At 32.1% G+C, this 121,896-nt stretch overlaps 5 protein-coding genes and 4 long non-coding RNA genes across 15 annotated transcripts; 4 read left to right on the forward strand and 5 right to left on the reverse strand.

Annotated features, from left to right (window-relative positions):
• Window positions 1-5,371: 5,371 nt before the first annotated feature.
• Window positions 5,372-13,740, reverse strand: LOC143048561 (uncharacterized). Its single transcript, XR_012969880.1, has 2 exons — window positions 13,612-13,740; window positions 5,372-8,076 (listed from the first exon to the last, which is right to left on the reverse strand). It is a non-coding gene; the product is annotated as an uncharacterized LOC143048561 (long non-coding RNA).
• Window positions 13,741-24,131: 10,391 nt separating this feature from the next.
• LOC143049382 (uncharacterized) lies at window positions 24,132-29,723 on the reverse strand. Of its 2 annotated transcripts, XR_012970208.1 has the most exons (4): window positions 29,652-29,723; window positions 27,955-28,038; window positions 27,815-27,898; window positions 24,132-24,842 (listed from the first exon to the last, which is right to left on the reverse strand). It is a non-coding gene; the product is annotated as an uncharacterized LOC143049382 (long non-coding RNA). The 2 variants fall into 2 exon arrangements; XR_012970209.1 differs by lacking the exon at window positions 27,815-27,898.
• A 27,859-nt stretch (window positions 29,724-57,582) lies between these two features.
• Window positions 57,583-59,283, reverse strand: LOC143049590 (uncharacterized). Its single transcript, XM_076223190.1, has 3 exons — window positions 59,064-59,283; window positions 58,637-58,807; window positions 57,583-58,209 (listed from the first exon to the last, which is right to left on the reverse strand). Exons 1-3 carry the CDS (start codon window positions 59,281-59,283, stop codon window positions 57,653-57,655), a joined length of 948 nt encoding a protein of 315 aa, XP_076079305.1. The 3' UTR covers window positions 57,583-57,652.
• Window positions 59,284-65,187: 5,904 nt separating this feature from the next.
• On the reverse strand, window positions 65,188-73,801 carry LOC143048564 (toll-like receptor 2 type-2). 2 transcript variants are annotated; one of them, XM_076222305.1, is made up of 2 exons: window positions 73,702-73,801; window positions 65,188-68,294 (listed from the first exon to the last, which is right to left on the reverse strand). In XM_076222305.1, exon 2 carries the CDS (start codon window positions 68,200-68,202, stop codon window positions 65,641-65,643), a length of 2,562 nt encoding a protein of 853 aa, XP_076078420.1. In that variant the 5' UTR covers window positions 68,203-68,294; window positions 73,702-73,801; the 3' UTR covers window positions 65,188-65,640. The 2 variants fall into 2 exon arrangements, with proteins under 2 accessions (XP_076078420.1, XP_076078422.1); XM_076222307.1 differs by lacking the exon at window positions 73,702-73,801 and adding an exon at window positions 68,382-68,510.
• A 677-nt stretch (window positions 73,802-74,478) lies between these two features.
• Window positions 74,479-80,319, forward strand: LOC143048567 (hemagglutinin/amebocyte aggregation factor-like). Of its 3 annotated transcripts, none has more exons than XM_076222310.1 (5): window positions 74,479-74,599; window positions 77,294-77,510; window positions 78,266-78,397; window positions 78,910-79,030; window positions 80,190-80,319. In XM_076222310.1, exons 1-5 carry the CDS (start codon window positions 74,522-74,524, stop codon window positions 80,233-80,235), a joined length of 594 nt encoding a protein of 197 aa, XP_076078425.1. In that variant the 5' UTR covers window positions 74,479-74,521; the 3' UTR covers window positions 80,236-80,319. The 3 variants fall into 3 exon arrangements, with proteins under 3 accessions (XP_076078425.1, XP_076078426.1, XP_076078427.1); XM_076222311.1 differs by having other exon boundaries at window positions 74,584-74,628; XM_076222312.1 differs by having other exon boundaries at window positions 74,591-74,628; window positions 77,297-77,510.
• A 2,198-nt stretch (window positions 80,320-82,517) lies between these two features.
• LOC143048566 (pyridoxal kinase-like) lies at window positions 82,518-104,394 on the reverse strand. 2 transcript variants are annotated; one of them, XM_076222308.1, is made up of 10 exons: window positions 104,223-104,394; window positions 100,690-100,744; window positions 89,912-90,016; window positions 88,374-88,457; window positions 87,819-87,880; window positions 87,298-87,383; window positions 85,324-85,472; window positions 85,040-85,158; window positions 84,368-84,434; window positions 82,518-83,675 (listed from the first exon to the last, which is right to left on the reverse strand). In XM_076222308.1, the coding sequence occupies exons 1-10, from the start codon at window positions 104,310-104,312 to the stop codon at window positions 83,563-83,565; spliced, it is 930 nt and encodes a 309-aa protein (XP_076078423.1). In that variant the 5' UTR covers window positions 104,313-104,394; the 3' UTR covers window positions 82,518-83,562. The 2 variants fall into 2 exon arrangements, with proteins under 2 accessions (XP_076078423.1, XP_076078424.1); XM_076222309.1 differs by having other exon boundaries at window positions 87,846-87,880; window positions 104,223-104,393.
• On the forward strand, window positions 90,386-91,153 carry LOC143048562 (uncharacterized). The gene is made up of 2 exons (XR_012969881.1): window positions 90,386-90,532; window positions 91,102-91,153. It is a non-coding gene; the product is annotated as an uncharacterized LOC143048562 (long non-coding RNA).
• Window positions 95,006-99,063, forward strand: LOC143048563 (uncharacterized). Its single transcript, XR_012969882.1, has 2 exons — window positions 95,006-98,442; window positions 99,012-99,063. It is a non-coding gene; the product is annotated as an uncharacterized LOC143048563 (long non-coding RNA).
• Window positions 104,395-104,630: 236 nt separating the features above from the next.
• Window positions 104,631-118,593, forward strand: LOC143048568 (dehydrogenase/reductase SDR family member 6-like). Of its 2 annotated transcripts, none has more exons than XM_076222314.1 (10): window positions 104,631-104,710; window positions 107,898-107,972; window positions 108,184-108,265; window positions 110,206-110,302; window positions 111,494-111,602; window positions 112,142-112,202; window positions 113,228-113,341; window positions 113,767-113,825; window positions 115,469-115,561; window positions 118,023-118,593. In XM_076222314.1, the coding sequence occupies exons 2-10, from the start codon at window positions 107,898-107,900 to the stop codon at window positions 118,074-118,076; spliced, it is 744 nt and encodes a 247-aa protein (XP_076078429.1). In that variant the 5' UTR covers window positions 104,631-104,710; the 3' UTR covers window positions 118,077-118,593. The 2 variants fall into 2 exon arrangements, with proteins under 2 accessions (XP_076078429.1, XP_076078428.1); XM_076222313.1 differs by lacking the exon at window positions 104,631-104,710 and adding an exon at window positions 104,990-105,028.
• Window positions 118,594-121,896: the final 3,303 nt, after the last annotated feature.

Below are 121,896 nucleotides of genomic sequence, written 5' to 3' on the forward strand. Positions count from 1 at the left end.
TCGATCAACCCAGTGAAATGATATTTTTCTTATAAGGACTGTAGAAACAAACCACTCTAGCATTTCCGTTAACAAAGGGGGACGAACGATACCAATGGGACAGTCAAACTCATAAATCTAAAACAAACTGACAACGCCATGGCTAAAAATGAAAAAGACAAACAAACAACAGCACACATGACACAACATAGAAAACTAAAGAATAAACAACACGAACTCCACCAAAAAGCTAGGAGTGATCTCAGGTGCTCCGGAAGGGTAAGCAGATCCTGCTCCACATGTGGCACCCGTCGTGTTGCTTATGTGATAACAAATCTGGTAAATAGTCCAATTCGGTAGGTCACATTCATTAAAGAGAAGGGGATTGTAGTAACGACGTATGGAACATATCCGATATCATTTTTGAAACGGTTATTCCATAACGGTCAACCAACTCGTAAGGGCGTCCGTAAAATTTACGAAGGGATGATTTCAACTTCACCATTTGGAACTCTTTGTTTAATAGCTTCCTTGTGAGCAGCAACCCTCTATCAAGAAAATCATGGTAGGAAATGCAAGCACGGGAATATCGTATCAATTATGAGATATATACCCCGTATGCAGGTGCTGCTAAGATGCTGCTACTTAGAAACGGACAGTTCACAGTTGGAAAGCTGAACTAAGTTAAATGATTTAACATTAATTGTCCATATATTTTGTAAAATTCAATATCATGTGACAGTCTCGTGAAAAAATTGGTTACAATTTACATACTTGGTAATAGAAAGGGATGTTTCGACTTTTCCTGTACCTATGTTTATATTTCTAAACTGAGTTTGTTTTAAAAAGGGTTCGAAAGTGTAAAAGAATTTGGGATGTCTTATCGGAATGATATAACGTTATCTAATAAGATTGAAATAATTCGCAGTCTCTGGTTACAAAGTTAAAACGATACGTACGTATACACTACCTGACGTTGTCTGTCCATCTATCGGAACAGTTTGGATTATCACCACTCAAAGGTGAATATATTAAATTTATATCCATAATGTTAAAATTATTACATTTTCATTATTTTGGTTTGATTTGGGCAAGTATCAATAAATTGCAAATGTAATAGTTTATTTACGTGTTAAAAAGCGACAGTTTCAAAAGGCTATTATGAACATAATGTATCATTCATTGAATGATTTTTACTGTACATGCCAGTGTAAAGACAGATGCCATATTCGTTATGTAACTAACAAAATATGTAACCTGTTGTATCGTCTCACAATGTACGAACAGTATAAAAATTGTTGATCTGTCCGAAAAGCCATGCCACAATATCATTGTAAGCCATACCCTTAACCCATGTAGCTTCAAACAGATCACATGATCACACAATGAAAGTAGATTTCAAAACTAATGAAAAATTACACATGACTTCAGTTTTCTATGTTGTGTTTTTGTACTATTGTTTGTCTGGTGGTCTTTTCAGTTTTTGCCATAGTGTTATCATTTTATTTTGTGAATGTCCTTTTGGTATCTTTTACCATCTTAGTATCTTATAGACAGTTTGAATGTCAAAATTTAGTTAAAGAAAAACGTTTGTTTCCGATGTGATTAATTACGAACAGATCTATTCGAAGGATATAGTACAAATCGTAGATGTAGAATACATAAATGTATATGGGATTTGTAATCTAACTACAGTTAAAAGGGATATATTCCAATACCGCATTGACTTATTGATAACGTACTTTTCTAAATTATGAATTACAATATCTGTCACCGATGAAGTCAGCTAGTCGTTGGTTTCGTAAATCCACACTAACAATAACCATATATATTTAACGGTACAGGTGGTAAAATACACTCCACGTCCACTTGTATTTGTAGTATTTGTATTTTTTGATCCATCTGATGAGTTAAGCCTCTTTCGACTGATTTTTATAGTTCGTTCTTATATTGTACTGTTATACTACTGTCCCAGGTAAGGGGGAGTGTTAAGATCCCGCTAATATGTTTATCCCCGCCACATTATGTATTATGTACCTGTCCAAAGTCAGGAACCTGTAATGTAGTAGTTGTCGTATGTTTATGTGTTACATATTTGTTTTTCATTCGTTTTTGTATACTGTGGATTTATTTATTTTCGTGGGTACCAATTTTCGTGGATACCGAAAACTTGCATGTTCGTCGATATTTAATTTCGTGGTTTCGCCAAAGTCTGCATATAATCCTATAGAAATTTTGTAATTCGTTGAACATTTAATTTCGTGGTTCACCTGTACCCACGAAAGCCACGAAAGTTGGTATCCAACGAATTATGAATTAGGCCGTTAGTTTTCTCGTTTATATTGATTTACATTGTCATTTTGGGGGCTTTTATAGGTGACTATGCGGTGGTATGGGCTCATTTTTGAAGACAGTATGCTGACGTATAGTTGTTAATTTCTGTGTCATTTGGTCGCTTCTTGTTTAAATAACAATCTTTTCTAACATACGTTTAACGTTTGAGGGACAAGAACAATTACAGTCGATACCTGTTGGACAGCACAAACACATAAAAAAACCAAAACAACCAAATTAGAACAGAATGTAGTCTTATCTAATAAATGTTAGGTAAGGACTATAACGAATACTGGGCACGTTTTGATGTCCTGCTTAAATATCAATATGTGGTTAGTGTAATATGGATCTGCATTTAATATTGTTACCTGTTACGTTTTGTGGGTAGAATAAAGTTATGTTTAACACATTATAATTTCAGATGAACACCAACGCTCTCTTCCGCACATTTGCCATCATATTTACATCATGTAACTGTTGGTTGAATAGTAATAATGGAACACTTGAGTATATTTGTCCAAACAATCAGTCTGTATCTGGGATACGTAGCCAGCATGATAATGGTACAGAGTTTTTGATATAATTTTTAGGGTATCTACCGGAATTCCGTCTAGATGTCAATAGAGTTGTACCATGATTAGGTATAGTTTTTTCTAATTGAATAATTCAATGCCATATCTACGTAATAATGATAATTTCTGAGTCAACTCAGGAAGACTGATATGTTATAGCAAATAAAAAGTTACGGTAGAAATATCACAATTTTCGAAAACTATACTTCAAAACATGCTTAGAATAAATCATTGCTGATAAATACTACATATCTGACAAATGTTTGATTTCATCGTTTTTAATGATGTAATAATGTATACACCTATACCACCAGTATTAGTGATGAAACTTTCGTTATAAACTTGATTAAGCAAGATCGTCAACATTGATTACATTGATTTAATTAAGTGATATAAACTTGAATAATTAGTAAGGAGCACTTTGATGTAATATCTTTCATTTTACTGTAGCTTGTTTTTGATAGTCCATAATTCCGAAAAAAAAAAGAGAATCTTTTTTTCGTGTTCTTTTATAACAATATTTGTGTATTAAGCACAGTTACATAAATCCCAAATGCTGAAGTGGAGCATATTAGAAGAGCTGCCTACTATACAAACGTTAGACAGCCATTTACACTAAACAAAGAAGCGTAAATTCGAATGATTACACTTTTTGCTACAACGATGAGACTGCGAGTAAAATCCAACCTCTTGGATTTTTTTCAGCGTTGAATTTTTGTGTTATCATGCAGTACGGACATGAAATATCAGCCGATTAAAAATACGGAATCGTACGAAACTTTGTGAATTATTTTTATCAGTATTAACCATATTTTGTTTAAATTTTTGTAGAGACCGAAAATACAGTTTTGAAATATGTAAACTGCAAGAAGTTTGACAAAAATCTGATTAACATAAGATATGTATTCGATTGAGTAAGACTCACAGGTCCACATACGAATAAAGGATCTACGTTTTTTCAACCTTCTTATTTCGAACAAATGTTCAACCCATAAAACGAATATCTGATTCGTCTTAAATATATACTTTATAAAGCCAGCAGACAGACTGATAAATGCATGTAACTTTATAAATAGTAGACAGTCACACAAACAATCTGATTTAAATCATATGCTTCAGTTTGCTACGTCAGATCTGATTGTCGTGTACACTGTACACTCTGCGGCAAACACATATAACAGATCGACCAAGATAAACAATAAGGTTTGATCTATGAGAACTATATTAAAACACAAGGTGATTAACGTAACTCCAGAAGTGAAATTATTCCATTCTTATCATTTTTCGAGTCAAATGTTGTCGAGTTGTCTATCTTTTGGTGATTCACATTCGATCGTAAAAATTGAACACATTAGGTTAAGAAATCTCAAGTCACTTCAAAGACACACAAATGTGAGAATGCCAACAAACTGAATGTTACTGAACTAAAGTTTGACAAGTGTTACCAAATTTGTATAGAGTGTAATCCCAAGTAGTTTCTAAAATGACAACTTAGTCTCGTCATTTAAGTAACTGTACAACCACCTAATTTTAGGGACAACTTCATTAAGAGAGATAATGATAAATGCATTATTGTATTCATCCATTAGACATTATCTTCCTCGTGTATTTCGTGATATCAAATGAATCTCTGACAAATAGAACGGAATAATGGTAATTTTGTGTTAATTTCAAACACAAAATTTCTATATAACTTGATGTAAAACGCCTTAATTGCACATGTTGCAGTTACTGATCTAAATATTGAAATTACGCCTTCAAAACAAAGTAAACAAGATTTTGCTCATTGAAGAAGGTCGTACAATGACATATATTAAACTTCTATCTCAACTCGTCTCTGGTTGATATTCGTCTCATTGACAATCAACCTTCTATTTATACATTGACCTTCATTTCATCATAAGTAGCAACATATTTTAATTTTAAACCCAAAAGGAAGAAGAGTATTGAACGGAAATGATATAAAGTACCGATACACAAATTTCCATAACTCCAAAAAAAGTCATGGTAAAAAGCAGACACCCAGTAAAAATTGAAAAAATGGCAAAGTCGTTATTTAAGGGCAGTTTGTCGTATAAGGAAATAACTGACAATTTCGAGTATGATGACTCATTGGTAGGTATTGTCGGTATTTACATTTATACTTGAAGATTATCTCTGTATACAGCAGTGTTCAAGGTAATAGATACAACTTGCATTTCAACCAACTGTTCTTATTTTGTTGGTTGACAAGCGGGGTCATCAAACACATCTTGCTTTTTAATTAAATACCCCAATGATAATGGTTTCTAAGTTTGCTTCGTGTGGAATCAAAATGTTTTGTTAAGGACGAAAATTTTCATTTTATTTTTGTGATAATTTTGACATCATTGGCATAATAAACTTTTCTGTGTTCCCTGCAACATAAAATATATAATTTAGAGTTATAAGAGTTATAAGAAATCCTTAATTTCGTTTCTTTTCTATGGCAGAGTACAAGTTTAGTGTTTACAAGACAAATCATTTTATTGTTGAGACTACAAGGCGAAATGTTGACGAGGAATAAAAGAGCTAATCAAAAAGCCTCCGTAAACAATGCCATACGTAATTTATCCCAACCAGTTTCATCATTAGTCCAATCTATTATGATCAAATGTTGTATTATGTTGTCTAATTCGTGTAAAATTGAAGACACATTTGCATCTTTTACAATAACAACAATTTTTTGCAAATAATTTGAACATTTTTCATATTTTACTCTTTCAATTTCATATTGACTCCAGGCTTTCTCGTTATATATGTCTGAAATAATGAAAATAGCATGTTTACTTCCCGCGACAGCATTTGCTATCGCATCTGCTTGCGAAATTCCAAGTGGGAAATCTCGATCTTCTAGGCAAACCGTCATATTCCATGAGTTTTCTATTCTCGGCAGGAGAACTTCACGAACCCATTGAATTCTGTCATCGGCATATGTCAAGTAGATGTCATATCTAAACTTTCTTTCCAACCTTTTTTCCACTGCCTTCCTAAAATTTTGGTATACCCAATATGTTATTTTCCATCGAAAGTTAAAGATAACTCCAATAATAATAGTCAATCCAAAAAAGGAAACGATGAGGCCAATTCCTAAACGTAACCAAGTTTTGCTATCACAGTTACCGAAATGGTCATGAAACCGGCTGTAAACCAACAATGTATTGGTTTCTGTTCCATTTGTCAAAGTACAATTGTATCGTTTTTTGTTCTGATCAAAACTAACTTTCGTTTTGAATAACCATTGAATGAAATCGGCTGTATCACAAGTACACTTAAAACTATTACCTTTTATAAGTAGAAGAAACTTTCTACTTTCACTTTTCGAATCAAGCCAGGTTCTGAATGTTTGTCCAATTGTCTGAATTCGATTATATCTGATATCCAATCTATTTAGGTGCGCTAAACTCATCACTGCCTTTGGAATTGTTGATAGTAAATTGTTTGCCATGTTCAGGTTCGATAGTCTTGTATTAAACGAAAAAGAATCATCATCCAGATATAACACATTGTTGTATGATATATCAAACTTTTCAACAGTCGGGAATAGTTTAAATACATTACCATTTCTTCTAATGGTTTCATCAATCATTGAATCCTTCATAACTGCAGTTTCGATATTTTGAAATATAGGCACTGATGATTTGTGGATAAAAAGCATTGAGCTGACACCAGTTAAGTCCAAGTATTTTATGTTGAATGGTGTGACGGAGTATATATTTGGAAAATATGAAACTTTCCAGTACGACAAATCCAGGTATCGCAAAGTAGCTGAGTTTTTTACAACGAAATTTAGTCCGTACTCTTTATATGATGTCATATAATGCGATAGTCGGAAAAAGGTTAGGTTTGCAGGCATCGAAACAGTTATGTTTATTTCTTCAGTCATTTCAGAATATCGAAGATTTGAATTTGAACTTTGGTATTGTTCAGCTACTTTCGTTTTAACTTTACACCCATTGCTATATATTTCGTTTCTATAGGAAACATTTCGAAGAGCCTCAATATTACAGTACGTCACATCGTTGAAATTAATGGCATTGTACGATAAGTCAAAGTACTTCAAGTTTGTTGCTTTCATTGCAACAACTATGAGTTCCATTTCATGATTTTCTATTCCCAGTGAAAACCGATTGCCTGAAAATACAACATATTCCAAACATTGTGGATATTTAAACGCAAGTAAAGAATTTTCCTCATATCCAACTATCTCACTTTCTCCTAGAACTAATGTTTGAACGCAAATTTCTTTTAAATATTTCACCATATCACGAGTAATGAAGACTGGCTTAGCTGCAAAACCAATTACTTGTATAAAGCTTATAGATGTCATTTCCTTGCCAGTAAACGGATACAAAAGTTTCAATGCATCTTGGAATCGGATACGAACCTTGAACATATTTAGTTCCTTCAGTACAGGTAAAGGTCTTAAAAAGTTAGGTTCTACAAAGGATATAAACGAATAACACCTATAAAAATAAATTGAGATAATATTTCGTGGCAAGTTTATCAAAGTGTTGTTAAGCATTTGTTTTAAATAGCATTTTTCAAATCTAACAGTTTGAAGGTTAAGCATCAACTCAAAACCACTCGAGTTGAAAACAGGGTTTTCAGCCAGGTCCATATATAGAGTTGTCAGGTTAGACATGTAACCGAAAAATGGATATTCTACTGTAGCTTTGGTTACCAATTTATCCATATTGTATCTAATGTCTAAATGGTTCAAATTATTCAAAGGTTTAAATACATGTTTGAAATCACGTGATGAAATATCAAGTTTGTTTTTCTCCATTGAAAGCCATCTTAGTTTGGAAAGACCATTGAATGATTCTCTTTCAATGTTCTCTAAATTGTTATAATCAATTTTTAATACCGACAAAAGCTCAAATCGTTGGAATGCATGGCTTCTAAGGAATGATATTTTATTATGACTTAGATCAAGCTCTGATATGTTCAGTGGCAAGTTTTTAGGTATGTCTTGTAGTCCATTCTTTGTGCAGTCTGCAATAGTGTTTCTTTCTTTCAATTGGCATGTCTTAGAAGATCCAGTATGGAAACACATCAAGAGGAAGTATAATCTCAGTTTAGCTAAATGCTTCATTGCGACAAATGATACCTATACTGTGTGAATTATCGTTGTAAGAAACTTAGACTTTTGACGTTGCTTATCCTAGATCTGTCAAAGAAAAAATAAAAGGAATTTCAGAAGTTGAATTTTAAGAATTTGAATTTGACTGCTGGTTTTATATCAAATATCTAATTGAAGCAATGTTAAAAGCTTAAAAGACAACACTTTTAGTTGTGGTTACAAAATATGTTATTATATAATATGATTAACATTTTATACAAATGCAAAGACGTATCGGTGACGTTAGAATGAAAAAAAAATAGAAGCATAAATGACTCCGACATGTCAAAAATAATTCTAATGCAAAGAACAAAAACACTTTTTGTGAAAGCTCATATCCCTTTTACCTGTAACCATGGTAACAGTAGTGTAATGAAGTTCAGTTTAAGAACTTATTTTATGAACACTAGAAAAGTATCATTTCGACTATTAGAATAATGGCTTATACTTTTAAAATAGAAAAATGTAGTATAAATGCTAAGGAGACAACTCCCCACCAGAGATCAAATTACATAGAAGTTTACTATTATGGGTCACCGCACGGCCTTCAACAATGAGTAAATAATAAACCGTAAAGTCAGCTATAAAAGGCTTCGAAATAAATAAGGGCAACACTAGTATACTGCTGTTTGAGATTCAAAAATCGATAGAGAAACGAAACAAATGCGGGCTCCAAACTAAAACTGAGGGAAACGTATCAAATATAAGAGAACTACGACACAACAGAAAGACCAAATTAAAGTGTAACACATAGAAACGAACTATAATATAACAATTTTCCTAACTTGGTACAGGGCATTTATGAAAAAAAATATGAGTTGAACCTGGTTTTATGGCATGCCAAACCTCCAGCTTTAATGGCAATGTTAATTATAACATTAAAATGACAACATTACATGACAGGACTACAATACAAATAAATAGGAGAATATATAGGACAGAGAAATAAACGAATAATAGCTAACAAAAGGAACCTTAAAACATTAATACACAAGACGCGCGCCACGCCTACACAAGAGCAACCATCGACACCCAGATGTAAAACAATTCAAATAAGAAAACTAACCGGCTGATTTATGTAAATAAAAACAATAATTGGAAAATAGATATGATACACAGCAACAAACGATAACCATTAAATAACAGGCGCCTTACTTAAAACATGCACATATCGAATGTGGCGTGGTTTATCTTAATAGATGAAGTTCAAAGGAACCCAAATCTTGGATTTTTTTCTATAAATTATGTTTGGGGGATAATAAAGTATTACCTTTATCTGTCCGTAATAAATGGGAAACAGATTTAAATATGCAGATTGAATATTGGATTGCCATTTATTCCATGCCCTTCATTATAACCAGAATTTGTTTTACATATCAATTGAAATGTAAATCAAAAGAAACTGAACTATGTACATTTTGTTCAGAAATAAGGGTAAATATTTTTCGTATTTTTTTTAAAGCAATGTTGCACAAAATTTCTGGCTATCCATTATAGGTCTCTATTGGTCCTCATACTCTTCAACTTCGTTCTTTATTTGGCCTTTTAAACTTTTTTTTTGGATTCGAGCGTCACTGATGAGTCTTTTGTAGATGAAAAGCGCGTAAATACAAAATTTAATCCTGGTATCTATCATTAGCTTATTTATAGATTGGATTTAAATGTGTGACATGCTCTTGCTGTTTAGTGCAAAACAAAGTCAATATAGGTGTTTTAAAAGATTTTGTCAAAAGTAAGACAGTTAATAATATGTTGTTGTTATTTAAACACTGTATATGAATGTAGATGTAAAAAACATATTACCCGCAAATTTAGGTGGGATATCATATTTAAAATATTGGATTAATATAGAAAAATACTCTGTAGAACAACTGTATAAAAAGCAAAAATGGATCAGACGTGGCATTTTTTAGAATAAGTATTTCAATTACCTAAAAAAAATCAATGATAATACTTATATCTTTATGACTCGGTCGATCTTACAAGTGTAACTTATTTTTTTGTAATTTGTGTCAAATACTGTAGTATGTTATTGCACATTTTCAATCATGAAAGAATATTTAAATACAAAACATTGTTAGTGGGAGCCTATAGTTATCAAAGGTACCAGGATTATCATTTAGTACGCCAGACGCGCGTTTCGTCTACTTAAGACTCATCAGTGACGCTCATATCAAAATATTTATAAAGCCAAATAAGTACAAAGTTGAAGAGCATTGAGGATCCAAAGTTCCAAAAAATTGTGCCAAATACGGCTAAGGTAATCCATGCCTGGGATAAGAACATCCTTAGTTTTTCGTAAAATTCAAGGTTTTGTAAACAAGAAATTTATAAAAATGACCACATTATTGATATTCATGTCAACACCGAAGTGTTGACTACTTGGCTGGTGATACCCTCGGGGACGAAACGTCCACCAGCAGTGGCATCGACCCAGTGGTGTAAAACATTATCAAAGGTACCAGGATTATAAATTATGCCCTTACCTGGGAAAGAGGTGTAACAGTTCCCTATATAAACAAACTATATGTGTGTTGCTTGAATCTGATTTTTGTCTATTAAATTTGTTGACTGTTGTTTATTTGTTATTGTCCTTTTTTATTTCTGTTTTGGTTGCTGATTGTCTATTACTTATGACTTCTTTTCAGTTTGTCATACATTTGATACTCTTTGCTTAAGGCATGTCAAGAGAAGCAAAATGACAATTATATGATTGTCGGAATGAATGTTGTATGTGTTCAACCATTGAAATGTATTTTTTTTTCAAAGGCAATACATGTATGCTTGGTACTGTAACTTAAGTGAAGCATAAGTCAGTTATATGGACTTTTCAAATTGATAGTTAGCAGTGCCAATCGATTGCTCTAATGTAGAGGAATGATAGCAAGAGGATAAGAAAGTCATGAGTGAAATAAAATAGACAACATAGTGGCTAAAACGAGAATACAAAAAAGACAAACTGTTCAAAAACTCAAGTAAGAAAACTGAACATTGACAAAAACAATAATAAAACAAAACGGCGAATCAGGTGCGGCGGAAAGATAGGCAGATTATCTACATTAAGTTTTAATTGTGGAAACATTTATATTTTTTTTGTAAACTGGATGTTGGATATTAACGTCTATTTAAGATATAATGTCATACTTTTGGTATGTTTTAAATCTGCTTGTAATCACAACTTTAGAATATCCGTCATAAAAAAATGTAGTTTTATTGCATTATACTCCGGTTAATTTATAACCAGTGGTTTGGTGTAGACATTGTAGATGAGATTTGTCATGTGAATAAGTATTATATGTTATTCAGGTCTCAGACAGGGTATATACTGTGACATTCCCGGCTTAGAGTTTATATCCCCTGAGCCCTTTCTGAGACCTGAATTACATATATATTACGGATTACCCCTTACTTAATGTTATTTTCCAGTGCAGGTATTTGTTGACAACACATATATATTGAAAAACCCAACCTGATATGTTCGGCATACATGTGGATTTTCTAATTTGCTGTGAACATAATTTTATCGTGTATGTAATAATTTATAATAACACTTTAAAATTAAATTTAAGGATTAAAAGTGTAAATTGCGTGATTTTGTATCAAAAATGTATTATTGACTGAAGCACGTCATTATTTTCCCTCTGTGAGCCTCTTACAGTCGGATAGCTTTTGACTACGTCACATAGTAACCGGTGTTATGATGACGTTTTTGAGGTTCCAATTGGGAATAAAACCGTCGTATATACCCCGGCAGTTTCCTGAATATATACTGACATCTCTGTGTTGTTATCCAATCACAAACCTTGACACATTTGTAATCCGTAATATATATGTATATTGACTAATAAATTTGAAAAGGTTTAAAATTTGAGAATTTATAGAAGTATTCACCACGCGAAATGAAATAAAACAGATCCTGATTCATAATATATTACTATTTTACGTTTACCTTTCGTATATATATCTATGAAAATATACATGTTTAGTTTAAAACTAATAATAATTTTGTAAAATTTTTAAATTACTCAATTCAATTTAAATGGCAAAGTCAATTAAACTTTGGTTGTCAAACATTCCATTTATAATCTTTATGGTAATAATTTAATTATCAGCATACTATAGCCGTGTCAAAAATATGATAATGAATTACAATATCTTGCAGAAGAAATAAGGAATGATTAATTAAAGGCACTGACAATGTCGTCAATTCTTAATCAATAGATATCGTTATCACTGTAGCTTTGATTGAAGTATAGCTTTACATTACTTAAAAAAAACCCACACACATGGCAGAATAAATTAAACCTTTAGTTTAGACAGAATTCAAATGCCCATTATTCAAAAAGGGGTAATTCTGAAGTTATTATAAATGTTTACATCAGTAGAAAACAATCGAAGATAAAATTGTGACCAAATAAACAAATGTACTTCCGACAATTCCGTGCCTTTCAAAACATGGTTTGGTAAAATCCGCCCATAAATACTCTAAAACATCTTTTTAAAAACTGTTATGATATAAAAATATATAGCCAAAAATTGTAGGCGGCAAATACGTATTGCATAATACTTTACAATATTATCTTGCAATTCAAAAAAGAACTTTTTATAATTGCACGAATTCGACAGCATCTAAAAAAATTATCAGTTAACTTTACATTTATGAATCTCATTGGTACATGTACGTTTGGATGCAAATTTGTATAAAAAGATTTTTTAAAATCAGCAAATATAGCATTATCAAAATGTTCACCAGGTCACCGCCCTTGTGAATGCCGTTTGCGTAGAAAAAACTACTGTATAAATCAACATGACAAAAATAACGCCAAAAAGACGACGTCAAAAGAATTCGGCACTGGCGACGTCAAATTGTTATTGCTTATTTGCAACGTCGAAACGTTGATTTTTTTAAATCTGGCATCAAGAGGGTTAATAACACAGTGAGAACTATCCACATCTGTGTTGTTTGAATATGATCTTCGTGTTGTTCTTTTTGTAAATATAAGAGGATAGTTATGTTAAAAACAATCCATATATACGTCGAGGAACGCCTTTACAATTTTTATATAGAATAAATTTATTTTAGAACGACAGGTCATTCTTTTGATGAATCATCCACGACGATTTTCCTTGATAAAAATGTAAACTATATATCAATATGGAACATGTGGAATGAGTGCAAAAAAAGAAAACTCTCCATCCAACTCACAATTTCTAAAAGTAAATCATTCTAGGTCATAGTACGGTCGTAAACACGGAGCCTTAGCTCAACTCGAACATGTCATGTTGGGCAACCGATAACACAGTATGTTGTTTTCTCATTATTGAAGTCCGTATGTTTATCTATTATTGGTCACATCTACTTCATGTGTACTTTTGTGGATTCTTGTCTTTTTAGCAATTGTATAACATCTCCCAATTTTATATTTATAGCTTTGTTCAATCAGGTATCTCAAAATTTTGAAAAAAAAGAAATCATACGTTTAGATTGATAGAGATGCAAAAGTACAGACAATAAAGAATACTTTAAATAAAAAACGGCTTTCTTCGTGTAATATCGTTTTACAGAATAAAAAATTAACTCACGTGGATCATGGCTTAAGGACTGAAGTCATTTGCCTTCAGTTCTACCTTATTTTCGAACAACTATAATTCTAACAGTTTTTTTAACACAGTTTTGAATCAACTATACAAGGAAGTAATGATCGCTTAATGATTTTATCTTTGTATCTGATGCAAAGCATTTTTATATTTAAGTTGTTTGACATATTTAATCTTTGGGGGCAATATTTGGACTGAAAAAATCGTGTCATTTTGATTATTCTCTAATTTAAGTTTGTTCAAGAGAAAAAGCTCATTTTCTTTGTAATGTTTAAATATGTCCGACCTCTTGACAAAGAAGTAGCTATGGGCTATATTTAAACTGCTATAGTATCATGTTATAACACACATATTTGGTTTCCGAATAAAATATTTCAGGTGAACTCCCGTTGTATAACAAGTTTAAATGGTAATTGTTCAGCTTTGATTGTGTTTTGTTACAATAAGATATCTTATACTTCCTGGATGAAATACTTTGTTTGTTTTTGTATAAATAGATACTGAAATGATATCATTTTTCGCCTTTCCTGTTTTTAATTTTGCCATTATTTAGAAATGAAAGACTTATCTTAACATCAACCATCTGGTGTTTATACTTATAGTTGGTGCAATTTTTTGGAAGACAGTATGAGACCATTTTTTTCAATTTAAGTTATTCTTTAACCATATAGATAGACTTAGTTTTTTTTTATTTCGAAGTACAAATAGTTGTTTAAATATTCTTTTATCTAATTTATTTAGATGGTATATTGTTTGCGAAAATCATTCCCTATTAATATATTGTTATATGGATAATATATTAACTTTACGTCCTTCTTAACCAAGATTTTTCAAGTATTAAGGAATTTTTGTACAATTACCATGATTACAGAATAATCAAGACATGAGAGTGTTTCAACGATTTAAATGTCATATATAAATTAGAGTTATTGATTCAGTTGAATGTCACTTTTAAATAAATGATAATATTTCTGAAGGTAAGACCTTGTTCACACTAGCATTTTTTTTTATCGATCTAATTTGAATCGATCTAAATAAAACCAGTTAGCGTTCACATTATTATTAATCATATCGATCTCTATCGGTCTAATATGAACCACTGCGTTCACACTACACTGTAAATATACCTGTACACCGAATGTTCAATATTTTAACGTCATATGTTAATGCTTAGAGACGTGTTCAAAGTTTTAACGTTTGTGTTAAAAATATTAACATGTGTGTTCAGACACAGTGTACAAAGGTGTTCAAATTCTGATCTAACAAAGAAGATAGTTGTTTGTCCGATTTTCTATCCTTCTAATTGGCAAATTTACAAAGAAATTGATTTAAAAATATGAATGTTTACGCAGGATGATGATCTTGTGAATTTTTTACTAATAATTTAGTAATTGTAAAATATAAAACTTTCAAGCTGGCATATATGTATAGTTTATGAACTTATTTTATTATTATTACTAGTTTTACTTAAAAGTGACATAATTATGCATATCAATGATGCCTGTTATGATAATATCGTAATAAAAATATGTCGATGTTTATCTTATTTCATGATTCGTTCAGTTTTTTATTTGGTCGGGTTGTTGTCTCTTTGACACATTCCCCATTTCCATTCTCAATTTTATTAACATTACATGTTCAATCAGTGTTCAAATCTCTCGAAATTTTGAACACCTCGCGTTAAAAAAAATATACCAGGGTACCAAATACCGGAAACAGATATCGGCTGGTGATTTAGGCGGTTAAACGAAGAATGGATACAAATAAGGAAGAGAACTGGAGAAGGGACTTATATCCCACATGAACACGAAAGAAGTGAGTAACAAGTTATGATAATCTCTAAAGGTAGTTCGATGGCTTCCTTGTTATTTTCTCATGTCAGATATATATTTGTCAAATATTCATAACTGCTATATCCAAATTTTCAATATTCAACATAAAAGACGAATTAAAGAACAGGCTTTCGATTAAACGTAAATAACTGTCAGCTTTGTTCTAATGATTTCCTAAACTGCGGAATAACCAGTCTGTGATTATCTGTCTGTTATACAGAATAAATGATGATTTTTTACATCCACGTATATTAGCTGAACACTTAAGTGTTAAGAACTCTAACATCAAGTGTTCAAAAATGAAACACAAAGGCATTAGAAAATGAACACCACACATGCAATTGATGAACACTAAGTGTTAAGAACTCTAACATCAAGCGTTCAAAAATGAAACACAAAGGCATTAAAAAATGAACACCACATATTCAATTGATGAACACTAAGTGTTAAGAACTCTAACATCAAAAATATATTCTATGGCGAAGACAACATGTTTACAGTTTGTTTTAAAAGTCTTTTAACAGAGAAATATGAGTTAAACAACGAACCTCTGAGATAGTTTTGCCACTAACGTAACGGTACCCAAATTGCACCGAGTACCCAAATTGCACCTATTTAGCAAAAATAGCAGCGGGCATCTTACAAGATTTCCTAGAGACTAAACAATTTGTATTTGTATGATTTGATACTATGAACGTCTTTCATCATCGGTAAACATAGTTAGATATACACAAAACGTTCACAGTATTTATCAACAGATGAAGTGTCTACTGAAAAAGCAAAATGTACCGAAACGTCGCCATGCGACGTCATCAAAACGTCATCTTTTTAAAATTACCAAATACAATATGTTTCAAGTATCCATTTCTTAAAAAATGAAGAGTAAGCATGGACAAATATCCAATTGTTCAAAATATTTGAAAAAATTAAACAAAAGCTCAGTTATTTGACTTCTGACGATGCGAATGTAAGCATGGATGCAATTTGGGTACTCCTCAATACATAATCATTGATGGTTTGGAGGTTAGTTCAGACCAATTTTTCTATGATTTCATATGGATTGAAAATCAAATTGGTGTACCTATATAGTAAAGAAGGATACGGCTACAAAATAAACACAAAATGGAAATTTTTGTCTTGATCATAAAAAAACGTAGTTAAAAAAACTGTCGAAATAGGTGCAATTTGGGTACCGTCACGTTATACATGCGCATACGTTATTTTCGATTCGATCCTACTAATTTACACCGATCTCTGCGTTCACATCTAAAGTAAGATCGGTTTACTTTAGATCGATTCAAACTAAACTACCTCTTTTGGTGTTTTAGTTTAGACCGATAGAAGATCGATTCAATGCGTTCACATTAGCCCTTAAACCGATCTAAAGTGAACCGGTCTAGACTAGTTTAAATCGATAAAAATGTCTTAGTGTGAACGGGGTCTAAATTAACTGTTATTAAAACGCTGCACATTCGATGAACATGTGTAAAACAAATTTTTGAGAAATATATACTGTTATCATTATCCAGATCATATTCCGTATAACATAACAAAAGTGTTGCTGTGAATGTTGATAACGTTAGAATGTATAGATACACACTGACCACAATCAAGCTCCTTCTCTAAAATCAGGATTAGTTTGAGCAATAACCAAAGCTCTGTGTGGTACAATTTGTTTGTGAATTGTATGGACAATTTCAAAGTCACTGTCAACTGATATTCTTTGTTGCCATCTGTTGTTTTCAGATTTCGCTATGGAAGTAGAAATATATCTGTTTCATAGAGCCTTACTTGGGCAGCTGCCTGATTTCATGAAATCTTCAACAAAGTTTATCAAGTCATATTTAACAGCTATTCTGATTAAATCTGGTACAAACCGATTTCTTTGTTGTTGAAGCACCAAATTAGATATATTTATTTCCATGGAAGATATTGTTCTGAATAGCTAGAAGTAAAGTTGTCAAATAAAGGTGTCATAAAATTTCCTTTTTTGTCGATTCGGGTATATTTTGATCGTAATTATTTAACTCGAGTTTTTTATGTTGTGTTTTGTGTACTTTTGTTTGTCTATTGTATTTTTTAGCCATGATGTTGTCTGTTGTATTTTTTAGCCATGGTGTTGTCTGTTGTATTTTTTAGCCATGGTGTTGTCTATTGTATTTTTTAGCCATGGTGTTGTCTGTTGTATTTTTTAGCCATGGTGTTGTCTGTTGTATTTTTAGCCATGGTGTTGTCTATTTTATATTTTAGCCATGGTGTTGTCTATTGTATTTTTTAGCCATGGTGTTGTCTACTGTATTTTTTAGCCATGGTGTTGTCTACTGTATTTTTTAGCCATGGTGTTGTCTATTGTATTTTTTAGCCATGGTGTTGTCTGTTGTATTTTTTAGCCATGTGTTGTCTATTGTATTTATTAGCCATGGTGTTGTCTGTTGTATATTTTAGCCATGGTGTTGTCTGTTGTATTTTTTAGCCATGGTGTTGTCTGTTGTATTTTTTAGCCATGGTGTTGTCTGTTGTATTTTTTAGCCATGGTGTTGTCTATTGTATATTTTAGCCATGGTGTTGTCTGTTGTATTTTTTAGCCATGGTGTTGTCTATTGTATATTTTAGCCATGGTGTTGTCTATTGTATATTTTAGCCATGGTGTTGTCTGTTGTATTTTTAGCCATGGTGTTGTCTATTGTATTTTTTAGCCATGGTGTTGTCTATTGTATATTTTAGCCATGGTGTTGTCTGTTGTATTTTTAACCATGGTGTTGTCTGTTGTATTTTTTAGCCATGGTGTTGTCTATTGTATATTTTAGCCATGGTGTTGTCTGTTGATTATCGACATATGAGATTGAATATCTCTCTGTATCTTTCGCCATTTTTTTTCAAAGACAAATTTTACAGAACAGTCGATTCTGCTAGGTGGAAAGACATATCATGCAAGTGGATCTTTATTGTGCATATATCTCCCGAATGATATGATATTCCCGTGCCTGCATTTCCTATTATGATTTTCTTGATAGAGGTTTGCTGCTCACAAGGAAGCTATTAAACCAAGAGTTCAAAATGGTGAAGTTGAAATCATCCCTTCGTAAATTTTACGGACGCCATCACAAGTTTGTTGACTGTTTTGGAATAACCGTTTCACAAATGATATCGGATATGTTCCTTACGTCGTAACTACAATCCCCTTCACTTTCATGAATGTGACCTACCGAACTAGACTATTTACCGGATGTGTTATCACATAAGAAACGCGACGGGTTCCATATGTGGAGCAGGATCTACTTACCCTTCCGGAGCACCCTAGGTTTTGGTGGGGTTCGTGTTGTTTATTCTTTAGTTTTCTGTGTTGTGTCATGTGTACTATTGTTTGTCTGTTTGTATTTTTCATTTTAAGCCATGGCGTTGTCAGTTTATTTTCGATTTATGAGTTTGACTGTCCCTCAGGTATCTTTTGTTCCTCTTTTACAAAGGTAGTGTTTTGAATTTATGTCTTCAAAGACATATGAACTAGCATAGCTGAAGACACATTTATTGTCGAAATACGCAAGTGGTGCAGATACCTTGGTACCGTGAATTGTACTAAAAACACGGGTTTGTGTCAATTAAAAAATAAGTAGTTGTGATAATATCGTCAAAATAACAAAAATAAAAAGATCAAGTTATTAATATTAAATATTTGTTTTTATAGTTATTGTGTATCACGAAAGAGACAATACAGTAGGTTCGTGTTATTAATAACCATCTTTATTATTGTCGGTTCGTTTTTCAAGTTATAAAAGTTTTTCTTTTTTCTTGACATTCATTTATTACAGTTGATTTATTGTTGTTGTATATTTTCATGAAGTTAATCTTTGTACTAAACATATACATAGTACTTTCATACCATATCTGATCATTTTAAACTTTTCCGTTAAAGAAGTCAGATAACGCAAAATTCTCACCCACTTATCAAGTTCCTTGACACTTCGACCAAAGTGGAAATAGCACTAATGACAGGAGATCTTTACTTCAATCGCACAGACAAACAACACTATCTTTCATCCTATTATTGTCATTTTATACATTTGTATTATTTGCATTCCCTTTTAAATATCAAATTATTTCAATTAAACGTATTTTTTTTTGGTACGGATTCAAACAATGTATATTCAACCATAATTTGGATGACAAAGTGTTTACGGTCTTTGGCGGAATTCGTTACTGCCCTACACGACAAAAACGTATAGGGCATTTACTTATTCATTCAATCAATAACACAACGACCAAACATACCACACGATTTTGGCGGCCACCTTAATATCTGGGGCTGAACTAGAAAACAACATTTAGATATACTCTCGTCGTACAAAAAAAGACATCAGGTGAGATTACTTTTTTACACAGGCAAAAATATAAAGATAATAAAAAAATACATTTACATTTTGTGCTGAACTGCTAAACTGTTGAACTACTATTTTAATTCACCAAACTGGCAACAGGTAATTTGTTCAACTGGAATGAATATTATATCATCTTATTTCTTCTTTGTGGTTAAGATGTTTACACTAATTAGAGATTTATGAGAGAATGGAATAAAATAAGGACAATTTGAGACACCCTTTTGAAGCCCATGATGTGTTGTTTAAGATTTCGTTAAAACTTTTTGTATAGTTAAAGAGACGATAGAGCTAAATTGCGGTTTTTATCCAACACAATCATAGGTTTGAACGTAGTTTTCAATTTAGACTCGTTTATATTTTTTCGTTTGGGCTTGTATCATATTTTCCCTCCGGTTTATATGATCCGTTCATCCTATATTGACTCTTAAAATTCAAGAGACATATGAGCTAAATTCATTCAAATGAACTGACCCAGATTTTGCCACTAATTACATAATAATTGATTACATAATGATTGCATAATAAAAATATTGCAACCGTTTAAAAGAATAATCTTTTATCTATCTATATATACATGTACCTCTTTTATTATTTTCTATGCATTCATAAGAAAGTTACAGCATTTTAAAGGATAGTGATTGGAGGTAAAAAAATCTTTGTATTGTGCTACCTTAAATAAGAACAAAACAGGCAGTTATGGTTGTTGCAAATACCTTTATATTTATTTTGTGCATAATAAGATTCCCGCTTTAAAATATCCACAACAAAGTAGAAGATTGATGTTTTAAAGCATTAATTTACATCATTTCCTCTGGCAACACTTTTCTGGGTAAGAATACTTAAATTAATTTCAATGAAAAAAAGTCGGTTATTATCTTTTGAATACATTCAATCCATGAATCCTCTTTCATTACATACTCATCTATTGTGTTATTTAATAGTAAGGAGGGTAAACGGGGTCGCATCGCGAATTCCCAAGAAATAAACGTCAAATACAAGTGAAGATAATATGTTTGCATCATTATATAAATAATGCATGTTAGATTATAATTCATTCCTATTAACCTTTTTAATTGGATTTAGAGAAGAAAGTATCAGGTACACCTGTTTATCTGCAAGCGTCTTTGATTTGATTTCGTCTTGAAAATACATAAAGCAAACATAATTGATATATCATATCTTTAAATGCCATTGTTTTTACATATTTAGGCTATAGCTCAGTGTAAGAACAGAACTGTACGGTTTCTAATGTTTTGGTCATTCGGGAGACTTTCAAGCGGGGCTCCGACATTCGACAAAATAACAAGTTGCTTGATTGAATGTTTGATGAACTCTAATTTCACTACAAATCGTTTCTGCTTCTAGTTTTGATAATCAAAACAATCTATCTGTAAATATGAATCAATCATATAATAAAAACGATATATATATACCCATTTCTTTTTCTTCGACTGGTGGAGTACCGAATAATTCGATCAAAACTGTCACACAACAGCAATCGAAAATGTCATATAAACAAAATGTAAGGCTTATTGAAGATTTAATAATTAAATTTTAATATTTCAAGTATTTAACTTTCGAAAATTCTTCATAAAGACTGATCGGACGATATTTTCAACAAAATCCAGTACATAAAATGATTATGTAACGCTAGTGGTCACATCTGTCTTTACAGATACAACTGTCATGTAAGGACTAATTTTTGTGCGCGTAATTGAAAAGGTTAAATAACAAAAATACTGAACTCCAAGGAAAGTTCAAGACGGAAAGTCCTTCATAAAATGGAAAAATCAAATGCCTAAACACATCATACGAATGCAAACAATTGTCATATTCCTGATCATGACCTGCTACAGGCATTATCTTGTGTAGAAACAATATAAATTATGGAACGCCATGACTGCCTTATGTTAATGATCAGCATTATATGCAGTGCTCACACCATTATATTAAGTGCTCACAACATTATATTAAGTGCTCACAACATTATATTAAGTGCTCACACCATTATATGCAGTGCTCACACCATTATATTAAGTGCTCACAACATTATATTAAGTGCTCACACCATTATATGCAGTGCTCACACCATTATATTAAGTGCTCACAACATTATATTAAGTGCTCACAACATTATATGCAGTGCTCACACCATTATATTAAGTGCTCACAACATTATATTAAGGGCTCACAACATTATATTAAGTGCTCACACCATTATATGCAGTGCTCACATCATTATATTAAGTGCTCACAACATTATATTAAGTGCTCACAACATTATATTATGTGCTCACAACATTATATTAAGTGCTCACAACATTATATTAAGTGCTCACACCATTATATGCAGTGCTCACACCATTATATCAAGTGCTCACAACATTATATTAAGTGCTCACAACATTATATGCAGTGCTCACACCATTATATTAAGTGCTCACAACATTATATTAAGGGCTCACAACATTATATTAAGTGCTCACACCATTATATGAAGTGCTCACAACATTATACGTTTTTTGTTGTATGATGAGATTGATGTATGATGAGATCATTCGGTAAACATCGTTTTTTTGCGGAAATTACCGAATCCATAATTTGTAAATTACGGTAATTCCCAGCAAACAAATTTAAACAGTTATTAATGTTTGGTGCAAAATAACTAGTTTGTGAATTTAAATTCTTTTAAGAATATAATTCGGACTACGCCGCATTTTTGCGCCTGTCCCAAGTTAGGAGCCTCTGGTCTTTGTTTTTCTTATATAATTATAATTTTAGTTTCTTGTGTACAATTTGGAAATTAGTATGGCGTTCATTATCACTGAACTAATATATATTCGTTTATGGGCCAGCTGAAGGACGCCTCCGGGTTCGGGAATTTCTCTTTACATTGAAGAACTGTTGGTGATCTTCTGCCGTTGTTTTTTCTATGGAGTCGGGTTGTGGTCTCTTTGATACATTCCCCATTTCCATTCTCGATTTTATGCTATACATAAAAGTCAAATTAGTTTCGACAATTTTCCATTTTTCCCCCGTGAGTGATCCCTATCCATGAGAAAGAAGCCCCACAGAAACAATCAAGATCCGCCGTCAAAAGTAACTTTCCAGATAACGAAAAAAATATTCAAATATGAAATTTTCAACCTTTGAGATTGATCCTAACATGGGATATGGAAAAAAATTGGTAGCAAAAATAACAGAAATCCTCAGACTATAGACAAGCTTGTATGTGAGAAGAATTAGAACGCCAATCACAACAACGAGAAGAATTCACAGTAAAACAATACTAGAAGTTCTCCATTAATATAATTATATTACAATTATATATTGGCATAATAATGAGTATCTTTTTTTTGTGCTTCCGTTACAAAACAAATTGTGTGGACTTTAAATAAAATCAAAGAAGTGCTCAGTAACAAATAGCATTCCTCTTTTTTGTGTTGTTGCTATCATCTGGACCTAAACACAAATTTGAATCTTTTTTCGAGGTCCATTGTTATCAAAGAAGTGCGATCTAAAAGATATTATTCTTCTATGACTTGTAGTTGATTATATTTTGTATCTTAATGTACCTTAACCAGAAACAGTCTCCGGGACAAGTTTGCAATTCCGCTGAGTGCAAAAGTTGTCACCTTAATTTTTGGAGTTAAGTCAAAATGAAGTTGATAACTTGGTTGGTATTGGTTCCCTGATATTTGTCCTAAAAAATTTTGGCTCTAGCACCACTGTTGAAAAAGTTATGCCCCTTTTTTCAACAATTTCCTCAGAGGAAAAGTAGTTTTCCTCAAGGGAAAAAGATTTTTCCTCAAGGGAAATTGTTTTTTCCTCAAGGGAAAAAGATTTCCCTTAGGGAAATTGCTGCATAAATATTTCCTTTGAGGAAATTCTATTTCCTTAGAGGAAATCCTATTTCCTTAGAGGAAATCCTATTTCCTTTGAGGAAATTCGTTTTCCTTTGAGGAAATTCTATTTCCTTTGAGGAAATTTGCGGCTTCAAATTTTCCTTTGAGGAAATACTTTTTCCTGTGAGGAAATTTGCAGCTTCAAATTTTCCTTGGAGGAAATACTTTTTCCTGTGAGGAAATTTTTGACAAAAACTTTTCCTTGAGGGAAAATTCAAGACAACAAATTTCCTCTAGGGAAATCATTGTTCTTTAAATTTCCTCTAAGGAAATTTTTGAACATCAAATTTCCCTTAAGGAAATGATTTCCCCTATTTTTGCTCTATGGAAACTTCATAACAGTACAAACAGTATAAAGATAATTTTTCATAGACTGAATTATTGATACAAAAGATAATTAAAACTTTAATACAAATTTTCATGGTGAGTATTAAACATACAAACATGACAAAAACAAAAGGCTGACTGTTAACAACATGTTTAAGACAATACAATAATAAGCAAAACACTATGAATATTATACCATTTGTGATGTTATAATATTGTGCTCATATTTGCATATTAAATAAAATAAACACTTTTCATGTTAAATTAACTTGTCTTTTGTTTCAGCTGCTGTGTACAATTATTCGACCCCCTACATAACAGTTCAGTGCATAAATAATTCCATCCATAAGACATCTTCTTTTAATTGGCTGAATAAATTGTTGCAACTTGTTCTTCAAACATCTTCTCTGTATATTTGATATGATGGAGCCATGTACATGAATGGATAAAGCAGGTGTTTATTTCGACAACAAACATGAAAAAGATACTGTTGTTTTCTTAATTTCTCCATAATCCATCAGTGAATATGTAGGTTGTTACATTTTACACAATTGTGTTCTTGCGCATCTTTGATAGTACTCCATTTTGTTTATAGCAATTTTGTAGAATTTTTTCTATTTCTTTTTCCAGAAAAACACACAGTGCAGTTCATTTCACATTAATTAATCTAATTAGCACATTATCATGATTATGTAGAAAAGTATTAACAATTAAGTTTCCTCTTCCGTATAGACCTGCAGGACCTGTTGATGATCATAAAAACCAAGACATCTGACCTATAAATACACAAAATTAAAAAAACAATGCTATAAATGGAGAAAACAACAGTAATATAAATAAGCTTATTTTATCATGTTTTAATGAAAATTTTGAGAAACTTTCATTTGATATTCTTCATGTTCTTGCTTATGAGTTCTCTTATTTCAGTGCTTTGTGTCCAAGATTTAATATTCGTTGTTTAGTGCCTTGCAGTGATATTTAAAGTTGAGCCACTTGCAATAGTTGTTATAGAATGTTCATGTTGTGTTATTTGAACCACTGTCCTATATTATGGTAAGGTTGATTGTTATTGACTTTGAATATGTTGAACTTCACAAATAATACACAATGGTCTTGATGTATAGATTCTGCGTACTGATGTTGTTTATCATCTTAACCATTTGTTAACAACGTGTGTTATAGTTCTTTTATTTGTCTTTGTACTATTATTAATATTACTTTTACTATTGAATGGTTTAATGTGATATCCGTTTGACGTGGCTCTGTACTTATACATCTCGTCAATGTGTTTGTATTGTCTTTCATTTTTTGGTGGCGTGTTTTGCATATGCAACTTTTTGTATTTCTTTGGTTCTTATAACGTGACTCTGTACTTTAAAAGATCCCATCAGTATGATATTGTTCTATTTTATGTCATTATGATATATTTCTATTATGAATTACAAAATACGTTGAACCATAAACGTCAAAATCATTCAATTGCGTAGTGGAATTATCTATTTGTGGATTCTTATAAATTCTATATAACTTTTGGACAACTTTCAATCTCTGTCTATTTCTGAAATTTATTCTTAAATACTTTTAATTTTTTTGCTCTATATGCTAACATTGCCTATGTAAATTTTAAAATTGTTTGTATGCACATTGAACGACAAATCTATGTGACGTTTAAAATTTTCTGACGTCAGACTCACAAATCAATGAATGTGTTTGTAGATAGATGTGTTTGTGTTCTGTAAAATTGTTATACGATGATACCCATATTTGTACTATTTTATTTATTGTGTCTGTTTACATGGTTTAGTTAACGCAACAATGTAAATGTAACGGAATTTGATGAGACTGTCATCAAAGTGAGAGGGTTAGCGCTATAAAACCAGGTTTAATCCACCATTTTCTACATTTGAAATTGCCTGTACCAAGTCAGGAATATGACAATTCTTGTGCATTCGTTTTTGATGCGTTTTGTTATTTGATTTTGCCATGTGATTATGGACTTTCCAAATTGATTTTCCTCTAAGTTTAGTATTTTTGTGATTTTACTTTTTTTTTGGATTGTTTAAATCTTTTCATGTTGGGATCTTTATTGGCTGACCTATAAAGGAAGTGTTTTCTCATTATTGAATGCCGGCCCATCATTGGCCTTTAATTTCTTGCATTCACTTCATTGAACTCTGGTGGATAAGTCACTCATTTACCATACCACATCTTCTTATGTCATCATTCAAAGGCAATTACTTTTATTACTGTAATTCAGAAATTATCGAGAGGTTTTTAGTAATGCGAATAATGTGACTGGGTGAGAATCGCAAAAATAAGAACTCATATTTTGATAACAAAAACATATATATATATATATAGATCTTTATGCAAATTTTTTTTGTAATTACAATAAGTTGTCCATTTGTGAAAAATTCGTAAGGGTTCCACGGAACCCGGTGTCTCGCCTACTTTTTCTGTTAATCGCAGACTCAACAAAAATGAGGAAAAACATGAATAAAAATTTCCCTCACGATACTGTCTTTTGATTGAAAGAAGCTTCCAAGTTTGGTAAAAAAATCCAGGATAGTTTATGAATCTAATAAATGTTTTATAAACTTTAACTGCAGACTGTATGTAATGTTAACTGGAAGAAAAACTAAGTCCATTTATAAGTAAAATACGGAAAAAGTGAATTTTTTTTTTACAAAATTTACTTCTGAATAATATCTTATGATCAGAAATAACTTTTTGTCTAAGTTTGGTAGAAATCCAGGATAGTTTAAGAACATTATAAAAATTTTAAAAACTTAAACCACAGAGTGAATGTTTTGTTTCTGGCAAAAAAACTAAGTCCATTTATAAGTAAAATACGGAAAAGTGAAAATTTATTTTTACAAAATTTTCTTCTTGATACTATCTTATGATCATAAACAAGCTTCTGTCCAAGTTTGGTAGAAATCCAGGATAGTTTCAGAACATTATAAAAATTTTAAAAACTTAAACCACAGAGTGAATGTTTTGTTTCTGGCAAAAAAACTAAGTCCATTTATAAGTAAAATACGGAAAAGTGAAAATTTTTTTTTACAAAATTTTCTTCTTGTCAGATACTATCTTATGATCATAAACAAGCTTCTGTCCAAGTTTGGTACAAATCAAGGATAGTTTATCAAAGTTATTAAAATTTTAAAAACTTTAACCACAGAGTGAATGTAATGTTTCCTCGCAGAAAAACTAAGTCCATTTATAAGTAAAATACGGAAAAGTGGAAATTTATTTTCACAACATTTTCTTCTTGATACTATCTTATGATCATAAACAAGCTTCTGTCCTAGTTTGGTACATATCAAGGATAGTTTATGAAAGTTATTAAAATTTTAAAAACTTTAACCACAGAGTGAATGTAATGTTTCCTCGCAGAAAAACTAAGTCCATTTATAAGTAAAATACGGAAAAAATGGAATTTTATTTTTACAAAATTTACTTCTGGATACTTTCTTATGATCATAAACAAGCTTCTGTCCAAGTTTGGTGGAAATTCAGTATAATTTAAGAAAGTTATTAAAATTTCAAAAACTTTAACCACAGAGTGAATATTTGTGGACGCCGCCGCCGACGACGACGCCGACGACGACGGAATGTAGGATCGCTTAGTCTCGCTTTTTCGACTAAAGTCGAAGGCTCGACAAAAATCACAATAATAAATGCAATCAACATATCAATAATTTCTGAATTTACATGATTGTGCAGTATATAGAAGTGGTCTTACCATTTAGGCCTTGTTGTATTCTGTTTTTATTGTTTTGTCGCTCATTTCCATTTTAACTGTTTATATTTTTCTATATTTCTTGTCCTAAACATAAAAAGGGTAAAAACTATTATTAAACATATATATAGAAGTGTTCTTACCATTTAGGCCTTGTTGTATTCTGTTTTTCTTGTTTTGTCGCTCATTTCTATTTTAACTGTTTATATTTTTCTATATTTCTTGTCCTAAACATAAAAAGGGTAAAAACTATTATTAAACATCAGTATGTGTTTTTCTTTAGGTTGCAGTCTTGTAATTGACTGCTCCATAGGCTTACATGCTAAACAGCTGACCTTTGAAAATAAAAAAATTAAAAATGCTACCATGATAGAAAAACATTTTTATGTTCATATCATGTATGTACTAATGTGAAATTGTGATTTAATCGGAAAAAAAGTGGGTCATGCCACGAAGAATAAAAAGTTACGTAACCCTGAAGTCAAAACATTTTTTTTCTACTTTCTGTTTGCCGTTTTCACTAGGCCGCACCACTTCCAGTAAACATGAAATCCTTCCACTTTCCTGGATTGATATCTCCAAAAAGATGCAAGATTTTTTTTAAATCTATATATATGTTTTAATTCAGCATAAATCTATAATCAAACAGAAAAAAATGAGTCCATAGAAAAATTCAGGAAAAAATAGACTATTTTGTTTCCTAGAACAGTGAGGTAAAATTGCACTGAGGGGGGGGGGGGTGTCCAGGGGTTGGAACCACCCCTTTTCTTTTGCCGAGCAATGCATTTCAATGGGAGCATATAGTTGGAACCCCCTCCCCCCCTTTACTCTGGGTTGGGACCCCTCCCTGTTTAATAATGGCTGGATCCGCCCCTGATCAACATTATAGAAAAAATCTATAAGCTATAACTCAAAATAAGGATAATTTTATTTTTAAAGGGTCTATAATTAAGTTTGACAACTTCAGACATACTAATATTTTACCTTTTCAAACTTTACCAAATTACTACTTTACCTAAAAAATTTGCCACATTTCATCCAATTTAATTTCATCCTCTTAATTACTTGCTATTTCATCCATAATATTTAAAGAAATAAATTTTGGAAGTAGTATGATTTTAATTTACAAGTTAAACAATATCCAAACTAGAGACCTAATAGAGTAGATATACTCGACTAATTTTAATCAAACTTGGCGTGAACTAAGATTTAAGGCAATAGATGACAGTTTACCTACAATGACCTAGTTTCATGGCAATAGCATATACATTAAAGACTATATGGTCATTTTTATGTTTAACTTTAAACTTCGGGTGTTCATTTTTTAATGTTTAAAGCTAACAATTTCAACTACATACATCAAGATTTGATCCTACATTATTTAAGTATTGTAAAAAATAGCTTTTTAAATGGCTCTATATATAATTGTGTATGTCACATGTATGTATATGATGTATATTAATGTAAAGCAGCTGAAAACTTATTAGCCATCTCATATTTATTTCAGTTCTTCAAAAGGCAAATTTATATAAGCCTATGCCTGAAAATAGAGATTTCTAATTAAGGGGAAAGCCCCCCCCCCCCCCCAAATCCCCTTCGTGTGAAAATTTTTGTTGATTATACACCACCCCCCCCCCCCCCCTTTCCAAAAAAAAAATGAAAAGTTCTGGATCCCTCCCCGTTAATCTTACACTCAGAGTTGTCACACAAAATGAATGATACCAAATGTTCATATGAATATGTTTTAGGTCGTGTAGGTGTAAGGAGGCAACCATTTGATTTGTAAGGTGAAAAGGTGAATAATCTTGCCTTGTAAACTTGTGCTATAAATAAAAATTACCATCCATTAAAAATCCGTCAGCCCAATCTCATCCAGTAAAATAAATTATTGTCTGTTTTCGAAGTTATATGGAAGTACATTTGTACACTTAGTAGTCCAGATAATTATGACGCATTGCAATGCATTTTTTCTAAGGAGCCGTGTTGACTTATAATTGGGGGAATGGAACCAATAAATTGATCGGATCCGATATGATCTTCCCAGTAACGGAGCACCATAGATGTAATACCCTGGGTATTAATCTATGGGAGCACCTATTAACTTTGAGGTAAATTTTATTAGTGTCGGTGGTATCACAAGTAAATCAGAGTGAATATTATATTGCATGCACATTAATTAGCAGAGAAGAGACAATTATCAACTTGTGTATTATTCATTTTCTCGCAGTTATTTACGGTAAATTAGCTATATGTATATATATCCCAAAACAGGTGCTCGGATCTAGTACTAGTATGTGACTTTTAAATAACAATTTCATATTCTGTGGCGGGTCGAAGGGGATGGAATCCGGGGGTTGGACTCCCCTTTTGTGAGCAATCATTGCATGTAATGGTAATCTCGGGAATCCTCTCAAGTTCCTATATACACTTGTGATAGGACGTGCCGTTGGAAAAGGTCACCTTTTCAGGCTTAAAATATGTGAATAGGTCGGGGGAAAACTCTCTTTTGACACTTAGGTATTGCACGATTACATTACACACCAAACAAAACGCAAACAATATTGGAAAAGATAATATTTTAACCTACACAATATATGAAAAGGTATACACTTTTGAAATCTAAATTTTATGAATAGAGTGAGGTAATAGAAACCCAGCGATAACGACAGCCCTTATTAAATGGAGACATGTAGTTGTTTAATCCCCTTTATCGTGGCAGGATCCGCCCCTGATTTTACATGTATATCAAGTCCCGGGTTTCTGTTGGCATAACGGTAATCACGTAGAGGGGTAATTAAAAGCACGAGGAATTATAAATATACAATTGAACAGGGGTCGAGTGCATGGAGGAATGGGAATTAAAATTGTCACTTCACGATGATCGAAAAAAGTATCGTGCACGTTATTTTCATAATCTTGTCTGAAACACTCTGTATAATGAGCTTCAAGGCGAAAACAAGTCATGTGAAATACTAATAACATACACGTTGTTTGGACAAACCCTTAAATTCCTCAACAAAAATAGTTTAATTCATGTCATATGCAAATAAATTATAGCGCGGAAAGGTAACTTTAATTTAATATCAAAACTAAATATTTGTTATATTTTTAAATAAATTTATAAATCTTAATTAGGCATGCGTGAGTTCCATTTCAAGAGACAAGGATTTCTATAAAATAAATAAAAATTAAAATACAGTTTTAATTTTTTCCCGGTATCAAGGGCTTATATTAGTTATACGTCCTTGCCGGTATAGATAAAACATATTATATTATAACCTTTTTGGAAATAATACGATTTGGTTGAATTATTTAACTTCATAATAATGATAAATCCTTTAGTTCTTAAATTTTTAATTAAAATGAATATTTCATTTCGATCTCACGATAAACTTTTTATAGCGTAGTGACATGGTCAGTCACCAGATTAGTTGCATGGCTGATTACCATCTTACAGGTGACCCAGTAATTTTCCATATGACAGTAGCGTGTACCCTTGGGGTGTGTATATAACTTATTTTCTGGGGAACATCCTGTCCACGTGTAATACTTAGTATATATTGCAACAGATGACATTAAACCAAATTCTCTTTGTAGCATCGGTGTCAATTTCATGTTCAACCACACAAAAAAAATAAAAAAAGATATTATGATAAAATCATAAGAGAAAGATTAAAAAATATTAACAAATATATTTGGCATTGAGTATAAACGGGGATTCGTGTTTTAAAGAGCTTATTTCCAGTGGACAACAACAAATGGATGTTTTTAACGACCTTGACTAGCTATATATACAGTACTTGCACGGTCAGTCCAGTGGACATATTTCATACTAGATAACTTATAGCAATTCTTTTTATATATACGACAATTAAATAAAAATGTCCGATCTGATACACGTACATTTAATGTACAGAATTTTGAACAGCTTCAAATATATGGCCTTATTATTGGTAATATACTATATTAGTGTCACTGATTGCCTAACGTGTTACAAAATTAAAAAGAAAGAAATTGAAATTTTTTTCAATCCCAAAAGAGAGAAGGGGCCGATATATACAGACTAAAGTCCAGATGAGAAGTTTGAGTTGCTTTTCTATATTAGCAAGGATTTATTATTAAATGCATCAATTTATTTGAACATGGGAACCAAATAACGAAACAAATAAACCGGACATTGGCCATATCTTTTTAGTAAGTGGACAAATAGGCAAGGATAATGTTTTTATCATTGTTCAAATATTTTAGAAAAAGTTCTTAACAAATTCACATTCTTTACCTTTTTATCAGTTTAGGTTATTCTTTATTAGCCTAACGATGAAGCCATATATGTACCAGTGTGTAGAAATACCGCAAAGGACTACTTAGTGCACTAAGAAGAAAGTTTTTGAACTAAGGACACTAAAACGATGTTTACGGACCACAAAAAACATAGATTATATAAGAAGATATAAGTATATTACTCATAATTATAAAGTTTGGTATCAATAGATATTGTAATTTTGAAGTTAAATGCCTTTTCTTATCAGCGCGTGCCATTCGACACGTGAACAACAGCATATTGCAAATTCACAATTATCATGTCCAATCAACCTTATCGAATAAACAATTGTCTTTGATCGTTACTAATTGATTAGTTAATGGTAGTTGTTGAATAAACCTAACGGTTTAGCGTGGTATAATTTCAAGATGATGAAAGAAAAATTCAAAATTGAATTTTGTGTTTACTTTGCCTTTGTTTTATTTTGTTTTGAAGGAAATTGCTAAATAAACTTCTTTTTTTTTTTTTTTTTAAAGAAGCCAATTTTGAAATACAAATTGAGAAAAAAAAAATGCTTCTGAGGTTTCATTTCCTATTAACACGAGAGTGTACATACTATTATTATACCTTGAAAGATATTTGACAGTAAAAAAATGTGGCGTCCGTGGGTTTCTTCAAAACCCGATTACAGAACTATTATAGAAAGACTTCAAGAGGTAAATACTATTTTATGAAATAACATACCGTTTTTTTTTATTTTTCAAAAAGAGAATCATCATAACTGTGTACTATGACAGATACCTTTATTACTGATGTCAATGCCTTTTTATTACAATTTATCTTTATTTCAACATTTGAAGATGAAGACCATTTTCTTTTATAATGTAATAGCCATAGCGGTTTGAGAAACCAATATATATATTCACAATGTTGTAGAAGTTAATTTCAAATTAACTTTTGGTTCAATATATAAAAATCCGTTATATAGTACAGCAAAATTCCAGTCCTTCTAACTATACAAATCCTTGAGTACAGTAATAGGAATTATGGAGTGGACAAGATAACATGGATAAATTAGAATATTTCAAAATTTATATATGAAATTCATATCGCCGATAATCATATAACTCCACAGCCCGTTCTGTCATTATAATAAGAGACGCTAAAGAACTGTGGTGATATATGATTTTAAGATTTGGAAATAAATTAAAAATTGGTGTCACAAATGGTATTTGAAATAATAAATAAAATATATATAATGTTCATATGCATAATAAAATTGAGAATGGAAATGGGGAATGTGCCAAAGAGACAACAACCCGACCATAGAAAAAAACAAGAGCAGAAGGTCACCAACAGGTCTTCAATGTAGCGAGAAATTCCCGCACCCGGCGGCGTCCTTCAGCTGGCCCCTAAACAAATATATACTAGTTCAGTGATAATGAACGCCATACTAATTTCCAAATTGTCCGAGTCTGATGTCAGAAGATGTAACCAAAGAAAATAAATAATGGTTGTTTTACTTCGCTTATTTATAGCATTTGAATACCTTCGTTTTCGTATTTTCAGCATCAAATAAAAAGTATAATAGAATCCTATCCGCAAAAGTTAAATAAAGTAGATGTAAGAAATAAATAGGTCATATGTAGTTTAAGAAATAATTCAATTGAGAAAACTAACGGCCCAATTCATAAGGTTTATAATTCATTTAATAGTTACATTATGTTTACTTTGTCAGAATAAGGAGATGTATGATTGCAAGTGAGACCACAAATTGAAGTATAGGCATGCAACAATGAGAAATACCCATACCGTATAGTAAACTTTATACATAAAAGCCTTACTATACATGAGCAGAAAACGACAGTATAGAGAGTGATGCATTGCTAAAAAGAGAGATAATTAATAATTGTTTAAGAATACAGACATGAAACACACCTGGGAGTTGAAACAGTAACGGATTGCGATGTACCCAAATTGGTGACAAATGCTAGAAGCTTACATGCGGACAACTGCAGTTCTCCTCTGCACTTATGTAGAAAGGAACTAAACGGAATAAAATGAATTTAAACTTAAGATAACCAAATGTAGCTGCATTCGCTCCTTTTCATTCTCTAGAATAATTTGTAAACAACATATGATTAAGTGATAGAAGAAAAGAACCAATTGGACGATACTGACGAATTAGGGTTTAACGCTCAGTGACAAATATCGTGCATATAAGAACGACAATAAGTTATATGCACCCTGTGTTGTATTAGAAAGACACTTTCAGGCGGATTTTAAAACGTGCTACTTTGAACAGATATAAAAATTAAGGTCTGATTGAAAACGTTAATAATAAATACATGTATATTCCAGCGGTCAATCCATATCACGCTATATTGAAGTGACACACCCTTCAATAAAATGCAAAGAAGTCGAACTAAAAATTCTCTTACTAAAAGGATACTGTTGCACCGTATTGTCATTTTTTTTTACTCAAAAAGATTTCATTCTTAACTTTTTCAATGGGAAAATATAAAGGTAGCAAAACTATTGTCGTGGCTAAATAACGCTTAACTGACACAATTTTAATTGTCCAACCCATTAACAGACTTTATTCCCATAATTTTCACTAAATCGTGGTATTATTCACGTTATATTATAATTATGAAATATTTACTAATGTCAATTTATTTTTTAGAACCAAAGTACTATTTTGTGTTCTTTAAATGATATCTAAATTGTTTTTATCGCCTTTTATTGAAAAAAATGCTATATATAATGCGCATAACATGCCAAGAAATTGCCTCTGTTGAAATTCTGCAAACATCCCATAGAGCAAATTACATGGATGATTAATATTGACCATTTGGTATATGGCCGTGTTCTAAGCGACACGAAAATGAAGGCCATAAATTAATTTCTTAAAGGAAATCAAATCTTTAGTTACTAATGACTGCCGTAAGAGATCGACCGGAATTTTTAGCGAGGATTTCTTGGCATGGAGTAACAGAAAGAAAACTCAGGGTTAGAATTCATAGAACAGAAAAGGGGCAGTAGCAAATATTTCAGGTATATTTTGAACACCGAGAGAATTTACCGGCACCCTTTGCCAAAAAAACCCTTTCTTTTTCTTATCTAATTGTGCCTTCGGACTTTATGTTTTGAATTGTAGTTTCACTTTCTATATTCGGTATTTATTCAAATGTAAGCTCGATGTGGTAAAAATCACGTGATGCAGGAATATAGTATCTTGGAGTTGGGCTATTTCTTTCTTTTCGAGCGGGGACTCCAAGCAAACAAAATGCATGTGTATAATGGCACTGTAGATTTTCGTATTAAATAAAGAAAGTTGCCGGTCCGGTACATGAATAGATTGGTTAGAAAGCAAGGTTTTAATTTTAATTAGATTCGAAAGCCTACGTCGAGGGTTTAAAATAGAGAGCACAAATAAAAGCGGGAGGTGTCCACAGGGAATATTTGTATCTTATGAACTCTATATTTGAAAGGTTTATTTTTTTTTCTTATTTAATTAAAAAAGAGAAAAACCAATGTAAGACAAATTGTGAATGGTCTTTCTTCCTTTCTCGCGGCATAACTACTTCATACTTGCGCGTCGCCTTTTAGTTATACTGAAAACTTCACAGACTGAAATGTTTTTACAGGTGGAAAATGTTCTTTGATAGATATCATTTTGTCAGACACTTTTCTTTTTTTGATTTGGTTCTCATAATATGCCAAATATCTGCATATTTAAAAGAGTTTAACATTAAATTGTGCGTTTTACTATTAACAGACGTATAACCAACCCGACTGATTAACAGACCAACCGCCCATATAGCCGCATACTCAAATATAGATTAACCGACCAATCTCTCGGTTAGCCGAGTGTCGGCCGTGATATACATGTTTAATCAGTTTACAAGTGGATTATAAACGGGTCAAGGTTGAGCGAACATGAATTTCAATCGATTACACAGGTGACGATCAATTGATTGAGGATCGTGTCGTTAAAACATTAAATAACTTTCTAATTACTAAAGATATGATTATAAAATTTGAATTTATGAAATTTTTCAAAGTATAATTCTATATGCCATGTCCTTTGTGACCGTTGTATCATTCCATCAGGACCATAGTGCACGTTTTTGTTCTCAGTGCACTAAGGAGGTCCTTTGCGGTATTTCTACGGACCCGAAAATAGGCTCTTCAAAGCTCTGTCAGATCGGCGGCACTTTTAACTGTTTCTTGACGCGTGCCAAAAAAAAAAAAAAAAAAATGCAATACCGAGTTACAGATGTTCATTGACAAATTATCATCTTTCGAAAAAGAAACTAAAATAAAAATCATACAAAGGTCACAAAGGCCATAACTTCTGGCCCCTGACTTGGGAAAAGTGCAAAATGCAGTGGGGTTAAAAGCCTTTACTGTAAATTCCTAAAATTACAATTATATAAATCATCTCGCATCTTAGTGCATTTCTGAAAATTGGTCATATTAATAAATGCATGCTATATTTTCAGAAAATTATAATATATATAGGCTTTTAAAAGTCAATCTTGTGCATGATTATCACGATTATACTTGCACAATTAACACATGTGGTTCTCAAAACTAAGAGATGTCTATGCTATTTATGACAACATTTTAATCAAGTATTTACAAAATATATTTTTTTACATATAAGGCCGTTAGCACGGGGGGGTCTCTTCCTATATAAAGGTATATACATATGTGCCGCTGGAATGGGTCCCTTTTTTGATCCGTCAAATATATCAATGGGGTGCAATTTTACCGAGGAAATATATCAATAGGTAGTAATTGACCGATTGTGATATATCAATGGGTGATAAATATATGAATGGGTTATGATTTCGCTGTGAAATATATGTATAGGTAGGGATTTCACAATTATTCAATATATGAATGTGTTTTTAAAATCCCAGCTGCACACCTGTACCCAAAATCCCATGTTGAGACCCCCCCGTGGCCGTTAGTTTTCTCATTTGAATTGATTTACATTGTCTTATCGGGGCCTATTATAGCTGACTATGCGGTATGGGCTTTGCTCATTGTTGAAGGCCGTACGGGTGACCTATATTTGTTAATGTCTGTATCATTTTGGTCTTTTGTGGATAGTTGTCTCATTGGCAATCATACCACGTACATCTTCTTTTTTTAATTATATTTGAGCAATTTTCATGAAACTTGGTGAATTATTTTTGTATAACATAATCATGATAATTTTCCTTTCAATTTTAAAAAATTCTGATTTATGTCATTGTACTATTGGGATTTGGATAGTCTCAAGAATGCTTTCACCAATTTTTATGAAACTTTTGTGAATTGTTTTTATATCTTGACATAAACTCCCTTTTCATTTTCAGGCGCGGATCCAGAGGGGGGGTTCCGGGGGTTGGAACCCCCCTTTTTTTTGGACGATCAATGCATTTGAATGGGGACATGTAGTTGGAACACCCCCCCCCCCCTTTGTCCTGGGTTAGGAACCCCCCCTTTTTAAAATGGCTGGATCCGCCCCTGATTTTCATGACCCATAGTGGAGGGGGCATTAAGTTTAACACTTGACCTTCTGTCCGTCTGTCCAAAAGTTGTTTTTTGTTCTCTTACAGTCAGTACTTTAGTTTGCCTCAACCAAATTTAATTAAACTTTTACAAAAGCTTGTTATCACAATACTCAGATCAAGTTTGAATTTTGGTGATGTCAGTGTTACTGTACTAGAGTTATGCCCCTTTACAAATGGGAAACAAATGCTGAATTTTTGGTTTCCCGTTCTATACACTTTAGTTTGTCTCAACCAAATGTTATGAAACTTATACACAATGCTTATCACCACAAAATACAGATTAAGTTTGAATTTTGGTCATTTGGTAGTGTCTTTTACTATTCTAGAGTTATGTTCTTTAAAAACGGAAAAATTATAAATGTTTCGTTTCCAGCCTCTAACTTAAGTTTACCTCAACCAAATTGTTTAAACTTTAAAACAATACTTTTTACCACAAAATCAGATCAATTTCAAATTTTGATAGTAACACTTTTACAGTTCTTCAGTTATGTTCCTTTTAAAACTTTGAAGAATATGCAAGCTGGAGTATCATCCCCTATTTATCATGTATATTTTTGTATAAGATGCAGAGTTAAGGAACTTTAGTTGTTGGAAAGTTATTTAAAATCTGTCCATTTTCAAACTTTGGAAGGTTTTAGAGATGTATTTGTAAAAACATCACAGCCTTAAACTTAAAATCACTTGAGATATCTCTAAATTGAGCCAAATTATCTTCATGTTTATGTCAATGAATACCACTGTGTGTGCATATCCTTTTTTTGTCGAGCCTGCAACTTTTGTTGCAGAAAGCTCGACATAGGGATAGTGATCGGGAGGCGGCAGCGTTAGATAACTTTTTAAAAGCTTTATATTTTAGAAGGTGGAAGACCTGGATGCTTCATACTTTGTATATATAGATGCCTCATGTTACGAAGTTTCCGTCAGTCACATGTCAAATGTCCTTGACCTCATTTTCATGGTTCAGTGACCACTTGAAAAAAAAAATCAGATTTTTTGTAATGTTGAATTCTCTCTTAATATAAGTAATAGGATAATTATATTTGGTATGTGCATACCTTGCAAGGTCCTCATGCCTGTCAGACAGTTTTCACTTGACCTCGACCTCATTTCATGGATCAGTGAACAAGGTAAAGTTTTGGTGGTCAAGTCCATATCTCAGATACTATAAGCAATAGGTCTAGTATATTCGGTGTATGGAAGGACTGTAAGATGTACATGTCCAACTGGCAGGTGTCATCTGACCTTGACCTCATTTTCATGGTTCAGTGGTTATAGTTAAGTTTTTGTGTTTTGGTCTTTTTTTCTCATACTTTATGCAATAGATCTACTATATTTGTTGTATGGAATGATTGTAAGGTGTACATGTCTAGGGGGCAAATGTCATCTGACCTTGACCTTATTTTCATGGTTGAGTGGTCAAAGTTAAGTTTTTGAGTTTTGGTCTTTTTATCTAATACTATATTCCATAGGTCAACTATATTTGGTGTATGGAAATATTTTATGATCTATATGTCAGTCGGGCAGGTTTTATTTGACCTCGACCTCATTTTCACGGTTCATTGCTCAGTGTTAAGTTTTTGTGTTTTGGTCTATTTTTCTTAAACTATAAGTAATAGGTCAACTATATTTGTTGTATGGAAGCATTGTAAGCTGTACATGTCTGCCTGGCATGGTTCATCTGACCTTGACCTCATTTTCATGGTTCATTGGTCTTTGTTTAGTTATCTTGGTTAATGTTAAGTTTATGTGACAGTTTTTAATAAGGCTTAAGACTTAGAACTATCAACATAATATCAATGATTAGTAAAGAAGGCGAGACATTTCAGCGTGTGCACTCTTGTTTTATTTGGAGAGGGGCTTATTTGTGCAGTGCTCATAGTTTTTCTAGTTGATCATTAAAATTCATTTATAGCATAAAGACCAACTAAAAGGGCAACAAGCTTATCAAGCACTCATGGTACAGATTTTTATTAAACACACATTAATATACATCATGTACATTAAACAGCAAAAAAAACATTGATGTAAGATGTCATTCAATACTAACTTTTACTCTTTTATGTATAGGACAAGAACTATAGAAGAATTAAGAATTATAAACAGCAGAAATGATAGGCAATTTAAAATTTGCACAAGCCAACTAAACCTAAATGGTAAGGCCACTTTTATTTTTAAAAAAGTTATTGAACTTGAAAGACAGTTATCATGATTACTATAAAAATTAAAAGATGTGGTATATTAAATATGAAAACTATTGATCATGGCTTAAAGAAAGCAATTGAAGGCCTGTGACGACCTTCAATAATGAGAAAATCCGTACCCTATAGTCTAAGTAGGCAGCTATGAAAAATTGAAACAATCAAAACTGTAAAACTAATTGCCTAGTTTATAACAAAATAAATTACAAAAAAATAAATATGAACAGTATGAAACAACAACAACAACCACTAAATTTTAGTGTCAGACTAAACTGACAAAAACTACAGGCTCTAAACTTTGGACAGGCACAATAGGAATATGGCAAGGTTATATTAAATATAAGATGTGGCATGATTGCCATTAAGACAACCCTCCACCAGACAACCAATGATTTAAATTTCCTGCAAACACAGACTGGACTACTGTAAACCAACTAAATTTTCGCGAATACTTTATTTTGCGTTTTATACTTTCTAGTCTACATCACAGCTATTTTTTTTTTTGCGGTTTTCAATTTTACTTAATGTATTTTAATAAATGAATAAGGAAAGATACATATATGAAAAACAGTCCCGACAATTTATATGCATGTTATATTTCTAAATGCGAAAATAAATTGCTTGTGAAAATAAAGTGCTCACGAAAATTAGTTGGTTTACAGTAAGCAAGAAATTTATACATTTCCCTTAATTGAAAAGACACAAAGTTAAGTACTCACAGTAACTGACAGGTTAAGTTAAAAATCCATAAAAACTAATGCATGTAATAAAAAACAGGTTTATGAGCACTCAACCCTACCCTTACTTTAGACAGTGGTTTAACAGCTCAACATATATATATATATATAATATTAAGAACAAACTGCCTCAACTTGAAAGATTGATAAATGCACAAAATCAACTAATATAAGAACTATAGACAAAAGCATTCACAAGTAAGAAAGGAAATATATTTAAAATGTTAATAAACATGACAAAATAAACTTTTATTGCTGTTTCTCTCTCCATTTATAACATTTTATTTTTTTATTTTGTGTATTTATAGGTGATCAGACATCTTGGTTTTCATGATCAATAGGTCATTAGTGAAGAGGAAACTTAAAGTTGAAATGTATCTACATAGTGCGCAATTGGATTAATTTTTGAACTGGAATGTGTGCTTTCCTGCAAAAAAGAAATAGGAAATTTCATCATAATCACATGATAATGGCCATAAACAAAATGGAGTTCTATCATAGATACACAAAAACACTATTGTATAAAAGCAACAACATATTATATGTATTAGTCGAAAGAAAGGAGAAATGCAGAAAAAATACTATTTTGTTGTTGAAAAAAGGAACACCAGTTTTATCCACACATTTACATCGCTCCCTCATATCAAATATACAGATGGGTGCGGTCCTAACCTTGACAAAAGTTAACTTAGAGTTAACTTGTTGACTGCTTTTTAAGTTAACTTGAGAATTTTTAAGCAGACCAGCAAGTTAACTTCGTCTACGGTGGACCAGACCTACGGTCCGCTTTTTTATGACTGCTGCAGACCTATCGACGGGTCTGTTCCAGACCAGACCTGTGGACAAGTCTGCTTTTGACCAGTCCTGAGGACAGGTCTGCCCAGACCAGACATGTGGACAAGTCTGCTCCTGACCAGACATGTGGACAGGTCTGCTTCTGACCAGACCTGTGGACAGGTCTGCGTCTGACCAGACCTGTGGACAGGTCTGCTTCTGACCAGACCTGTGGACAAGTCTGCTATTGACCAGACCTGGGGACATGTCTGCTTATGAAATGTTATCGTTTTTGCGACTTTTCATATCAGACTTGAGCTTTATTAAAATATGTATAAACAACATTCGCATTGTTCTTCCCAAGAAGGCCTCTGATAGCAAATTTCTTTACTCGCTATACTCTACTAGACATTATTAATAACAACACAATTCTTTCTTTTTTTATTTTTATATATTCTTATAAACATTAGTCAATTACATAGAGCTATCATATTTTTTTAATTAGAAGGCGGATAGAAATTAGGGTTATCCAACGCATCGGAACAACATTCGTATATCATGAAATATCAACATCTTTGTCGACGTTACTTCGTTCCCCGTTTTTTACCTGTCCCTTCATAATTTTTACTTTACGCATTTATACATGCATGGATATTTCATTGTTATTCTACTTATTTGGATTGGATTTACTATTCTTTTTCCGCAGAATATTCTAACGAAAATTGTACAGTTGTACAGTGTCCGGATATGTACGATGTGGTAAAACTACCAACAATCTCGTCAAATTCGTCAGATTTGTCGAGAGATTTGTGCACATGAATGAAATAGTTGTCACTTGACGTTTAACTACAAACAAAATCAATCAACCGACATAATAGATTAACAGTATACTATTACCAGAAGAAAACCTCAAATACATTTTTATTAAAAATCACAAATGAATTCAGACATGTCAGTGTTGGTACATGTACTTGGATGATGCGGCCTAATAGTTTCGTTTTACACACCCTAGTGACTGTTCAATATTATGAATACAGAGATGAAACGCTGACATTCTCAATGTATGCGGAAAAAAAGTTGCATTAATTGTTTTCCTTATTACTTACATTTACCGTCCTACTAACATGTTCACAGGAGTGCCAGGAGAAGACATAATTAGGCGCCATCCCATGAGCGATCATTTATTTTATACATTGAATCCAGACATTAAAAATATGACGGATTTACTATGTGGATATATATAGATTTTTAAACTAGAGTGCACATATGCAGGTCAGTTTTTGGTCGATGCAGTCAAATAATTTTGTTGTATAAGTCAGCATGAGATATCAAATCTACTGAAATTTTGTTACGTATCAATATTTTGAATAAAAGGAGGACATGCTGACATCCAAAATTAATGCGAACAAAAATTTGTTGTTATTATATTGCAATATTACTGTCCATTATATTATACATTGAATCCTGGCATAAAAAATATGGCTTATTTACTATGCGGGTATACATGGTATATAGATTTACAAATTAAAGTGCACATATGGTCAGTTTTGGTCAATGCGGTCAAATCATTTTTGTTGTACAAGTCAGCACGAGGTATCAAAACTACTGAAATTTTGTTACGTATCAATATTTTGAATAAAAGGAGGACATGCTGGCACCCTAAATTTATGCAAACAAAAATTTGTTGTTCATGTTGTTATTGTATTGCAATATAGCTGTCCATTGTATTATACATTGAATCCTGACATAAAAAATATGGCTGATTTACTATGCTGGCATATAGATTTACAAATTAGAGTGCACATATGGTCAGTTTTGGTCTTGGTCAATGCGGTCAAATTATTTCATTGTACAAGTCAGCATGAGGTATCAAAACTATTCAAATTTTGTTACGTGTTATAGGGTAGTTTTTGTATTTAAAGTTTTTTATGTCATTTTTTGAAAACATTTTATTTTGATTTTATTAAAAGGAAAATTGTAAAATTATTATGTCAGGTAAATTTTGTTCTGTCAGCATGTCACTAATTACTCAAGTCAAAAGTAATATAATTAACTTATCTTTTAATTAGCTTAATTAAATTGACACTATTCTTAGTTTTTACCTTTGGCAGTTTTGTAGTAAATTTTGATTACTCAAATGACCATCATTTATAGTTAGTAATACTCGTCATAATTTGAGCTTTTATTCGATGTGCTATATATTGGACCATCAACTTTTTTGAATTAAAATTGAAGTCACGATGTAGTCACAATGTAGTCATGATGTAGTTACCAGTGTAGTCTCGTCGGTGTGATCCAGATAGGAGTGCTTCCAAAGCCAACCAGGTTCAGCTACTCAGGAGAAACGCTAACTCAAAAGACAGCTCAACGCAACTGTAATCGTTCAACCAGACAACATCAACTTAGAATATTTGGAACATTTTGGACTTTAACTTTAAACTGTGAATTGGATTAGTGAAATTAGTGACTTTATTAATTGGAACATTTGGACTTTATTTGTTTGTAAATTGTTTTGGCATCATTATTAGTATTTGGACCTGTTACTATATAAAACTGTTACAACTTGCTGCTTGCTTTATAGTTTTGCCTGCCATTGCTTAAGTCTTGGGAAAGACTGACCCCCTGTGCCTTGGGCTGTGCATGTTCGATAGTCCCCCTTAAACTCGACGTGCATTGGCTCTTGGTGACAGATTTGGTGGCGGGCCCGTTGGCATCATTTCGATTCTTTTAGCTTTGGCATGGCATTATTATTAGCAACAGCTTTCAAAATTACTTTTAAATTATCTACTTACAAAATTTGCGAAGGAATTTCTTAACTATAATTCAACTGAAGGAACAGCGGAAAGTGAGAATCTACTATTGGAGATAAGTAACTTATTGGAATATTATTTATTATTTTATCTTTACAGTTATATTCAAATTTTTATAGTTTCAGCAAATATTGTGCAAGATTGAATCTAAATAGATTAGAAATAAAATTAGTTTTAAATCTGTAAAAGTCAATTGGTAGTATTCAAATGAATTTTTTTTTTCATAGTCTACCATTTACAGAAGTCTAATTATAATCTTGTTTAGTTTCAGTTTTCAACTTTAAAAGTTGCTGTACCAAAGTTGGCAAACTAATTGTAAAGAAAGATAACTGCAGTGTGTGAACAAAATAGTACTACAGAGACTAAAGATAAGTAGCTTTTGAAATAATAATATTCATGATAATTCTCGAAATAAAATTGCTAGTTATTAAAGCAAAAAGTTTCTTCAAAGAAAAGTTGTGAATATATATAAATTATTGAGACTGCTAATAAATTGAAGACATTTTGTAGTTTTACACACATTTTATATAGCATATTGCCTTTTTATTCTGTGAATAGATTTTATCTAATATTGCCAAATTCTTTTAGTAGTAATCATGGGAAAGAGAAGAATTAAGAATATATGGTGCCATAGAAGATCAAAATGTGCAAGCCTTCCCACCTTTACAGCAGAGAATCATTTGTAAAAGAAGAACACACTGGACACAGAATCAGCATCACATCTTTAGAAATAGCAACGACAGTTATGGCAGAAAGCTTTCAATACCGGGTTCAAAGATCGATGTCTACTCCATACAGTTGTCAGAAAAGGCCAAGAAAATTAACTTGTCATTCAATTGCCGCTTTCCAAGGAACCATCGTGACAGATACTGAAGTCCTGCATGCATGACCACTTGAAGAATGTCATGTTCTTGATCGGACGTTTGCTGCCATTCTATTAACGTACCTCTGGATTATCAGTTTACTTGATAGTAAATAAACCAGTAGATTCAAACTTGTAGAGTGTATTAGCTGAAAAATGTACCTTCAAATCAAGACCACTTCTTCTGAAGTCACAGCAACCAACCGTCATGACAATAGTGAGAATAAAAAGGAACAGCATGAACAGTGGTGAAATACCATAGCTAAAGAGTGTTTGTAATCTGAACTTATTTTTATGCTGATAATGATTTGTTTTAAAGACTCCTAGATTTAGTGTATTATGAATATTTTTTGAATGTTAATGTAGTAATCAGAATGATTATTGTTGATTCTTTAAAAAGAAAACAAAGTGTTGTGTAATTGAAATGATGTCAATTTTTATCACAAGATATATATAAATATATATTTTTACTTCCAACTAATATAGTAAATATTGTGAATGTCTTGAATGTATATGCTTAATATAAATAGCAATGTTTTTTTTTATCAATGTTTGTATGATTTCTTTTTGTGATTCTTTAGCTTGTGAATGTACTGGTAAATCAAATGGTGTATAGCTGGATTGACCACTCAGTTTTACACCATGCACTTGTATAAGACTTGGTCATCTTGTGCAAGTTGCACCCAGTATGTTTGTGTGTGAGGATGAGTATCTGTGTTTTATCTTCTTTTTAAATATGTAATGTTCTATGTGTTATTCTATTTTATGTAATCACAATGACTTATTATCATGATTATCAACTTAGTAAATGTTCAGATTTTATATTGTAATTTTTTTTTTTCTCAGATTAATTAATGACAATTGACAAGATACCAAAGTGTTGCTCAGAGCAATTATTAAGAAACGACATGTTTCACAAACTTTACCTGAGTAATTAAATTAAAAATTTGTCAAACAATTATTTCATAATTTCATGCATGTTCGATAGTCCCCCTTAAACTCGACGTGCATTGGCTCTTGGTGACATACGTATCAATATTTTGAATATAAGGAGGACATGCTGGCACCCTAAATTTATGCGAAACAAAAATTTGTTGTTATCAGCTGGTTATTGTATTGCAATATTGCAATCCATTGTATTATACATTGAATCCTGACATAAACAATGATAAAAAATATGGCTGAATTACTATGCGGGTATATATGGTATATAGATTTACAAATTTAAGTGCACATATGGTCAGTTTTGGTGGAAGCGCTCAAAATATTTTGTTGTACAAGTCAATATGAGGTATCAAAACTACTGAAATTTTGTTACGTATCAAAATTTTGAATAAAAGGAGGACATGCTGGCACCCTAAATTTATGCGAACACATATTTGTTGTTATTGTATTGCAATATAGCTGTCCATTGTATCATACATTGAATCCTGACATAAAAAAATATGGCTGATTTACTATGCGGGTATATAGATTTACAAATTAAAGTGCACATATGGTCAGTTTAAGTTGATGCGGTCAAATAATTTTGCCGGACAAGTCAGCATGAGGTATCAAAACTACTGTAATTTTGTTACGTATTAATATTTTGAATAAAAGGATGACATGCTGTCACCCTTAATTTATGCGAACAAAAATTTGTTGTTATTGTATTACAATATTGCTGTCCATTGTATTATACATTGAATCCTGACATAAAAAATCTGGCTGAATAACTATGCTGGTATATAGATTTAGAAATTAAAGTGCACAAATTGTCAGTTTTAGTTGATGCAGTCAAATAATTTTGTTGTACAAGTCAGCATGAGGTATCAAAACTACTGAAACTTTGTTACATATCAAAATTTTGAATAAAAGGAGGACATGAAGGCACCCTAAATTTATGAAAACAAAAAATTGTTGTTATTGTATAGCAATATTGTTGTCCATTGTAATATACAATGTACATTGAATCCTGACATAACAAATATGGCTGATTTACTATGCTGGTATATAGATTTACAAATTAAAGTGCACATATGGTCAGTTTTAGTTGATGCAGTCAAATAATTTTGTTGTACAAGTCAATATGAGGTATCAAAACTACTGAAATTTTGTTACGTATCAAAATTTTGAATAAAAGGAGGACATGCTGGCACCCTAAATTTATGCGAACAAAAATTTGAAAAAATTTGCTGATTTAGTATGCTGGTATATAGATTTATGAATAAAAGTGCTCACATGGTCAGTTTTGATCAACACGGTCAAATAATTTTATTGCACAAGTCAGCAAGAGGTATCAAAACTACTGAAATTTTGTTACGTATCAATATTTTGAATAAAAGGAGGACATATGCTGGCACCCTAAATTTATGCAAACAAAAAATTGTTGTTATTGTATAGCAATATTGTTGTCCATTGTAATATACAATGTACATTGAATCCTGACATAACACATATGACTGATTTACTATGCTGGTATATAGATTTACAAATTAAAGTGCACATATGGTCAGTTTTAGTTGATGCAGTCAAATAATTTTGTTGTACAAGTCAATATGAGGTATCAAAACTACTGAAATTTTGTTACGTATCAAAATTTTGAATAAAAGGAGGACATGCTGGCACCCTTAATTTATGCGAACAAAAATTTGAAAAAATATAGCTGATTTACTATGCGGGTATATAGATTTATAAAAAAAAGTGCACACATGGTCAGTTTTGGTCAACACGGTCAAATAATTTTGTTGCACAAGTCAGGAAGAGGTATCAAAACTACTGAAATTTTGTTACCTATCAATATTTTGAATAAAAGGAGGACATATGCTGGCACCCTAACTTTATGCAAACAAAAAATTGTTGTTATTGTATAGCAATGTTGCTGTCCATTGTAATATACATTGAATCCTGACATAACAAATATGGCTGATTTACTATGCTGGTATATAGATTTACAAATTAAAGTGCACATATGGTCAGTTTTAGTTGATGCAGTCAAATAATTTTGTTGTACAAGTCAGTATGAGGTATCAAAACTACTGAAATTTTGTTACGTATCAAAATTTTGAATAAAAGGAGGACATGCTGGTACCCTAAATTTATGTGAACAAAAATTTGTAGTCACGTGTTAGAATGATGCTTTCCTCTAAAATACGTCTTTTCATAGATATATATATATAAATAAAGTGCAAATATGGTTGAATTTGATAGGTATTGGAATATATATTCAGTGCCAGTTATCATTGTAACCAAGATCGTTTTTTAATTTATAGATTGGCAGATCACAGATAAATTTGTGTTTCAAGCAACGTTTTATGCGAACTTTATTTTCAAATATTTGTATTAAATCCTGTTTATATAACGGAAGTATTAGTTTTACTTTATTTTCGATGTTTATACTACGAAACAAAGATATTAAAAAATATTTTTAAAAAATCGATGTAGAGCGGTCCTGGTTACAAGTTAACTTAGTGTTGAGCAGACCAGTCAAAAGTTAACTTGGGGACAGGTCTGGTTTCGATCGGATTTGTCAAAGCAAAAGTTAACTTTGTGGCAGGACTGGTCTCGAAGTTAACTTATGTTAACTTTATGGCAGGACTGGTTTCGAAGTTAACTTATGTTAACTTTACGGCAGGACTGGTTCGAAGTTAACTTATATCAATAGCGGACCTGTTTCGAAGTTAACTTTTTGGCAGACATAAAAACAGTCCTAGGACTGGGCAGAACAGTCCTAAATTTGGTCACAGGTTAACTTTGACCAGTCCAAATGACTGGTTATCAAGTTAACTTGCTGTACAGGTTAGGACTGCACCCATCTGTATATATGGAAGAAGATCATTGAAGAACAATTTGCAAAAGTGTTTAGTGAATGGAATAATGTATTCACTGAATTCTTACGTAGTGGATTGAATAACTGTACACAAGCTGAAACAGAAGAAAATTTGAATTTAAAATAACAGGAAAAGACGTTCCCTTGTCACCATCTTACGGTGTTTATATATCTCAACTTGTACGATTCGCTCGTGTATGTAACAATGTTTTAGATTTTAACGAGAGAAATTTATGTATTATATAATTATATAGTGTAAATATTGGTGATAGGGTCACATCCCCCAGAGGAGATAAATTAATATCTCTTTTATAGTTTTAAAGGTTTTATATATCTTTTAAACATAATCTTGAGGATTTTAACCGCGAGTGATATTACTCCGATTCTAGGATTGGTGGTTCTCCTGACATAGGAGGGAGTTGCAGTACAGGTAACAGGTAACAGGTAACAGGTAACAGGTATTACTGAAAAATTATTACACCAGGGTTTTCGATGTCACAAACTAGTTAAAACATTTACTAAATTTTATCATCGGTATAAAGACATCATTCGTAAATATAGCTCAACATGCAGACTTCTAATACGTTCAGGTATTTCACATCCAATTTTTTATGGTAATATTCTTTATAAAGCACAAAGGTGTCAGTATTCACCTCAGAAACTTACAAAACCTTTGAATAGACTTATTAAGAAGGGATATAATTACGATACTGTTGTCAAGTCATTAAAGATTGCATATTTTGGCGTTAATATTGAGTCACTGATAAGGTCTTTGCATCGGAACTAAACACATTTATTCTAAAAACAGTTGTTGGCATGACACGGGTTATGTTCTTCTCATATATGTTATGATGGTATGATACTAAACCCCTAACGGGAAGGATTGTGCCTGATGTTCATATGATGAAATCATAATCTTTCAGTCAGTTTAATTGAAGTCTGGAGCTGGCATGTCAGTTAACTGCTAGTAGTCTCTTGTTATTTATGTATTATTGTCATTTTGTTTATTTTCTTTGGTTACATCTTCTGACATCAGACTCGGATTTCTCTTGAACTGAATTTTAATGTGCGTATTGTTATGCGTTTACTTTACTACATTGGTTAGAGGTATAGGGGGAGGATTGAGATCTCACAAACATGTTTAACCCCGCCGCATTTTTGCGCCTGTCCCAAGTCAGGAGCCTCTGGCCTTTGTTAGTCTTGTATTATTTTAATTTTAGTTTCTTGTGTACAATTTGGAAATTAGTATGGCGTTCATTACACTGGACTAGTATATATTTGTTTAGGGGCCAGCTGAAGGACGCCTCCGGGTGCGGGAATTTCTCGCTACATTGAAGACCTGTTGGTGACCCTCTGCTGTTGTTTTTTATTTTGTCGGGTTGTTGTCTCTTTGACACATTCCCCATTTCCATTTTCAATTTTAGTGTTTATTTTATTATTTAATCTGCAAATATAAACAAATTCTTTAGAACACCACAAATGGTATGACATTCAAATTGGTTGCTTATTAATGTATTGGCAAGGCCGTAGCGCATGTCCATGTAAAGTGAGGCAAATTCGCCGAGCGAAGCGAAGCTAAAAATTTTTGAGCCTTTTTTTTAGGGGGGTTCGGGTGACTGAAACGGGAGAAGCTTATTTCAGCATTACTATTTATAATAGAAAAAAAAAAAAAAATATATAACGTTTTTTTTTATTGGCTAGCCTAGTAAGTAACATAACAAGTTTCGATATTAAAGTTAATCTCTGTTGGTCAACAAAAACTTTCGATTCTCCTGTGACCTGTAGTATCGAAACGCTTCAACACACGTTCTTATGTATATATATATATATATATATATATATATATGTCAAACAGCAAGTTATAAGCTTCTAAAAGACGAGAACATGTTATAAGCATCAATTAGAATATATTTATTATACATAATCATTAACCATAAGAAAAGGTACAGAGAAGGCTAGACCAACATTGTTACTTAACCGGATTTTTGACGTTCTAATGTCACAAGTGATCACAAGTTATCTGTAAACATTCCGCTGGAAGACATGTCAACCTACCTTGACACATTATTCTACCAATTTTTAAGCCATTGGTTTGACCTACCGGGGTTCGAACCCACGACCTACCGCACTAGAATCAATGAAGCACGCTAGCATACAACCAGACAATGCTGATCATAATACAAAAAAGAAACGCGAATTTATTTTTTTGAAACAATACCAAAAATATATTTCATACTTTTATTAAAGATAAATAAAAATCATGAATTGCCTTATACATTAAAGACTTCCATAGAAAAGACGCTTCATGATTTTATTTAAATTAATTATAAATAATTATTATATTTGTGGTCAATGAATTATTTTATCGATTAACATTTGTTGTTCAGTGAGTTGATAGTGTAAACATTGGTATAAACTATAGCGTTATCGATTCAAAAAAAAACCCACAAGGAAAGTAATAAACCAGCTGCATACTTATAGGGGGTGTTTATACTCATGAGTTACCTTTTTTCATCTTTTTTCTCTTTAAAGAACCCGTCTTCAACCAGTGTTGTAACGACATTAAGATTTGTTTCATTTTTTTATTTTGATTTGTATTCGGAACACTTATTTTTTTACCGTCACCGCTATGGTAAAAGCTGCAATCGCTGTCGCAGATTGGACACACTGTATGTAGTGTGCCGGTAGATAATTTAAAACTCGAAACTCGAAACTCGCATATTGATAATGTAAAATACATAATTAAAAAAAATGACACTTCTAAAGTTTGGTCGTCGTTTCAAAAGTGAGGCATTTGCCTCATTTGCCTCCATTACGCTACGGCCCTGATTGGATTGAAACAATTACAAAGAAAACAGAATCCTTTGCTACAATTTTTTTTTATAAATCAAAGTTAAAGTTATATAAAAAGTATGAACAATACCTGTCATACCTAAACCTAAACAGTCAGACTGTATGAATTTTCAATGTCATTAAAATGTTGATTCAAACATTTATTAAAGTTTTAAATATCATTTGTATCAATTATTCAGTCTTGTAAAATTATATTCACACTGTTTGTATACATGGTATAGTGAAGAAATGTTTAACTAGTAAAAATAAGGGATAACATTTCCTTAAGGGAAATTTGATGTTCAGAAATTTCCTTAGAGGAAATTTGAAGAACAATGATTTCCTTAGAGGAAATTTGTTGTCTTGAATTTTCCCTTAAGGAAAAGTGTTTGTCAAAAATTTCCTCACAGGAAAAAGTATTTCCTCCAAGGAAAATTTGAAGCTACAAATTTCCTCACAGGAAATAGTTTTTCCTCAAAGGAAAATTTGAAGCCGTAAATTTCCTTGAAGGAAAAAGAATTTCCTCAAAGGAAATAGAATTTCCTCTAAGGAAATAGAATTTCCTCAAAGGAAATATTTATGCATCAAATTCCCTAAAGGAAATCTTTTTCCCTTGAGGAAAAAACAATTTCCCTTGAGGAAAAATCTTTTTCCTTTAGGGAAATTTGATTTCCCTTGAGGAAAACTACTTTTCCTCTGAGGAAATTGTTGAAAAAAGGGGCATAACTTTTTCAACAGTGGTGCTAGAGCCAAAAAATTTTAGGACAAATATCAGGGAATCAATACCAACCAAGTTATCAACTTCATTTTGACTTAACTCCAAAAATTAAGGTGACAACTTTTGCACTCAGCGGAATTGCAAACTTGTCCCGGAGGCTGTTCAGAATTAATTTAGGGCAAGTAGTTATCAAAGGTACCAGGATTATAATTTAGTACGCCAAATGCTTGTTTCGTCTACATAAGACTCACCATTGACGCTCATATCAAAATATTTATACATCCAAACAAGTACAAAGTTGAAGAAAATTGAAAATGACTCCTTTTTCATGGACAATCGTTACTATCCGATAATAGTAAATCATTCTATTTTACTCACAGTTTGTTTCAATCTTTACCTAAATGCAAAACTTAGATGCATGTTTTTTTATTAGTTGTTAGTGGCTTTGAACTAGCTGTCAGTAATTGCGAGTACTCTCAGATCAGTACTTATAGTGTCTTTTTGTTGTTGGGATATAGAAGTACCCGCCCACGTCTACTCTATTTTCTGGTAGATGGATTTATATTTGTACCCATCTGATGAGTTAAGCCTTTTACAACTGATTTTCATAGTTCGTTCTTATGTTGTTCTGTTACGCCACTGTGCCAGGTTAGACGGAGGGTTGGTATCCCGCTAACATGTTAAAACCCGCCGCACATTCTGTATATGTGGCTGTCCCAAGTCAGGAGGTGCCTTTATTTCAGTGGTTGTCGTTTGTTAATGTGTTATATACATGTTAGTTTTTCGATCGTTTGTTTGTACATAAATTAGGAATGTTTTACGTTTATCATTTCGGGGCCTTCTATAGCTGCATGACTATGCAGTATGGGCTTTGCTCATTGTTGAAGGCCGTACTGTGGCCGTTTAGTTGTTAATTTCTGTGATGTCATTTTGTCTCTTGTGGAAAGTTGTTTCATTATCAAGCATACCACTTTTTTTATATATATTAACCGTTCAAAATGACGAACAAACGTAGTAAACGTTTTTCATCCCCACAAACTCAGTTTTCATAAGAGATGATAACTTTAAATGAAAATAATGTTAAACTGGGTCTTGAAAGGGTAAAATTTATGGATTTTTTTTTGAAAAAAAGTGTGTTTCCAGTTTTTGGAGAAAAAAATAATTTGTTTTTGATTCTGAGAAAAAAAAATTGGTTGATTCACCCCTAGCTGCCAATATATGTAATGCTAAAATTGAATTAAAAAAAATATTTTCGACTTGTCGCGAAAAAAATAAAAATCAATAGCCCCCCTCCCCCCCCCCCCCAAAAAAAAAATTAAATGGTTGCTGCCTAAAGTTATGTTAAACACCTACAATGAAATGCTTTAAACTGCATTTTCCATATCTGTTAGATACTTATTAATGTGAAATAACAAATTCTGAAAATGGATGCCAAAAATGACTCAATCATGACATATATATAAGCTAGCGTAATATAACGCTTATGTGTTATAGAAAGCTGACTGTTTTATTTAAAATGTAATTAAGCTTTTTTAAAACTGAGTACGGACTATAAAGTGGCACCTTGCTAAAGTTCTTCAGTAGGAAATGAGCTCGAGGAATATGTCATACAAATTTCCCTTCGATATTTCATTAAATAAGCTTTTTATTATTTCACTTACATTTTGCCATTCGTATTTCTTACGACGAACAGAACTACTTTAATCATTCACTTCTTAGTTTCATCTTTTCCTTACTTATTTCAATCAGTTTTAAATATTGTATACTGCCTTATGATCACATGACTTTAATAACTGTTTAAATTTGTTTGCTGGGCATTACCGTAATTTACAAATTATGGATTCGGTAATTTCCGCTAAAAAACGATGTTTACCGAATGATCTCATCATACATCAATCTCATCATACAACAATCTCATCATACAACAATCTCATCATACAACAAAAAACGTATAATGTTGTGAGCACTTCATATACTGTTGTGATCACTTCATATAATGTTGTGATCACTTCATATAATGTTGTGATCACTTCATATAATGTTGTGACCACTGCATATAATGTTTTGACCACTTCATATAATGCTTTGACCACTGCATATAATGTTGGGAGCACTTAATATAATGTTGTGAGCACATAATATAATGTTGTGAGCACTTAATATAATGTTGTGAGCACTTAATATAATGATGTGAGCACTGCATATAATGGTGTGAGCACTTAATATAATGTTGTGAGCCCTTAATATAATGTTGTGAGCACTTAATATAATGGTGTGAGCACTGCATATAATGTTGTGAGCACTTAATATAATGTTGTGAGCACTTAATATAATGGTGTGAGCACTGCATATAATGGTGTGAGCACTTAATATAATGTTGTGAGCACTTAATATAATGGTGTGAGCACTGCATATAATGGTGTGAGCACTTAATATAATGTTGTGAGCACTTAATATAATGTTGTGAGCACTTAATATAATGGTGTGAGCACTGCATATAATGCTGATCATTAACATAAGGCAGTCATGGCGTTCCATAATAAATAATATATTCTTCATTATCTCAGATTAGATTTAAACGCTTTATTTGAAGCTTTGTTCCAAGTTTAAGTTAATGCATCTGTTCTTTTAATACTTAAATAGATTGTGTCATTATTGAATTCTATTTAAGTCATACTTAGGTTATATTTAGTAATATTTCCGTCTATAAGTTCTTTCTCGTGATTTCATTTTTTTTAATTTTTTGAACTGTGTCAAAGGTTGAGTACAATTTTAAAATAAAAATAAGTAAAAATATATGTGTTTGCACCAGCTGCAATATCCGGTTATCTGTTTCACATTGTCTGTTGCGTTTATTCCCACGATGTTCATAACACTATTTCAGTGCGACAAAATGCATAGTCATATTGGTCCTCTGATTTCCAGTAGCTGCAGTTTTGTCTTTATCATGAAATCCTGTTTTTAATTTGCTTAAAAAAAAACCAAAAAAAAACATCAATATTAATATCAAGCGTCCAATAACTTTTCCTAGATTTACGTTCATCAGAAACGTTCAAAATTCGGTATGTATGCATATGCGTACACGTCAACGTATATGATACATGTGATACGGTTGATACATTTTAAAATGACCGACCTCTAATACTAACAACATTCTAGTCGATATTGAAATTTAATTGTCTGTACTGAATCGACTACAAACTTTTTTTTCAGATAGTGTTAAAATAAAAAAAGAACATTTCAGAGTTAAAAGTGTTTACTAGCATATCTTAGTAAGGAACACACAACCCTGAATACACCCCAAAATCATAACAAAGTATAACAAGAGCAAACCAAAAAGTTCTACGATTGATAATTCGTGTCTAACGGGATTTTGTGGCGCTCTTGAATGTTGGTCCTCAATGCTCTTCAACTTCATACTTTGTTTGGCCTTTAAACATTTTTTTGATTCGAGCTTCACTAATGAGTCTTTAGTAGACGATACGCGCGTCTGGTGTAAATATAAAATTTTAATCCTGGTGTCTATGATTAGTTTACTTGGCTATACTGTTCCGGCCAGTTTTTATTGGTAAAGGCATTCAGATTCCACGATGAGAAGGGAACATTGGCATTCCTAGTCAATTAAAATCAGAGATAATGCATCTTTTGCAAACGGAGTTCGAACTCACAACTATGATTTGATAGCATATTGTTGCATGTAATTGAATTATTTAGACCATTCAGTCAACGACGCCATCATAATTATCAACGAATTATATTTGAATACGTCAGACGCACGTTTCGTCTACGTAAGACTCATCAGTGACTCTCAGATCAACATAGTTCCAAACAAATCCTAGCAATGTTGAATATGGTCATCTGCGATTCGCTTCTGTGATATCGTGGTAACACCATCTTGCCGGGCTATGCAATCATAAAATATATTCGAAGGAGAACTGTACAGATAAAAATCGTTCTTTCATAGCAAATTTAATAGACAAAGGAGGTGTGTTGGTATTGCATTTTTTTTATATTTTTAAGGTAGCAATGATAAAATGGGTTTTATTTGTGTCAATTTAAATTTTCATTTAAGAATCCTAACTCCTGTAAGGTTCTATTATTTTTAATTTTTTAGAAAATATTGTTTTCAGATTGACTTGTTTTTGTTAAGTTCATTTCGTTTCCTTCCTTTCTTATTCCGTTTTGCACTTAAAACAGGTGTCCACTTTTTTTTTTTTTATCAAAAATCCAAAAATACAAACTTTCAAAAAGTGAAATGATCAAAACTGTACGTTTAGTTAAGTTTTTTTTTAAGTTTTCTAAATATCTGAATGATGGAAGTTTATATTATTCAAATTTTTTTAATAAAATTTTAATTATTTGAAGAATTTAAAAGTATTTGAAAAATAAAAAAAATGGATTCATTCCTACATGAAGCATCTTAGGAGCAACAACGTCATCGAGTTTACTATTTAAATATAAATAGTATCTAATATTTTTGATGTATCTAATATGTAATTTCGAAAAAACTATGTTTACAATACTCGTCCAAACAATTTGTATAATAATGCTGTTATGGAAATGCAATTTTATAATTGTTTGGTCTTCATAACTGATTATCCAACCAAAACCATAACAGAAACATGAAAAAAATATCGGATGTACAAAATACCGATCCACGTTGTATTGCAATAGCAAAGTCACAGTCAACATGACAGTCATATTCTGGAATACCACAATGATTGTATTGAAGGCCAATTTCATGATAATTAGGACTACAAACGATAAAACATAACACATTATTCAGCCGAAACCATACCAGAGACATGATAAATAAATACATGATTGTCGGATGTACAAAACACGCTTCGTACAGAAATGCAAAATCACATTCGGTATAACAGGCATATTTGGAATAGGTCACGTTTGGTACTTAGCAGAACGACGACATAAATATTTATGACGTGGAAAAAATCGTTAGTTAGTTTAGACACAGACGCATCGTATAGATCAACCAATTTGTGATGATTTCCATAAAATACAGAGTGTCATTTTTAATATTTCCTCCTGATGACTCTGTTGAGACAGTTTCTGCGTTAAGAACTCACTCCTGTACATGAAGTCAGTAAAGTTTTTCATGCACGAGCATAAAGTATCAATAAACACCATATATTGATAACTTTTATGAAATGCCATTGCTAATTAAGAAGCATCCTGCATGATTATATGTTTTATTGTAGTTTTATATACTGCAAATTATATTATTTTCTAAGCTTAATAAGTTTTGCTAAACTAATAATAGTATGATTTTCCTTTTCCAAGTGACCCAGAACCTCCACCGGTACCTCCACTGGAACCTCCTCCGGAACCCCCACTGGGACCTCCACCTGACAAAACTATATATACAGGGCCACTGCCGTATCCACCACTGAAACCACCGTATCCAGATCCTCCTCCATAACCAGATCCTCCTCCATAACTAGATCCGCCCCAATATCCAGATCCTCCACCATATCCAGATCCTCCTCCATAACCAGATCCTCCTCCATAACCAGATTTGCCCCCATATCCAGATCCTTCATTATATCCAGCTACATATACTGCTCCGCCACCAATTCCAGCACCGCCACTGATTCCACCTGCGCCTCCGATTCCAGCTCCGCTTCCGGTTCCAGCTCCAGCTGCACCACCACCTCCACCGTAACTACGGCTAGTTACACTGTCTGGTAACACCTTGCAGCATGTACCCCATTTCCCTGGAAATAGTGGGGTTAGTCTGCAATACTTGTCCAAAAGAAATTCTCCTTTGAGACATTGTCCTGAACGACAAGTACACCACACTCTCCCATCTGTTATAAAAGATCACAAATACACATATAATTATATCTAAGTATGTTTTTTCATATTAGTGTATCGATTGACATGGAACGGCAAAAAAATCATTTACCTTCATTAGAAGAAATGAATACGTGATTGCAAGGTTAGTACTAGACCACAGTTAATGATTTTAGTGTAGTAGAGATTTCCTGTAGTAGCATATCTGATACGTTTAAAGAATGGATAAATAAAACCTAAATAGATATTGAAATAATACCGTATATGTTTTGCAGGTCACGCATTTTGGTTTCAGACATCAAATACTAGAAATAAAAGGTGAATATGTAAATTTAAAGGTTAAATAGAATCCATTTGTAAATTTAATGTATTACGCTGATGAAAGAGTCTAATCAGAACGTTTGATTACATTCATGTAGCATTACGTTAACATGATCTTACCTCCTTTTTTCCCTCCTGCACTTCCACTTCCACTTCCACTTCCTCCTCCTCCTCCTCCTATTGCCAATAGTCCACCACTACCACCTGATCCAAATCCTCCGCCACCACTGCCGCCGCCATACCCAACACTATAGCCGCCGTCGCTAAAACCACCATATCCTGAACCATATCCTTGAATAATGATAAATTTTCAATTTAAATTTCAAGGTTAAATAGTAACCATTTCAAAAAGTATGATGCTGAGTACTCACTACTCATTAAATATGACATTCTTAAATAATTACCTGTACACATGCTTAACCTAATTAAATATCAGGAAAATGCTCCTGTTATAGACTTTTGAGTTTCTTTTCTGATTTAACATCAAACAAATAGTTCAAACTAAGCAGTGGCAATTGGAAAAATTATTATCTAATTATTAACTGACCTCCTTTTCCTCCTCCTCCTGCTCCTCCTCCTGCTCCTCCTCCGCCTCCTGCTCCTCCTAACAGTAAATTCAATCCTCCGCCACCACTGCCACCACCACCACCACCACCGCCACCATCGCCGCCATATCCAACACTATACCCTCTTCGACCGCCATATCCTGGGCCACTGCAAAATGCAGATCCGACAAAGCTCAACAACAGCAAAGTTATCATAGCCATGGTAACTGAGGTTTGTCGATTTTAACCCTAGTGTGGTGATACAACTGCTTAAATCTGTATTTATACTAGTCTATGTAATCAGAACTACTTTGATCATGATTGATAATTCGTAATCAATTACACTTACTAAAGCATTGGTGAATAGACATGACTTTTTAACAATCATTTACGAAATAAAAAAAAAATACTTTTAAATATATATTTTTTAATACTTTTCAGTCTATCTTTGATCAAATTACCTCATTGTTAGTATTTTTTTTCTGATAAAAACTAACCATGCATTTGAAGGACGTAGAGGAACAATTGGGACGCCGAGGTTGTCTATTGGACGTCTTATGGCTAGTTTAGAATCTACATTTAGATGTGCATATTTTTAAGATGCAAATTTTGTTATTAATTTGTATATACATATATGTTACAGTAACTTTAGAAAATCAGTAATTATGATCAATCACTAACCAATGAATTTTATTCATTTAAACATTTCTGATTTTGTAAAATCACAACACATTTTTTTGTTCACACATTGTTGTCAATATAAGGGAATTTAATGGACTTTTTTACAAGTGAGAGATTAAGCTTGTTTTAAAACTTAAGTCAATCTACCATTTTCTACATAAAAGATGCCTGTACCTAGTCAGGAGTATGACAGTTGTTATCCATTCGTTTGGTGTGTTTGAGATTTTTGTGATTTTACTTATTAGTAATTTTGTTAAATCTACGACATCTGAAGTCATCAAAACTAACGCTAATAGATTTTTTGTACTGTGTTAACCCATACAATCATTTTTATTATAAAAAGAAAATATAAACATACAATAAACAGAGGATAATAATAGATTATCACATTCTCTTTTCCATATTCTCTCTGTTTTCATCCCGAGACTCCCATGTCAACTCGAGGCTTTAGCCTAGGGCCGATATGGGTCGGGGAATGGTACCAGGGCCAAATGGAAAACTTTCCACTAGAACTATCTAATTAACCACAAAAGGCAAAATCTAAAAATGTTAACACATTTTCAATGTTTTTGTTTCATTTACTGCCATTTTTGGCGATAAGTGAACCTTGTCCTTTATTGTAACTTTTCTCCATTAATTTTAAATATGGTAATACACAAAAGCAATAATTTGGCACAAATGATGCTAAATCGATAATAGTTAGTTGCACCTTGTGCTTAGAAACGACATTAAACTTTGTAAATGTCGTACGTCAAAAAGAACCTTTTAAATCAGTGATCTAAATAAACTCATCATAAATACCAGAACTAAATTATGTATATACTAAGTTTCATTTGAAGATGGGTAATATTAATTCTTATCTTCTGTTTTAATTATGAAACGCAGAGAAACAAAGTTCACCAATCACATACTAATCAATCTACGTTTCAAACTTCTAGGTACATTGTATAATATAAAAATAAAAAGGTTTAATTTGTGTTTTATTTTTTAGTTGTTATACTGAGAGAAACATTTATTTTTATTTTTACCAGTTGCATACTTATCAAAGTAAAGTAAAATGAGGTTTCCTTGACATTCACCGGTGTTTTTTTTCTTCTGTTCTATTTAACATCAATCGATTATTTTTTTTCAGAAAAAATAGCTATGTCATACATGTCAAAACCAATTGCATTTCCTTAATCAAATAAAATACGAATAAAATTGTCACTTTCTACAAATAAAATTTGACAGATTGGAATTTGATTTCCTGATGTTAAAAGTACACTTTGTAAAACAGAACCAACATTGACTTGTGTGACCTTGCGAGCGAGGAATGGTATTGACCCTACTTGAATCTTGCAGTTCGAAGATGGAAGAGGCATACAGTTGATCGTTACTTTGACAAGAAGATTACAGTAACATATTCAAATGTTAAGGTTTTAAATGAATTTTTACAAAAATACAAAGCATAATGATCAAGCGACAGAAGCTCACCAAATACTCTAGACTGGACATTTACAGTAAGGCTGTTGTTCAACATGGAAACATAGGGATACTAGATAAAATTCCATGAGATTTCTGCTCGGCATGGCAACATAGGGATATAAAATAAACGTTCGTGAGAAAGCTGCACATCGACAAAATTTAAAGCATAAAGAACTTTTTGTTTTTTGTTAATGATTTTCACACGGCTAAAAAGCAGGTTAATCTGAAGGCTGAGCTTGATATTTTACAGTGATAGAGTCAGTATAAAAATACCATTTACTCTTTTTATCGGAATTATAAAAATACCCTGAAAATCACTATAATTTAAGAGACAATAACAAACAAAATGTTTTATTGCGCCGAATCACGGTGAATCGCACTTGACGTCACAAGTTGCATTACGTCCGTCATTTGAAATTTCTTCACTATAGGATTAAACACATTTTTTTAAAAGGCTATTGATATGCAAACCGGGTCGATTTACTCACAAACTGAATAAAAAGTCCGAAGGAAAAAAAATATGTTTGTTTAATGGCTACTATAAATACCATCAACGTCAGACAGGTCGTAAGTAAGGAGTTGGCCGCTATATTGACTTGACTAAAATATATAACAGTTCGATAAATACAACATTATCGAAAAAGAAGACAGCAACTACCTGAAAAAGTACATTTTAATGAGATATTATCTGAAAATGAAGTGGATAAGTTACAAAATAAACTTTTCCCTTGAAGTTTTCATTCGTATGGCTTCGTGTTTTGCAATGACATAAATATGCTATACCATTCACGAAATTTCGCTGAATTTTATTTAAATTTAATGTCATACATTTTCGAAGCTTTGATACATTATTCCTTTGTTCCGTGACATAATGCTCTCTTTCAATATTTTAAATTGTCAGATTTATTGATCAATCTCAACAATTAACGGCTGTTCTCTCACTAATTTTAGTTTGTTTTCGGTGGTCTTTCTCTATAATATTCACAATGACCAATAGGAAAGGTTACATTATATCAAGCAATATCTTTTATTTTAGAAGATTTTCAGATCTTTGTTCAATAGTCAGAGTAATGTACGCGATCATGGTTCGTTTTAATCTCAACATTCTGATTAAATTTAAATGTAATTTAATCTAACTAATTTAAAAAACACTGTTTTTGACTTTGTAAAGATTTTTTCACGCTGAAGGCTAAAATGTGGGACTTTGCAGCCGAAATAAATATTCTACTATAGTCATTTTCAATTAACAAAAGTGTGCTTTACTTTTTGACCGATTATTTGTACTTGGTGCGGGTTTGGAGAGGTTTCCTATGATGGTCACAGAACGACGCGTCCTTCAGGATGAATATTGTATAATTATATATTTTCAGTTTTGTAAAAAATGTCGAGGCAGATTGAGGCGACCAAAAAATAAAAAAATAATGTGAGATTTTCCATTATTCGTTTGTTTTAGTTGTTTAAAGTGATATTGGTCGAACAAAGCGGAATAATACAGTTTTTTTTGTTGGTTAAACTGTTATTGTATTTACATTAGTACTAGGGTTGGTATTTTCCCGGTTACAGCTACGAAATTGAAATTGGTTTGTTTTTAAATTGATACTTTATTGATTTAAAAAAATGATAAAGTTGTAATAGTTATCTAATGTCTGTTGATGCATTATGCTATTTATGGACACCATTATGATATTTCTTTCGCAAATTTTAAATTCTAGTTTAAATGCCTGTGTACTGTACCCCCAATAAAAACTGAAAATACTTTTGAATTGTATGCTGAAGTGGAAATAGTAACAAAAGAATATACATTTGCAACATTTGTGTTAAATAGATATATGAAAATATAGAAGTTAAAGACAAAGGAGCAAACTGCTCTTCATGAGCAAAAGCGATAACCCCGTCAGGTTTGTGCTCCTGATCTGCAATTTTCTGTGCATTACTTTAGTAATTGTTTTGTCTTGTAGTCGTTATTCTTATTGGCCATATGGCGTTAATCTATTTGTTAGATGGTTGCAGGTTTCGTCGACAAAATACTGCATGACATCTCATACCAATTGGGATGCCTAGTTCTCTGTTTATGTTCCATTTAGGGGTGTAACAAGTACCCATTATATAGGATATGACTAAGTTAGAAATAAACAAAACTTTGTTCAGACGATTTAAACGTGGCATGTCTCACTCATCTTTGGCTATAACATTATTTATAAATCAAACACACTTAGAAATTGTCTTTTAAATCTTTATTTTCGGCTGAATAAGTTGTATTGGTGTTAGTTTTCAAAATACTGCTGTTCTTTGAAACTGGTAATTTTTGTCATTTATATCAACTTGCTTAAACGTAGATTATAACAAAAGAAGAAGAGTCTTTTTATGTCGGTTCTGTACGACAAACATACGATATTTCAGAGAAAGATAGCAATGCAAGTATTTCTTCAAGTAAATTACATCGTACGTGTACTAGCTTTTGGTAACGAAAACATGATGCGACTTCTTCCAACATTTTTGATATGATAATATTTAGTGTGAAAGTGATTGAATTGTATTGTGTATAATTCCGTAATAAAAAAAAAGAAATGTTTAACTTGTACAAGGAACAGCTTTTCAATTTGTAATTTACAAAAATGCAAACGAGAAAAAGACTCCAATAATAAATATTGATACACTAATACAGGTATGCATCACATCATGTCATCATTTGATCAAATTATTACTTTTATATTTAGATATTATAACTTTAACATAAACATCCTGTCTCCAGAACAAATTTCCTTTAAAAAGTAATTAACGAACGTTATCATACAACATTGGTGTAAATAGTTACTCCTTAAAGTTATATTAAACAAATATAAAGTTATTGTTCAGAGTTTATAGTTACAGATAAAATTGAGAATGGAAATGGGGAATGTGCCAAAGAGACAACAACCCGACCATGGCAGAAGGTCACCAACAGGTCTTCAATGAAGCGAGAAATTCCTGCACCCGGAGGCGTCCTTCAGCTGGCCCCTAAATAAATATATACTAGTTCAGTGATAATGAACGCCATACTAATTTCCAAATTGTACACAAGAAACTAAAATTAAAATAATACAAGACTAACAAAGGCCAGAGGCTCCTGACTTGGGACAGGCGCAAAAATGCGGCGGGGTAAACATGTTTATGAGATCTCAACCCTCCCCCTATATCTCTAGCCAATGTATAAAAGTAAACGCATAACAATACGCACATTAAATTTCAGTTCAAGAGAAGTCCGAGTCTGATGTCAGAAGATGTAACCAAAGAAAATAAACAAAATGACAATAATACATAAATAACAACAAACTACTAGCAGTTAACTGACATGCCAGCTCCAGACTTCAATTAAACTGACTGAAAGATTATGATTTCATCATATGAACATCAGGCACAATCCTTCCCGTTAGGGGTTTAGTATCATACCATCATAACATATATGTGAAGAACATAACCCGTGTCATGCCAACAACTGGTTTTTGAATAAATGTGTTTAGTTCCGATGCAAAGACCCTATAAGTGAATCAATATTAACGCCAAAATATGCAATCTTTAATTACCGGACAACAGTATCGTAACTATATCCCTTCTTAATAAGTCTATTCAAAGGTTTTGTTAGTTTTTGATGTGAATACTGACACCTTTGTGCTTTATAAAGAATATTTCTATAAAAAATTGGATGTGAAATACCTGAACGTATAAGAAGTCTGCATGTTGAGCTATATTTACGAATGATGTCCTTATACCGATGATAAAATTTAGTAAGTGTTTTGACTAGTTTGTGATATCGAAAACCCTGGTGTAATAATTGTTCAGTAATACATAAAGAGTATTTCTTAAAATGATACCTATAAGTTTTTGTTCAACTTAAGCACTATGTTTAGATTGGGTAATGACACATCATCAGACGAAGGTAAAGTAAACGAAAATGGAAACTTTCAACAACACGAAAAATACTTAATAAAGCATACAACTATGTACTTATGCTAACTTTATTTGATACTTTTCACCTTTAAAGTATGTAACACCATTTCAGATTCTTTATTATTTGCCTAAGTCGTTGTGGTCTGCAAAATGATGTACATTAATATCTCCTTTAGAGATAAAACAACAGAAAATTGGACACTACTTTATGTATAGTTTAAAAAGTACTCACTTGAATTAGGGGGTTTCATTACAATTTATATCTAACATTATTGTCTGATTAGAATAGTAGGTCGACTTGACCGATTGGGATCTTTTCACGAAGAATTTACACCTACATGTAAATATGTCATTTACAGACTAAATATCAAAGTAGGAATAATGGACAATGTTTAAACCAATTAATTGTCGAAGATTTATCTTTCAACAATTTCCTAATAGCTAATGTACATACTGTATAATCAGAATTGTTTTTGCATGCTATATCATTGATAACTATTGCATCAATTAAAAGGAATCAGTGAACAATGACATGCGCAGTTTGTCCCAGCCAGTCTCGTTATCAGCCCAGTTTATTATAGTGACATATTGAAGAATGCCGTCTAACTCGTGTGGAACACTATTGACTGAAGCATGTTTTACTACTATTATTATTTTTTGTAAGTAATTTCTGCATTTTTCGAACGTGACTCTTTCGATTACAAATTTATTCCACTCGTTATCTTTGTACGACTCAGACATGATAAATATTACATGTTTGCTGCCAGCTATAGCATTTGCTATTTCATCTGCTTTCGGCACTCCAAGTTGGAAATCACGGTCTTCTACGCATACATTCATGTGCCACGATGTCTCTATTCTCTGAAAAAAATCGCCTTGAACCCACTGAAGCATGTCATCTGCATATGACAAGTAAATGTCATGATTATATTTTCTTTCTAATCTGTCTTCTACGACTCTTTTAAAGTTTCGATACATCCAAAACGTTATTTTCCATCGGAAATTAAATATTACTGCAAGTGGAACAGTGAAAATGACAAATGCAACAAGAAGCCCTATTCCTAGGCGTAACCAACTTTTGCTATTGCAGTTGCTAAAGAGTTCATGAAATCGTCTGTATACAACCACTGTGTTACTTTCTGATCCATTTGTCAATGTGCAGCTGAAATTTTTATTGGCCCGATCAAAAACGACATTTGTTCCGAAGAGCCACATTATAAAATCTGACGTGTCACATGTACATTTAAGACTGTTTCCTTCTATCGACAAATAAAATATTCCTCCATAACTTTTCTCATCTATCCAATCTCTAAATGTTTTATTGATTGTTTGAAGGCGGTTGTAACTTATATCCAGTTTACTTAAGTGCGGCAAATTCATCACGGCTATAGGTATAGCTGGCAGTAAATTGTGTGCTATATTGACATTTGACAAGTTTACGTTTGTTTCAAAGGCATCTTCATCTAGGTACCATAAGTTGTTGTATGATATATCTAGTTTTTCTACGACCGGAAATAGTTGAAAAACTTTGCCATTCTTACCAGTTGTTAGACTAAGCATGGCATTTTTTAAAATTGCAGTTTGGACATTTTGAAAAACAGGTATTGACGTCTTATGAATTAGAATACTTGCGTTAAGTCCAGAAACGTCCATGTATTTAACATTAAAAGGAGCATCTGAATATATTTGAGGAAACTGATTAATCTGCCAATATGAGAAATCTAAATATCTAAGATTACTGGCATTAGTTACAATTAACTTTTGTTCTGTCTCAATATATGATGTCATATAATGGGATACTCGTAGAAAAGTGAGCTTTGCAGGCAAAGCAATTGTTACTTTTGATTCATTAACTATTTGAGCTTTCACCAATTCTGAGTTGTAATTTTCAATTCCAGTTTCAGTTCCAGTTTTTATTTTGCAGCCTTTGCTATATACTTCATTTCTATAAGAAGGGTTTTCCAACACGTTTAAATTGCTGTATTCAATATTGTTGAAACTAATTGCATTATACGACAAATCAAAATATCTTATGTTTATAGCTTTCTTCATGAATATTACCAGATCCCCGAAATGGGATCCTAGTGCTATTGAAAATCGGTTGCCTGAGAGTACAACATTGTGTAGACATTCAGGATAATCCAATGTTAGTAGAGACTTTCCCTCGTATCCTACAATATTACATTCCGCTATAACAAGGGTTTTTACACAAATGCGTTGCAAATATTTAACCATTTCACAGGTAATAAACACGGGTTTTGGAATACAAGGTTCAATACCTTTGAAAGTGATAGAGGTCATGTTTTTCTGCATTAAAGGGTAAAGAAGTTTTAAAGCATCTCCTAATGGTATAGCTGCTCCATCAATACTCAATATTTGAAGTGAAGGAAAAGGCTTCAAAAAATCTGCTTCTACAATCGTTATTCTACCGAAACACTCGTGGAAGAAGATTGCAGTTATCGTTCGTGGTAAATCTAATAAAGTTGTATTGGACATCTGGTTCAAATAACATTTTGCAAACTTTATGGTCTTAAGTTGCATTAACTTTTGGAATCCACATAACTTCAGGAAAGGTTTTTCAGCAAGATCCATATACAAATCAGTTAAATATGACAAATTTCCGAAGTAGGGATAATCCATAGGTTTTTCTTTATTCAACGTTTTATTTATATTGTATCTGATATCTAAGTGTTGTAGACGTAATAACGGTCTAAGAACAAGGCCAAATACTTTTGACGATATGTTAAGGTGATTATGATTCATTGAAAGCCATCGTAGGTGTTTCAAACCTTTAAAGGCATCTTCGTATAAGGTATGAAGATTGTTAAAATCCATCGTTAGTGTAGTCAAATTTGAAAAAGATTCAAAGACATTGTTTTTAATAGTCGATATTTGATTGTAGCTCAGATCAAGACCTGCTATATCTAATGGTAAATCTGTCGGAACATCTTTAAATTTAAGTCTGGTGCAATCTGCAATTGTTTGATTATCTTGTCGTATTATTCGACAGTTATGTGCATATGCCGTTACATTAATTAAAGATATGATAAGGTAAACTAACGTCGGCATGTTTAATCATTTGTTAAGATCGTCAAGATATTAGCAATATTGCTCACTGGTTATTTTGTTGAGGTCTGATATATACGAAATGTAGGTAGTGCCTGAAAAATAAATTAAAATAAGAAACATAAAATAAATATTTTTTATGTTGATTTAGTAGGAGGATCAAAGATAATCGAGATTCTTACCATTTCAATCTGAACAGTTTTCCGTGTGATTCAATGTTTGTTGCTGAAATGAACCTGCGTTATTCCCTTTTCCCAGAAACTCCAACATTATCGATAGTCATCATACGTGGCAAACTTTTTATCTTATATTTACATCCTCTTTCGTTGTTTACGTAATAGTAAAAGTTCAATGGTAAGTTAATATTGATATTAAAAGACCTCCGAACAAAAAGGGGTGTTCAGATCCCCGAGCCCGAAGGGCGAGGGGATTTCAACAGCCTTTTTTGTGAGGAGATCTTTTAATGTCAATATTAACTTAATCATTGAACTTTTACTGACTTACAAACCGTCAAAAATATAAGAAAAGTACATAAGAAGCACTCGCAGAAACCTTATTCCCCTGCACTGGACGAGTCTAAATTTGTTCAACTTAAATGATAGTTAAACAGTACTCAGACTGATATATACAATTAACAGTTACAAAATTGAAACGAAAACGGACCGATTTAATGGCATAAAATCAAATAATTATTTATTTATATTTAAAAAAAATAATAGCATCTTAATAACATCAAATGATACTTTTACAAAATTAAGGAGTAAGTTTATATGTTTTAGCAAACTTTTCAAAAAAACGATTTCTTATTTAATAAATCAGGCAATCAAAACCCCATACAGGCCTCATTTATAACTGACCAATGAATATTATGCCCAACAATTTCTTGCTATATATACTTGATGTTTTTGATCTGTCAGTAATCATGAAATAGATTCGTAAAGATCAGACCTTAGAAAACAGTAAGTAAACTCTTCCAACAATTAGCTTTTAAACAGCTTGTTTTAGAACTTCTAATCGGACAGACCTAGATGCATAAGGTCCTTCACAATATACATCCGGCAAATGTTCCTTTTGTATCTGATTTGGTAATTTTCCTACATTACGTTACATGCGAATGCAAAATAATTAATTTTGTCTATTCAGTCCAATCAATTAATAGATCTTGCTTTATTTGTGTTCTTTTTTTGAATAAAAACTATGCATGCAAACTTCAATGAATAAAACCGTATTAAGGATGTACTTATGTGATCTAAGGTAAAATTAAATAAATTAAGAAATATGGCGGGAAAATACTGACTCGGACCTTTACCTTATATTTGCATTGGTATTATTTGGGTCTCAAATCAAAAGAAAGAAAATCAAGAATCTGCTTAAATTTTGTCAAATGACCTTTTATGAGCTATTTTAGTATTACAGTGTTAAAAGAATGAATAAGTGTTATGGGGCAAAGTATTTTACCTTGTATCGTATGGAAAAACACCAAGGAGTCCTAACATTTGACACTAATTCCAAACCCTCACCTAAGTACATCATTGAACTAGGTTTCACTGGCCCGATCAAAACGTGTAAGGTGAGATATATTCGCAAGTTCAATGCATTATAGGAAAAGAAACTCTTTAATTATTATCTTTCTTAGTTTTATCCTTGCCTGACAAAAAAAATCAAATGTTATAAATCGTATTAAAACAGTAGATAAAAACCATAGTAAAAAAATATTTAAAACTTTTTAATAAGCAGTCAGTTATGTGATAAACTGAAGAGATCCCCCCCCCAAAAAAAAAGAAAAGAAGAAAACTATAAAAAATTAAATGTAAATTGTAAATTATAGCATTTTACAAGATCTTGTCTTTGTGTGCTAAGTACAAGTACAGAGAAATCAATTAAATTGATTGATTGTTGTTTGCTTTACGCCCAGTAGCAAATATTTCATGCATGTTCATGACTATAACCCATAAATTTTAAATACAATAGGTAGGTCGGACAATAGGAGGTCGACAGTGGGGTTGGACGTGAAACTTTTAAATACCACTGGAAAAGTGGATATATTAAATAAGGACAGAAATTTAGACTTTTAACAGCTGGAAATATTCGGACCACTCAAATAATAGGTGCAAGAGTTTTTAATTTGCCGAGAGCGTTGATCCATAAAATCTACCCTGAAGTCGATCATCCATGTTTACGTGTAGTTTACAATATCATTATTTTTAGATTAGATTCTTTTAGCTCGCTTTATTAACTGTGAGAATTCTGTGAAACTGTATTGTGTATTGTACTTTAGTTTTTGGTATTATATTATGTACTACCGATCACTACCGCTCTCCTGGTTGGTCTCGTGTGGGGGTGTTCGCATCGAGAGCGGAAGGTCATTTGTTCGAATCCGAACGGGTCAAACAAAGACGTTAATTAAATCGGTATTCTATTTCAACACTAAACACGTGGCATCATAGAGTAAGAGCACATACTGGTCGGCTCAGAGTCGGAAATGTGCTCGGGTCGGATGACTTTCCCTCCTGCGAACTAATATCTTGTGAACTTACAAGATAAAAAAAAACCGACTCAGATTGTCAGTCTAGTAAAAAAACGGGGTTAATACTCTTGTTATTGTCCTGAATATTAATTTTATTTGCCGCTGGTCGTCATCCATTATCATTATTTATTTTACCGTTATATTATACAGTGAAGTGTTTTGCTTTTACTGGTTTATATTAAAACTTAAATTTTCACCGATCAAAATTAAAATAGGGCAAGAGAATTTTTTCAACCAAACACATGTGATTGTTGGGATATCTTTGTCGGTAAATAATATTAAATCAAATGTGCCTTTTCGGATATATAATATTTGACGGTAAATATTATTGAATTAACTCTGTTTAACTATTATTTGTCATGGGTCTGTTTTGAGATTATTATTCTGTATACGCATCTTTCTATAAAAAAAAAGACCAAATGTTGACTCTAAATATTTTTTTATTTATCTGTGTCTTTGGGTTGCTGTCGCATTAATGTATGCCTTTATCTCCTTTAATTCAAAACCAAATGATTCGCTTGGGTATAGAAATATTTACATCTCTAGACCTCTCCCGTCCCACAGTATACCTTGCTAAATGGGTGTGTTCGTTTGGCTTATTGGATATATACGCAGCTTTGTCCGATCAAAATATAATAGGAATGTATATCCGATGCCTGGTGCAGTGAGAATTTCACGCTATCTCTATCTTAAAAAACATTAGAGGGAAAGACGATCTACGCACGAGTTGAATGATTGAAATGTGTAAACAACAAGAAAGATCAGCTAAATCTCTTCAAATAAGTCGCATGGCTGATTTAAACAACATTTTTTTTAACTTTTGCTAGAACAATAGTAGATGAAAAAAAATATAACAAAACCGATCAGCAAGACAATATAAAAAATGAAACGCCCATAATAAGTTGAATCTTTTTATAGAATGTTGTCAACCTTTTTTTTCATATTGTTTGCTTTTTATGACAACTATTATACCAGTCTGAGATATAAATAAACTTGAAAAAGAAAATGTTGTAACCTAGACGAGACAGCCGTCATTTGCGCTTCAATATATGAGTTATTGCCAATCAATAAAGATTGTTTTTTTTCTGTTCTAGTCCCCTCCCCTATTAGTTTTGCTCGAAATCATACAATGTAGCCCCTGGTGTGTACTACGACAACGGTGTTTTAAAGTTAAAAAAAAGATTAAATGCAAAGAGAAAAAGATGGAAGAGATGCTAAGATTTACGCATAAAAATCAAATGTAAATAATAATGAAATATATAAAAATTGGAAAACTGTTTGAGACTATAATCAACTGAGGACAATTATTAATGTATTGCTCCTTTGTGTCCAGTGGCAAATATATCATGCATATTCACGACTAGATGCAAAGTGGATCAATCTGAAGCAAATGTTTACAAAGATAGAGTGCACTTTTTTCAATAAGGCAGAGCGTTCGCTAGAGGTAAAACGTATGCCGTAATAGAATAGATTTGAACCATAATGATCAAAATCGTAAGTTAAGCTAATAGCCCTCCTTCCCTCTTGTTTCTCCACGATAGACGAATGCCATAAACAAAACGTCATGAATTTACAATCAATAACGGCCACTATAAGGAAATGAGATATGGACTTTTTTATAAATAAATTCCTATTGCAGCCAACATCTCCCGGTTCGGTACAGGTTATTTCCACAAAATACCGCCTGATTATTGATCGGAGATATTTAAGCAACCAAAAGCACTTTGAATCAAACAAATTCCTAAATTGTAAATTAAGGTATTTTGCTGGGTGTTTTTTCACGATCCTATTTCGGACCCCCGGATTTTAAGAGGGCGTATCTAATTAGTCATGCCCGATTAACTTTAAGTAAATTGAACCTCAACTTAAAGACCTACATCGGGTTAATAAGTTCGAGGTACAACAAGTAAACAATAGAAATCCTTTGTGAAATGAGATCGTCCCAGGTTTCTTAGATAATTATTTTGCGTTGAATAACAATGAAAAATGCACGAACAGGTTTGTAATATGAAATAACTTGTTTGTAATTAAAACAAGTTAGAATTAGCGGAACCCATTATAGAGAGAAAAAACAGACAATCCGTTTAACTGTTTAAAAACAGCATGTAAACATTGCAGTACAAAATATTTCATTGATACTTAATAGCCACGGTATTTTATAAATAAAAAAGTGTGAATGTCATGTTTTGGAGGAGAAATTCATCTTTGTTGTTTTATATCTTTCATCTAAGATGTTCAAAACTAAGGTAGTCGTTTGGTGTCGACTACTTTGTTGTCGTCTAAATTGTTTTCCTAGAATGCTCGTTCCTCTAAATATTTTATATTATTGTTGTCACTGCAAATCTCAATTCAGGTTCCCCGCATCAAAACATTTTATCAAAGAAAATAATAAAAACACTCTTAAATACGGGACCTCTTTTTTGTTTTTGTTTTTTTATCGTAAGAGATATCTTTAAATTGATTTAATTGTCCTCTTTTATCAAAATTATTCAAAAAAATCGAATAAATTGTACATGACTTCACAAAAGGCAATTTCTCTATCTAAAATAAAAAAAAACACAAACAATCTTACTAAGAGTAAATCTCACAAATCTACCAGCGGTACACTATACGCTATGTGTATAGGACCTACCTTTCACTATGTATGTATTGTTTGATATTTTATTTCGCTACGAGTTTCTTCCGACAAACAAAAAACACAAAAATTGGGGAAAACGGTGTAACCATGTAAAAAGAGCATAAAAATACACACCAATATTTTTTTTCTTCAAAAAACGACACGCACGCTCAAGGAAATATTTTAGTAAATTGGATTTGAAAAAATAAATCATTCCAAAAATATGCAAACCTTGGATTTTATCGGTACATTTGATACAACATAAAAAAGCTAAATCATTGCATAATGTTTGTTATTTCTTAATTATGTTTAGAATTTTTCTTGATATCTTATAGGAAAGGAACATTTTGTTTCTTACCTTGTACATGTGGTTCATTGTAGATACCGGATGCAGACAATTATCTTCTCTTTTTAAGAAGATCGTATGTAATTTAATCTAAAGTTTGCATATGTTATCGATGCATTCAAGATAAAATTCTTTGGGTACTTGGTACATTGGGGATTACAAAACAAATCTGCACTAATCAACAATGATATAATAAAGACAGTTAGTATGTCTAAATATAGACCGAAAGACTGGGATTGGTTATTATAACAACAGTAATAAACGTTATAGCACATACACTAACATTCTTAACATTAAAGTGTCATATGTCATTTTTTAAAAAATTTATATTGGTTTTTGTTTGCATTCCAAAGTATCATATTCACCGGGAAATAAACGCCTAACTTACTCTCCCCTCGCCTTCTGATACTGAAAGCAGCGCTCATTAATTTAAATCCCTAACATCGAGAAAGTTTAAGATGTGCTCGGAAAATATGTTTGTGCGTGTCTAAATAAAACACTCACGTCGGACAGTGGTCTAGCGTTAAAGTCTCATATTATTCTGAAATAGATGCGAGACACAGAGAGTCTCAAACTCGCAATCAGTAATAATTCTACAAATTTCTCAGTTTATTTCCTTATCCGAGGTCAAAGATTGTAAAAGTGGTATGGAGAATATATGTTTTAACTTTACAGACAATTCGTTTATATCTCAGAATTCAAAAAGGCTATTTCTGATTACAACGAGTTCGGGAAATGTAAAAGAATTCAAGATTTTTATCGGAATCAGATTACATTTTCTTTAATTCAAAAACAACGAGATAATTTGATGTCTCATGTTTCAAAGATATGAATGGTGGTATATGTACACTATCTAACGTTGTTCATCTTATCTACTGAAAAGGGTTGGATTGTCACGACTTTTACGAAGGTAAATGAACTGAATTGATGTCTTCATTGGTATAAGTATTCAATATTTTTCCGTTGTTTGTTTTGACAACTTTTATTTTAAATATCAATTTATTACAGGTTTATTGGATTATTTATATGTTCAATTGTCGTCATAAATTAACATTTCATATGATGATTATGATATTTATGTTATTATTCTATAAATTCGAAATGGTTGTCAAAGAATGAAGCAATAAGTCTCGTATGTTCTTCAAACGTGTGTATTGCTATAAAAATAAGGAAGTTTGGTACTTCTGATTATTTACCAATTATTTTGATTATCACAAAGTTTAGTCTTAAGGAGGCTCGCGGGTATAAGATTTGCAGAAAAAAATTAAACATTAATTTTTCATTAGAAATTTTATTTATTACCCTTAAGTAGTTGTTACTTTATCATATGGTACAAAAATCATTCCAAAAAATCAATTTGTGTTGGCCCCAAGTGACTTTCAAAATGTAGATATCATTGAAAACACATTTTGGCATTAAAATTGAAATATCTTTTTTAACTGATCGGTGACCTATATTTGTTATTGCTGTTTTCGAATAAGCTGTAAATAATTGTAAAATTTAAGCAATTTCTGTAATTAAGTTCTTTTTTTAGTTCGATATTACCGCTATTTCTCCTATTAGTTCAACAACAAAAAAAAAGGACATTAACAAAATTGTATGCTTCTTTCGAAGGCAGATTGTGAGCGTAAATGAACGGTGATCCCATTTTTTTATTTCATTTTTCTATTAAGTATAAGATAAAGTTAATTTATAGAAAAATATGGAGAAATCCTATATTAAATTAAAATATAATTAGTTTAGACCCGCGAGCCCCCTTAAGTGCATCTAGTGCAATATAATTGATTATTTGTAACCATCTGAATATTATCGGTTCAATTCTTTAAATCAAATGGGTGTGGGTATTTTTTTTTATTGATTTTCATTTTTTTGCGATATTGCTTTTTTCATGAAGTTATTTTTTTCTACAGAATATCACATACTATGGTATTCACATACCAAATATATTATGTTTTTGAAATAATAACTGCATATTTAAACAAAGTCATTTATTTCAAAAACGTTGCATTAACATTGATAAAAATAAACTTATATATGTTTACATGAAAGGTGACGAATGACAGTTTACGGTATCAACATCGCAAAACAAAATCAATAAAACACAGTTATAAAATCTCACTCACTTCTTTTGGGTCCTCAGTACTCTTCAACAATTTTTTTTTCGAGCGTCACTGATGAGTCTTTTGTAGACGAATTGAGCGTCTGATGTTAATATTGAATTTCAATTCTGATATCTATGATGAGTTTTTTTTATCAAATTCATTGACACTTCCAACGAAATGGAAATAGGAATATTGACAACAGATTAGTACTACAAGCGCACAGACACATTTTAAATAGTATAATTCGGTAGGTCACATTCGTGGTGAAAAGGGAATTGGATTGTAGTTATGACTTGCTGTAGTAAGGAACATATCCGATATCATCTGTGAAACGGATTAATTTTTCTGTGTGCTGCATGATTTTTGAATATATTTGCGAAATCTTAGCTGTTGATGCTTAATCAATTTTATTACAGTACATTTCAAATGCTCCCTTAAATTGTTTTGACATCATTATCATGAATATTTGTACCGACGGACAAAATAAATATATATCTGAAGATGCAAGAGAACTCGTCTGAATAGTACATTTTCATTGTAGCCATTTCCAGATCTTGATATTTGGACTGACAATTGCTTCACTTCGTGGGAAATACTTACACTTAGCCCCGAAACACGTAGCCCCACCGTCGTAGAACTTTACTCTGTATTTTGAGAAGAAAACTTGTGCTGAAATAGGAAATACACTATTTTCGTTGGCTAATTTGTCAATATAACTAGAATGTTAACGATCATATACAAAATTGCTTAGATGCACCTTTCGGAGGTACATCAGTACTTCTGTATATCTTGATAGCTTATTCCTTAAAATAAATAAAAGATTTGAAGGGAAATATACTGATGATTAAAATCTACCAAAAGAAATACAGCCATTCAACATACCGTTCATTAACTACACTAGACTGTTAGCCATGCTACTTTCAAACATATCGACGTTCACGCGAAGGCATTTCTCAATCATTTCATTATAAAAATTATTGACATTAACACGTCTCAGTTTTAGTGAAAGGTTTGAAAATGGAAAACATTTTTTACAGATGAGATAACAAAATAAGAGATCATTTAAATGATCTGATTTAGTTCAAATGTAACTAGAGAGTATTTTGTATTTAGTAGAAACATAGTACATATAAATGACAAACGGTCCACAAAGGAACATTTGACAGGTTTCTACATATATTGTTATTGATGTAAAAAGTAAATCACAAAAATACTGAAATCCGAGAAAAATGTATAACGGAAAGTCCCTAATCAAATAGCAAAATCAAATGACAAAACATATGATAAAACGAATGGACAATAACTGTACTATTCCTGAAATAATGCTTCTTTCGACTATTGACCATTACTATCTGGGATATAAAGGGGTTATCAACATACTCAGCTGAAGAATCAATTAGTGATCAATGTAAATCGTTTCCACCTACCATTAAATTAATCTGAATAATAACACTGTTAATAGCTTATATTTAAGAATACAATAAACAACTTTCTAATTTCAGAAGATGAACACCAAAGCTATCTTTGTCACTTTGGCCGTCATATTCACAACATGCGACTGTTGGTTGAATAGTTATGATGGAAAACTGGAGTATATTTGCCCAAACAATCAGTCTGTATCTGGGATCCGTAGTCAGCATGATAACCGTCACGAAGATAGAATTTTTGATATTATTTGCAGGATATCTACTGGAATTGGGTCTAGATGTCAATGGAGTGGTAGGTTGTAAAGTCTAAAAATCATATTCCTACCTTATAAAAAAAGTATCAAAAGCTCCAACTGCATGTGCATATGGCGAGATACAAAACTGAATTAAAGTGAGGACTACAAAATAAAATTATTTATGCATCTAAATATTTTATTTAATTCTTTATATTTTGTTAGTCTGATATGTCTGAGAATATTCCAACGTATGTTCATTTCTGTTTCAAAGCTGGAAGATAATGTATATCACAAACAAGTTAACGGAGGAAACTTATGATTTGTTTCGAAAACAATACATATAATTCATTCTTGATGTAAAGTATTACTGAATAAATATGTATTCATTTCTTATAAATATTTTTTTGTTTATTTCATTGTTGATAACAATGATATGGAATGACACTTCAATACAATGCTGAACTAGTAAAGATTATTATTAACCAAAATTGCAACATAATGTTCTTGTCCATTCGTTTGATGTGTTTTGTCATTTGATTTTGCCATGTCATTAGGGACTTTCCGATTGAATTTTCCTCGGAGTTCAGCATGTTTGGGATTTTACTTTTTGAACAATACCACATCTTTTTTTTTATATTTACAGAGGCAAATGAACATCTGGAGAAAAAAATCTCAGCAATACTAATATACTATTTTATATAATGTTGATCAGTATCCACAAAATATTTTGCGGGAACACATACCGGACACGAGAAAAAAAATGTCTTTTAGGCGATTGTGAATCTTAATCATATTTCAATTCCTTTTTCAGGTTATGTAAATGGGTTTGATGAATTCTTTGCCTTTCAATGTAAATACCATGGATATATACATGGAATGAGAAGTATTCATGATAACGGAAGTGAAGATAGACGTTGGGATTTCTATTGCTGTGAACATGACGGTAAGAATGAACACATATATCTATTGCTAACAAGTAGTCTTCAGGCAAACAATGTCAACCCGCCAAATTCTTTTTATTCCTTGTTAATGGCTTTCGAAATTGGTTTCCATTTAATTTTAATACCTCAAATCAGGTGGATGGTTTACTTCTTTTTATTGTTTCTCCTTTTTACAAGTATTTTCTTTTTCAAAGGCTGCGGATATAGGCTCCAAATATGCGGCAAACATTTCTTAAATACTATTTGTATCATTGTATTGTTTGCATCATAGACATAAATACAATTGTTGTATATGTTTTATTGCAATCAATATGTGACACTTTAGTAAACAAATTTATTTTATTTATTTAATACAAAATGTATTTGTAACACGATGGTTGTTACTAGTGACACATCTGCATTTAACCCGGTTTTTTTTTCGTGTTAGTGCAGTGTTTTGTTCACTTGTTCGTCCATTTTGCGTTTTTCATGTTGTCTATGATTGTCTATCTACAACTATTTACTATTGTTGCAGGTTTTGATGTTACAGAATGCTACCAGACATCGCATACCAATTGGGATGCCTATTTCTCTGTTGATGTTCCACTTAATTATGTAATGAGGGGCGTGACCAGCACCCATGATAACAGACATGAGTTAGTTTGAAATTAACAAATTATATATCAGAAGTTTTAATCGTGGCATTTATCTAGCATCCTTTACTATTAAACCATTTATAAATCAAGACAATTTAGGAACTATCCTTTTAATCATTCTTTTAAATCAAAACATATTTTATTTGTTTTGGTTATGCTGGTGTTCTCTCCAGTTGGTTATTTTGTCATGTATATCAATTTGCTTACTCATAGTTTAAAACAAAACTACAAGTTGGATGTGTATGAGTTCTGTAAACATTTACTTTGACAATCCACACTGTCTTGTATTTCTGCAACTGCCATGTCCCTTCATTATAACGAACAACCGATATCCGAGAGAAAGGTGGAAAGTATTACTGTAAGTCAACTTTCAATTGTCGTTACAGCATTATTTAGTTTACTATAGTGCTAGTGTATTAAAATAGATATAGGAAGATGTGGTGTGAGTGCCAATGAGACAACTCTCCATACAAATAACAATTTAAAAAGTAAACCATTATAGGTTAAAGTACGGCCTTCAACACGGAGCTTTGGCTCACACCGAACAACAAGCTATAAAGGGCCCCAAAATTACTAGTGTAAAACCATTCAAACGGGAAAACCAACGGTCTAATCTATATAAACAAAACGAGAAACGAGAAACACGTATATATTACATAAACAAACGACAACTACTGTACATCAGATTCCTGACTTAGGACAGGTCCATAATTCTGGGGCAGAAAGGGGTTTTTAAATTGTGTTTGTTCAATGAAATACTATTTTCAATTTTAAACATAAAACATTTAAAAATAATTTTAAATAACACTTGTTACAAAAAACCTTAAATTATTAAGTAAAGCAACTTAGAAAGCGCTGAACATTATACAAACTTATTAAATTACAAAGGGAAGCTTTCAATTCTTCTACTTACATTTCTTCTGAATTTCTTAAAACTGCGAATTGAATCCAGCATATTGTGTACCTTATCTATGCAATGTTTCACGTTATTATGCAGGGCACGTGCAATCAAAGATGTCGCATTTTTATATATCCTTTAATACTCAAATAAAATACAACGTTGCTATGCCTCGGCCAATCAAAATCACGGCTTCGTATGCAACTTTTATGTTAAGGGAATTAAGTTCATTCATCATTATCTTTTTTTTTTATTTTGTAGGGACCGAGAATACAGTTTTGAACTCTGTAAACTGCGAGAAGTTTGAAGAGAATCCGATTGAAATCAGAAGTGTATTCGATTGAGTAAGACTCACAGGACCACATACAAATAAAGGATCTATTTTTTTCAACCTTGGGAATTTAAACGCAACTTAAATAAATATAACATCAAACCAATAAACAAGATATGCATACATGTAACTTTATATATAAATAGCAGACAGTCAAGCAAACAATCAGATTTAAATCGTATGCTTAGTCAGAATGAATTGTCATATTTACGCCACGGCCAACAAAGATAGTATAGAGTTTAGAGAAAAATGTTTTATTTTAATCAGCTTGACCGTAACAAACAACTGAGGACTTAACAATTCGAACTCTATATAAAAAAAGAAAGGGCGATAAAGTAACTTCAGGAGAGAAATTATATCACGCTTATCATTATCCAAGAAAAAGGTTGTCGATTTGTATATCCGTTTTTAATTCTCATTCGATAGTAGAAATGGACAACTTGAGGTTGATAAATCTGAAGTCATTTTAAAAACGATCAAAAGTGAGAATTTTATCAAGCCGAAGGCTGTCAAGTGATATTGATAGTGTATAATGCATAATCCCAAGCAGAAGTTTAAGATAACAACTGATTTTAACCACCTGGTTTTAGGGACCATTGTATAAAGAGAGATATGATTAATGAATAATTGTATTTCTTCGTCGTTCATTGTCCTTTTATAGGCTGGTGTATTTCATTTTATCAACTGAAACTTAAACAAATAGAACGGGATAAGGTTACTAATCGATGCATAGAGGGCAGTAGCGAGACATATAACTTATAATACCAAACTTGACCATCATTTCTACATCAGTTTAATCATATTTAAATTATAAGAGCATAGGTTGAACGGTTCTCGGTCATTGCACGAAAATGGACATAAAGTGCCATTTTTCAATATACAAAGAACCATAACTCTATGAAGGCAATAGTAACTTTCATAAATATCGAACCTGACCTTCAATTATTCACCAATAACAACATTATAAAATTTAAATAGCATATGCATTGGTCAAATGGTTCATAATGTATTTCATACAAACGACATAAAAGAGGGACGAAAGATACCAGAGGGACAGTCAAACTCATAAATCGAAAATAAACTGACAACGCCATGGCTAAAAATGACAAACAGACAAACAACAGTACCCATGACACAACATAGAAGACTATAGAATAAGCAACACGAACCCCACCAAAAACTATGGGTAATCTCAGGTGCTCCGGAAGGGTAAGCAGATGCTGCTCCACTTGTGGCACCCGTCGTGTTGCTCATGTTATAACACATCTGGTAAATAGTCTAATTCGGTAGATCACATTCATGAAAGGGAAGGGGATTGTAGTAACGACGAAGGAACATATCCGATATCATTTGTGAAACGGTTATTCCATAGCGGTCAACCAACTCGTGAGGGCGTCCGTAAAATTTACGAAAGAATGATTTCAACTTCACCATTTGGAACTCTTGGTTTAATAGCTTCCTTGTGATAAAGTGCCATTTTCCAATTGATCAAGGTCCATAACTCTTAAACAATACAATTAAAAATCGTCAGTACTAAACATATCGTCCATTTCGTCATCAAAAGTAGCATTTTATAATTTGAAAACAAAACGTAGAAGGGTTCAGTTATTGAATTGAAACTATTTAAAGTGTCAATATAGAACGGACTAAAACTCCAGAAAGTTAAAATTGGACACACACTTTAATCTGCAAAATGAAAATGGCAAAGGTTGTCCTGTTAAGGTCAATTGCTCATATATGGAGTCGACTGACAACTTCTATCATGATGACTAATTTGTAAAATTTATTGGTATGAACATTCATGCTATTAACTGTTTCTTTCTGTCTATTTGCTTTTATCATAGATATCAGGCAAGATTGAAAAATAAAGGTAAAATCGTCAAGCAATATACTCATATATACTAGTAGTCTGATAGTTTTGGTGTCGACAGACAGTATGAATTCATACTATACGGACAACAAGTGTAGGAGACTACAAATGTATTTTCAATCATTTGCATATTAAAGTTATGATTTCTGCTCACTCAACTGGAAGGCAACTAATTTTGTTTTTTGGTAACTTCCTATGAAAAGACTGCATAATTGAATATTTTTTTTATTTCCAGAGCCCTATTGAACCATTCATTGTTTTTCTTTTTTTCTGTTTTACCATTTATTCAAATGAATAATATCCTTATTCTTTGCAGATTGCAATATTGTTTTTAAATAAAATACAGGTCAATTGATAGTCAGAAGATTAAATGGAAAAACACAAAACATTTTGAATTCAATTATTATTTATTCATATAAAAATATATCAACAGCATCTTTTTGTTCCGCTAACACAAAATGTCACAAATATTCAATAAATCATAAATTGTAAAGTAAATAATAGTAAGAGAGTAAATTCTGTAAAATAAAACCCTAATAATTAGAATTGTACTTCAATAACAATATCATTTGAGTTTACTAATTTGAATCTGTCCAGTAAAACCAGACTGGTTTTGTTTTCATGAAATGTAATTTTGGTTTATTGTAATAAATTAAAAAGTATAGTACCCAGCTTATCATTGTAATAATCGGGCTTGTAATCTGTGTCCTGCATAACTTTATTTCCTATTTTCACATGTCATGCTTACAAAAAAAGTCCAATTTTGGATCAGACTTACACCCCAATGTGGCCCACAAATAAGCCTACTATACAACAAATCAGTTGGGTCTGTACTAAAAGTACCATCTTCTTATTGTTCAGTTTGACAGAAACGCAGCAAGGTAAAACATAACAGCTTAAATAATGTATGATAGAAAATAAAAATACCTTTTAATTCATTGTTGATTTAGTTTTAACATTACACCAATCTTGTACATTTTATAATATGAAAAGTGGAAGGCATATAATACATTTTTTTGTTAGAAATTAGTGCCTCTCTTAAAAACAACAACATTATATTTACAATGGTTAAATGACACTCTAACCCTGACAATGTTATATGGGAGGAAATGAATAGAGATCTGCAACTAAACTTATAGCATATATGACATTAAAATTTCTATTTATTTTTCTTCATTTCAATTAAGACAGTGCTAGAGAATAAAATCAGCATCATCAGAAATCTAAATGCATATGATTTTGTAAATAAAGGGTGTTTTGATCATATTTGCTCACTACTATTGCATAACTGACTTTTAAAAAGATTCTTTTCTATGGAATAATGAGGTTTTATGTCAATAATCCTTGGAAGCTATGAACATGTATTTGTGTTATGATGATGGAATGGAATCACTAGTTTTAACAATAAATAAATATCTAACAATAGCCCTTCATCAAAGTGGGACAGCTTTATAGATAATGTTAGGGCTCTCAATGTCTTTTTTACTGTGTACTAGTCTTAGTTCCATCTGTGCTGAGTTTGGTGTGTTACCAGGTCCTGCTTGTTCTGTAACAGATAAATATTATATGATTAATGTTATAATATGAAAGCCTATTTAAGTCAAATGTTTCATTACAAAAGGGAATCATTGAACTAATATTTTGGTAAAATATGACCATATGGGTGAAGGCATATCTTAAAACTAAAAGTTTGCCAAGTTACAATATACCAATAACTGCTGTGACCTTGATATTCAAGATGTTGACCCTTTTACATCCCATGAAGAATTATCATGTAAAGATACTCTTAATTTATATTAAAATTTATCTAGAAAACAATACTTTTGACAGAGAAGTCAACCTGTTTCTAGTTTATATCATCTATGGCAAGTTTTACTTTGTTAACATTTCAGATAGAAATGCCTTTAAAAGCCTGAAAAATCGATAATTATAATTTCATTATTTTATCTTAATTTTAATCTAAGGGAGGTTATCTTAAAGTAAAAAAAACAACAAATGTCATCCAGAACTAAAATGTAATCAGTTACTCACATTACAATACAACATATAGAGTATATATGTCAATAAGGCAAAAACCTGATGATACACACAGAAACACATTGATATGGTTCAATGTGCTGTCCTTAATTTAGGGTAATTAATGTTTCCTTTTAATGATTGTTACATAAATAAATATCCAATATGTTTGTTAAAAACTGATTAATGACTATTCTATCTGACATCTTTAAAACTAATTACCTTGAGCATATGTTAGTGTTCTTTTAATCACAGCTTGTAAGGTAGATAAAGTTTTCTCTAAAGCTACCTGAAAAATAAAATATAAAGCATGTACAGGATAGAAATTTTCCAATAAAACAATATTTCTTTCTACAGTAGCAACTTGATAAACTGATTTAATATTGATATGCAAATCCGTACTATTCCACTCTTAACATTACCAATTTGAAGAAGGCATACGAAAACCTCTATTAAATAATTAGTAGTTCCATTTACAATTTATAAAAGAGGGGCGTAAAAGGGGGTATCTGCAAGGAAGAACGCAAAATCACATTGCCATTTCACGATGAAAGAACAACCAAAAATGTCTTGCACATTGATCATTTTTTAACTGATTTCATGAAACAAGGAGAATAGCGAACATTTTTCACTGCTGCACAAGAAATAAAAATGGCAAAACACATTGCACCAATACCCTTTACCACCCTCATAAAATAGATATGGATGTCTTCTATGACATTTCATTTCAGTTATATAGTTAATTTGAAAATATCTTACTGACCCTAAAGCTCCTGACTTTAAATACCGCTGGTTTTAAAAATAGAATTTTTTTTCTACCTGGACAGTAAACTCTTATTTCATGGTTGTACTAGAGTAGGACTAAAAAAAATTAATCTATTTGTTTATGATTACCTGTAACTTTTTATCTGTCTGCATCCAGGCCATTAAGCATGCTGCAAATAAATCACCGGTTCCTACAAATATGGCTGGTAGGAGTTTAAACTCTATCTTGAATTTTTCTTTACAACCATCTGAAAAAAGAAAATTGTCAATTTGAGCTCAGTCAACAATTTACAGCAAAAGGTAAAAAGCTGCATGTAACAACTATAAGTGCCATGTTTAAAAGTATACAAATATTGAGTATAAATGAAACTCATTTATTCTTTAAAATAGCTTGGACTGCTACCAGAACTTACTTTTAACTGTGCTAGCTAAGCTCATTATGGTACCATTACTACCAAGGTTACTACTACTTATAACAACAGTCTGTGGACCCATGTTGTGGAGATCGTCCATTGCCAGCAGGGCCTCTTCTTCACTGTTTATAGATCTCCCTGTCAACAATCTGTAAATAGAAGGTTTCACAGCTGAAACAAACATTTACTTGACACATCTTATATATGAAATAGTCGATACTTCTTATCTTTAAACCAGCAAAACAGTAATTACATTCTAATATTATCAAAATTTACTCAAGGGGAATTAACTGGAGATGAGTTAAAGGGAGACAACCCAAATTTGCACAAATTTAATCAGTATAATTCATACCCTGTAGATCTGACAATTAGTTTTGTTATGTTTTTCAATGTATTTCAATTACTTTTTACTTGTTGTTGTTGTTGTTTGTGTCTGTTAACTGATAAACTAGAATGTTATATAAAGCATTCACAACTTGTTTCAATTTTATCAGTCCTTTGAACTGAAAGTACAATGAAACAGGATTTGTTTGAACACTCAATGCTCTGTTACCTTTCATCACGTCTCATGGCATGAAAATAAGATCTAGAACAATCAGTTTGATTTTAATAATCTAATTCTTTTAAATTGACCAGCTTAAATAAATGTTAAACATGTCTAGCTTTTTAATAAGGCGTAATGCAAACACAGTTATTGCATACATGGTTAAGATTTAGGTGTATTATTAATAAGTGTGTTGAGGACATAGAAGCAGGTCGTCATATTTGTATGTGACAAAAATCAAATAATAAACAAAATATATATTTTGTATACTCATGATACTACTTTTGGACTGCAGATTGAATGGGACAATTTTTTTCAAAACACTATCCATTGCTTACATACACTATATAATCATGATTATGTCTCAGTTGTTTAGCTGGTCTCATCAGCAATCTTACATACACTATATAATCATGATTATGTCTCAGTTGTTTAGCTGGTCTCATTAGCAATCTTACATACACTATATAATCATGATTATGTCTCAGTTGTTTAGCTGGTCTCATCAGCAATCTTACATACACTATATAATTATGATTATGTCTCAGTTGTTTAGCTGGTCTCATTAGCAATCTTACATACACTATATAATCATGATTATGTCTCAGTTGTTTAGCTGGTCTCATTAGCAATCTTACATACACTATATAATCATGATTATGTCTCAGTTGTTTAGCTGGTCTCATTAGCAATCTTACATACACTATATTATCATGATTATGTCTCAGTTGTTTAGCTGGTCTCATTAGCAATCTTACATACACTTTATAATCATGATTATGTCTCTGTTGTTTAGCTGGTCTCATTAGCAATCATACATACACTATATAAACATGATTATGTCTCTGTTGTTTAGCTGGTCTCATCAGCAATCATACAGCATATCCTTACATATTTAATATGTATATCAACATTTTTATGAAGTTAAATGTTGAGGTGGGGCGTTATACAAATATACTAAGAGAAAACAGATTATGTACTTGCTGTAATATGAAAAGTGTTGAAGATGAGTACCATTTTACGTTAGTGTGTCCTGTGTATAGACATGTACGGCTGCAGTTTTTACCAAATTATTACTGTTCGTGGCCAAATGTGACAAAACTTATGTATCTGTATCAAACAAAATCTAGATCTTTAGTTGGAAAATTATGTAATTATTTGAAATCTGCCTGGCAGATTAGATCACATCTAATAAGTTGATAATTTTTCTATTGTAATATCTTATTATATTGTTCTCTGTTGTTAATTGTGTGTCACAATGTAAATATATTTGTGTTGCTATAGCATGTAACTACTGCTTTGCAAATAAAGAATTCATTCATTCATTCATTCAACATTTTTTAATTCATTGCTTCAATCTTACAAAATACTTTTAGGTTCCATCTTCAATAAAGGAACCCTAACAAACAATGACAACTGAAATGACTTACTCAGCTTCGTACTGGTTTGGTGTAATAATATCAGCTAGAGGTAAAATTGTCTCTTTATATACAGGTAACAACTCTTCTGGAACATACTATAAGGTAATACATTAGTCTATGAAAATATAAGCATGTTTTTTTTCTCTTAAAATAAGGCAACATGCATGCAACTTTATACATCTGGTTCTTTATACCCATCATGTTGAAAGCAATCATCACCATGAATTGTCTACAGTTCATTAATTTCAGCATAAAGATAAAAAAAAAAGTTCTGTGGTTCTATATTTCCATTTTGAATAAGCGAATATGAAATTGTTGATTTACAAAAACTTACTTTTGTTACATCATTTTCATAAAAAGACTCATACAACCATTTTTTGCAAATAACACATACTTGTCGTATGCAAAGCACTAAAACTGTTTTCAAACTTAAACACCATCTCACGATGTCCTTCTGTGGAAGTGTCTCAGATGTTCTTCTCTGATTATATTCACATCTGTTTATATATAGTAAAACTTAATAACATTACCATAATGTGGTTACCATGACAACCTACCATTTTACCATGGTCTCCCATTACTGGATCACACACTGAAAACAAAAACTGTATGAATGAACACTGGTGTTTTTAAAGAATGCCAGTTATTTTTAATAAATATTTTAAAAGTACACATGTACATTTAATACTTGTTTTATTCAGATGTTTTTAATTGTAGCATGCAACACACACAGTTATATCATTTCAGACCCAAAGCTTTCTTCAATTACAACAGAAATGCAAGTTTCATCATTTATTAATCGTAACCTCACACACATGATTTTATAAACATGATAAATATGAAAACTATTTCCTCTACCAAGATTTCTTTATTATAAGAATATGTTTTTAATTACAGGCCAATGATACTATTATCAATTATTTGGTGAGGTCTATGAATTAATGAGGATATATGAGCTGCATAAAGATAGATATGATAAACAAAGAACATTTCTCTAAAGATCTATCCTCCACCATCGATTTAAAAATAAAGAGATGTGGTATTATTGGACTACAGAATAGAATATTATAAATATTATTACTTGCCATATGTGAGTGTAGGATTAGTTTTCTTCATATCTTTTATAATATCTCCTACCTTCTGTAAGAATGATTTGGATCCGATATACCCTAAAAATAAATAAATAGATTCTTAGTTTCATAATTCTAATGTGTTCTAATTTGTTGTTATCCATTCTTTTGATGTGTTTGGGCTTTTGATTTTGCCATTTGATTAGAGACTTTATTTTTTAACTTTCCCCAAAGTTCAGTACTTTTGTTATTTTACTTTTTGCTTTACCCTGTCAAGTCTGGTTTTGTTCAGCTAAAAAGGCAAATTTACTTTTAAAGGAACAGAATTATACAAGATGAACTAAAGACTAGAATAATAATGCATCAATGTTTATTGTTTATCTAAAGCCAAATAAAAATATATGTGTGGTTCTAGTTACATACTTTTAAAAAAAAGGGTCGGTAGGTCAGCAAATTTTTAATTTTTTTTTCTAAATTTGTTATTTTGGATCGTCAAAATCCAGAATAAATTCTGTGTTTACCTAAAAAGACCACTTTCGAGTTCATCCTTCACAAGAAAAGACTCGTCAATTATGCGTGTCTTTATGACATCATTTAAATTTACCATATAGAGGGTATTGCCTGTATCACTGCACTATCAACATTCATCAAGCGTCTTAGTGATCGTCAATATGCAGGATAAACTAGAAATAATGTTTGTTTTGTAAGTACTTAATCACAATTCCCTAATGACAGCAGTATTGATTGTCAATTATGAGAATTTAATTTGCCGAAAAATTATTGCAATATAGTATTATTGTTTTCCAACCATTCTCTCAATATTGGAACAGAAGTGACGAGGCCCTTAAACGCACGAATGATGTTCACTAAAACCAGAGTTTTGTCGGAAATGCATGGAACTCGCAAGTTGTTTATTGTTTCTGGTATTATACACACCCCTAACCGGAAGTCGGTCATTTCTAAAGTGTTTGGTTGCAAAATAAAGACAGTCATTTACGTTTCTAGTTGATTTTGTTGCATTTTGTTATGAATTCTTGCATTTTAGCCATAACACATACTTCTGATGGAAATTAAGATGACAGAAATCTATGAATTTAATTATTTTAATTCACAATCCTCAAAATTTGATCGTTTGAAAATCTATTATTCAGAAATGAAAAAAAAAGTTCTAGAGTAGGCCTGGGTTTTAAACTACGCTCTGACAGGTAACTGGAACCACACATATATTTTTATTTGGCCTTATCTCTACACACTACGAATATGATATTTCTTTGATTGTAATAGCAATTCTGTGTCTTTGCCTTAACTTACAGATACCTGACAATACTCCATTTTACTTTTTGGTTTGAAGATCCTTCTGGATTCTCATGTTCTGACGTAATGTTTATCAAAAGCTTATTAAACCATTATAAGACTTAAACGTCTCTGTAAAATTTGAGGATAATAACACATTACAAACAAAGGCTTTCTCATGCTCAATTCTGTGTGTCAATCACATTTTCATAGAATCAGATTACATTTGCAGCCTTCCCCAAATGTTAAGAAGACTTTACCTGTCAGTAAATGAGTAAAGTTATGTATATTGTTTTCTTTGAGGCCTTCATATAAACATTCAACATCATCATCATTCAAAACTTGTCCTTTGAATTTTCCATAACCTGAAAAAATAAAGATTGATTTAGAGTCAACAGTTGTCTGTGCTGTTTCAATAGACCACTACAAGCACTAGTAGTTTTTGTACACCTTTAACATGTTTAATACAAAATATGGATAAAAAATGGTTATGATATATATTTCATTATTAACAATGATTAAATCAATGATCATTACAGGAAGGATTGCATGTTCTGAGTACAGCATGATATTGATACTTGAGAAATATAGATTCTAACATTTGTACCAGATGGTTATTTGATTTATCCAATAGAAAAAGAAAATTATTTAATTTTAAAGTCTGAGGCTTCTTTACATAAATCCAATAATCTGTGTAAATGATTTTCAATGATTTAAGAATTACAATTGTCGTGTTTCCGGAAATGTAACGGAGTTCACGTCTTTGTTTTTTATCTTCTTGATTTATACACTTATTTTTATATCCGGCACGTTTGGAAAATTTGTTCAAGCAAAATTTTGTACAATTTCTCATGAAATTTGTAACTTCACGACACCAAAGCGTAAGTTAATATGTAGCATATTTTTCTTTATATATGTATAAACCTTTTCTGACAAGTGTACTATTTTTAAGTCGTCCTAAACAGTTGACAAACATTCTTTTTGGTCATTTTACATGAACTGTTTATCATACCTTTTTTTTACATTAATTCTTAAATCCAGTGTGCTGATTTGTATTTCATTTGCTTTGATTAAGATGTTTTCTCTTGAAAAGTATTTAATTTGCGGTTTTTGTTATCGTTAACTGCTCACTTCGATTCATGAAAAAAGGCGACTATTTTCTACTGTAACCACAAGCACGTGTGCTACTGTTTTTTGATGTAACTGAATTATTTTATTACATCTATTATGAACTTTGAATTTGCTTAGACTATTATGACAGTCATTGTATATCACAAGTTGAATATTGAACATTGCATTTGACAAAGAAAAAAAAAAAAAAAAAAAGATTATTTAAACATTGTTAAAACCAAATATTGTGTTTTTAGTATTGATACTTTATTGTGTACTGTTATGCTAAATTTTTGTAGTGCTAATTGTTAGTAAGAATTGCTTATTTTGTATTTTTCAGTTTTTCACCCTCTCCGGAGGTTTGTTTATCAAGTAAAGAATTTGAAGTCTTATTAGTCTTTCTTGTGAGCCATAACAGTGAAAAAGCTTCGACCAGTTGTGACAATGGCAACCTATCGAGAACTAAAGCAGCATGAACAGATAGACATTACTCAGATAAAACCGAGTCGTTCAGTTTCAAATCACAGTCACTCATCGAGTAAATCTGATATATTAAGGAAAAAAGCACAATTAGAGACGAAGGTTAAATACAGTGCAAAACAGGCTAGTCTTATAAGACAAAAGGCAGCCCTAGAGGCAGAATTAAGTATCCTTCAGATTAAAGAAGAGACTGAGGTGTTGGAGTCAGAGATCAGAATATTGGAAAATGAGTCCATGGTAGGAGAGGATGATGATCTAGACTCTGTATCTGAATTTCAAAAAGAAAGAACAAAAGAATATGTTCAAAATCTACATATACCAGATACAAAACCAATTGCGATAGTGAATACACCAGAAAAGCAATCTCCACAACTTAGCACATATGCAAACACATCTACACCATATGTGCCTCCTAATGTTAACAACAATAATTCACAAATTGAACTGTGTAATTTGATCACAAAGATGATGGCTCGGAAGGATATTGTTTTATCACGACTTATCAAATACAATGATAGCCCATTTCAGTTCCTATCTTGGAAAGAGACATTTAAAGATGTTATGAAAGAACTTAGTGTAAAATTGAGAAAGGAAATGATGAATATGTCAAAGCGACAACCACCCGACCATAGAGCAAACAACAGCCGAAGGCAACCAATGGGTCTTCAATGTAGCGAGAATTCCCGCACCCGTAGGTGTCCTTCAGCTGGCCCCTAAAATATGCATAATAGTACAGTGATAATGGACGTCATACTAAACTCCGAATTATACACAAGAAACTAAAATTTAAAATCATACAAGACTAACAAAGGCCAGAGGCTCCTGACTTGGGACAGGCGCAAAATTGCGGCGGGGTTAAACATGTTTATGAGATCTCAACCCTCCCCCTATACCTCTAGCCAATGTAGAAAAGTAAAAGAATAACAATACGCACATTAAAATTCAGTTCAAGAGAAGTCCGAGTCTGATGTCAAAAGATGTAACAAAAGAAAATAAATAAAATGACAATAATACATAAATAACAACAGACTACTAGCAGTTAACTGACATGCCAGCTCCAGACCTCAATTAAACTGATTGAAAGATTATGTCTTCATCATATGAATATCAGGTACAATCCCTCCCGTTAGGGGTTTAGTATCATACTATCATAAAATATATGAGAAGAACATAACCCGTGTCATGCCAACAACTGTTTTTTTTTAGAAATAAATGTGTTTAGTTCCGATGCAAAGACCCTATCAGTGAATCAATGTTAAAGCCAAAATATGCAATCTTTAATGACCTGACAACAGTATCGTAACTATATCCCTTTTAATAAGTCTATTTAAAGGTTTTGTTAGTTTCTGAGGAGAATACTGACATTTTTGTGCTTTATAAAGAATATTTCCATAAAATTTTGGATGTGAAATACCTGAACGTATAAGATGTCTGCATGTTGAGTTATATTTACGAATTATTTCCTTATACCGGTGATAAAATTTAGTAAATGTTTTGACCAGTTTGTGATATCGAAAACCCTGGTGTAATAATTTTTCAGTAATACATAAATTTCTCTCGCTAAAATCTAATACATTGTTACATACACGAGTGAATCGTACAAGTTGAGATATATAAACACCATAAGATGGTGACAAGGGAACGTCACCATCTAAAAATGGATAATTAACAATAGGAAATGAAAAATCATCTCTTTTATCATAAATTTTTGTATTAAGCTTCCCGTTTATGATATAGATATCAAGATCGAGGAAAGGGCAGTGGTCATTGTTATCATTAGCTTTATTTAAAGTAAGTTCTACAGGATAAATTTCTTTAGTATACATACTGAAGTCGTCATTATTTAGAGCCAATATATCATCCAAATATCTAAAAGTATTGTTAAATTTTTGTATCAAATGTTGTTTTGATGGGTCTTTGCTAATTTTAGTCATAAATTGTAACTCATAACAATACAAAAACAGGTCCGCAATAAGTGGTGCACAGTTAGTCCCCATTGGAATTCCAATAACTTGACGATATACGGAATCTCCAAAGCGAACAAAAATGTTATCAAGTGTGACTCCTTCAGAAGAGTTGGATCTTCTCATAAAATGGCTTGGTCCAGATTCAGCAAGACAAGCAGAAAGTATCAAAGCTGCCAGTGCTAGTGATCATGTTGGTGGCTTACACAAAATTTGGGACCGATTGGATGTTCGATATGGAAGTCCAGAATTGATTGAGCAATGCTTAAAAACCAAACTCGCTAACTTTCCAAAGTTAACAAATACTGCCAAAGATTATGAACGCCTGTATGAACTATATGACATTTTATGTGAAATCCAATTTGTTAAAAACAATCCACAATATTCACAAGTTCTCGCTTATTATGACTCCTCAACTGGCGTTAATCAGATCGTAAGTTGTCTTCCTCATAACTTACAGGAAAAATGGTCAACAGAAGCTATTAAATACAAGAAAAGACACAACATGTTGTACCCGCCATTCTCATTCTTTGTTGACTTTACTTACGACATGGCAAAATGGCGTACAGATCCCAGTTTTCAGTTTGCTCCTCAGACAAATAAAACTTCTAATCCTGCTAGTATGCAATCTAATTTGCGTGTATCTACTAGAAAAACTGATGTATACACAATAGATGAAAAGCAAGTTTGTCCTATTCATGGCACAAATCATGATCTTAATGAATGTAGAGCTTTCCGTCAAAAGCCAATGACTGAACGTATGGACTTGTTAAAGAAAAACAGGCTTTGCTTTCGTTGCTGCAGTCTTCAGAAACATTTGCAAAGAAACTGTAGAGAAAATATACATTGTAATATTTGTAAAAGTTCAAATCACCCAACAGCTTTGCACATTTACCAACAAGACCAAAACATAGATCCATATAATGGCTCTCAATCTATAAATGACTGTGAAAGTGAGAAGATTCACGAAGGGGAGCTTGATAACTTATCACATGTATCAGCTATTTGTACAAAGATTTGTGGAAATCCGTTGAGTAGTAACAAGTCTTGCGCTAAGATTTTGCCAATTTATGTTTATCCAAAAAATAAAACACACATGGCTCAAAAGGTATATGCAATCATAGATGATCAAAGTACTCATTCATTAGGTACATCAAAGTTTTTCGATATATTTAATGAGAATGCTGAACATATAAATTTTACATTATCATCATGCTCAGGCAAAGTATCTACAATGGGTAGAGTAGCAAGACATTATACAATTGAAGCTTTAGATCATAGTACTTCTATAAACATTCCATCACTTATTGAATGCAACGACATACCAAACAACCGTGATGAGATACCATCACCAGAAGTTGCAGCTAGTCATGAACATCTTAACAACATAGCGTCGCACATACCACCCATTGACCAGAATATCAAAATTGAATTACTTATTGGTAGAGATGTGATTCAAGCCCATCACATTCTTGATCAACGCTTGGGAGGTGACAACTTACCCTATGCTCAAAAGTTGCCATTAGGGTGGGTGATCGTAGGAGAATCTTGTCTCGGTCAGATTCACCGAACAGACACTGTAACTGTAAACAAAACTTTTATTTTGCCAGATGGACGCACCTCTCATCTTCAACCTTGTGCAAATGCTTTTACTGTAAAACCTGAATCTATCTTTGAGAGAACACCTTACGATGAAACTATTGGACCTTCAATCGAGGATAAACTATTTATAGAATTGATGGATTCTCAAGTGAAACAAGGATCAGATAATCGGTGGACTGCACCTCTTCCGTTTCGCAAAGACAGACCTGTGTTGCCTAATAATAGAGTACAAGCAGTGCAGAGAGTTAACTCGTTGGAACGTAGTCTTCGCATGAACCCTAACAAAAAAGAGCATATACTTGAATTCATGAATAAGATGTTTGTGAACAAACATGCTGAGAAGGCACCAAATCTACCCATAGGAAATGAATGTTGGTATCTTCCCTTTTTTGGGGTATATCATCCCAAAAAACCTGGAAAAGTGAGAATTGTTTTTGATTCGTCGGCTAAGTTTAGCGGAACTTCATTGAATGATGTCTTAATAAAAGGACCAGATCTAACAAACAATTTATTAGGTGTTTTACTTAGATTCCGTAAAGAGGCTGTAGCAGTGACAGCAGACGTAGAACAAATGTTTTACAACTTTAAGGTAACAGATTCACATAGAGACTATTTGCGTTTTGTATGGCATGAAAACAATGAAGTTCATCGCCCTCTTATTGATTACAGAATGACTGTACATGTTTTTGGGAATAGCCCTTCTCCCTCTGTTGCCACATATTGTTTAAGGAGAGCAGTGAAAAATGCAGATAATGACATTCAGGACTTTGTTTATAACAACTTTTATGTTGATGATGGGTTGATGTCATGCCCAGATGTCGAGTCCGCAGTTGATCTTATGAAGCGATCTCAAAAGGCTCTTGTAGATGGTGGTGGATTACGACTCCATAAAATAGTGTCAAATAGTAAAGATGTTCTTCAAAGCTTCCCATCGGAAGACTTATCTTCGGACCTCAAAAACCTGGACCTTGGATCTGAAACTCCTCCTGTACAACGTAGCCTAGGACTTTCATGGGACATTTCTGTCGATCAATTTACATTCAAAGTGTCTTCAGAGAAAAAGCCGTACACTCGCAGAGGTGCCTTGTCGGTCATTAATAGCATATTTGACCATATTGGGTTTGCGTCTCCAATTACAATGAATGGAAAACTAATTCTCCGAGAGATGATGTCAGAATCTGGACCTACAAATTGGGATGAAGATCTCCCTGATCATTTGAAATTAAGATGGGAAAATTGGGTATCCTCATTGGTTCATCTTCAAAACTTACAAATACCACGAAGATATTCAGACATATCATTTTTAAACTCTACTCATTTGGAGGTTCATGTATTCAGTGATGCGTCAAAGGACGCGATAGCATCTGTTGCTTATTTGAAATTGTTTGGTGAAAATGAAAGTGAAGTCTCCTTTCTGATGGGCAAAGCTAAAGTGTCGCCAGTACACGGCCACACAATACCGCGCTTAGAGTTATGTGCAGCTGTCCTTTCAGTCGAGATTGCAGATACTTTGAAAGAACAACTCAAATTAGACTCAACTTATTTTCATTTTTATACTGACAGTAAGGTTGTTTTAGGTTACCTAACTAATGAAACACGTAGATTTTATGTTTATGTGAGCAACCGAGTAAACCGAATAAGAACATCAAGTTCTCCCAGCCAATGGAGCTACATTTCAACTGATCTGAACCCAGCAGATGTAGCAACAAGAAGTCTTAATACTTTAGATTTACCCAGTTCAGTCTATCTACAGGGACCAACATTCTTGAGTCAAGATTCAGATATTGGAAAACAAATGTATCCACTTGTCGACCCAAATGATGATAAAGAAGTCCGTCCGTCTGTAGTTACTAATAAAACTGACATTAATGAGGAAGTAGGATTGTCAAGCAGGTTTTCTCGGCTTGCATCTTGGAAAAGTCTAGTGAGAGCTATTCAGTTTCTTAAAGCCTTTATTAGAAAGTTGCATCAAGAGAGTCCACCTTCTCGACAAGAAGTGGAACAATTTATCATCAAAACAGTGCAAGCAGAGGCATTTTCAAATGATATCAATGCAATTAGTTCTGTTGGTCAGTTACTTCCTACATCAAATTTATTGTCGCTTTCACCTGTGTTAGACAAACATAATATTCTTAGAGTTGGTGGACGGATACGACAAGCAAAAAATGTTGAGCTACATCTTCAGCCAATAATTATTCCAAAGAAACATCATTTAGCTGTGTTACTGACGCGTCACTATCATGAATTGACATGTCATCAAGGAAGACACATGACTGAAGGAGCCTTGCGTTCAGGAGGCTTTTGGGTTATAGGCAGTAAAAGGTTAGTTTCTACAATCATCAGACAATGTGTCACATGTAAGAAATTGCGAGGTCAGTTTAAAGTACAAAAGATGTCTGACCTTCCGGAAGATAGACTCACTCCAGGACCTCCTTTTACCTTTGTGGGAATTGATACATTTGGACCATACCAAATCATCCATAGAAAAACTAGAGGCTCATCAATCAATCAGAAAAGATGAGCAATATTATTCACATGTTTGGTTTCAAGGGCGATACATATTGAAGTCATAGAAGAAATGAGTAGCGCCAGTTTTATCAATGCATATCGTCGTTTCATTGCTATCAGAGGATCTGTTAAAATTCTTCGATCAGACAGAGGAACAAATTTTGTTGGTGCAATACAAGATTTAGGAATCACAGCCGAATTCATTGAAAAAGGCACTGTTGATACAATGCTATCACAATACGGAACTATATGGAAATTCAACCCTCCGCATGCTTCACATTTTGGTGGATCATGGGAAAGGATGATAGGCTTGAGCAGAAGGATTTTAGATTGCATGCTCATTCGTGAGAAAAATAGACTCACACATGAAATTTTAGTTACTCTAATGGCAGAGGTCAGTGCTATTGTGAATTCAAGGCCGTTAGTATCTGTCTCTACTGACCCGGATAACCCGGAAGTATTATCTCCGTCTATGCTCTTAACACACAAGAAAGGACAGGATGAACAATCTATGCTACAATTTGGAACTAAGGACATGCTACGTAGTCAGTGGAAGATGGTTCAAGGACTGGCAGATGAATTCTGGTCAAAATGGAATAAAGAATATTTACATACACTACAAGTAAGGAAAAAGTGGGAATTGCCGATAAAGGACTTAAATATAGGAGACATAGTTCTCATGAGGGACCGAGAGTTACCAAGACCACAGTGGCCGATGGCAATAGTAACAAAAGTTTTCCCCAGTGCCGACATGAAAATCCGAAAAGTGGAAATTCGAACTATTAGAGACAACAAACCCAGATCATTCATAAGACCAATTGTTGAACTCATTCCTCTCGTTCTTACTGATTCAAAATGACAGTCAGTTATTTTTGCAACTTTATACCATCTTCTTGTTCAGTACATGTATATTGCTAGATAAGCATAAATTTTGTATTTTTTGTGGTGATTTTTAAAAAAATCAGAAGGGGAGTGTCGTGTTTCCGGAAATGTAACGGAGTTCACGTCTTTGTTTTTTATCTTCTTGATTTATACACTTATTTTTATATCTTGCACGTTTGGAAAATTTGTTCAAGCAAAATTTTGTACAATTTCTCATGAAATTTGTAACTTCACGACACCAAAGCGTAAGTTAATATGTAGCATATTTTTCTTTATATATGTATAAACCTTTTCTGACAAGTGTACTATTTTTAAGTCGTCCTAAACAGTTGACAAACATTCTTTTTGGTCATTTTACATGAACTGTTTATCATACCTTTTTTTTACATTAATTCTTAAATCCAGTGTGCTGATTTGTATTTCATTTGCTTTGATTAAGATGTTTTCTCTTGAAAAGTATTTAATTTGCGGTTTTTGTTATCGTTAACTGCTCACTTCGATTCATGAAAAAAGGCGACTATTTTCTACTGTAACCACAAGCACGTGTGCTACTGTTTTTTGATGTAACTGAATTATTTTATTACATCTATTATGAACTTTGAATTTGCTTAGACTATTATGACAGTCATTGTATATCACAAGTTGAATATTGAACATTGCATTTGACAAAGAAAAAAAAAAAAAAAAAAAGATTATTTAAACATTGTTAAAACAAAATATTGTGTTTTTAGTATTGATACTTTATTGTGTACTGTTATGCTAAATTTTTGTAGTGCTAATTGTTAGTAAGAATTGCTTATTTTGTATTTTTCAGTTTTTCACCCTCTCCGGAGGTTTGTTTATCAAGTAAAGAATTTGAAGTCTTATTAGTCTTTCTTGTGAGCCATAACAACAATTTTTCCGATCAAGGAAAGGTTTCTGATCCTCCATAGTTTAATTATTGATTCCATTTTTTCTATGCATGTATCTAAATTAGAACAAACAATTTCTTCACAAGCATTAAATTTTAAACCTAAAGTTTTAAAACCATCTGTCCATTTAATAGGAAGGAAACCTTCTTTGTTAAACTTATTTCTTCCAATCCATGTTGCTTCGGTTTTAGAAAAATTTACTTTTAATCCTGAACACTTCTCAAAATCGTTAAAAGAATCTAATAAAATTTGCGCGGAGAAAACATCTTTCAAAAATCAAGTGGTATCATCAGCCAACTGTGAAATTTTGATTTCAGTAGCCCCAATTTTTATACCAGATATCTGATTGTTCTTACGAATACTTATTGCCAGCAGTTCAACGGCCAAAATAAATAAAAAAGGAGATAAAGGACACCCTTGTCGAACACCTCTCTCAATTGTGAATGGTACTATCACCTCATGGTGTTGTTTTGAGAACAGACTTACTGTTTAAATTTTCTGTAATTTACTTCAGCACATGATTGTTTAGGTTGTAAATAAAAAAAAAAGCTGCTTCGCTGAGGGCAAATAGATACTGCCGCAGAGGTCCGACCCTGAACAGCTGGGACAAAACTGGAAACAATATTCAAGCTTGATAAAGGTCTGAATTTTGATTGAAATTAAAAATTTGACATATTATAGGTTTCTGATTAAATGTAGTCAAAGAACTTGAAATTGGTTATATGAATAATTAAAGATTTCTTGATGTGCAATACTGTGCTGTTGCACAATACTTAGTAAATCTGTTGTCCGACTATAAACAAATAAAATTCAATTTCTTCTCAATGTCATTTTTGAAATTTATTAAAGTCGATAGGGAAATTACATCAATAGCTACATGTATAAATAATTCACCAAAGTTTCATGAGAACTGCTGAAAGCACTCAGAAAAGTAAAATTTAAAATTTATAAATTCCTAAAGGGAGCTTACGTCAACTGATATAAACAATTCACCAAAGAGAAATGCTGAAAGCATTTTTTTGTAATTGTCTGGAAACTAGAAAATCCCCTTTTTTTTATGAATAATACCCTTTAACTTGGAAATATAAATTCAAAAATTTATAAAAATCATATAGGGGCTCATGTCAATAGATATAAACAATTCACCAAAATTTCTTGCAAGTTGGTGAAATCATTCTTGAGTTATTGACAGACAACTGGAAAATCACCCCTTTTTAAACATGTTTAAATGAATAAAACCCCAAAACTGGAAAACTTTTTGATAAATCTAAAATTCATAAAAAACAAAAGGGAGCTCACATCAATAGATATAAACAATTCACCAAAGTTTAATGCATATTGGTTAAAGCCTTTCTGAGTTAATGTCAAACATGTTGACGTGGGACTGACAGACAGACAGACGGTCAACAGTATACCATAAAACGTCCCGTAAATGGGCGTATAAAGTATGTATAGTTAACTTGTTTAATTTGTACATGTACTTATGTTTGGGCCAGACATGCCAGATAAGGGTCTTATTGCCTCTTGTATTTGTTAGATTTTCTCATAAAATAAAATTTTAATGAATTATTCATACTTTACCTGTGTGGTTAGAAAATTGTACTGAGTTTATTGTACTAACATCAAAACCAAGGAGCTGCAAGTAAAAACAAAAATGTCAGAAACTGCAATGTATGTCAAGCTTATTTTACAACAAAAACCAGAGAAGATAGTTATATACAATCATGACTATTTGGGCTTATCTGTTTGTTTTGGAAGATTGGTTTATTTAATTTCAGAGTAAAACATTAATATCTTGATATTGAAAATAGGTTGTTTTGAAAAATAATAATGTCTAATACTAATTCAACTTGGATAGCTAAGTTCTTAAATTAGAACTGTAAAAAGCTAAAATAGAAAAGTGGTTTAGTTCATTCTTTGAAGATTGTTTAACATGTTTAAGAAAAAAACTTCTCAAATTTTAACCTATCTATAATACAAGTTACCATTTCCTTTTTCAATTTTACCATGGTTACAGTGTATTTGTAAATCTCTAATTATACAAATGAACTTTACATTGGATGTTTTATATATAATGTTATTGTGGTGCTGTTTAATTATACTATTCATTTAAATGTTGCATGCCTTGTTTTATTTGTTATTGCATATGTTTTTATATTTGGTGAAAAGCTCATTAGTGCTTACAATACATTTGTTTGTCAATATGCCGAATCAAATTAAAGCTGTGACTGTCGTCTGTTACTTTTTAGGTGTATACTAGTCTGAATAATTATGACGTCTTAACGGGACTGGGTTATTGAATTTGTTGACATGATGCATTCTTACAACATATATACAAAGTCATACATTGTCACAGGCAGGTGTCACTGCAAAAAATAAACAAGAGTGCACATGCTAAAATGTCTCGCCTTCTTTACTAATCATTGATATTATGTTGATAGTTCTAAATATAAAGCTTTATAATGTCACATAAACTCAACATTAACCAAAAATACTTAAAACATTGATCAATGACCCATGAAAATGAGGTCAAGGTCAGATGAACCATGCCAGGCAGACGTGTACAGCTAATAATTCTTCCATACAACAAATATAGGTGACCTATTGCTTATAAATTAAGGAAAACAGACCAAAACACAAATACACTGTAGTACTCGAAAAATAGACCAAAACTCAAAAACTTAACTTTTGACCACTTAACCATGAAAATGAGGTCAAGGTCAAATGACACCTGTCAGCTAGACATGTACACCTTACAATCATTCCATACGCCAAATATAGTTGACCTATTGCATATACATTGTAGTATTAGAAAATATGACCAAAACACAAAAACTTAACTATAACCACTGAACCATGAAAATGAGGTCAAGGTCAGATGATATCTGCCAGTTGGACATGTACACCTTAAAGTCCTTCCATACACCGAATTTACTAGACCTATTGCTTATAGTATCTGAGATATGAACTTGACCACCAAAACTTAACCTTCTTCACTGATCCATGAAATGAAGTTGAGGTCAAGTGAAAACTGTCTAACAGGCATGAGGACCTTGCAAGGTATGGACATACCAAGTATAGTTTACCTACTACTTATACATGTTATAATAAGAGAGAATTTAACATTACCAAAAATCTTAACTTTATTTTCAAGCAGTCACTGAACCATGAAAATGAGGTCAAGGACTTTGGACAGGTGACTGACAGAAACTTCGTAACATGAGGCATCTATATGGACCATAATTTGGTATTCGGCCTTTGGTTTCTTTTTGTATCCTTTTTTATAAGTTCTAAAACTTTAACTTTTATTCTGTGGGTTGTGTTGGTGTTAGAATAGTATTAATGGAACAATTGAGTTTTTCAAGAAAAAAATAATACATTTTGATTCACCGTTTACGTGACAGGAAACCAAACAGGAAACCAATCTTTATTTTCTGTATTTTGCACAAAATATTTCAAAAGACATAAATGAACACCATTACTAGTGTTACTTGCTTCATGTTCGTATTTAAAATCTATTTTCAATGTCAAATTAAAGTTTTTTTTAAACGCGACAGGAAACCATAAGAAATCAAAAGCATCTTTTTAGTTTTATTTTATTGCAAAATCTGCTTAAGGTTTATGTACCCTTCTGTAGCCATTTTTGTACGAACTTTTCAAACTTCAATCGTATCAAAACTACAGATATAATGAATAATAGAGATAGGCCATTTTGTACATATTCCAAGGGGAAACTTGATGCAAAGCATTATTTTTTACTGTTCCATTGCATTTAATAGAAAAAGAGGACTTTGTGGCAAATAAATCAAGATTTTTATAGAAAATCCACAGCCTTTATCCTTGTACTCTCATATTTGGCAATTTAATGACTGATAGATATAGGATTATTGCATGCAGTGCTAGCATTGATTTCCTTAAAACAAGTTTATAAATGTAGTTATTGGTTAAGACAAGTATAAATATGGCCAAAATCAAGTACACCTTTTAGGGTGCGCTCGACTTTAGTGACTCAGCACGAGGTGTTTTGGAATTTACAGGTTACTTTGAACTTTTTGTAAAAAATAAACACTAGCACATCATAGAAAATCAAGTGAGTAATTTATGTTTCAAATTTTATAACAAAAATCTCTGTATTAAAAGCTGTGGATTTTCTATAAAAATCTTGATTTATTTGCCACAAAGTCCTCTTTTTCTATCAAATGCAATGAAACAGTAAAAAATAATGCTTTACATCAAGTTTCCCCTTGGAACATGAACTAAATGGCCTATATCTATTATTTATTATATCTTTAGTTTTGATACAATTGAGGTTTGAAAAATTCGTACAAAAATGGCTACAGAAGGGTACATAAACCTTAAAATAATCTGAACAGTATACTTTTTCTTAAAATCCATCTTAAATGTAACAGTATTATAAAACTCCTAAATATGTGCTTGTTTTGAAAACAATTAGTACAATTTATTCAGAAATTTCCATATTTTCTTCATTGATACAGGATATACCATAATCATTGTATCTTGATGTTTTAGCCAAAAAAATGTATTTATACTTGGTTTTGAAATTCCAGTTATATACAAGTAATTTTTATTTACTTGAGGAAGTAAAAATAAATATATACACATATTTATAAGTTAATTGGTACATGTTGTAGGATACTTGTATCATGTGTATAGGTCTGAACTACATGTAGTCCAAATAATTATGACGTCTGGCAAGGCTATTTTATTTTTTTCTGGGACGCTGCCGTAGGAACCCCCAAATAGATCTTCAAATAAACACATAATAAACTATGCTGGTCATTATCCCTTTGTGGTATAAAACAATATTCATGGATTTTATGTGAAAGAAGAAAACGTGACACCTAATTTCAACACTATTAATTTAGTAATATAGATTTAAAGTGCTGGTTGGTCAAAATGTAGGAAGCTGTAAAAGCTTTAAATATTTTTTTGAGATATATTGACAGCATAAAACTAAGTATCAGTTTTCAGCCAGAATCAAGTAAGCCGTTCAGACAGACTGTCCTAAGGGTAGACCGGGCAGCTGGTGACTATGTGCAATGACAAGCTGAAGCCGTGAAGGTTGACTTTGCATCATTCCAGATCTACCTCACCTGTAATGGGAATGAAGCACTCTTGTTTCCGACGTAACCAAACACGACAGTACTTTGTATCGACAATACACGACATTCTTCGTTCGCCATTGGTTTTCCTTGATGTATAAACAAAGTTGAAACGTTGTTCTGTCCTGACACTGACAATCACAATGACATGTGAGGCAAAGGTTAATTCAAATATTTCCGGGTTATTTGTAAAAATAGAATGAATACCGGAAAGATTCCGAATATAATTTTTATATTTGATTTTTGAGGGTTATTGATTTATATGAATATCTAAAAATTATTTAAATCAATATGTTATTATTTATAAATATGAATCTATATCAATCAGAAAAATATTTGAACAATGTATATCCTAAAGAATTGGAAGAGCAGTACAATTGAAATCATCCTTTTCATCAAATCATATTTAAGGGGGCGTGTCTACTTTCGTTTTGAATAGTGAGTACTACAGTACCTTGGATCAAAGTGTAGCTGACAAAGTAAGTTCATGTATAGTTCATACCTAAATGACAACAATTTTCCTTTATCCCAACAAACCGTGATACCAAATTAACATTATCTAACACCCTGAAACATCATGAAATCAAACATTGATGTGCCACGTCCTAATTGTTAAACTTTACTTTGATCCCACGCTTTATTCCGTTAGATCCTTTTCAATATTTTTTTCATTTTATGAAAGATATAATATGGATCAAAGATGAATGAAAAAAAAATAAGCAAATAAAAACTGATAGGCACCTATTAATGTACATGTATCTTTCTATTTTGTGATGTTACTGACACTATGGTTTCAGGTAAGCGGGGTGAAGGTTGGTACCTATTTAAACGTTTAACCCCGCTATATTTGTTTGCAGTGTCCTAAGTCAGGAACATGGTGTTCAGTGGTTGTCGTTTGCTGATGTGGTTCATAAGTCTTTCTCGTTTTTTGTTTAGATCGACTAGACTGTTGGAATTCCCGTTTGAATAGTTTTACACTATTCATTTTGGGGGCATCTATAGCTTGCTGTTCGGTGTTAGTCAAGGCCAATGTTGTCAATACACATTAAACCTTGTATGGTACTTCTAAGTTTTGATTTAGAAATAAGGAAATGTACGTGCTACGATGCCAATAAGACAAATATCCACTATAGATAGAGAAAAAAAGACGTAGATGTAAGCAAGTACATGTCACATTTTTAATCTTCAGCTGGCTATATTATTTTTGTATTGAAACCTAAGAATTCTAACCAGGCACAATTAAACAGAAACTAAAAAAGTAATTTATATTTGAGAGGTAAAATTGCAACCGTTTATTTTGGGGTAAATTAATTTATGGTCTTCTGATTCCTATAATTCCCTAACATTATATCATGAGTCTGTGCATGCTAAGTTACTTCATTTTAGTATAAGCTTTATACACACAATAGAGGTCAAACCGTATCAACAGTTCAATATACACGTTACATAATAATATTACAATGTACACTGATTGTGTGCCCTGATTATATAATAAAAATTTAGTGGATAATGATATCATATACTAGTAATAGGGTTACCAGTCACTTTATTCAATTGGATAAAAGTATTAACATTCTAAAGTTATTTATTCTTTTAAAGTTCCGCAGATGTAACGTAATTATATATCCCGAATAAAAGTAGCTTAAAAATTATAGAAATTGAGGAAAAGTATAATAGTTTGACATGCACTATTTCATCATGTTCATTGTCCTTATTTACATGCAGAATTATGTCAATTACTAACCTATTTTATAATACTTGATAACCAAGATAACAGATGTCTTTTATTTAGATAATGGAAAACGAAGATTATCTTTTTATACTCACTAGTATTTGACAATAATTACCTGTTTTAAATGAAGGAAGAACATGAAATATTAAATCACAGTATACACTCATTAAATTGTTTTTTTTTTCTATACTTCAATGAACATTTCTGGGCCTTTTATGGCCTCGGGGGGGGGGGGGGGGGGGGGGCACTTGCTATATAATTAGTGGTAGGGATGAGCCGCTAGAATAGGTCACTTTTTCATGCTCTATGATATATGAAAAGGGTGAGAAATTCAGATTAAATATGTCAATAGGTTGATATTATCACTTGCTTGATTATATCATAAGTATCTGAAACTAATCAGATGTCCGTATTTATTCTTGATGCGGTTAAACCACAGTCGTAAATGCATCAGTTATTTGTCAAACCAATTAAAAACTATTTATTCTGATGTGGTATTTCCACTGATGCCGGTGATAGATGCAATAAATCCAACTATTTTGACATTTGCACCTTATTAACATTCAAGGGTTTGTATACATAAAACATGATAACAATTATTTAAAGAAATTCCATTGTGACAGCGTCCTTTCGGAGGGAACGGCAATGATACTTTTTATCAGTTTTTAATTAATATTTAAACATGTTAAAATCAGTGAAGGTGTTACACTCTGGGGTGATATTACATTTATCCAGTGGCGGATCCAGGGGGGGGGGTTTCCGGGGGTGCGCACCCCCCTTTATTTTTGCCGATCAATGCATTTGTATCGGGACATATGTTTTGCACCCCCCTTTGCCCTGGGTGCCCTGGGTTAGCACCCCCCTTTCGAAAATTCCTGCATCCACCCCTGTTTATCTGACCATAGATGTACTATCATCTATGATCTGACCAAACGTCTTTTATATGTATTGTATTTTGAAATTGAAATATCTTCATAATGAAAGATGTAAAATGGGCAATAAGAAAACAGTGTTTAATATGTGAGGAATTTATTGGAAAGGAAGGTAATATTTTTGCGACAATTTTGCTCCTTAACAAGAACGTGATGATGAGAGGGGAAAATATTGGAATATATTTATAGGTCTGTTTTTTGTTATTAATTATATGACAAGGTATATATTTTTGATTAACAAAATATATGAAAAGGGTGGGGTACTTGAGGTCTCAGCTACTCACCCCTACCAAAAAAAGTTTGAAGTGCCCCCCCCCCCCCCCCCCGAGTTTATAGCTAACTATGTGGTATGTGATTTGCTTATTGTTGAAGGCCGTACAATGATCTATGGTAATATCCGTTTCATTTGGTCTCTTGGCAATCATACCACATCCTCTTTTTTCAAATTTCTATACATTTCGAACTAGGTTTTTAATGATTAATTATCAAAATTATTCAAAGTTTGATTTTTCTGCACGTCAACTCAGAGACAACGTTAAAACAGTGCATAAAAACAAACTCATTATTTCTTGTTTGCAACATAAAAATGTACTTATGAGAATTGAATGCTTTTGTTATAGGGTTGTATAAGCCTTGAACTTAACCACATTTATTTTTTGAATTGAGCGCATTGCATCCGTACTTCACGCGAAATGTGCTTAGGTCAACACTTTTACATCTTAGTAAAAATCAAATTTGAAGCATTTAATTCTTAATTATTATCTTTTTATCCCTTCTGATGTCATTTGATAAACTTTAAGGTCATTCAATAAATGAAAATACGTCAAGGAATATGTGTCGGGTGTTGACTTCATGTACATTTCTATAATGTCGTTATAACAACCAAGGACGTATATACGTCCTTGTAAAAACTAAAATTACTGTGACAGCTACCTTTAATTGGAACTATTTTAAAAGTACAGAATTTTTATATAATAATAGCATCCATTACTGTACTTTCAGATGCCTGGTAAATTGGAAGGTAAAGTTTGCGTCTGTACCGCATCAGCTCAAGGTATAGGAAAAGCTGTAGCGTTGGTACGTATAGTATCCTCGAATGTACATTGAGATATTTTGAGTAAGTTTCGAAGAAATATTAAAATACAATGTAGAATGTACTGAAATATTTTAAGTAAATACCTAAAATATTATAATTATTGCATTTTGTATATTTTAAATGTTCGATATTGTAGATAGAAATAGGAATAATCAGTAATTCATTGATTTGACTATAGTATATCTTTTTCAGGCATTTGCAAGAGAAGGAGCACAGGTAATCGCCACAGACATTAATGAAGAAAAACTAAAAGAACTGGCAGCCGAATCGTCCAGTACGTCAGCCTCTTTTCTTGTATAATATCTTTAAGACATGACGATTCCAGTATTAAGCATTTACAGTGATGAATAACCCTAGGAACTATATAATTTGAACACGTTAAAACCCGAAAATGAATTGATGTTGGTATTCGTTATGAAATTGACATATCACCCCAAAACACAACAACATGACAAAAAGGCATCTACAAATAAAGCAAAAATAATAGTTGAGTAGACTATAAGTGCCGATCTGCCCAAAAATCTGTCAGTGGTGAAAACATTACAAACATAATTTACACTCAAGTTTACATTATGTAAGTTTAAAATATATAATAGTGCACGAATATAACTTTCGTTTCCTTTTCCTTTTCCTATGTTTCAACATACAATTTTGTTGAAATGCACCAAAAAGACCAATTAAGGAGAGCTTACTCTGTAATTTGCTACCATTCTAACCAACATTTTTATATAGATTTCTGGAATTACTTAACACAATGAAACTAAAGACCTACCATTTATAAATCAGAATTAGGGTTACATCAAAATAGCATGGTTATATCAGTGTTTTTAAATTCTTTTAGATTGCCTGATTGTTACAAAGACTAACAATTAAGTCCACTCTTCGAACTACAAAGTATGGTCACTACATGGTCAAGTACCCTGTGGTAATAAATATAACTAAAACACAACCGCTAAATCAAAGGTTTTAAGAGCGTGGTTGACAGTATGTATGTAAACTGTTGCAGGGTGAATTTTTGTAAAATTTATGACTGGGAAATGTCAAAAGAGGTATACAATAACAGTCATATTTACTTTGGCACAGGACACTTTAGCCTTTCCCTTTTTTTTCCAAAATTATTTAATTTTTGTTTTCTGTTAATTTTCATTATTTTCACGGTTTTCTGTATACTATGTCATTATGAACACATATACTATAAATAAAGTATGTTTGCGGTTTATTATCAATTCCAAATTTACTTTCCATGGACTTCTATAATACACCAGTGACCGCCTTGGATAGTAAACTTGGGATTAATAGTATATAGCAAATGCACTTTATTTATAGTACATGTATGACCATAGTATACAGAAAAAAAGCGATAATAATTTGCCTGTCCCCAAGTACTTATGCAAATTGACAGTCCTAAACGATAGTCTTGTCTATGACTGAAAGGTTCGTCCGGTAACGGAAGCAATATCCGGACGCCCTTAATTTATTTTTTCTCCCAAAATAACCCAAATGGAATAATCATAAGCGAGGATGAAAAATGCGACTTTGCAATGGTACCTATAGGACACAGAAGCATGATAGTTAATTCATTGTGGGAGGAATAAAACTACACACAAAATGAGGTCTTTTCATTTAATAGTATCGATGTTTTACTTGGTCGATTTACAAAAGAGAACTGGTGTCGTCAACTATTTTATCAAATTTGTGTCAATAGAGATCTATTGATTTCCAAAAAAAATAAAAATGAAAAAGGAGCCTGTTATTTAGTTTTTGTCGCTTGTTTATGTTTTACATTTTTGTTTTTTGTTATTTTTTTTGTACATAAATTATGTTGTTAGTTTTCTCGTTTGAATTGTTTTACAGTGTCATTTTGGGGCCTTTTATAGATGACCATGCAGTATGGGTTTTGCTCATTGTTGAAGGCCTCACGGTGACCAATAGTTGTTAATATATGTGTCATTGTTGGTCTCTTGTGGAGAGTTGTCTCATTGGCAATCGTACCACATCTTTATTTTTTATATTGTATTCTTTCGAAAAAAAAAGATCTTTGAATAAGAAATGACATTAGTTTTAAGCTCACATAAGATGGTACGTAAAATATTTTTTATCTCTTCAGATAAATAGAAAAGAAAATTAGAAAGTATATCAAGGTTATTCTTTTTCTTTTCAAATCGTAGAAATAATAATATAAGTTCAGTTTTTTTTTATTTAATCCTCTTGTAGATATAACAGTACAAGTTTTAGATGTTACAAAATCTGATGCGGTGAAGGCGTTTGCTGAGAAGATAGATAAAGTTGATGTATTATTTAACTGTGCTGGGTATGCATTATAGTATATAATAACGGTCATAGCGGCATCTGTATATATATACACAGGTTCTTAAAATACTAGTATGCAAAGTCATTTTTTGTTGTTGTTTGGATTGTTTTAAGCTACATTTCTGTAAATATAGACAATGAAATTCCCCTTAGGAAACTCCCTTTGCGGCTAAAACTGTGCCACTTTTACTATGAAATTTCGTAAACAAACTATATCCCAGAACTAAAAGTTGATATGCACTATTATTTTTTCAAAGGTCAAAATATAGGGCTGCGGGCCTAATTCCATGGTGGATTGTTGTTTCATTTGTTGTCACACCACACCTCCTTAAATTTAATTTATATTAATTGAGTTGAGCTCGGATATTGTCACACCACACCTCCTTAATTTTCATTTATATTAATTGAGTTGAGCTCGGATATTGTCACACCACACCTCCTTAATTTTCATTTATATTAATTGAGTTGAGCTCGGATATTGTATGTCCCTATCATAAACACACAACGAAAAAATGACTTCGAGTAACAGAAACTGTTACAACTGTTTTTTTGCAATCCTTAATTCTTTAGAAGTTCGACATTCGGTTTGCAATGTGGAACAGGCATATGGAAATCAATGCATAGAGATATTCCTGAAAGCATTCGGAATGGGTGATCTCTCTCTTCTGTTTTCTTGTACAATGTTATATGTCAAATTTTTGTAATTAATATCAAGAATTGCGAATGAAATATTTTAAGCATACACAAATCTGACAAATATAAAGTAAGTATTATTAACAAAAAATGACGTAATGAAAAAAGGATAGATTTAAGAAGATGTGGTGTGAGTGCCAATGAGACCATTCTCCTTCCAAGTCACAATAATAGTTATCAATATAGGTCAAAGTACCGTCTTCAACACGGAGCCGTGAATGTGATAGTACTGACAGGAAAACGGAAATTGAACAATTAGAAAACGCAACGTTCATGCAATGTAGTGCGAACGTTTTTATTTTCCAATTTGTAAAAACGAGAAACACTTATGATGCATTTTAAGCACGAATGTGATAGTAGTGACAGGAAAACGGAAATTGAACAATTAGAAAACGCAACATTCATGCAATGTAGTGCGAACGTTTTTATTTTCCAATTTGTATAATCATAAAAGAAATTTTAAAAATATTTGACAAAGTCCATTTTTATAATATTTCAGGTTTGTACATAATGGATCTATACTTGAAACCTCAGAAGAGCAATATGATTTTTCATTTGATCTGAATGTAAAAAGCGTATACAGAATGTGTACACAATTTATACCAAAGGTAAACTCAAATATAAACGTATGAATTGTAAAGAAGTAAACCCTTGTATACTATGAACTGGAAATATAATTTATGATATTCCAACACGACTTAATGAGTAATATGATTTGAAATTCTGAGATTGCGTTTTTTAAATGAAGGCTATATCGGTTATATATGCCCAGTAGCTGCTAACACTTGGACAGAAAACTGCTAACGAGAAACAATAATAACAAGGTTTATAGGGTCATAAGTACTTTTGTCAAAAAGTTGTTATGTGCCATTTTGGGCTGAAAAGAGGTTACTAACAAATTCCATAAATTGTAAGATGTCTATTTTTGTTATGCACGAGAGACTAGTATGTTTTAATCATCTGATCATTCAGAACTATTAATGTGTTTAAAGAAATAGTTCATAGCGTTAATTTGAAGTTCGGGGAAACGTTATACAGAATTTTGAACTACATCTCCCGAATTATTGTGTTTAAAGCATTTAGGACATACAGTATCGGAAGACATCCAAATTTATATATTAGTAATATCAAAATTAAATACTTTTAGATGAGAAGTGCCAAGAAAGGAAGTATAGTCAGTATTTCATCTGTTGCCTCTAGTATCAAAGGTCAGTTTACATTTTTATGTTTATAAAACACTTTTTATTATGTAAAAGAACCTAAAAGTTATCAATTTACTTTAGGGCACACATATATATATACATACATGTAAAAATAGTGCAGACACCCATTATTTCCGTTTACAATACAGTAATGGAACAAATTACCTGTTTAAGGTAGCACAATACAAAGATTTTATAACTCCAACTCCCAAGTTTTAAAATGCTGGAACTTTCTTAATAATGCTTGAACTTTTATAAAAGTGGTAGTTTTGGATAGCCAACAGATTACTCTTTCAAATAAATGCAATGCTAGTATTATGCAACAATTATGTAACCAATTATAATGTTAACTGTGTCTAAAATATTTTTCACCAAATTTCCACTTTCAAATGAAATTAGCTTCTGCATAGGTATCCCTAGAGGGTTGCTTTTATTATATGTTGTTTCTAGCGCCATTATCTACAAAAGGGTGTCTCAGATTTCAGATAGAATGTATAGAACAAATTTTACACCTAATTGAACATTATCTTCTTTTATGTGGTTAGGATGTTTACACCAATTAGAGATTTATGAGAGAATGGAACACCATAGAGACAATCTGAGACACCCTTTTGAAGCCCATGATGTGTTGATTAAGATTCCGTTAAAATTTTCTGTATAGTTAAAGAGATGATAGAGCTAAATTCATTCAAGTGAACTTACCCAGATTTTGCCACTAATTACATAATAATTGGTTACATAATGATTGCATATTAAAAATATTACATTCATTTAAAAGATTAAGCTTTTATCTATCTATATATACCTCTTTTATTATTTTCTATGCATTCATAAGAAAGTTACAGTATTTCAAAGGTTAGTGATTGGAAGTAAAAAAATCTTTGTATTGTGCTACCTTAAAAGTTCATTCTCCACCAGTAGATAGCTTTTTAGATGTGATATCCATCGAGTTTTTATAGTTTTTGTATTATTTAAGACTGCTCTTATTGTAATTTTTTTATCATTGAATTTTGTTGTTATTAATTGTACAGGTGCTCCTAACAGATGTATATACGGTGCTACGAAAGCAGCTATCATAGGAATGTCGAAAGCAATGGCTTCAGATTTTATCAAAGATGGCATCAGAGTAAACTGCGTTTGTCCAGGTAAACAATGTACTGATTTAAGATCAGAGAACACTCCTAATATAGCGTAGGATTGAGCATTTCAGTGTTGACATGAACTATCATTCATTTGGTCATAAAAATAAATAACTGTTTACAAAAAAATGAATTTTGTTTAAAACTAAGGATTTTCTATCCAGGAATAGATTACTTCAGGTTTATTTGGCAAAATTTTTCGGAATTTTAGACACCTATGCTCTATTGCTTGATACTTTATTTGACCTTTTTTACTTTCTTGATATGAGTGTCACTGGTGAGTCTTTTGAAGACGAAACGCGCATCTGTCGTTCACAGTTTTCATCATTGAATCTATGTTGAGTTTATCATTTCTGAACATATCGTAAAAAAATATAACAAATGACATGTCATTCTAACGCAGATAAACGAAATAGTTTGCTCTTTTGTAGGTACCATCTTTACTCCATCATTAGATTCAAGAATAAGAGATCTTCCAGATTATGACGAGGTAAACAGAACAAAACAATAAAAACCTGTATACATAAAACAGGATTAAAATCATTTTACGATAGCTAATAGAGGCATATATTCCTGCTATTATTTAATTATTGTATACTATGGTACACCACACTGACATTGAACCTACAAAACATAATTGATTTAATAAGCATCAATCCTAACAGCTGTTTGTTGCTCTGAAATAATGATCCTACAATAGTATACATTAGTTCTGTATTTTCTGACAAAACAACATATGCTATATTTAAATACATGTTGTATTCTTTTTTCTGGTGGAAATAACTGTATTCAAAGTTCTGGTGTTGCAGGGCCGTAACTACCTATGAGGCAGGGGAGGCAACTGCCTCCCCTGAATTTTTCTACACCAAAATTTTTTTCAAGTTATAAAATAAAATATTGACAATATGTACACGAAGAAATTGAAATCATATTATAAACAACACAAGTTTACAGTTTTAACAGTGTTATCGTGATACGTGGTATGTCTGTCATTTTTCGGATTTTTGATCGAAAGTGAACCGTTTCAGTTACTTTTTTTTTTCGTGTGGCCGTCCGTCTGTTATTCAGTATTGAGGGGTCAGTATTCGTACGAGAACACATATGAAACTTTGCTTTCGATAATTTTGAATAAAAACTTAACTATTCACATTTCTTTGGGGGCTCAATAAAGCAGAGGAAGTTCCTTTTGTATTGTGAATCTTTTAAGATATCGGAAATTCGTTACCGGCTGAATCAGCTGTTGGATCGTTTTTTTTTTAAGTCTCCCGATCGTACGAGAACATAATTTATGGTCAATGCCCTAGAAGGTAAACACTCCCATTCGTTGTAGCAGGGACTTTCTATACTAAGTATATACTAGACTAGTATAGAAATTCCCTGGTTGTAGTTATATACATGTCTGTTCAGCTTTCAACAATATTGAAATTCAAGATCCTCGACCAAAAAAATATCTTGCGTTCTATTACCTTGCTTTATATGTTTTTTGAACTTACCAGTTTCTAAAAAAAATATCTTTAAATACAGATAATAATTGTTTGCATGAAAATTGTTCCAAGGATCCAGCAAAATTGATCTTTCTTAAAGTAAGGAAATCGAAGGAAAACGGGTAATTTTTAGCCATATCATTTAAGAAGAAAATCCGCGGTCACAATGTATTTAATGTTAGGCCTTCACGACGGAACCTTGGCTCACCCCGAACAGCAATCTCAGCTTGTTTTTTCATAAGTTTGAGTTGCTTCCAGGTTCAAGCAATACTGATGTATCTTATCAAGCAATACTGATGTATCTTAAAGTAAGGAAATAAAGGGAAACGGGTCATTTTTAGCCAATGACTGAGGGGGAAAAAATCGGCGGGGGCTGCGCCCCCCCCCCCAACCCCTATCTTGAGGGCCTCAATCGGCGGCCCCAAAACCCCTGCCTCCCCTGAATTCGGACCTTAGTTACGGCCCTGTGTTGCATTAATCATCAACTAATTATGCAGTAACACTCCTGAAAGAATGACACAGAAGTAATTAACAATATTTATTTATCATGTCTCGATCAATTTTGAGCACTTGCTGGAGAAATGTATACATCTTTTAGCATACTAAGGCCGAAGTATACGACATATTATCAAAATAATACTCTTTTTAGGCTATAAAAGGATTTATGGCCAGGCAGCCTATAGGCAGATTTGGAACTGCAGAGGAAGTAGCTAATATGGTGTTGTTTTTAGCATCAGATGAGGTAATACACATAAATCATGCATGCATAACTTATATTTGTGACAAAATCAAAAGCTCAAGCACATCAAACGATGTCAAACACATAAAAACAAATGACATATAAGCTAAGAATTATATGTCACTTCACGGCTTTCAGCAATTAGAAAACCCTTTACCACAAAGACCACGAAATGACAAATGTAGCATAACTAAGATATTCACGGTTCACAACTAGGTAGAGAATTGTTTCTTACAATGAACATGATGAACCATATCTTCAAAAGTTTTGCGGAAATCCATCTGCATTGTTGAAATTGAATATCTCTGTCAATCATGAATGATCATCATATATTTTCAGCTCACCTGAACGGAAGGGCCAAGTGAGCTTTTCCCATCACTTTGCGTCCGGCGTCCTTCGTCGTCCGTCGTCGTTGTTAACTTTTACAAAAATCTTCACCTCTGAAACTATTGGGCCAAATTAAACCAAACTTGGCCACAATCATCATTGGGGTATATAGTTTACAAAATGTGTACGGTGATCCGGCCAACCAACCAAGATGGCCGCCATGGCTAAAAATAGAACATAGGGGTAAAATGCAGTTTTGGCTTATAACTCAAAAATCAAAGAATTAGAGCAAATATGACATGGAGTTAAATTATTTACCAGGTCAAGATCTATCTGCCCTGAAATTTTCAGATGAATCGGACAACCCGTTGTTGGGTTGCTGCCCCTGAATTGGTAATTTTAAGGAAATTTTGCTGTTTTTGGTTATTATCTTGAATATTATTATAGATAGAGATAAACTGTTTACAGCATTAATGTTCAGCAAAGTAAGATTAACAAATAAGTCACATGACTGAAATGGTCAGTTGACCCCTTTAGGAGTTATTGCCCTTTATAGTCAATTTTTAACCATTTTTCGTAAATCTTAGTTATCTTATACAAAAATCTTCTCCTCTGAAACTACTAGGCCAAATTAATCCAAACTTGGCCACAATCATCTTTGTGGTATCTCGTTTCGAAAATGTGTCCGGTGACCAGGCCATCAAATCAAGATGGGCGCCATGGCTAAAAATAGAATATAGGGATAAAATGCAGTTTTTGGCTTTTAACTCAAAAACCAAAGCATTTAGAACAAATCTGGCATGAAGTTAAATTGTTTATCAGGTCAAGATCTATCTGCACGGAAATTTTCTGATGAATCGGACAACCCGTTGTTGGGTTGCTGCCCCTAAATCGATAATTTTAAGGAAATTTGGCTGTTTTTGGTTATTATCTCGAGTATTATTATAGATAGAGATAAACTGTAAACAGCAATAATGTTCAGCAAAGTAAGATTTACAAATAAGTCAACATGACCGAAATGGTCAATTGACCCCCTAAGGAGTTAATGTCCTTGACAGTCAATTTTTATCAATTTTCATAAAATTTGTAAATTTTTATTAACATTTTACACTGAAACTACTGGGCCAAGTTCATTATAGATAGAAATAATTTTAAGCAGCAAGACTGTTTAGCAAAGTAAGATGTACAAACACATCACCATCATCAAAACAAAAATTTGTCATGAATCCATCTACTTCCTTTGTTTAATATTCACATAGACCATGGCCAAGGTGAGCGACACAGGCTCTTTAGAGCCTCTAGTTACAACCTGTCGAAACCCCAATCCCATTATCTTTTCTTTGATTTTGTCATCAACCAAGGAGACTTTTAGCTGTAGATTACTGGCCATGTGCAACATGACACCTGATATTAGAATAAGAAGAAACAGTACTTTACCGATGTTAAAAGTTCACAATTCCATTTTGAAGAAAGTTACACACACATGTCATAACAGAAATCGCTTAATCAGAGCAAAGTAGGTCACTTCTATGTGATTTTCCATTTAAGAGATGTAAAACATTTTAAAGGTTTCCACAAACAATAGATGCAGGAACCCGAGGAACCCGAGATACCACGATGTAATTCAAAACTCATTTATGTCAATTTCAAAATGAGAGGGTTCCATGTCGAAAAAACACAAAAACTCAGAAGCATTTCGAATAGAATATATTCAAAGAACGACTGTTTGAGTAGCACAATACAGGATGCAAAGGAAGTTCTGCTCCATTAAATGAAAGCTATTATTTTGCAATCAGTCGAATGAAAGAAAAAAGATATCTGTGAAAAATATTTTCCCCACATCTCCAGAAAATCAAATGGTTTTCTCCTTGTCATTTACGAGAGATTCAGTAACACTTTATTGAATTAAAAACCTTGTGAATCAAGTTGTCATTTATGCATTATCTTCTTCTCGACAATTAATTGTCTTTTGTTCATTTTGTCTGCGTCCGTTGTAGATTGAATTACAGATATATAGATTTGAAGGTGGCTAGATTATTATTCATTTTTTTAATTTTTCTATCATGATCTCCTCCATTATCTCGGAATTGAATATTTGAATATTTTACATTTTATGAAATTCTTGTTTTCAATTTAGGCCTCCTATGTAACTGGACAAGAATTTGTTGTTGACGGTGGATGGAGTATGTAATGGAAGATGTTGTGATGGATCCAAGAAAATTCCTAAATACGAGAAAAAAAAATGATAACAAAATAATCAGTAAAAATTATATTTTAATTCTATTTTTTTTAAAAAGGTTTCCAAATTGCCACGAATTACAAATATTTAAAGTTCTTGCAAGGTTATTATTGTAACGCATGTAAATACGATAATATTTATCACAAAAGATATTTTGTTCTTCCAAATAAATAAGAATTTCCAGGTAACTGATGTATTTTTAAAGTCAAATTGTCTATTTTTGTATGAAACATATATTCCTCATTGTATTATTATATGTTTCATGTCAGTCCTTGATAATTCACAAGTTTTGAAAAAATGCCCATGTTAAAATGTTAACTACACATTTTTTTTTAAATTCTTTTCAAAGAATCTTGAATATGGTGTCTTCTGTATTTGGTATTTTTGTTATTTTAATTTTGTTAGTTTGCAGCATTATTTAAACTTGAGATAATTTACATATATATTCATATTACAATTGATATTTTGTAAATATAAACTGTGGTTACATTTCATGTATTGGTCATTATTTTCCAGTCTTTTAAATTGTAAAGGGAAAATGACTTGTATGATAACTAGAGTGACATGATTGTACATGTGTATACATTTATTTTATTGTTACATGATTCATATGGTTGCCAAGGAACAAACGAAATTGAACAAATTATTATGTAAGGTTAAATATTTAATTCGAACTATGATCTAAAAAAGGCAGTATTTTGTTTGATCGTATTTGATGCAAAATGTCCCAAGCATTTATTTATATTTAGTTTACATATAATATGTACTTTGGTGTTATAATTTGAATGAATAAAAGAATATAAACAGACATGTTAAGAGTTTGTAGTTCAAAATCTTTTAGCTTTGTTGTTCTTGTAAATTATGTTTTCTACAGTTGTTTATTACTATTTTTCTCGACGAAATGCATAATTGTGGCTTACTTGGTGTATATTTCTGTGGTTAATTGCTTGTTTTTGCAAGATGTAATACATGTAGTTTGATTACTAATGAAACAACAAGTTATCACGCAAAGGCCACAATACATTAAAGACAGCTATGCATGGCCATTAAATGACAAATGTAAAAGAATTCAAACGAGAAAACGAACAGCCTGATTAATGTACAAAACAGTAAACGGAAAACAAATGTTACAGAAAGTCGACTTACACCATTTTTACACTGAATTACAGGCTCCTAAATATTTTCAACTATAAACATTCCTATTGTATAATGACTTATATGTATTTTATAAGTCAGGGAGAACAATTTGGAAATGGAATTTGGAACCATCATGAATATAACCCAAATGTTTTGCACTGCCATTGTTTAATATTTGCATATTGTTTAGTGACCTAAGAATGTTTATATACTTTGTAACAATCACAGTTATATATTTGTCACCAATATTCTTTATTTTAGATTAACACTTATTGTGACATCTTCAGAACTTTTATCATATATTCCTTGGCACATAATATTTGTTAAAATATGTTTCCGATTTGAATAAAGCAAGACCTCTGCTTTGTGATTGCTTAGTTTTGTAAATGCAATGATTAAATACAGCAAAATTTGCATGATTAAAACGAACGCTTTATGGAAAGTTAAAATTGATGCAATGCTTCACAAATGACAGGCTCATACTTTTATGTTTAAGTTGGGAAATGTATATTCCATAGGCAGGCGAAGTTCGGATACTGTTGTTGAAGTCGTGCGAAATGTATAATTTCAAAATTAAAATTGTTTCGATTGTTTGTCATAGATTCCGGCACTTTAATAGCCACTTAGGTCAAATTGGAGGTATACGTCTATAACTTTTGAGGCAGAGGTAGCCGTGTCTGTTGTTTCTTTGAGATAGATTTAGTTCGGAAATATAGATTAATGGAACCTAATCAGAAAAGTTTGGATTATTAATGAAAAAACCCATTATCAATGCGTCTGAATTGAAATTAAAAGATTTGGCTCATTTGATTTTCTTGATTTTAACTAGTTTCTGATGGATCTCCAACTCGTATAAAAATAAGAAGAAGTGAACAGTTGTTCCCATAGAATGTTGATACTTTTTTGCAAAAATCTACCTCCAAATTCAACAAATATAATTATTGGCATTAACAAACTTCAGAATATTGATAACTATTTCATCTTTGTAACATGTTCTACCCTATCTATCACAGAAATGGTTTATGGTGTATTTGTATTTTTCAAAAAAATAAGGATTTTCTTACCCCAGGAGTAGATTACCTTAGCCGTATTTGGCACAACTTTTTGGAATTTTGGGTCCTCAATGCTCTTCAACTTTGTATTTGTTTGGCTTTTTAACTATTTTGATCTGAGCGTCACTGATGAGTCTTATGTAGACGAAACGCGCGTCTGGCGTATAAAATTATAATCCTGGTACTTTTGATAACTATTTACACCACTGGGTCGATGCCACTGCTGGTGGACGTTTCGTCCCCGAGGGTATCACCAGCCCAGTAGTCAGCACTTCGGTGTTGACATGAATATCAATTATATGGTCATTTTTATAAATTTTCTGTTTAAAAAACTTTGTATTTTTCAAAAAAATAAGGATTTTCTTACCCCAGGAGTAGATTACCTTAGCCGTATTTGGCACAACTTTTTGGAATTTTGGGTCCTCAATGCTCTTCAACTTTGTATTTGTTTGGCTTTTTAACTATTTTGATCTGAGCGTCACTGATGAGTCTTATGTAGACGAAACGCGCGTCTGGCGTATAAAATTATAATCCTGGTACTTTTGATAACTATTATGGTACATTTGTATCACAAAGCAATAAAGTTAGAGCTTATGCTTCCATTTTTATATTGAAAAGCATTGTGAATTATTTCAATTTGACATTGGAATGGTGATGTAAAGGGTTGAAGTATCATAGGATTTTAGAATCCGCATAAGGATTAATACCATTACACGAGTACCAGTCTCACATTATTTCTACAGATGATTTTTTTTATATAGCAAATCAATCATTTTAAGTAATTTAATACTTTAAGTTATACAAATAGGATATAAATATCCGATGTATTCAAACATTTCGTTTTTGAATACAAATATAACTATCGGAAACAGACGAAAATCAAAACAAGCCTAGATCACGTTAATTATGTTATAAACATTGAACAACCAAAATTAAAGATAAATTGTTTCTTTAAAGGGGCACTAGCTGCCAAATTCATGTTCACGGATTTGACTCAAATTCTAATATATTGTTTATAACAATGTAAAATATTTTCCCAGACTATCAAAAGTATAAAATAAACAATTTACAAACATGGTCTCAATAAGATGTAGCTTCGTTTCGTAAGAATTTTAGCCAAGACGCCATCTAATTTACTATCGAGATGACCTTCTATGACCAGATAAGCGATGTAAACATAAACATAGATATAAATAGATTAAGCAACCCGTGCAATTAGATTTTTATAGGTCTGTTAAACTTTGTTTTATAAATTATACAGTTATGTCTATCTTCGTTTTTACCTTTATAAGAAAGATTTTTGATGATCGAATTAGTCAACCAAATGATTTACCTTTATTTTACTTTTAATGTTGACATTCTTTTCCTTTAGACAACCATACACGGGCAACGCATGCGTATTCTTTCTCTTTCTACGGGGTTAAAATTGGAGTTCATATAAATACAGATTAAATGAGGTCGAGTTTTTCACTTGCAAGTGAATAATTCATGATCAATGTTTATTACCTTTATTTGACAAAATTGAACCATTTTAGCTAATAAAAGCAAATTATTATATTTCTATTTCACGTTTATTAATGATT

Source organism: Mytilus galloprovincialis, chromosome 10 (assembly GCF_965363235.1).
Source record: "Mytilus galloprovincialis chromosome 10, xbMytGall1.hap1.1, whole genome shotgun sequence".
Classification (NCBI taxonomy): domain Eukaryota; kingdom Metazoa; phylum Mollusca; class Bivalvia; order Mytilida; family Mytilidae; genus Mytilus; species Mytilus galloprovincialis.

Excerpts from the sequence above, each read along its gene's own strand:
- LOC143049590 (XM_076223190.1), bottom strand. The coding sequence starts at position 59,283 with ATGGCTATGATAACTTTGCTGTTGTTGAGCTTTGTCGGATCTGCATTT. Across the intron at positions 58,808-59,063 it reads AGGAGGAGGAGGAAAAGGAG|GATATGGTTCAGGATATGGT; the intron begins GTCAGTTAATAA and ends TCATTATTCAAG. Across the intron at positions 58,210-58,636 it reads TGCAGGAGGGAAAAAAGGAG|ATGGGAGAGTGTGGTGTACT; the intron begins GTAAGATCATGT and ends CTTTTATAACAG.
- LOC143048564 (XM_076222305.1), bottom strand. The coding sequence starts at position 68,202 with ATGCCGACGTTAGTTTACCTTATCATATCTTTAATTAATGTAACGGCA.
- LOC143048567 (XM_076222310.1), top strand. The coding sequence starts at position 74,522 with ATGGTGGTATATGTACACTATCTAACGTTGTTCATCTTATCTACTGAA. Across the intron at positions 74,600-77,293 it reads TTGTCACGACTTTTACGAAG|AAGATGAACACCAAAGCTAT; the intron begins GTAAATGAACTG and ends TTCTAATTTCAG. Across the intron at positions 79,031-80,189 it reads ACCCATGATAACAGACATGA|GGACCGAGAATACAGTTTTG; the intron begins GTTAGTTTGAAA and ends TTTATTTTGTAG.
- LOC143048566 (XM_076222308.1), bottom strand. The coding sequence starts at position 104,312 with ATGGCGAACGAAGAATGTCGTGTATTGTCGATACAAAGTACTGTCGTG. Across the intron at positions 100,745-104,222 it reads GTGCTTCATTCCCATTACAG|CTCCTTGGTTTTGATGTTAG; the intron begins GTGAGGTAGATC and ends TTTTACTTGCAG. Across the intron at positions 87,881-88,373 it reads TAATCCTACACTCACATATG|TGTGTGATCCAGTAATGGGA; the intron begins GCAAGTAATAAT and ends TTTTGTTTTCAG.
- LOC143048568 (XM_076222313.1), top strand. The coding sequence starts at position 105,005 with ATGTTACTGACACTATGGTTTCAG. Across the intron at positions 113,342-113,766 it reads AGTAAACTGCGTTTGTCCAG|GTACCATCTTTACTCCATCA; the intron begins GTAAACAATGTA and ends GCTCTTTTGTAG. Across the intron at positions 113,826-115,468 it reads ATCTTCCAGATTATGACGAG|GCTATAAAAGGATTTATGGC; the intron begins GTAAACAGAACA and ends TACTCTTTTTAG.